Source organism: Halichoerus grypus, chromosome 5 (assembly GCF_964656455.1).
Source record: "Halichoerus grypus chromosome 5, mHalGry1.hap1.1, whole genome shotgun sequence".
NCBI lineage: Eukaryota > Metazoa > Chordata > Mammalia > Carnivora > Phocidae > Halichoerus > Halichoerus grypus.
Genome location: NC_135716.1, coordinates 5,790,298 through 5,934,476, shown reverse-complemented (window position 1 = coordinate 5,934,476; position 144,179 = coordinate 5,790,298).

Here is a 144,179-nt window from a genome sequence, read left to right as displayed (position 1 = left end):
TGGCATTCTTTACAGAGATAGAAAAAGCAATCCTAAGAGTATATGGAACAACAAAAGACCACAGAGAGCCAAAACAATCTTGAGTAAAAAGAATAAACCTAGAGGTAATACTCTTTCTTATTTCAGAATATATTACAAAGCTATAATAGCCAAAATAGCATGGTGCTGGCATAGAAACAGACACATAGACCAACTGAACGTAATGGACATTCTAGAAATAAATTCACACATTTACAGAACTGATCCTCATCAAGGGTTCCAAGAACACAACATGGAAAAATATTTTTGTTTGTTTGTTTTATTTTTTTCAATAAGTAGTGCTGAGGGATGTGGATAATCACTTGCAGAATAAATACATTGGACTCTTGTATGACACCATACTATAAAAATCAATTCAAAATGGATTCAATATTTAAATGTAAGACCTGAAATACTTAAATGTAAAACTACTAGAAAAAACATAGGGAAAAAGAATTTTGACATTGATCTTGACAATAATTTTTTGTCATGACAATAAAAGCACAGGCAACAAAAGCAAAACTAGACAAGTGGGATTGCATCAAACTAAAAAGCTTATGCATAACAAAGGAAATACCAATAGAGTGAGAAAGCATCCTACATGATGGAAGGAAATATTTGCACACCATATACCTGATAAGGAGTAATATCCAAAATATATAAGGAACTCATACAGCTTAACGGTAAAAGAAACAAACAACCAATTAAATGGGCAAAAGGCCTAAATAGACATTTTTTTCAAAAGACATACAAATGGCCAAGTACATGAAAAGGTGCTCAACATCACTAATCATCAAGGAAATGTAAATGAAAACAACAATTATCTATCACATCACACCTGTTGGAATGTCTATTATTAAAAAGAAAAGTGATAAAAATATTGGTGAGGGTGTAGAAAAAGGGAAATCTTGTACACAGCTGGTGGAGTATAAATTGGTAAAGCCATTACAGAAAACAGTATGGAGGTTCCTCAAAAACTTAAAATTAGAACTGCTACGTGATCCAGCAATCCTACTTCTGGGTATATATATCTAAAGGAAATTAAATATGCATCTCAAATTCTTGTGTTAATTGTAGAATTATTCACAGTAGCCAAGATATGGGAAATATATATACCATATGATCTCACTCATATGTGGAATTTAAGAAATACCATATGATCTCACTCATATGTGGAATTTAAGAAACAAAATAAATGAGCAAAGGAAAAAGAGAGAGAACGAGAAACCAAAAAGCAGACTCTTAACTGTAGACAACAAACTTTTGGTTATCGGGGGGGGAGTTGGGGGTGGGTGGATGAAATAGGTGATGGGGATTAAAGAGTATATTTCTCATGATGGAAAAAAAAAGAAAGGAAAGAAAAAGAGAAGAAAAGAAAAGAGAAAAAGTTACTTAACCTCTCAAAAGAAAATAAATGAAAATAATACATTTGCTTAAAAAAAAAAAAGAAAGAAACCAAGAAACCTTGTCATTTGCATAAACATGGATGAACCCGGAGGACATTATAGTAGGAGAAATTTGCCAGCCACGGCAAGACAAATACTGCATGAGCTCACTTATATGTGAAATTTAAAATACTCAAACTCATAGAAGCAAAGAGTAGAATGCTAGTTGCCAGGGGTGGCAGGGAGGGTAGGGAGAAGGAAATGAGATGTTGGTCAAAGGGTACAAAGTTTTAGTTATACAAGGTAAATGAGTTCTAGAGATCTAATTTATAGCATGGTGGTAATAGTTAGCATTATTGTATTTTATACTTGAAATTTGTTTAAGAGGATAGATTTTAATTTGAATCTGCTCAACTCACACACACACAAATGATAACTATGTAGAGGTGTTGATGTGTTATTTCCCTTGATTGTGGTGCCCTTTTCACAATGTATACATATATCAAAACATCAAGTTATACACTTCACATATATACAATTTTTATATGTCAAAAGTATCTCAATAAAGTTGTTAAAAATGTAATTACTACCAAATAAAAAATGTCCCTTAGTATCTATAATTCTCTCATACACAGTTACACACACATATTATTTGATACTTAACTTCACAGTGTTGCTTGATCTTTGAACAGACCCTTTACTGCCTTGATAATACTCCCTTTTATAAACACAAATCATGGGTGGGGGATGTGCTAAATGGGTGATCGGTATTAAGGAGGGTACTTGTGATGAGCACTGGGTGTTACATGTAAGTGATGCATCACTAAATTCTACTTCTGAAACTAATATTACACTATATATTAACTAACTAGAATTTAAATAAAAACTTGAAACAAACAAAAATAAATTAACACAAATCACTCCTTGGGTCTGGTTAGACGTTACACTAGATCTCTTACTTTTAACAGCAAGTTGTTACCTTGTCTACATGACAGTTAAAAACAAACTAACCTCGGGCGCCTGGGTGGCTCAGTCGTTAAGCGTCTGCCTTCGGCTCAGGTCATGATCCCAGGGTCCTGGGATCGAGTCCCACATCGGGCTCCCTGCTCGGCGGGAAGCCTGCTTCTCCCTCTCCCACTCCCCCTGCTTGTGTTCCTGCTCTCGCTATCTCTCTCTCTGTCAAATAAATAAATAAAATCTTTAAAAAAAAACAAAAAAAAACAAAAAAAACAAACTAACCTCCATAAGTCATCTGAATTTTTTCAGCACAACACTGAAATTGCCCACTTTTAGAAAGAGAAAATTAAGTTATATATTTGTCAAGTTTTGTGATATATTTGAGAAAAATTAAGTTTAATATTTCCCTTAGAACATAGGTGGAAACTGCTACTTTAAGAAACATAGATACTCAACATTTTATTAGTTATTTTTCTGTGAGTCTTATTATTTTTTTATTCACATTCTAAGCTCCTTAAGGATGTGAATAAGCTTAGAAGTTAGAGTATACCTTTTTGGCAATCAGACCTAATAAAACTAAGTTGCAAATCTCTACCATGTAAATATCCTCAATTACGAGGAAATACAGCTGGAATCAAGTCCCACATTGGCTGTTTGATCTCAATATATTCTGTTCACAAGAGAAGTCCTATATTTATTTACCGATAAAATGAAGTAAATAGACTCAATTAGATGGGTTCTTCTAGCAGGTTTAGAGTGAGTTGAGAAAGAGCCATTTTAAGGTGTGGCTTAGCTAACTGGGGTCAGTTCTAACTAAGGGAGAGAGGTGGCATGCAGCTTCGTCGATAACTCCTTCAGAGACTGAAAGAAAGAAGTGGCAAAGTTATAGTCAAAGAGGTCCATTGCACTATGGGTTGACATATTAGCACTATGGGTTGCCATATTAGCACTATGGGTTGCCATATTAGGACTGAATAGAGGGAATGTATTCAATGTACAGCTTATGACTAGTAACCAGGACACCATATTTAAGGTTGTTTAACAGCCTAATTGTGGCAGCAGGAGTGTGGCCTTATAAAAGATAAAAATAGGCAGTTTCCAAACTTCTATATAAGATTTAAAGCTCTATTTATAAATTTCTTTTGAAAAAGCAGATATATAGAGTTTATAAAAATAAAGAACAGCCCCAGGTATGAGCCTCTTGTTAATAGTTTGCATGAATCACATCCATCTCATAAAATCATAACATTGTCGTTGCGATGCTAATATAGAAATTCTTTAATGTCTGCTCCAGTTAATTTCCATATGTAATTGGCAGGTCATTATAAATGATGAAAGCATGATTATGAAAACAAACCTAAAAGAAAGGACAAAGTCTCCACTAGTTAAATTCTTGCTAAGTGTATATTTTGTTTCATATTGTGGACTTATTATGGACATAAATTAGATTTTTTTTCTACAAGATCCCCACTCTAAGAAATCAGAATATGAGACACAAACACATACAAGAAAAATGATAAGCAGTGTATTCATGGTCAAGTAGAAAGTCAAAGCCTCAATTTCAATTTACAAACATGTCAAGTCTTGGATATAGTAATTCTGTTATGTTTATGCAGAAAACCAGAATTCCAGTTCAACAATAAATTGTGTTGAATTTTACTGTCAGGATTAAAAATGTCTACTAAGTCTAAAGGTCTACTGACTTCCCCATGAAGCTTTCTAAGATATTTCTGTTAACTTAAAAATCTGTACTATTCATTGGATCAATATATTTACTTCTGCATTCATTCATTTAATTTACATTTGTTAAATGCCTATGACTCAAAGTCCTACAACAAGCAAAAATTAAAAATAAGATTTAATAACTTCAGGATTGCTTCACTAATATGTAAATAGCTCCAAAAATGAAAAAGAAGACTAAACACCAGATTGAAAAATGGGCAATATAGGAAGAGATAGTTCACAGAAGAATAAATTAATTTACTGTTGAACATAAAAAACTGTTTTGTTTTTGTTTTGGGAATATTAAGAAAATGCAAATTAAAACTACTTAGAGAGAGAGAGGCTTCATATCTGGTAATGTGGAGTATCTTCTAATGGATTAATTATCAAGCAGATAACTATACGCTCTCAAAACATAAAATAACAACTAAACAAAGGCACTGAGGAGTAACCAAAACTAGCAGAATCAAAAGGAGGCCCTAAACTTGGAAAGAGGGACAATTATTTTTAGAACTTTTGGACTGAATGTAGTGTCTACTGAGGACATGTGGGATAGCCAGAACTTAGAAATTTAAAGTCTTCCTTTTTAAAAAACTCTGAGGGCAGAGTTCTAGGCAACCACAACAGCTGGAAAGTGTGTGGAAATACTGCAGAAATGAGAAAGCTAGAGAGATGATGTTATGAATTCTGAGCAATCTCTGCCCAAATCTTTGGCTGACTCTCACAGCTACTCATGTGTTTGGCAGATTCTAAGCATCCCAGCTAAGGTTAAAATAAATATTTCAGCTACCACTCATTATAGCAGTGAAGACATTAGGATTTTAGTTCAGCCAAGTTAACTGTCTGCTAAGGAAGGAAACCAAACCAAACCAAAATAATACTGTTGAAAGGAACATAAGAAAATCTAAAATGTGTCATTCACAAAGTCCAGGACATAATTTTAAATTATCCAAATTATTAGATATATTAGAAAAAAAAAAAGAACATGACCCATATGTAAGTGACAAGACAAGAAATAAAGATGAACCCAGAAATGACTCAGAAGAAGGAATTAGTAGATGATTTTAAGTCAGCTATTATAACTCTTCTCAAAATAGTATCATGGTGAATTGACAAGTAATTTAGCAGAAAAATGAAAACTATAAAAAAACTTAAATGGAATTTCTAAAAATAAGAAGTGCTACATCTGAAAATTTTGTAGAAAGAAAAAACATACATGAGGTTATCAACAGATGGAAAATGAAAGAAGAAAAAATTTGCAAACTTGAAGATAAATCAATAGAAATTATCCAATCAGAAGAACTGAGAACAAATGTAGTATTTTTAAGTCTCAGTGATGTGTGGAACAGAATCAAAAGTCTAACAGACGTGTAATTGGAGTCCCAGAAAGAAAGGAGGTAAGAATGGGTAAGAACATTTTTTTTTTTGAAGAACTAATGCTCCCAAATTTCCCCAGTTTAGTAAAGTATATAATTTAAATATTCAAAAAATTTAATGAAGCCTAAGGAAATTAAATTCAAAGCCAAGAATGACATAGTCATATTGTTAAAGATGAGAGTTAAATTTTACAAGGATTGAGAGACGAGTGAACCTTTCCATAGAGAGCAGTGGTGTGAATGGTTATGACTTCTCATCAGGAAAGAAGCTGGAGAGATTGAAATCACAGTCTAAAATGGTGCAAGGAAAAATTCTCTCAATGAAAAAAAATGTCAATATTCTTTAATAATAAAGGCAAAATAAAGACATAACCAATAAATGAAAAACAGGAAATTAGCTATAAGCAGATCTACACTATTTGAAATACTAAAGGATTTTTCAGCCTGAAGAGAATGATAACAAAGGGAATTGCAAATTGTCAGAAGAAATCAGAGTCCCGTGAAAGGTAAATAGGTGGCGGGTCAACATAAAAGGGTTTTTTATCAATCTTTTCAAAATACAAAGTTGAAACCAAAAGAATAACATCGTTTTGTGGATTTATATTGTATGTCAGTGTAATTTATATGACAAGTTTGGTATAAAGGAGAGGGAGGGTGGTAAATCCACCTTTTTATTGCATGGCTTTTATACTTTACCTGTAGTGTTTAAATATTATCCCTGATGATGTGGCCAGCCACTTAAATGCAAAGAGTTATAACCAAAAAGAAAACTGATAAACTAAAATGATATTCTAAAACAATACTGAAATAACCAAAAGCAAGTTTTTAAAGGAGAATATAGAAGCCCCCAAATATTTGGCAATTTAATGTTTGTAAGTATATCATGGATCAAAGAAGAGATCACAACAGAAATTTAAAAATTTTTTAAATTCAGTGATACTAAAACTAAAATATCAAAACTTATAGAGTGTAAATAAATCAGTGTCCAGTGGAAAAAATACAGGTTTTATGGCAATATTATGAAAAACAAACTGTATAAATGTTAACCCTAAGATTCCTCTCTAAGAGTCTACATAAAGATGAGCAAAGTAAATACAAAGTAAGTGGAACAGAGAAATTAATGAAGGTAGAAGTAGAAAGAAGTGATGTAGAACTTAAATAATGAAGATACTTAAGAATGCCAAATTTTGAAAATTGATTTTTTTTGTTTAAAAGCATCTCACATAAAAAACCTAGGTCCATGGTTTCATTAGTGATTACTTTTAAGTACTAAAATTAAAAAAAATCTTATACAAACTCTTATAGAAAATAATGGAGAAGAGAGTGCTTTGCATCTTGTCTTATGAGGCAAGAATAAGCCTTACACCAAAACTTGACAAAGAAACCACACACACACACACACACACACACACACACACACACAGTTATAGACAATATCTTCCATGAATATATACACAAAAATTCCTAACAAGATATTCACAAATCAAATCTTGCTATGTATGCTTATCACTGAAGATAAAATAGACTCTATTATTTCAGAAAATTGGCCATTAAAGAGAAAATATTAAACATTTATCACACTTTTCTTTGATAAATGCAAATTTCAGTGAAATAACTCTGGTTGATGAAAGTGGGTTCTTTATATAACAATTACTAGTAATAAAAACAGAAGGAATTATAAAGTGAGAAAAATCACCTTATTGCCATTTTGCCTCCCAGGCAACAGATATCAATAGATGAAACCATTAGAGGAAATATTTATTAAAAATAAAAATACCTATTTTCTCAATGGAGACATATTTCAGTCTCCTTCTGAGATTCTGAGACCACTAATGAATTATAACTTAACTAAAAATGGGATAGCAAAAAATTTTATGACTGCTGATGTTTGTATATAGCACAGGACATGAAATATTCTTGCTAAAAAAGTTAAACTTGAATCCAATTAGCAATTTAGTACTAATTTCTTTTTTTACAAGAAAAACAGAGGACAGAGAGCTAAGTTAAATATCACTTTGAAATAACAAACATATCAATATAGAATAAGGAACAGTCCATTAGATAAGATCTAGGTTTTTCAAAAAGTAACTCAGTGATTAAAAACATATATATATATATATATATATATATATATATATATATATATATATAAATTGGGAGAGGAGATTATATTAAATTTTTAACATAAATATTTATTTTTTAAAATGCACTAAGTAGAAACTGTTTGGATCCTAACTGTAAAAAAATAAAAACACATTTTAGACTTTTGGGAAAATTTCAATACAGCCTGGCTATTAGAAAAGAACAAATAATCATTGTAAATTTCTTAGGTGTTATGTAAGAAAATGTTCAGAAACCTTAAAGATTTGTGATAATACATGAGATTTGTGACAGCACACATCACATGATATCTGGTTCTTTTCCTTAATAATACAACATGTAAAATAAAGAAATAAAATAAGACAGGAGATTAAGAAGCAAATATACCAAAATGTTGATAATTTCTAGATCCAGCTGATAGTTATATAGAGATGGATTAATATACTCCTCCCTATTTTTGTGAATACTTAAAACTATTCACAATTAAGAAATATATCTACACACACACTTCTGAAATTTAGACTCCTCTGTATGCATATCAAATCAAAATTAATTTGACATTGATTTTCACATATTGAAAAGCTTGTCAGTTTAAGTTTTCCTTAATACCAACAAACAATTAGGTAAAAATTGTTAAAAGTTTTAAAAATTCCTCAAACTACAAATTTTATATTTTTTCATTAAATTGAGAAAACATTTATTAGGCAAAAATTTCTATTAATTTTAAACTGGAAGATGAATGTAATTAGAATGAAAATGACTCCTCTAAGTTTTGTTTTTGTTCTGACCCTGCCCGTATTAGCAAGAGGACTTGGAATGGTATCAACTTTAATCTGCTAAATGGGTTATTCATTATTTGCTTAATATTTCACAAATCTTCTAACATGAATCAGATGGCAATGTAATTAAAATGCTTTCCCAGACCACCAGTCAAACCATACAAGTCATTGTGCCTCCAGCCTCATTTGAATGCCCTTCACTCCAGGCCTATGAAATTTAATTGTACTATCTTTTGTGTTTCACTGACACTGCTGTTTACCCACCCCTAGTCATGTGCACCTTCATGTTCAGAGGTCTTTAGAAGAAAGCTCACAACTTCTGATACCACACATATTCCGCCATCTTATTTCTCTCCTTACCCAGAGATGTGGGTAAGGTAAAGGAGGAGGGGTGAAAAACCAACCAACCAACCAACCAAACAAACAAACAAACAAACAAATAAAAAAAAATCTCTCTTAAATTCCACCTGTGAGTGAAATTATATGGTATCTAACTTTCTCTGTTTTATTTTGCTTAGCGTAATGCTCTCTAGCTCCACCCATGTCATTGCAAATGGCAGGATTTCATTCTTTGTTATGAGTGAGTAATATTCCATAAGAAAGAGAGAGAGACAAATCAGAAAACAGACTCTTACTTACAGAGAACAAACTGCTGGTTACCAGAGAGGAGGTGGGTGGAGGGATGAGAGAAATGGGTGATGGGGATTAAGGAGTGTACTTGTGGTGAGTGCTGCTTGATGTTATGGAAGTGTTGAATCACTATATTGTACACCTGAAACTAATACAACACTGTATGTTAACTAACTGGAATTAAAAACAAAAACAAAAACAAACAAAAAAAAAGAGGGGCGCCTGGGTGGCTCAGTCGTTAAGCGTCTGCCTTCGGCTCAGGTCATGGTCCCAGGGTCCTGGGATCGAGCCCCGCATCGGGCTCCCTGCTCCGCAGGAAGCCTGCTTCTCCCTCTCCCACTCCCCCTGCTTGTGTTCCCTCTCTCGCTGTCTCTGTCTGTCAAATAAATAAATAAAATCTTTAAAAAAAACAAAACAAAATAAAACAAAACAAAAAAACAACCCGCCTCTCACAGGAGGTATTAATGTACTGAAAGACTGGACAAAGCAGGAACTCGCTGCCATCCTTAGGGCTGAAGGATCAAGGGGAGGAATTTCTGTTTACTAGAGCCCTGTAAGAACTGGGGCCAGGAGGAACAGCGGTCCAGCAGACTTCTCTAAGCAATAGCTATAGAAGGACATTGCTTTGCCAGAGAATATGCCAAATTAGGAGGTACCAGAGAAGAAATGCACTCACTGCTGATTTTTTAAATCCTTCCAGTGATGGAACCCAAACAGAAACTACAGAAAATAGAGGCCAAATGAAGCAAACAAGAGTGGAAAAGCAAAATGGGAATTCCAACAGCACATGCTTCCTCATGATTTTGATGTAATTAAATGGAGTCACCCTAAGATTACTGTCCTTCATGTTCATGAGCTCAGAAGAATATAGATTTTTTTTTCTCTTTCTCCTCCCTCTCTATCACCCTCTCTATCAACGCTATGGAAACAAACAAACAAAAAGTTCTTTTACAGTAAATTCTTTAACTATGTATTTCGAGATTGTGGGGCAAACTCTTACTCTTTTTACTGCTCTACCCCTAATAATTAAAGGAACATATGGTAGGATTCATAAGTATTTGTTGAACAATGAATGAATGGATCAGGCATTTTGCATATCAAACTTGAAGCCATTATTAGAATTGCATAACTAGAAAAATATTTTGAGAGAATTGTTGTCAAGCTGTTTAAAATGCTTTGAGAATCTTTTATTTAAATCTAGAAAATAAATGCAAAGACTCGTTGGCAAACCACATGATAGCAGTATCCAAGTAAAACTGAAGTCAGAAAAACAGATTATCTTGTCTGCTTTTTAAATAAAGAATGAAAAACAAAATTCCAGCCCATAACCAATAAGATAAAAAGAACTACTTCAAATCAGTATTAATTCCAAATAAAAGAGAGAGATGAATAGAGTTTAAAATTAACTATTGGATGTGGGTACATCCGTGTAGACAATTATAGAAAGTCAACAGAGAAAATGTCAAACCCTAAGAAAGAGAGGAAAATAAAACCCAGATAATGCATAGTTCTAGGGCTAATTTCCATAATGTACTTTATTAGCTTGTCTTTTGGTTATTGTGTCTAAACATTTTGAAAGTATGTTGCAACTTTACAAAATGGTGGAATCTATTTGTTAAGTAAAATAATACTAGCTGCTATAACAAATAATACCTGGATCTAACTGGCTTGTTTTAGCATAACAAAGATTTATTTGTTTCTCAGGCACAGTTTGATGTGGATATACTTGGTTGGGCACATCTCCTCTGCAGCTTTCCTTCAGTTGGTAGTCAAGGCCTTTTCTGTCATGTGGCTTGGCCATCTCAGAGTCTCCTGCATCCTGCCGTGTGGACAGGGGTAGGGGAAAAGCATATGGAGAAGCTCGTGTAACAACTGAGGAGGCAAGCCTGGAAATGGCAGACATCTTCCATTGCATTTAATGGTTACAGTGAGACTTACTCATATCCCCCCACAAGAGGATTAGAAGCTGTTGTCTTTTTGTGTATCTAGGTTAGAAAATTAAATGATTTGGTGAACACAAAGCAACGATTCTGCCACTGAAGGTAATTTTGTCCAATAGTTCTACTGATTCCTTCAGTTAGGTGTTCTGCAAGTGTGTAGCCATTTTTTGGTTTACATATTTCCCTAAAAGAGATGGGTGGGGTATATCCTTTTCACAAATGTCTCATTTTTATTGAAACATATAATCTAAAAAAATGTTCTCTGTATCAAATCAACATGGATTTTATTCTAATTGTGCTCAGGGGATAGCTATCATGTTCCCTGCACCATTTTTGAATCCTTATACAAGGAGATACATGTTATACAAGAGAATATTTGCCAGAACACCCTGTTCATGTATGCTCCCAGGTTTCACTTTACCTCTCTTTTTACCTACTCATGACTTCCTGAAAATAACTCACTCTGCTTTGCTCTTTTGTGTAGAGATTGGATTTGTCCTGATACCTGAATCACTCTCCATAAGAATTTGAGTAAAATCAGTTTAGATTTTTAGGAGTTGTTTTTCAGTTAAAGACCTAAAAGCAACATGATTGGGGCACCTGGGTGGCTCAGTTGGTTAAGCCTCCAACTTGATTTTGGCTCAGGTCATGATCTCAGTGTTGTGGGGCTGCAACAGGTTCCCTGATGAGTGAGGAGCCTGCTTGAAATTCTCTCTCTCCCTCTGCCCCTCCCCCATTCACATGCACATGCGCTCTCTCTCTATAAATAAATAAATAGATAAATAAATAAATGCAATATAATTGCTTACTGCACATATATGTATCTCCAAAACTGCTGAAGAGAAACTTTTTTTTAGAAGTTAAAACAGTTGAAAAATTGTCTCAACACATGGCATTCAATCAAGAAGAAAATTTCAATTGCATCTAAAAGAGTGTTTCCACTGTCAGCATTATGGGCAGGTTCATTATAAGTTGGAGTAGCTATTTTTCACTGCCTATGGTATTTTTCAGGATTATTTACCATCTTGTGGATCATCATGTAAGAGGGTTGGAATGGACATTGGAGAAACTGTGGCACAGCCCTCTCAATACATAGGAAAGGGAAGAGCACTGGCAAAGTTAGACTGAGCCATGTTGGCAGTATAAATCTACACAACTCTGCGTTGGAGATACTGTTGACATTGCTGGAAGTCCAAACATAACCTTGTTACCAAACAGTAGTGGTAACAACAGTGATGACAATATAAATGTCTTCCCACAGCGTCTTCTGCTCTGTTCTACTCACATTGGTTATCTTGCAATTTTCTGGACTTGTCATTCTCATTTTCATCCATTTGCTTTAGTATGTGCTCTTTCTGCACCCTGAGAGCTACTAGCACTTATAATCTTGAGTTTTCCTATAGGCATTAACTTTTTCCTGAATCCAGTAGTCATCTGCATTGTGTTGTTTCTTCTCTATAGACCCTCAGACATTCCGATGCTTGCTCTCTCTCTCTCTCTCTCTCTTTTTTAAGATTTTACTTTATTTGACAGAGAGAGAGCACAAGCAGGGAGAGCAGGAGAAGCAGACTCCCCGCTGAGCACTGAGTCCAATGTAGGGCTTGATCCCAGGACCCTGAGATCATGACCTGAGCCGAATGATCATATTTTTGATGCTTTCAAACTGCTCGGAAGAGCCTCAGAAATCCCTAGGAGTGCTTTGGGATGGGTGCAGTCTTGCACATGGGATCCGAGCAATAGACTTCTCTCCCACTCTGCACTTGGCTGCTTTTCAGGTTGGCTTTCTTCTTCTACAGAGTTTGAAATTCACTTAAATCTTCTAGAAGCACACCTTGGAAGCACTGTCCATACATGTGAACCACAATCAGCCTCTCTCCCTCCCTCCCTCTCTCTCTCATTCTGTCTCTGTCCCTCCTTCCCTCCCCCTCCACCCAAACACACATACTGGAATAATACTGTATGTATAAGTTTCTGTCTGTGTTTTTTCACTTCATATTATATCATAAATTTCACCCTTACACATTGGGAGAACACAGCATAGCATAGTAGTTAATAGCTAAAGATTGTGAATTAGAAGGTCCCAGGTCTGATTTCTGACTCAGTTGTTTATTGACTATTTAGTTATTAGGCAAATTTTTAAGTGTCCTAAAGTTCAGTCTCTTATTATAAAGCAGAACAAATAACATTTGTCCTCATATTGTAGAGAGAAGTAAATGACATAATTCCTCTAAAGCAAGGTTGCCCTGTTTGGCAAATAAAACTACAGGGTGTTCAATTAAATTTGAATTTTAGATGAACAACAAATATTTTTTTTTAGTATATGCATTGTTTTGGTTTCCTAGGGTTGCCATAACAAGTAACCACAAACTGGGTGGGTTAAAACAACAGATTTTTTTTTCTCACAGTTGAAAAGACCAGAACTTTGAAATCTCATTGTCAGTAGGGTGGGTTATCAGGAGTCTCTGATGGAGAGTCTGTTCCATGCCTTTCTCCTAGTTTTGGGTGACTGCTGGCAATCCTTGCATGTCTTGGCTTGTAGGTGCATCGCCTGACCTCTGCTTTCATATTCACATTGCCTTCTCCTCTCCTCCTCTTATAAGGACACCTGGGGTTGGATTTAGAGTCCACCTGAAATCCACGATGGTCTCATTTCAAGATCTTTAACTTAATTACATCTGCTGAGAGCCTTTTTCCAATAAGATCACTTTACAAGTTCTGGGGATTAAGACTTAGACATATTTCTCTTTCTTAGGGCCACTATTCCAGCCACTAAAGGTATGTATCAAGTATTACATAACACTTATGCATATTAAAATGTATTTGTTGCTTATCTGGAATGAAAATTTAACCGGGCTTCCTATATTTTCCCTGGTAACCCAAAATCTAATGTTCTGAACTCAATACCTGACACATGGTAATAGCTAAAGTGAATGAATGAATAAATAATTAGAGCTATCCTTTTCAATTTTTTTCTGTAGAATTTGTTCCAATAGCTTCTAACTGCATAGTATCCACATTTGTTAACTAAAATGAATAGGGTTGATACCACACTCTTCTGGCATTTTCATGTTAATGTTTTAGAATACACTTAAATGAAATTTAACATTTGGGTCATTCATTGTTCATGTTAAAAACATTGCATTGCAACTTCTAATTGCTGGCATTAACTATCCTGTTTCAATATGCATAGAAAGTCCTTGCCTTTGAATATCTTATACTTTAGTGAGAAAATATGCAAATATCTTTAAAAATTCTTAGAATTCTGTTTAATCACTCATTCATTCACACTTCAATACAATAAATAATTAAAAATGATAAGAAATAATTCAGGCAAAGAAACTAAAATTTGGGAATAAGGTAGGATATTATGTCTTTTTATAGAATACTTTCTAAACTGCTAATATTGTTATTAAAAATAAAAGCAAGAGAGAGAGAACACATAAGCAAGAAAGAAAGTTCTTGATGCTCAAGGTATTTTCCATAAATCTTAAAAATATTTCTGTCATCTTTCAGTTTTCTTCTTTGTAAGGGTCTTTGACAAAACTTAACTAGGACATGTTACATAAGGCGAAGTTCCTAAATTCTTATTTAAGCACCCATCCCACGGTTGCTAGCCTCTTTCTAATCCAGAACTTTAATTCTTATGTTACCATTTTTACAATGAACTAAAACTTGTAACTCACTTCCCTCAGATCCTGTTAAAATGGTAACTAAATTATGTTTCTCCTGACTAACAAAACATGTGATACCTTTCTTGTATTTTTTTCTCTGCTGCTTCTTTATAGACTCATTATTCAGATGCCAAAGTATCACCAGTATTGTCTTGTACAACTGGAGTTTTAATTTAAAACCTCTCTGTATAGATGTGCATGTTTTATGTCAAAACATTAAAGAGAGATGGCTGGCAGTGAGGCGAAAGGAGTTCAGATTGGGTGAAACCAATAGATTCATACAAAATAATTCATCATATTTTTAATAGCATGGCCAAGGAGTAAAAATTGAATTAATACAAATAAGAAATCACATTTTTCTGTTATTTAGATAACTGGAATCTTAGAACATCTTAATCCCAAATTTAAAAATATATGTATGTAATGTTTCCTAGTACAAATTACATATGTATGTATGTATAAAATATGTGTGTATATATATGTAACTATATGTATAGTTATATATATGTAACTATATATAACTATATATTATATGAATGAGCTTTCCAGACACGGAGGTAGTTTGTGTTGAATACTTACAATTCTCTTTAACTAATCCACCATTCACTCCCAACTCAATGTAAGAAATAACTGAAGCTCACACATATTCAGGTCTTACCAAAAAGCACAGTCATTTTCCATGATCCCAGATTGAGAGTGAGCAAATAAATAGAAAGTACAAAGATGGTAAATACACAAATTTTAGACTTTGATTTAAATGTTCTCCTTGCATTCAGCAAAACAAAATAATAATGTAATATAAAATGTAATAAAAATTTTTAATTTCTCTGGTGAGAGAGCATTTTCATTTTTCCCACACGCTTCAGAGTCCTGCAGAAATGACATCTCTTTTAGGGACTGTCTCCTCTACTCCCCTATCCAAATCATTCATTGCCTGTTCTTGGGCACCATGACGCCATGCATATGCCTTTCTTGGGACTCTCATCCACTATATTAGTTCAACCTGTGTTCTTCCCTGAGTGGATCTGACAATCCTCTGGAACTGTGTATTATTTGCCTGTGTTTCCCCAGGGCTTAACCTAGTGCCTGTATTCAGTGGCCCCCCAGGCAATAATGAAGTGGTTAAACTTTTATATCTCCATATGCCTTCTTCAATTATTTGCTTAATACAATCATCATTCATAGATGACATGAGTGTGCCTATCCTGCCATTGGTCTGATGCGGACATGTAGCCTCAGGTGAAGATCTTCAGGACAGAGGTGAAAAGCCTCAGATCAGTGGATCCATAGGTCAGACCTCTTGCATCAGGTGAATTTTCTTTAAATCCAGGCACTTTTCTCACTTCAGAAAATTCTCTTTCCAGTAGAAGCAAGGGGCAGGGATCAGAAGTGAGATGATCTCAGTGTCAATCCAACTTTCTTATCAGAATAGCAACGTAAAGTAGAAGTCAGGGGGATATGGGCTAGGTAGTGACTTCTCCATGAATAGATGTATAGACTTTATTTCTTTGACAGTTTTATCAAGTATAATTTACAGACAATAAATTGCAAATATATAACCTGTACAATTTGATAATATTTGACATATGTAGGAACACCTGAGTGGCTCAGTCAGTTAAGTGTCTGACGATTTTGGCTCAGGTCATGATCTCAGGGGAGTGAGATTGAGCTCTGTGTTGGGCTTCATGCTTGGCAGGGAGTCTGCTTGGGATTCTCTCTCTCTCACTCTGCCCCCCCCAACTCTCTCTGTCTCTAAAATAAATAAATAAAATCTTTAAAAAAAAGATTTGACATACATATACACTTGTGAAACCATTCATCATGATCATAATAAACATATTAATCACTCCCAAATGTTTCCTTGAACCTTGTTCCTATACCCATAGATTTCTAACATGAAAAAACAAAAAATAAAACAACTTTGTGACTATATATCAGAACCCAAACCCAGATATCCTGTCCATAGTTATGCATTTGAACATAATTTACTTTCTCATATTTGCAGATTCCATCCTTATCTGTTGTATGGTGCTCTTTATGAAGAATCTGTAGGAACAGAATTCTAGGACTGACCTAAATAGACTTTGTATATGCCCTTGCCAGGTGAAGAGCCACTGTGGATTCCACAGCTCTATGCATTGTAATCCGACGATGTATATTCTGTCAAAATAACTGTATACTAAAAATGAGTAACAGAAAGTTTCCTGGAAAAAAGCTAAATATTTGAAAATTGAAGATCAGACTTCTAAATAACTCAATGGGACAAAGATGAGTGATTAAGGAAATTAGATTATGTTTTGAATTTAAGGAAATGAAAGTGCAACATATCAAAATTTGTAGTTAATGTGATTTCAAGGGGTTTCAATACATTAAATGGCTCCATTGGGAAAGAAAGAAATTCTCAAATCAATAATCCAAGCTTCCACCTTAAGAAACAAAATGAAGAATAAATTAAGCAAGCAGAAGAGAGGAAATAAAATGAGAACAATAATCCATACAATTAAAAACAGAAAAACAATAGAGAAAATCAATAAAATCAGTTGGCTTTTGGAAACGATCAAATTGATAAACCATTAGCCAGGGTGATAGAGAGAAAGAGAGAGAGATAAGATCCACATGCCCAATCTCAGGAATGAAAGTGAGAACAATAATAAAGAACTCACAGACATTAAGAGCCTAGGAGAGAAATATTATGGAAATATTATGCACATAATTTGGCAACTTTTGAAATGGAAAAGAATTTTTGAAAGACAGGTGCTGCCAAATCTCACTGAAGAAGAACTAAATCGTATGACTGGTGTCCTATCTATTAAAGACACTGAATTTGTGATTGAAACCTTTCCAACAATAAACTTCCAACAGTGAAAGTTCCAGATGGCTCTACTGGCAAATTTTACCATACATTTGTTGGTTGCAAATTCGGGGAGCTTCCCAGGTGAACTATGAAAGTGGCCTCCCGTACACAGAGGATAAGGAGAGACTGAAGGAAGAGGCCACTCCAGATCGGTAGGTGGCAAGTTGAATAAGGAAGAGGACTTACTTAAAAGGCTTATCTTGGGGAACCACAAGAGGAGATCTTTGCACCCACCCACAAGAATCTTTAAAGTGTATAGAGAGGCTTTAATGGGATTCCGTCGCGTACACCAAACAGATGGTCTTAGCACCACATCCATCAGTCTCTCAAGGCTGCCTCCTTGGAAATGGTTCTCACTATGGGAACAAAGGTGGAGGGGGCAGGGCATATACTCTAAGGACAGGGAAGGAGGTAAGGAGTCTCTGCTTGCCTGGATTCAGGTCATGGGTCAACTGGCAATCATGTCCTCTCAATGACCTCCTCCCAATATTTAAGGAAGAAATTCTACCAATTCTACACAAACTACTCAGAGTAGTCCAAAGTGTCAAACCTTTCAAAAATTGGATTGGTACTTGATAACAATGAGAGAGAGAGCATAGGTTGTCATCAAGTCATTTTTTTGTAATTAAGACCATCCACTGGCAAACATTTTGGGGTACCTTCATTTTAACTATTTATAAATGTATTTATACATTTTGACAAATATGCTTTTAATTTCAATGGTAGATTTATTGAAGCCTGTTCAATGCAATCATGATTATCCATTACGCAAGGAATTATTTGGTTGTACAACAAAATCAATTCCAAGTATATATCTGCTCTGTTGATTTCTTAATTTAGTAAGAACATTGCTTTTGCCATACAATGTGCTCCATCAAAATTGTTTGTATATCATCACCAGAGAAGCAAGTGATTTATATCTTCCTTTTTAAAATTTTGAAGTGAATTTGCAGAACACTCATATTCATGCCATATTAATGTTCACCCATCACATAATGAACTTCAGAAAGATTTACTTTGACTCCATGAGTTGGATGGGAAAAACAAAGAAACAAAGAAACAAACAAACCCGTATTGGAATTAACAGATACCATATTTGAGGCATCTAATGACAACAATTTAAAACCATCATTTAACTGTCTGCAAAGATTTCTTCTGTTAATGTAGCCAACACATTAATAATTATCTTTTACTTTTCATACTGCACAAAGAAACTTGGAGTGGAAAAATAAACAACTTAATTTAGAATAATAGGTATTTCATCTACACTAAAAGCCCTGCTCCACACTGTGCTGAGTAAAAACAGACATATATGCGAAATTGTCTTTAGGCAGACTTGTTAAAATTACTTCTAATGGTTTAAGTAGATGCTGAGGCAGGTTGATGTTTTTTGTTTTTCATGTGGTCAGTGCTATTATGACTGACTCCCATGATGGAGGGTAAATACCATCAAATATTTTGTGCAAATTTCATATTCATCCTCTACTTCATTGAGAAACGTAAATGTGGCACTTGATTTTTTTGGTTAAACTTTTACTTTCATTGCTACTGAAAGGGTTTATTTAAATTAAAATACAGTCACAGATACAATAAATGGCAAAACCACTGTTCAAACTCTTCTCTATTCCAGGGATCAGCAAACTTTCCTTGTAAAGGCCAGATATTTTAAGCTTTGCAGGTCACATGGTCTCTGTCACAACTCACTTCTGCCTTTGCAACACAAAAGCAGCCAGGGACTATATATAAAATGTTGATTAAGGGAAAAACTTGCAACTAGCAGGTAAATAAGTTCTGGAGATCTAATGCACAGCATAGCGATTACAGTTAACAATACTGTATTATTAACTTTAAAGTTGCTAAGAAACTAGATCTTACTTATTCTCACCATAAAAAAAGAAATGATAATTAAGTGAAATGATAGAGGTGGTAAAGCTACAGTGGCAATCATATTGCAATATAAAAATGTATCAAACCAGGGGCGCCTGGGTGCTTCAGTTGTTAAGCATCTGCCTTCGGCTCAGGTCATGATCCTGGGGTCCTGGGATCGAGCCCTGCATCGGGCTCCCTGCTCCGCGGGAAGCCTGCTTCTCCCTCTCCCACTCCCCTTGCTTGTGTTCCCTCTCTCGCTGTGTCTCTCTCTGTCAAATAAATAAAATCTTAAAAAAAAAATGTATCAAACCAACAGATCGTACAACGTTACATTTCAGTTATAACACAATTAAAAAATTTAAAAAGAGTGAACATGGATGAGTTCCAATAGAACTCTATGGATACTGAAAAGTGATCTATGTAATTACTGCATGTCATGAAATATTGTTCTTCCTTCCATTTTTGCCAACCATTCCTAATGGTGAAGGCTATTCTTTATTTTTAAAGTTTTCAAAGTCCAGGTAGTTAACATAGAGTGTAATCTTAGTTTCACATGTAAAATATAGTGATTCAACACTTCCATACAATAACTGGTGTTCATCCCAAGTGCACTTGGGAAAGGCCATTCTTAGTTTGCAGGTGGTACCAAAATTTTCAGCAGCTCAGATTTGGCTCATGCGTGGTAATTTGCTGACCCCTTCACTATATACTCTCCAGATTGGGCTTTTATTTCCCCATGTGTAATGTCCTAGATGAATCTGGATGGATGGTCCTAATAGTTACAGGTCAAAGTTGACAGCATCGCACAGGAAAGATTTTGTAAGCAAGCCAAGATTTTTGGAAGCTTGGAATAATACATTATGACAGTGTCAGAGGTGGCCTTGAAGGACCCAGCAGTTCGGGAAAGATTCCCAGTAGGGGCAGGGAAAGATTACTCCCATAGATTTGTAGGCTCAGGATATGGGAAAATGGGAGTTGGGGCAGCTGAGAGAGAACTGGGCCATCTGAGATATGCCTAGTGGTTGCCACCGCTAAGGAGATACTTTATTTGATCTCTTCATCTCTCTCAGAAATACCAAGGGGATTTTCATCTCAGACACTGTTGCCTTGCATCCAGTGGACATACACAGATGTCTATTTTTCTGGAAAGTTTTTCTAGTTCACTCCATGCATTTTTTTACTCCTTCTTCTGGCCTACTTCTACACTCTATATAGTTGTTATAGTGGGTCTCACAGGTTATTGTACTCATGTTGGTCTCTCCAACTAGACTGAGCTCCTTAAAACTAGGGGCAGTCCTCTATGTGTCTCTGTAACTCCAGGACCTATGACAGTGCTTGACACTGAGTTAAGAACTTCATAAATATCTGTTGTGCAAAACCTAATTATAATATGGATATGATTTCGCATTCTGCCTTTGTCACTCACTATTATAAGCATTTCATTTGGCTTTATTGTCTTCATAATTATAATTTCAATGGCTGCAGAAAAGCCCATCAAGTTCATGTGTCATAATTTGGTATATTATCTCTGTTTTGTACATTGAAGCTATCTTCACATTTTTGCTATTCATTATATAGTTAATTAGATATTACTTTTTTTTGAATTTGGAAAGCTTGAAGGCATGCTTTTGATTACTCCTGTTTCTTAAAAAATTCCTATCATGGAATTTGACTGCTTTTCCATAAAGACATTTTCTTGTCATTCAAATAAATATTTTTATTATATTATATATATAATATTGGTTATATAAATATATTATGTATTTTATATATGTATATATTTATGTATTATACAATTATATATTATAATACTAATATATAATTATAAACATAATATATTTTATTATATATAATATATATAATATTATAAGTAAGAATATGTGTATATGAACAAGTACTATTTAATATATATAAATATATACAAATATATAAACAGGGGCACCTGGGTGGCTCAGTCGGTTAAGCATCTGATTCTTACTTTTGGCTCAGGTCCTGATCTCAGGGTCATGAGATCAAGCCTCATGTTGGGCTCTTTGCTTAGTGCTGAGTCTATTTAAGCCTCTCTCCCTCTCCCTCTGCCCCTCCACCCCTCACATAAATAAACCTTAAACAAACCCAAATATAGATACATACATATATATAAAATTATAAGTAAATATATATAATATAAATTATAGGTAAGAATTTTTTTATTGAGGTATAATTGACATACAAGGAATATTTAGCTATATACATGAATATAAGAGATGTTTACCATTTAAATTGGAAAAAATATTGGAAAAAGAAAGACCTTATAATGAAGTTGGAAAAGTCTGAAGCAAAGGGTTCAATCTGCCCAACCTCTGCTAGGAAAAACTGAACATCAGGGGCGCCTGGGTGGCTCGGTCGTTAAGCGTCTGCCTTCGGCTCAGGTCATGATCTGTGGGTCCTGGAATCGAGCCCCGCATCGGGCTCCCTGCTCAGCGGGAAGCCTGCTTCTCCCTCTCCCACTCCCCCTGCTTGCGTTCCCTCTCTCTCGCTGTGTCTCTCTCTCTCTGTCAAATAAATAAATAAAATCTTAAAAAAAAAATTAAAAAAAAAAAAGAAAAACTGAGCATCAGAGATAGGAAAGAGTCTGTCTCTGGACGTACTATCCTGAATGTGCCAGATCTCCTCTGATCTCAGAATGTAAGCAGGGCTGGGCCTGGTTAGTGCTTGGATGGGTGATAGGAAAGAGTCCATCAGCTTAGGAACACAATCTTCAATAATCATCACCTGGAATTCAAGGGGCCAGCTGAGGGACATACAATTTTCTTTCCTTTCTAATCTATTTAATCCAAATAGTTGGCTAGAAGTTTAAATTGCTTATATGTAATTATCAAATTTCAAAAGTCAGTACCAGTAATCCATTTTTAAACAATGTTATTGAATTATAATTTACATACAGTAAACCAAACCTATTGTATTGAAAATGTACAATGGGATAAGTTTTGACATATGTATATGCACATGAAACCATCATCAGAATCAAGACTATGAACAACCCTGTCACCCCCCAAAACTTCCTTGTGTCTCCATATTCTCTCCTTCCAACCCCTCCCTGGACCCCCTCATAACCAGACCACCACTTTCCTGCTACTGGTCACCATGGATTTGTTTGACTTTTCTAGAATTTTATATAAATGGAGACTTACAGTATTATTCCTTTGGTCTGGCTTACTGTGTGCCAGCAACTATAATAAACATGTTTATGTATGTTACTATGTCACTGATTTTAGAGAATGTCAAACTCTTTAGGTGGAGCATGACAAGGGACAGGTTTGACATTCTGCTCTGAAAGTAAGAGTCTTACCCGAATTATCCTATTTTATGGCTCTCCCGCACTCAGACTATGGAGGTGGTCTCTGAGAACTGGAAAAAGTGACCAGCTCTTGTTTGTGTAGTACTTATCCCAAAACCTTGTATCTAGTCCTGCAAAGCATATTTGTGTTGATTTAAACCAAATTGATATGAACTGAATTTAGAGGAATGGATAGAGTGCTATCTAACAACTCATGCATTCCCAGTTTAAGAAATGTTACATGGAAGAATAATCAGTCACACTGAATGGTCTTGATTTCTCACAAGCCTGGAAACATGAACTCAAAAGTTGGTCCCCAAAGTATGTGTTAGCACTCATTTATTTAGGTCATCAAACAAGTGATCCAGAATATTCTCCTATGAATTTTTTCTTAATATCAACAGTTTTTATTTTAATTGAACACTAGAACTTTTGAGACCCTGAGAATATATTTACATATCCAGGTTTCAGAAATACTGGCATAGAGAAGACGTGAGTCTAACCAAGTGAGAAATGAGAGGGATTCCAAAGACATGGGTAGAGGACAGGGAAGCCAGATAGAACATCACATAGCGTTTGAAGTTTGACCTCAGTAAGCCTCTTTCAGTCATTATTTTTGCCCTATCTTTGGCAAATCTACATCACTGTGGACCTAAAGACAAGAAGGCTATATGTTTAAGCCACTATTAATCAATGGCTAGCTGTTCAGTCTCAGGCAAGCCATTCATTACTCAGTCTCAATGGACTTATTTATAAATTGGTAATAACGGTACCTATTTGTCTTATCTCACAGGGTTATTTTGAGGAATAAATAGGATAATATATGTGAGCTCCTTTGTAAATGAGCACAGATACTGCTAGAAAATTGTCAGAGCATGGCTATTTATCCAGCCCTAGAGCAGTCATCTGGGTGATTGGCTTTATGTACATCCACAGTTTTGGAGCCAGGTACCTTTGGTTCCACTGAGAAGGGTTTCACAGCATTTGATCGACTATAGCCATTATGCTCATGAGGGTCATCCTGACACATCACTTAACCTGAGGTCAGGCTGGAAACTGACAAGAAGGAAAAGACTCTGGTTGCTGACTGAGATGCCCAAAGCAGCTCCGGGTCTTCCCACCACCAGGAAGGGTGTCAGCTGCAGATGACATCCGCCCTGTACTCAGTCCTCAGTGCTGCACTGTTCCCAAGCAGAGGACCTTTGGTTCTTATGCTGCTGTCACAGGTGCTGACAGGAAGCATCACCTGAGTGAAACAAACTAGTGTCAGAACTTCCCCCAAAAGATTTGTAATTGCCTCTCATGACAAGTGCCACAGCCCTCTGAGGATCTTTCAATGTGTCACACTCTTAAAGTCATTTTCTGATGATCTTTTCTGCCAAGTCTTCTTTTGAAAGAAACAGTATAGGCAATCGGCACAGGGATGATCAGAAATGAGTCCTGTGTTCTAGTCCTAAAACAGATTCATCAAATGGGACTGAAGGAAAATCCTGCACTGAGTTACCTGGTGACATAGGCAGCAAAAAGTCTTGTATATCAGGATAGTTCTACAAATGTAAAATGGTGGAAGAGAAGTTATGTTTTTTACCAAAGCGATACAAGTAAAATAATACAGATTTTTTTAGTCTAAAAAGCACTTCATTTACGTTACTTAATAAATAATATTACTTTTGATAAATATTTTCCAGTGACTATAAAAGCAAATGTATCACACTCTGTCTGTGATGGTGAGTGGCAAACAGAACAGAAATGGTTCCTGTTTGCTTGAAACTTATATCCCAGTGAAGAAGGCACACATAAATCATACACACATGCACACACACACATCAGTGTAAATAATGAATGAATAATTTTTGAGGGGGTCATGAACCCCCCCCCCCGTTTTTTAAAGAAATACATAAGAAAAGTCTCTGCATAAGAAAATTAAACTCCTTACTTGAGCTAAATAGAGATTTATGGTCAAATTCTAGGAGCGGAGTTTGGAACTATGATTCTTTTCTACTTTCTTGCTTTTCTTCCTGTGGAAGCAATCTGTTCTCTTTTGTTCCACAAGCCTGGGGAGAGGCACACCATATTAAAGGTCCCACGGTTCTTTTGGTCAGAGACTACCAGACATGACTAGGCATTTAGTAGGAGCAGGAGAGAGATATACCCAGATATACCTAGGCAGGGCTGGTATTTAGAGCTACTGGTGTTTGTGTGCATAGAGGGAGGGTAGGAGAGATTGGAGGAAATGGAATCAGGTTCCAACAAATCCTTTCTGACTTTGCTTTAAGATATAGACAGATAAATCCACCTCTAACACCTCAAGTCACCCCACCACTCTCCAAACCAATGGTGTGTTTCCAAGTATGCGTTCCCAGGTAGAATAAGGATACAAACTATGGTAGAGCACCAAATTTAGGCAACTCCCGTTGTAGTCTTCCAGATGGAAAAAAAGTAACAATTCAAGACATTCAGAAATGTCCAGAAATAGACAACTGAGTACAGCATCCCAGGCAAAATCGTCAGTACTCATTTCCTTCTCTTTCTATCTCTTGGTGTGATTTCTTCTCGGTCGATGTCATGTTGAGGCAGGTCCTTGGGGTGACTTCCAAGATTAATTTAGCTAAAAATTAAATCAAAGAGGAGAAATAGAGATACAGAGATATGAGAGACAGAGAGAGAGACACACACACAGAGACAGAGAGACAAAGAGACATAGAGAGACCCTTGAATCTTTAACACTTGGCAATCTGGCTGTAGAATCAACACCATTAATATCATTGCAAGGTTGTTGTATGACCAGAATGCAGCCATGCATGGACAAGTCTCTGGTATTGTTAGTGCCCAGCATTTCATACTCAGTGTATGTTCGCTAGCTGTTTCTAAATTCTGTGAATGCCAGTTCAGAAATCAAAATACCTTTCTTCATAGTCTAGTACCTTTCTATTGCAGGTATAAGAGATAATATAAGAAATAACAATAAATGATGGCTGGACTTCCAGAATCTACTAAGACAGAAAGTTATGTGAAATACCACCAGTGTAGCTTCTAGCTACCTGTTCAACTAACACAAATTAGGGTCACTTGAGCTCCTTTCTCTACCAGTGTCTGTTCCAATTATTCTATGCTGAAAACTTCTAAGTGGAGTAGAATAACAATCATCAAATCCAGAATCATATATTCATAGTTTTAATTCTAGGTCATCTATTTCCTGTCTTTGTGACTTTCAACAAATTACTAATTCTTCTGAGCAGATTTCTTTAATCAGTACAATGAGGACAATATTATGTACTTCATCAGTTCATTGGGACAACTAATTCTGAGAGTGTAGTACAGTGACTGGCATATAGTAGTTTCTATATAAATGGATGTTATATATAAATCTAAATGACAAGGTGGCATAAAGCCTGTCTCTCTAATTTTCTCACTTACTTTGATTCAATTAATTTGCATAGCTTATGATGCTACATTTCCAAAGGTTGATTAAGAATTTTTAAGTATCTATACCTTCCTTTAACATTTGTTAAACAATTTGTTAATTATGCCATTTTAAATGAGCCTGCATTTCATGAATTGTAATCCAATTCAGAACGATACAGTGCAAGGTCGATAAAAACATTTTTTCGGAGAAATTAAATTCTGATTTTAATGAAGAGACACACTGAAGTGAGTTGATTTCTTTTTTTAAGATTTCATTTATTTATTTGAGAGAGAGAGAGAATGAGCACAAGTGGGGGGGGCAGAGGAAGAGGGAGAAGCAGACTCCCCACTGAGCAAGGAGACTGATACTGGGCTTGATCCATCCCAGGGCCCTGGGATCATGACCTGAGCCTAAGGCAAACGCTTAACTGACTGAGCCACCCAGGCGCCCCTGAGGTGAGTTGATTTCTGATCACCATCCCTGTGATTGTTGTTATGTATTTTCAAATTCCAATAAGGTCAATTCATCAAAGATTAGGAGGCTCTTGAGTTTAGCTGTCATGAAAATGGATCCTGGTATTAGCCATCCTGTGTTTACATTCCACTGTTGCTACTTAATATATCTGCAATTCTTAATATTTCTATAATCATCTTGGACAAGTTGACCATGAAGTTTTACTCTTGAGTCCTCCCCTACCCCAGCTTGAGTTAGATGTCATACCTCTGTGCTCTTCTGCTCATAAATACCTTTGCAAGTAATATTGTGTATTTTGGGGATAAAACAACAGGATTTTATCGGTGTTTCTACCTTACCAGTAGGTTGGAAGTTACTAGAAGGGATGACTTTATCTCCTAGACTGTCACAGAGGATGTATTCAGTAAATGATTATTGAATGAATGAATGTACATTACACTTGAAAGTAGTAATGATAACACATAACAGTAACTGTAGTTAGAGCAGTAAAATTATAGTGGTAATGATAATAATGTAAGACAATTAACATTTAATTAGTGATAAACACTTATAATTTGCCAAGCACTGTTCTAAGGGCTTTAAAGGTTTTATTTATTTATTTGACAGAAAGAGACAAAGTGAGAGAATGAACACAAACGGGGAGTGGGAGAGGGAGAAGCAGGCTTCCCGCTGAGCAGGGAGCCTGATGTGGGGCTTGATCCCAGGACGCTGGGATCATGACCTGAGCTGGAAGGCAGATGCTTCACAACTGAGCCACCCAGGCGCCCCAGGGCTTTATATTTTTTAATCATATCCCCATTACAACAGCTCTATGAAGTATTTATTTACATTTTTTTCATTTTATAGATAAGGAATGTGATACAAAGGAAACTTTATAACCTGCCTGGGATCACACAATTAGTGAGTAGTGAAGCTAGGATCAAAATATGTGTGACCTTAATTTTCTGAGGATCCTCAAATGTCCAAGGGTCCAGTTAGTGTTAGGGTTGTATGAATTTCTCCACCTCAGTGCTCTCCAGTGAGGATTCATCTCTAGGATGCAATCCATCTCTGGCTCTATGACTCTCTCCTTTACTCCCTCCTGCATCTCTGTGGTCCTTGGGCCACCCGACTCTATCTCTTGCCTACTCCTTTTGCAGTCACCTTTACTGTGGGTTGTGGTCTCTGGTCCCTTGGGCTCAGACCCCTGTGGTTGTGTGAGTGTGCGGCTGTTGAACCTGCTCCCGCACATTGCTTACTCCCAAACTTGAGGGGAAATCAACTGCAGTCAAGGGGATAATTAGCTGCTGATTACTGCTGATCTATTAATTGGGAAGTGCTGTAAGCCCTATTTAGAGTGATCTGACTAATGAAATCACTGTATCTTTAATCAAGGATTCAGTAATGCTTCTAGCTAGAGGATGGAAATTGGATATATTTCGCTGGTGAAAATACTCCTCCCCCTCCACCGTGATGTTTGCTGGATGAGGCTCCTCATCCAAACTCCTGGCCTCAGTCTCCTGCAATTTCTGGTATGTTCTCTTGATTGTATCTGCCCCTAGACTGTTGGTGAGGTAAGGGCAGGTACCCTTGAGTCCCCAGGATCATGCCTCATGCATGATAAGGACTCAAGAGATACAGGTAGGATAAATAAGTGGCCTACCCTAAGCCTTGGTTTTTGCATTTTGTACAAGGAAGAAAATGACAGCTACTTTGTTACATTATTGGATGTATTTCAGAGAACATATATAATGAGCCTGGCCCCACCATCATATAAGAAGAGGTTGACAAAAGAGAAGTGTTCTTCATATCATGATATGTCTTAGGAAGAAAGTATTATAGGTAAATGAAAGAATAAATTATTGAATAAAAGACAAAATCCATTAATTCAGAGATGACTTATGAGTCTGATCTTCCTGGTTACTACAGATATTAATTGTAACAGATTATGTGTTCCTTTCCTAATAAAACTTACCACCTATTCTCATCTTAGTTATGATGTCGTAACACTTTACCTCTTTAATTTTGTTCTCCCTTGAGGAAGCGTAATGTATAGTGTTTTGTTTTGTTTTGTTTTGTTTTTTGACCCTTATGTTAGTTACTAACTCATATTCCTCAACACAAGCAAATGCTTTTTGAGAAGCTAGTATAGGTAGGTCTGTGCTCATCTGTTTTACTTGTGTCCTGAGAGAGGAGAAGCTAGTATTCTGGGGACGGCGCGTTGGTTGCTTTCATCTTCATCTCACCTCCTTGTAATTGCAGATGTTAAAAACTTGAAAATGGCATTTCACAGACTGCCTTTAACTTGGATTCTGGATATAAGATAATTTCTACCACCTAAGTACGCTTGTATGAAATTTGGCAAGCAGAGCGGGGCAAGAACCATATTTCAGCATAATTTCATTTTTTTCTGACGCCAAGCAAAAATGGGGAATATTATCCCCATTTAACAGGTTCCAAACCTATGTCTCTCAGAAATCAATACACATGTGCAATGTCCTATGGAAGCGAGTGGAAGAGGCAATATTTGAAACTAGAGCTCTCTGACTCCTTTCTCTGGTCCTTTCTTCTATACTTTACTTCAAACTGCCATGTTGGAAAAACAGCATGTAATATTATAATTATTTTTCATCTTTTCATAAGAGATAGACAAACATATGTCTATAGAAATTCCAAGCAGAAAGCATTCACAAAATTGGTAAATTAGGGAAAATATCAGGGAAGATAATATCCTCTAAGAAAGTACAGGCTTTTGTTGTACAGATAAAAAAGATGGGAGCACAGGTATGAAAAGATGGACAAACACATGAGAAGAGCACCAGCTCTTCTAAGATTGGGTCTGGGAAAAGCCACTGGAGCATCGCCAGGAAGAGAGGTGTACATAGTTGTGGTTTGCTTGGACCGCCATGACAAAGTACAACCAATGGTGGGGGCTGGGGAGGAGCTTAAACAGAAATGTATTTTCTCACAGTTCTGAAGACTAGAAGTCTGACATGAAGGTGTTGGCAGGGTGGGTTTCACCTGAGGCCTCTCTCCTTGGCTTGTGCATGGCTGTCTTCTTGCTGTGATTTCACTTGGTCTTACTTCTGTGTGTGTCTCTGCCCTAATTTCCTCTTCTTATAAAGACATTGGTCATTGGATCATGGTCCACCCCAATGACCTCGTTTTAACATAATTACCTTTTTAAAGACCCTGTCTCCAAATACAATTACATTCTGAAGTAGTGGGGCTAGAACTTCAATATATGAGAGATTAAAGGGGTTTTAACTAGTTTCTAAGTGAGAAGAAATGAGAACTAGCAAATAGCTTTGTATATGTTTGTCTTAAGATATATGAAGAATTTAAAATAACTGCATGATGACCACACATTTCTCCTTTTGGAGCGGTGGTTCTCAACAGGAGTGATTTTGCCCCCTCTGAAATATTTGGCAGTCTGGAGACATTTTTTTGGTGTCACAACTGAGAACCTGCTAATGGAATCTGCTGGTAGAGATCAGGGATGCTGCTAATTCTTCTATAATGCACAGAACAGCTCCTACAACAAGGAATTATTTGAACCAAAATAGCAATAGGGCTGAGGTTAAGAAACCCTTTTTTCTAGAGTATGAGCATGGTTATTTTGAACTAAACCATATTGAACTGCTACTGAAATAGTTCTTAAATTTTATATGTTTCTAAGAATCCTTAATAAAATAGTTAAAAAATGTAATTTGACAATCTTCATTCCAAAAAAATGTCAATATGGTGTAGCGTTTTTTGTTGGGGCCCACATATCTACATTAAAAAAAAAAAAAAAACAGAAACATATAACCGATCCCAAATGATTCCAGTATAAATAATCCATGGATCTTACTTTGAGAAATAGCCCAGGAAGAAATATAGTCTGAATAAGACTATATGCAGCACATTTTTTCTCATATATCATTATTATTTATGTGTCTATCTCCCATTCTGAAATGCTAAACCAACCATCTTCTATTTATGAAGAACCTCTAACTTTTCAGACACCACAAAGTTTCTGGAAATACAGCAGTAAAGTACTTGGGAAAAGCCTCAACCCTTCTAATTCTTGAAGGTGATCAAACGATCTAGTAGGGTCACCTACTAGTATATGTTGAACATGGGTGTACTGGATTCAACTGCATTTTCTACGTCTGCATCCTATCAGTCCCTAAAGCTGCCCTTCTATACAAGAGTCCCTTGTTGTCAGCTTCTCACTCCTTCCTTAACAGGCCCAGTGTGTATAGTACATGTCTTATATATATTGTAGACCCAGAACATGTATACCTGGACACAAGCATAGCAACATTCTTTCCTAGTAAGTCTTGTTAGTAGGCAGGGTATTCGCGTGCTGCTTCCAGAAAAGTCCCCACCCATTAGAGTTCATACCTCCAGAGAATCATAAGATTCACAAGCAATATGTCCCGTAACCATCATAATTGTAATTCTAGTGGCTGCATAATCTTTCATCCAGTTGAAAAACTAGTGCTTACTTAAACATTTCTTTATTGGTGGGCATTTTATCATTTTGATTTTCAATAAAGTAGAAAAACAATAAAGGTTTTGAGTATATTCCTTTTTTCCTCTTTTATTTTCCCTTATGATACAATCCTATAAAATTAACCAGATCAAAATGTATCCTGTAATTGATTTAAAAATAAAATCATTTACCTTACTCTCAGCCCTCCAACTTAACAATGACTCAGTGGTGGAGAGAGAAATATATTAATCTCTAAATTGCATAATTCTATTGCAAATCTTTTCCACAATCTTCTTTGCTCCCTGTGTTGTCTGGATGCCTGGCAACAAATCCCAGGGTAAGAGATATTATAAGAAAAAACATATTTTCTCCAAAAATGCTAGTTGGATTCAGTGAAGGTAAAAATCTTTTATTACCAAGAGAATGTCTCATAAACTTTTTATTCATTCATCATAAATGGTTATGAAATTAATGTATAGCTATTTTTATACTTTCAATGTGGTTACTATATTTTCTAATTTTCTATATAAAATTTATCTATTATCTGTTATTTGACAGAGATTCGATATTCTTACCTTGAACTAATAAACTATCAGCCTATAGGACCATTGTGTAGACCAAACTGGTTGGCCAGGTTCATGGAGGCAGGATGTGGGTGAGGACAGAGGGTGGCTGGTATGGACAGCTATTATTTCCATTTGGCATATCAAGAATGAATGCATAGATAGGTTACAAAATTTGCCAACTGTGCACAAATAATTACTGAGGGAATCAAGGATCCAAAGGCCTTGCTTCAAAGAAGGAATTCCCCATCCATCCCACACACACACAGAGAGAAAGAAAAAGAGCGGAGGGGTGAAGGGAGAGAACAAGCTCTTTAATTAAAGATGATGTTTTCCCATGGCTATATTAAGACGTGCTGTGAGGTTTTTCACATCGGGCCAGTAAGCCTAGAGACAGAATCTGAGCTTGGGCTGGGGGTGCTGGGGGCTTGTACAGGGTACTTGGGCAAGCTTGTTTAAGATCTTGTTTCCAAACTGCTTTTGATATCTTTGCATCCTACTCCTAACAATCAGCAGACCCAGAGGAGTGTGCTAGAGGAGCGAATGCTCCTGGGGCGTGGCATTCTCTCAGGCAAATGCAGCTCCGCAGCTGAATATTTGGGGTTTGACCCCTGGGAAGTCCTGAGTGGAACTTCATGGAACACAAAGACACAGATTCGGCCCTAATTTTCAGTCAGGATGTAGGAGGGAAGCAAAGATGGGGCTGAATTCTGGTAAATGCAGTAAATACAGGACCGCCAGAAGCAGTGTGTGGGTAGCACAGTGAGTAGGGAAGCCCTGTCCTTCTGAGGCACCGACAGGGTTCTCAGGAGCGCTGGCATCTGGGATGGTGCTGAAGGTGGGGAGAAGTTGTCTGGAGAGACAGGTTGTAGAGAAAGTCTTGCCTGAGTGGGGATGAGGTGTGTGGAAAGGTGAGCACCAGTGGCGCGCCGCGTTGGGTTAGTGCACTATGGATGGGTAGGGTCCAATGAAACAGGTGAACCACCATTCCCAGTGGGTGAAAAAAACAGTGCTGGGGAGGCACTTTTTTTTTTTTTTTCCTTTTCTTTTCATATTTCTTTCCCTTTCATTTGAGTCTCTAGCTCTTTACAAAACTTCTTCCTAATTTCAGTTGCTTTTGGAATCTTTCTGGTAGCAGAGCTTTGGTACTCCACAATCCAAACAGAATCAGAAACTTACTTGATTCTGAGCACCGTCTAAACTCCATTCTGCCTTCTTCGTTATATTGCTGTACTGCTATCCAAGTGAATAACCATTCCTTTTCTGAACACCAGGAAAACGAAGTGTGAGCTCTCACAAACACAACGGGTTCTGGACAAAGCAATCCCGTGTACCACTCTACCATGGAGATTGAAGGGAAGGGGAAAATAAAGAAGAGAGATAATGAAACATTATTTTCTCAGTCATAGGAACTTCAGGGTTTAAAAGTGAAAGCCAGCAGGCATTTAAAAGGAAAAGCACTAGGGGCAATGATTCCATCCTTCCTATCTTATAATCTCATTTTAAAAGAGTGACAGTTGCAAGTTCTCTTTGGCACCAATTGCCTTTCTCTGATCAAGCTCTCTCATCTCCAACCTTGACAGTCTGTCTCTGGTCAGGTTTATATCTATATCTGCATTCTGCAGCCCTGACAAAAAGTCCTTCGGCGTTCAGTGGTTGTTTGTCCCTGAGAGGAGTGAATATCTTGCCACAGTATCTATGTTTCGAATCATTACTTCTTCAAAAAGGTGGGTCCCTAATTATTGGATATTAGATTGTATTCAGGGTAGATTGCATACTCTCTTTTTAACAGATTTGATAATATTTTGTGCAAGAAGGAGAAAAATAAATTGTCATGAAAATAACAAGAGACAATATAGGGTATGAGCTGGCATCGGATGAGAATCTTTAAGCAGCCTGATGAATATGAGTTCTTACTCCTAATCAGTCAGACAGCCATGGGTTTGAATCTCAGTTTGCTGTTTAATTAGGCAAATTAACCTTGTTTTTATAGCAACCAGTGCTTTCTTTCATCCTACCACTCTGCATTTTTAGTTTCAAGCTATGTGTCTGCCTTGCCCGTTATACTATGAGCTTCTAAGGAGAGGAGCGGTGTTCCTATCATCTTGTAACTCCACTATCCAGCTCAATTCATGCTTGAGAATATCCACATGATCTATGCTTAATAAATGAGCAAATCTGTGCTATTGTGTTCCTCTCATTCCTCTTCAGATATATGAAAAAGTTATTGATCCAGTTCCTCAATGTTATTGAATACTTTCTTCTTCCCCTCCCCACTCCAGCGCCCTTAGGAAACACCGGTTGGCATGGTTATTCAGGAATCTTTAAAAAGAGAAGAATTTCACCTAACTCTCAACATTGTGTTACCAGCTCAAGGGTAAACGATGGTTAGGCAAATGTAACATTCTCATCTCAATCAGGAAGGATAAAGTTGTAGATAAGGAAGTTGTTCTGCTCTTTGGAAATTTGAGATAATAACATAATTTAGAGTTCGTCATGAATATTGACAGGGACTGCCAAACAAAACTGATGGTGTTGATTTTCAACATTGTGGTGATCTGGCCCCTAAATATGCAGTCCTTATTTAGTATGGGAAGGACACATTCTACTTACCCTCCACAGTGTTTATCATCAACTTCAATTTTTATTCCAGAGAAGTCTGGGTACTTCATCTTAATTGGTACGGATGAAGCAAATGACACAAGGGGGCTAGCTTGATTTTGCATCACCAATTGGCTCTGTTGAAATTTTTAAACTCTCTTTTTTGACAATTATAAAATGTTAATTAGGAGCCACAGAAAGGATATGTATTTTATACTTAAAATACATATATATATATATATATATGAAAAGACTTAATCTTTCATTTAATTATCAAGTAGAGCATCTATTAAATGTTGGGTGAACGGCTTCCCTGAAGATTCCCAGATCAATAGGATATAGCTATAGTTTTAGAAGAACTTGCAGACTAGTTGGGATGACATATATTTAAAACAATGATTGCAAAGGAGGGTGAATAAAAGCTTTGGTGACCAGCTATATAAGACTCCAGGATCACACAAATGTATTGATCAACTATGCTCAGGGGAAGGGAGATCAATAAGGCTTCACAGAGAAGAAGCTGCTGAGACTTTAGAATCAGGAGATGATGTCCAAGCTGTACAAAGAGTCTAGGACATTTCAAGAAGAGAAATGAGTGTTTGCAACTCCAAATATAAGAAAAGCATGTGTGTTCTTAGAAGTCTAAGTAAGTAAAGTAGCTAAAGTATAGAGTATATGCAGACAAGCAAATATAATTGTGGGAGTAGATAGGGTGCTGCTCATAAAGGGATTTGAACAACACACAGAAGAGTTTCAATTACATAGAGATGAAGAATAGCTGTGCCTGGGGCGCCTGGGTGGCTCAGTCGGTTAAGTGTCTGACTTTGGCTCAGGTCCTGATCTCAGGGTCCTGGGATCAAGCTCAGTGGGGAGTCTGCTTTTCCCTCTCCTTATGCCCCTCCCCCACTAGTGCTCTCCTCTCCCTCAAAAAAATAAATAAAATCTTAAAAAAAAAAAGAATAGCTATGCCTCTTTTTTTTGTTTTCATGTGGAAAGAATGAATCCCCTATCTTTCTAAGTATAACTAATAGAAACACTCAAATTTCTGAATATAGAGGTTCTTGGTCAATGAAGACTTTTTTATTTTATTTTATTTTATTTTATTTATTTTATTTTTATTATTTTATTTTATTATTTGACACAGAAAGAGAGAGAGAGAGAGAGAGAGAACACAAGCAGGGAGAGCAGGAGAAAGGGAAGCAGGCTCCCTGCTGAGCAGGGAGCGCAATGAGGGACTCCATCCCAGGACCCTGGGATCTGAGCTGAAGACAGATGCTTAACCAACTGAGCCACCCAGGCACCCCAATGAAGACTTTCATATAAGTAAGTTCAATTAGCTTTACCAAATTCCTATATGTGACCCAGCTTGAACTTAGCTGATTGGACAACCATAACATGGTCATAGACAGTGAGAATGTATTGAACACATTATTAATCACTGAGAGAACAGTGTCTAGTGTTCTGGTCTTGAGCTTCGGAATGTATCTTGCTACTAATTAAAAGTAAAAAGACGAATAATTCATTCCACACAGAGGTTGCAAAATTGCAATGAAAAGGTCACCATTTCATTGGCTGTGAAGCTTTAAAAAAATCATTTTCCTCTAGAGGGGAGGGGGGTGGGAGGATGGGTTAGCCTGGTGATGGGTATTAAAGAGGGCACGTTCTGCATGGAGCACTGGGTGTTATACGCAAATAATGAATCAGGGAACACTACATCAAAAACTAATGATGTAATGTATGGTGATTAACATAACATAATTTAAAAAAAAAAGAAAAGACTCTCTAAATAAAAAAAAAATCATTTTCCAACATTTAAGGATTAGGAAATTTAATACAGACAATATGAGATGAGTCTTCTCTTGGAAAAAGTCATGTTAAGAGTAGCAGATTCTCTCAGGCATCAGTGATGGAGAAATCCAATGGAGCTGTCAACTTAGATGAAACATGAGTGTTCTAGTTTGCCATGATCCCTTCCACATCTCTTTCCACATGGAAAACGCCATGCTCAGACCAAGTGTCAACTGTCACTTATCATCACTGATGTTTAGTTGATTTTCTTAATTTAGAGTTGCAAGTTACAAGTTGCTGAGCTCAGCCCTCCATTAAATGGAGTGGAGGGAGAGAGTTCTAGATATGCTGAGTATTTTTTTAAAAAAAGCATCCTGTATATATATTTCTTAAAGTGAGAAAGAGTTCTCAGATTTAAACATATGACCCAAGTACTCATCTGCTCATGGAATAAACATGAGATAAAGTTGTGAGTGCTGCCCTGATTCATTCATTCCTTTCCATCCTTGCTCACTGTGGGAATTGCTATGATTAACCAAAACTCTCTGGTGTCCATCTCCAACTTGGACCCCAGGTTCAGTCTTACCTCCCTGTTCCCTGTCTTGCCTGTGGAACTCTCTGGGCACAGTTCTACCACCACTGAGTTCTAAACCAGAGGTCTCATAGAAAGGAGCAAGGAGCTACCAGGATTGACCTCCAGCAAGTTGGTAAATTTTTTTGTGTTTGGTTTTTCTGTCTTTAAAATACAAATAAAAGTCCTACTTCATTCATTTCATGACATGAGTTTTAAACACCTAGAATGTTGATAAATGTAATAATATCTACAGAATACTTAGCAATCCTAAGCTGATCAATAAGTTGCTCCAACAAATAGTAGCTATATTTGATCAAGACCCTCAAGAACCCTTACATTTGATCATTAAGACCTGATGTATGTTGTTTTAACTAATTATACAACAATATATAAAAAGGGAGAATGAAGGATTCTTTAAAAATAAAAAAAATCCTACTCACTTAATTTATCAAAATAAACACATGCAGATGAGGAAACAGACCTAAGAGTAGATAGTTAATTTAAAATTCTACACTCAGGGACACCTAGGTGGCTCAGTCAATTGAGCATCTGACTCTTAGTTCTGGTTCAGGTCATGATCTCAGGGTCCTGGGATGGAGCCCTGTGTCAGGCTCTGCACTGGGCATGGAGCCTACTTAAGACTCTCTCCCACTCCCTCTGCCCCTCCCCACCCCCGCTCACATGCACACTTTCTCTAAAAAAATAAAATAAACAAGGAAATAAATAAATAAAATAAAATAAAATTCTAGATTCTTTCTGTTGTAAATCCTGTAGTCTTTCAGTTACATTGAAAATGTTCCTAACACAAAACTAGTAAATAGTGGGTCAGGACTTGAATCGAGTATGAATGGTATTAGCCATAAGGCTAGAACCTGATTTTACATTTTTTCATGCCTTGTTGGCCTATTAAATATCAAAATCTAATATATGAATAAAGAATAATTTAATGAGTACCATTATTATTTATTAAGAACCACACAGTACCTGACACTTGCTTATAAAGCTAACCTCATTCTCTCCAGACCCCTAAATCCATGTATTTTTCTCTAAACCAAGATAATTTACTCATTCCATGGTGGCTGGCTTCCTCCAGAACAAGTATTCCAGGAGAAACTAAAAGAAAGCTATAAGACTTCTTATGGTCCAGCTTGAGAAATCCCAGAACATCACATCTCTTGCACTCTATTAGCCAAACCATCATTAAGGCCCACCCCAAGCTCAAGAAGATGGAAATTATACTCCACTCTCAATGAGAGTGGTAGCAACTCATTCGTAGTCATCTTTAAATAATCACAAGGAGTAAATACATAGTGAAAAGCTTTAAGAAGTTATTTTTTTCATGGTTCTGGAGGCTGAAAGCCTGAGCTCAGGGTGCCAGTACGATCAAGTTCTGGTGAAGGCTCTTTTCTTGTTTTGCAAATGGCTACCTTCTCATTGTGTCCTCACATGGCATTTGGTACGTGTACATGGAGAGAGAAATCTCTCTCTCCCTCTTCCTAGAAGGACACCAGTCCGACCAGATAAGAACCCAGTCCTTGCGATCCCATTTAACCCTAATTATTTCCTTGGAGACCCTTTCTCCAGTTAGAGCCATGTTGGGGGTTAAGGCTTCAATATGTGAGTTTGGGGAAGGAGGCTCAATTCAATCCATAGCAAAAGCAGAGAAAGCAAACGAAATCCATATGACATCCGTTGTGCACCTGTATGCAGCCATGCCTGCAGCTAATCTGCTCAGTCACACCTGTCACTGCGAAACCATAAACCATGTCTTGTTTTATAGAAGACAATTTTGACTAGATCTTTTATTTGTAACAGAAAATGTCCTGGTCGATATGACTGCCGATTATTTAGTGCCACATGACAAGGTCGCCAAAGGCAGGGATGAGATTTATAAGAAGGAATTAGAGTCCTGAAACAAGCACAGGCAGGACATGATCACATCAGTGGGTTTGCAGGATCTGAGGACTTAAGGTCTAACCTGATTTAGTTCCCACAGGTAGTCTCTTGCTAGCTTGAGGATACCTTTAGAAAACAAGATACGAACTTTTAAATGTACTGTAGAGACTCTTAAAGCCATTGTTCAGTATCTGAGAAACAAAAGCAAAGGCATGCGACAATGGAATCAAAACACCTTCTGGAATGTAACAGAGATGCCACTAAGAGACTTTTCCGTTTGATTAGATACACATTTATTCACGCGAGTGATTATTTCACATCCGTCTCTTTAGGGAAGAAAAAGAAAAAAAAAAAATAATGACCAGAGAGACAGAGCAATTTTTGCATACTGGAATACAAAAACACTAGCTTTCACAATAAAAATCTTGGCTTGTATTTAACAGGGGCATGATGTCTCCTGCTTTTCAGAAAGCAGCAACTCCTCCCTATTTATACAGACCCATCCTCCCTCTGATGATTCACTTCAAAGGAAGGACAGTGGGGGTGAATCAATGGCCCCAAAGGCAAAGACTGGTGTTGTCAAGGGCAAGGAGGGACATAGGGGAGTATCTCCAAACAACAAATGTGACCTCAGGTTCAGTAAAGTAAGATGCCAAGAATAGATGCCCATTAATCCCTGTCACATGGGTCACAGGCATCTCTGTCAACCAAAACATGTGGCTGTCTCCCTAACGGTGTGCGCTCAGCCAGGATATTACAGCACGGACAGCAATACATCTCCCCGCGCTCCTCCCGCCCCTTCTGAATGCATTAGGTCAGCATCCCACTTTATGGAGGGGAAGATGACACTTGCATACAATACCATGGAAAGGAAATGAAAGCAGTTAAACACAGACCAGAAAAGCAATGATATTGTATGATACATTAAAGAAGGAAGAAAATTCAGCAAGTGAATACTCTTGAAGCTTTAGTTAATTTACCGAAGTTTATAATCTTTATCTTCGTGTTGCCCATATGACGGTTTTCTCTTCCAAAGGCACTCTTGGCTACTTCCTTCCCTGTACTCAGAGATCACTTCTGATAAAAGCACTCGCTGTGTTGCATATAGGTCTATTGATTAACCCAATGTTTCCCTCCCATACTTCCCATTCCAATAGGTGGCATTTTGTCTTTACAGAAAGCACTGCTTCTTTTATTTATTTTTTTTTTAATTTTTAAAGATTTTTTTTAGAGACAGAGAGAGCACAAGCAAGGGGAGGAGCAGAGGGAGAGGGACAAGCAGACTCCTCACTGAGCGGGAGCCAGACTCGGTGCTCCATCCCAGGACCCTGAGATCATGACCTGAGCCTAAGTCAAGACACTTTACTGACTGAGTCACCCAGAAGCCCCTGTGCTGTTTCCTCTAAAATAAGGTGTGTCTCAGGATAGCCACTCAAAACTATTTGTGCATTTGCATTGCTGAAGTTTAGGGGACCCAATAGCATTCAGGAGAGGAAACTTTTTTTCTTTATTTAAGATTTTATTTATTTATTTGAGAGAGAGAGATACAGAAATAGTGACAGAGAACATGAGTGGGGAAGAGAGGGAGAAATAGGCTCCCCACTGAGCAGGGAGACTGACATGGGGCTCGATCCCAGGACTCTGGGATCATGACCTGAGCCGAAGGCGGACGCTAACCGACTGAGCCAGCCATGGAGAGGAACCCTTTAGGAGAGCACATCACAGTCACTGGCTCACTAGCGGGTAGCACTCCCCTTGCCCCGGCCGGACTCACAGGACTCTCACAGGACACTAAATGCGAAGGATTTCGGCAGCAAGACTCTGTTGTATTCCACTTCTGTTTTTGCAGTGCAAAAGTGGGTCCAGGCACAAACTGTTATATGATTAAATGAAATAAAATAAACAAAGGTGTTAAAATTGTGTATTTTTATCTCACTTGTTGGTTTTCCATGACTAGAACAGCTCTAAGGTTCCTTTATGCACTAAAATTGTATGAATGTTTTTCTAAGTTTCCTTGGTCCCTTTATCCTCAGGAAGCTCATCTTTAAAAAAAAGAAAGAGAGAGAACTTTGTTTTTCACCTTAGAAGAGTATATATAAGTGGCATTAAATATATATGTATTTGAAATGAGATAATATATGTGACATACATGTGTATGAAATTAAGAAGTACCTGCATAAATGCATACTATTCTAACTTACTCTACCCTCCCTTTATTTCTGCCCTGTATTATTTCTCTCTATTAAAGCCCTGATTTGAAAGTTGCCAAAAATTCTATAGTTTAAATGGCTTCAGATGTGAATAAACATAAATCATGGGATTGAAAATGGCTGGAGTGAGTGGGGGTTAGGTTGGATATTTGAATAAGAACTTGAATTTATTGGAATGTTTGGGGAATTGGGACTCTAGAGATTTGCATTTTCTGTGGGTGAACTTTTATATTTCAGTTCTTATCAAATGATTGCAAATATTTAAGTCCCCAGTCTTCCTTCATCAACCTAACTGATTGCATCTTTGCCTAATGACTCTGGGGGCTTCCAGATCTTGGCCTCATCAGTGTTCCCTGTGTGGAATTTGATGTTGGTATGAAAATTTTAGGGGGTTGAGTTAGTTCTCTTCTGAGTTTAGAATACAGATACCCAGGAACCTGTATGGTTTGGGCAGAATCTCAGTGTATTTATAAAAGACCCAAGGTACCAGAAAATATTGGAGAAATGTGATAATAATATAATATGTACTACTATTTAACTTGCATTATCACATTTATTTCTGAAAACCACATTAGGAGGTTAATGCTATGAAACCCTTTTACAGATGATGAGCTACCAGCTTGGGGCAGAGATTCTTAAACACTGGTATGCCTACACAGCACCTGGAGATTTTATTAAAATGCCAATTCTGACTCATATACCTGGGGTAGAGTCTGAGATTCTGCATTTCTAGCAGGCTCCTGGACAGTGCCAATAATTAACACCTCCAGTAGCAAGGACATTGAGAAATTCCAGCTCCTTACCTAGTTTAAAGCAAGGCTGACATTTGTGACTCTAGACCACTACCCTCGACCACCATCAGGCTCAAAAAACATCTCATGGAGAAGGCTGCAGGTTTTCTTCTTTCTTTTAATTTATTATTTTTTAAGATTTTTATTTATTTTTTGATAGAGAGAGACACATAGAGAAAGGGAACACAAGCAGGGGGAGTGGGAGAGGGAGAAGCAGGCTCCCCACCGAGCGGGGAACCTGATGCGGGGCTTGATCCCAGGACCCTTGGATCACGACCTGAGCCAAAGGCAGACACTTAACGACTGAGCCACCTAGGCGCCCCATGCAAGTTTTCTTCTTTATGGTAGACACTAACCTTGCCCTCGGAGTCCTTTCCTGCCCAGCTGGGACATATACTCACATTTCTTCTTAGCACAAAGCTTCAGACAATTCACTGGTAATCAATCTGTCAGGTTTGGTTTGCAACATGAAGTTTATGCTTTCATAGTGCTATGGTTTTTACTTTGGCCAGAAGACTTGCATATTCATCTCCCTTGAAAAACTGTACATTTGATTGTTTCTAAAAGTATTACTTTAAAACAAATTCCATGAGAAACATAAATTCTTGTGGCAGTGCATAAAAACAAAAGAAAAAAAATGGTCTATTACCTCACTATGCAGATACAAAGACTTTGTAGAATTTTCCTGTCCGTGATTATATTGTGAATGAGTTTTGCTTATCTTTTTTTTTCTTTTACAAGATTTGATTAAGTAAAACATAAACTTCTGTGTATGGTAAGTTACATTATTTGTCTCTTTAAAATGAGTCCATATTAAATATATAAAAATAAAATGAGTCCATGCTACTCAATAAAGTAGATATATCACAGGTTAATTAAATATTTTCATGTGAGCCCCCCAAATTTTACTATTAATTGATTTAATTTTTACTCTTAATAATAATACTGTAAATGACATATTTGTATTAGGCTTTTTTTTTCCTGTACATCAATATTACGCTAGGTTACTGATTTGAACATTCTTAAGTCATTCTCTCTTTTCTTTTGGTTTGTGCTTCAAAAGAGTAGGATTGGCCCCTTAGGATAAGCATTTGGCAGATCTTACATTTTTCATTGATCAGACTGCACACACAATCTCCACTTCCTGCCCTCTGATTCACATTTGGTAGTTTTTATACCCAAACACATATCTTATTTCAGAGATTGTGCTTTAACACAAAAACTTCTGTTTGAAGAGAACTCCAGGTAACAGAAGTAAAATAATTGAAATAATTATCCTTTTCAAACCCTTACTTAAAAAAGAAATCACCTCCAAATGAAGTCTCTACTTGAGTTGTACTTCACCATCTTTCCCTGCTGCCTAAGGCTTGATTAATACACAAGAATGTAATTATCTGCTAATTTGGAGTCTCAACTGATTAAACAGGAAGAACGTGCACAGGTCAGAGGTTATCATGGTGCATAATTAATTGTCCAACACCATCTTAATCAACATCTCTTCAGTTTGAGCATCTTGCATTTCTTGGACAGGAAGGGGGAGGAGAGAAGTGTGATTTAATCAACTATGCCTGAGTTGTCAGAAATGGATTTGGGGAGGCGGTATCCCCCGGTTACTAGAGAAGGAGCTCAAGTGTTTCAGCCTTCAGTGACGGGTCGTGCATTACCAAGTCTGCAAGATACAAAGTGCATTATTGAACACAAGGCTTCTAGTAAGTGGCTCACTGCAACTTGATTAATAAATTGAAGTATTGAATCTGAGAGGGAAAGGTATGCACATATGAATATAGTCTAACTTGACATGAATCATTAGCCACAAAAAGCCATTGATTTTTACCAGTGCTACATTGATGCTGCTATAACCCCTGTGTGTTAAAATATAGAATCTGTCATTTTTTTAAAAAAAAAATCACAATAATATGACCTTTCACATTTTCATAAGGATGCTATAGGTCAAATAAAATAACAGCAAGGAATATGTTTCAGGCAAGATCTGGGCTTACACACTCAGAGAATCATATTGAATTCTATGTCACGCTCTAAGAGCATGGACTAGCCATTGATTTTCAGCCCTGAGACAGGAAGTCAGTATGCATTTTTATCCCATTTAATCAGCATAACAATGTGGTAAGGTAGAGATTATGTTTCCATGTTGCAGATGAGGAAACTGTGATTCAGAGCAAGTGTTTCCTCTGACCCGAGCTTGGAAGTGGCAAAGCCAAACACCGAACTTGGTGCCCTTTGCTTCTTGCCAGTTCTGGGCACGAGTGCAGTTGGCCGCTGGTGACAGGCATTTCCACTTTGCTGGATCATTCTTATGCCATGGTTCTTTCATTAGGTTCTTCTCTCCTCTCTTTGTTCCCTGAACTTGCCATAGGCATCTCTGTCTTAAAGTGTTTGGATAACAGTATCAGTGGAGTTCCTGGATCATTTCTCCTGAGGGAGAATTATTGCTATTTTTCCACTTCCGCCAATCTGTTTCTCTGAGTGAATGTGAGCTGTCTTAGAGTGCGTTTCATGAGTTTTCTTTCTGATACTTCAGAGCTTAGATCAGCATCCAGCATATATAATGTATGCAGTAAGTGTTTGTGGAATAAATTAATGAAAACAAGGAATATATGAATGGATGGATACATAAACAGGTGGATGGACAGACAGATGGATAATTGGATGAACAGATGGATGGATGGGAGAAAAATAGGCAAGTTTCCAGAGGTAAATTAGTAAGTGGAATATGTTGAATTTACCCTGTGATGCAACATCAGATAAAGGAGGGCTGCAAGTTGCTGTCAAATGTTTAAGGCTTTTGAGAGTTCTCTCCCCTCTGCTGTTCATTGGCCAATCACCTCTCTTATTGATAATGCAGGCACTGTTAAGGGTTTTCAGTTTATTCCAATGTGGTAATCATTAAAATAATAGTTTTCAGTATTTAATTAGTTGGTGGACAGTTTCAACATTTACATTTTAGAACCAATAGGCTGTATTATATATATCATTTATATTTGTATAGAAAAATATGTGTGTATATATGTGCATATAAGGAATTGGCTCAGACAGTCATGGAAGCAGACAAATCCTAAGATCTGCAGAGTGAGTCAGCAAGCTGGACACCCCAGGGAAACAATGCTCTAGCTCTAGTCCAAATTGGAAGGACTAAGAACCAGGAGAGCCTATGGTACAGTTCCTATCCAAAGGTCAGCAGGCTCATGACTCAGGAAGAGCTGAAGTTTCAGATCAAGCCAGAAGGTAGTAAAAAAGCTGATATTCCAGTTCAAAGACCATTAAGTAGGAAAATTCTCTTTTATTCAGGGGAGAGTCAATCTTTTTGTTCTTTTTTTTTTTTGTCCTTCAACTGATTAGATGAGGCCCTCCCCCACATTATGGAAGGCAAACTGCTCTACTCAGTCTACTAATTTAAAGTGGTAATCCCATCCAAAAACATCCACACAGAAGCATCTAGGATAACATTTTACCAAATCTCTGGGCACCGGACAGGTTGATACCTGAAACCAACCATCACATCATATGTTTTCTTAATTCCCTTTCTTTCTCCCTCATTGGTTGAGAAATACACTGAGCAAAAGGTCTGGGAGGCAAAGCAGGTTGGTTTTTTGGAGACTGAAGCTGAGTCAAGCTGAATGGTAGCTGAAGCCGTTCGTTCGTCAGAGCAGGGAAGAACCAGAGAGGAAATGCAATCTCATTCTACATAAGAAAGTGGTCAAACCAAGTAAACTGCATGCTGTTGTTAAGTCTAAAGTCCATCCAGGGTCAGGAATATGCAGAAAAAGTTAAGTGGTGAAAAGTAGAGCATAAAATGGACTTGCGGGAGAGAACAAGGCAACCGAGGTACGGAAACAGCTACAAGAATCAGGAGACAATTTTAAGAAATTACAGGAACTCTGGGTTTGGACATGTAACCAGCACAGCACTTTGGACAGAGACTTTTTTTGGAGAGCTGGGAACTGTCTCTCTTGTTTACTACCATGTTCCCATTTCTGAGTTATGTTGCTACCTAGAGTACAGGCAAGTATGGAGGTTTCATTAATGAGTGAGTGAGTGAGTGAGCGAGTGAGTGAGCGAGTGAGTTTACATGTAACAATGATATACTTTCTCCCAGGACTAAGGCAGACTTCAGTATCCTGTCATTGCACAGAGCTGCGCACCACAGCCCTTGTCATGACTACCTCCTTGACTTTCAGTTAACTGGGAAAATTTCTAGCTTTCTGGGGTTGATTCCCCACCATACCACTATATATTTCCATCTTATGCCAAACTACCCCTTTATAGCACTCCTTACATTTAATGGTATTAATTTGTTTCAATGTCTATAAATCCAACTGAAGCCAGGAATCAGTCATTCATCAAATATCACCTGGGTGCCTACAACATGGCAGGGAGGATATAACACTTAGGAAGCCGAGAAGGTCCCTACTACTACATTTTATCAGGGAGAGACAAGAACATGTTTTGCAAATGAAAAGTAAACATGATATATTCAGCAAGTGAGTAATTATAGAAAGGGAATAAAATTATGGAGTATCTCGTGGGGTGCATGACACTGAGTGTCCAGGTGAGCCCTTTGTGAAGTAAATGACAGAAGATTTGAGGAAATGACATTCTTTGCAAACAGATCGATTCCCCTAGTTCAAAGCCATAAAGCAAAACCCCTAAGACCAAGCCAAGCTTTTCCATTCAAAGTAAGAAATTTGGATTGTGTTTTAAATATGATCCAAGTTATGTCCTTTAAAGTTCACCCTGTCAAGAGAGTAGAGGATGGTTGTTGGGGCCCAAGCGAAAAATGAGAGTCAGAATCTTGATCATTCCTGTAATGGTAATCGTTGGTATGGTGCCAGGTCCCTAACAAATGCTTGATATTTGTTAAATGAAATGATTTAATAAATCATTCTCAGAAAGTTAATTCCCTTTTATTGCAGGTCATCCATGCTCATAAAGTTGAGTTTTTTGCTTTTTAACTCAGTCTTATGGAAAAGAAAGCCATCAGAATATATTCAGAATCATAGACCACTTAGGCAAAACTTGCTCTCGCTTTTCTCTCAGAGTCCTGGTCTCCTGTAACACTTAACAGCACTATTGTTTTCCTGCTATATAATTTTTTCTTGTTCATTTTTAAAGTATCTCCTAATATACCACTGCAAAACTAACTGCTATCATAAACACAATTTGGCTAAAACTAACAAGACTCACACATTTTTTTCTCCTATTTTTATTTAATAAAATGCTCTGAATATAGATTAATTTTATTCTTCCAATATCTGTTATTGTTTTACCTACTTGCAAACACAAAGCAAAGGTTCTTTGATAAATGATTATAAAACTCTCTGGGTTTCAATTTCGTGTTGGCAACGTCCTCTGTTTTCTCACCCCAAACAGAATTTTATAATCTTCTTCAACACTGCTCAGTGGAACTCAGTTAATCCCTATATCTTTGAGTTTCTTACCAAGTTGACTCTTGTCCTCCATGCTGGTGATCTGGTTGTCCTGACGTACCAGGGACTTCCTCAGGTGAGGGTGCTCTGAGCACTGGGCACCAGTTCCAGACCTGGAGTGAAAGGGGATTTTTCAGTCAGGGGGAAAAAAAAGGATTGAGTCCAGAATCTGTCCTTGAAAAGACTTCTCCAAGGTTAATAACACCAAAGATGTGATAAGCTCCCACAGAACATAGGATGGAGCAGAACTAACAGTTCTGCAAAATGGGAGGCAGTACAAAGTCATGCAGTCTGAAACGAGATTTGGTCATTTATTTATTTTTTAAGTAACAGCTTAATTGACATATAATTGACATAACATAAAATTCACCCCCTTTGAAGTGTACAATCCAATGGTTCTTAGTATATTTACAGAGTTGTGCCAACATCACCACTGTCTAATGGTAAAATTTTTTTGTGTCACCCCAAAAGACACACATTACTACTCACTTCTCATTGTATTTTCCTTCCATCCTCTGGAAACCACTAATCTACTTTTTCTCTGGGGATTTGCTTATTCTGGAATTTTCGCATAAATGGGATCATACACTATGTGGCCTTTTGCAACTGGATCCTTTCTCGAAGCGTGTATTTTCAAGATTCATCTATTCTGTAGCACGTACGAGTACTTTATTCCATTTTATTGACAAACAATATTCTATTAGGTAGATATATCACATTTTGTATCTATTTATCAGTTGATACATAGGTGGGTTGTTTCTTTTTTTTAAAATTTTTTATTGTTATGTTGATCACCATACATTACATCATTAGTTTTAGATGTAGTGTTCCATGATTCATCGTTTGTGCATAACACCCAGTGCTCCATGCAGAACGTGCCCTCCTCAATACCCATCACCAGGCTAACCCATCCTCCCACCCCCTCCCCTCTAGAACCCTCAGTTTGTTTTTCAGAGTCCATCATCTTTCATGGTTCATCTCCCCCTCCGATTCCCCCCCTTCATTCTTCCCCTCCTATCTTCTTTTTTTTTTCTTAACATATATTGCATTATTTGTTTCAGAGGTACAGATCTGTGATTCAACAGCCTTGCACAATTCACAGCACTCACCATAGCACATACCCTCCCCAATGTCTATCACCCAGCCACCCAGTCCGTCCCACCCCCCACCCCACACCAGCAACCCTCAGTTTGTTTCCTGAGATTAAGAATTCCTTATATCAGTGAGGTCATATGATACATGTCTTTCTCTGATTGACTTATTTTGCTCAGCATAACAGCCTCCAGTTCCATCCACATCATTGCAAATGACAAGATCTCATTCCTTTTGATGGCTGCAAAATATTCCATTGTGTATATATACCACTTCTTCTTTATCCATTCATCTGTTGATGGACATCTTGGCTCTTTCCACAGTTTGGCTAATATGGACATTGGTGCTATAAACATCGGGGTGCACGTACCCCTTCAGATCCCTACATTTGTATCCTTGGGGTAAATACCCAGTAGTGCAATTGCTGGGTGGGATGGTAGCTCTATTTTCAACTTTTTGAGGAACCTCCATCTTCTTTTCCAGAGTGGCTGCACTAGCTTGCATTCCCACCAACAGTGTAGGAGGGTTCCCCTTTCTCCGCATCCCCACCAACATCTGTCATTTCCTGACTTGTTAATTTTAGCCATTCTGACTGGTGTGAGGTGGTATCTCATTGAGGTTTTGATTTGGATTTCCCTGATGCCGAGCGATGTTGAGCACTTTTTCATGTGTCTGTTGGACATTTGGATGTCTTCTTTGGAAACATATCTGTTCATGTCTTCTGCCCATTTCTTGATTGGATTATTTGTTCTTTGGGTGTTGAGTCTGGTAAGTTCTTTATAGATTTTGGATACTAGCCCTTTTTCTGATATGTCATTTGCAAATATCTTCTCCCATTCTGTCGGTTGTCTTTTGGTTTTGTTGACTGTTTCTTTTGCTGTGCAAAAGCTTTTCATCTTGATGAGGTCCCAATAGTTCATTTTTGCCCTTGCTTCCCTTGCCTTTGGCGATGTTTCTAGGAAGAAATTGCTGCGGCTGAGGTCCAAGAGGTTGCTGCCTGTGTTCTCCTTTAGGATTTTGATGGACTCCTGTCTCACATTGAGGTCTTTCAACCATTTGGAGACTATTTTTGTGTGTGGTGTAAGGAAATGGTCCAGTTTCATTCTTCTGCATGTGGCTGTCCAATTTCCTCAACACCATTTGTTGAAGAGACTGTCTTTTTTCCATTGGACATTCTTTCCTGCTTTGTCAAATATGAGTTGACCATAGAGTTGAGGGTCCATTTCTGGGCTCTCTGTTCTGTTCCATTGATCTATGTGCCTGTTTTTGTGCCAGTACCGTACTGTCTTGATGACAGCTTTGTAATAGAACTGGAAGTCCGGAATTGTGATGCCGCCAGCTTTGCTTTTCTTTTTCAACATTCCTCTGGCTATTCAGGGTCTTTTCTGGTTCCATACAAAATTTTAGGATGATTTGTTCCATTTCTTTGAAAAAAGTTTATGGTATTTTGATGGGGATTGCATTGAATGTGTAGATTGCTCTAAGTAGCATTGACGTCTTCACAATATTTGTTCTTCCAGTCCATGAGCATGGAACGTTTTTCCATCTCTTTGTGTCTTCCTCAATTTCTTTCATGAGTATTTTATAGTTTTCTGAGTACAGACCCTTGCCTCTTTGGTTAGATTTATTCCTAGGTATCTTATGGTTTTGGGTGCAATTGTAAATGGGATGAACTCCTTAATTTCTCTTTCTTCTGTCTTGTTGTTGGTGTATAGGAATGCCACTGGTTTCTGTGCATTGATTTTATATCCTGCCACTTGACTGAATTCCTATATGAGTTCTAGCAGTTTTGGGGTGGAATCTTTTGGGTTTTACACATAAAGTATCATATCATCTGCAAACAGTGAAAGTTTGACTTCTTCTTTGCTGATTTAGATGCCTTTTATTTCTTTTTGTTGTCTGATTGCTGTGGCTAGGACTTCTAATACTATGTTGAATAGCAGTGGTGATAGTGGACATCCCTGCCGCATTCCTGACCTTAAGGGGAAAGCTCTCAGTTTTTCCCCATTGAGAATGATATTCGCTGTAGGTTTTTCATAGATGGCTTTTATGATATTGAGGTATGTACCCTCTATCCCTATACTCTGAAGAGTTTTGACCAAGAAAGGATGCTGTACTTTGTCAAATGCTTTTTCTGCATCTATTCAGAGGATCATATGTTTCTTGTTCTTTCTTTTGTTAATGTATTGTATCACATTGATTGATTTGCGGATGTTGAACCAACCTTGCAGCCCAGGGATAAATCCCACTTGGTCGTGGTGAATAATCCTTTTAATGTACTGTTGGATCCTATTGGCTAGTATTTTGGTGAGAATTTTTGCATCCATGTTCATCAGGGATATTGGTCTGTAATTCTCCTTTTTGATGGGGTCTTTGTCTGGTTTGGGGATCAAGGTAATGGTGGCCTCATAAAACGAGTTTGGAAGTTTTCCTTCCATTTCTATTTTTTGGAAGAGTTTCAGAAGAATAGATATTAATTCTTCTTTAAATGTTTGGTAGAATTCCCCTGGGAAGCCATCTGGCCCTGGGCTTTTGTTTGTTGGGAGATTTCTGATTAGTGCTTCAATTTCCTTAGTGGTTATAGGTCTGTTCAGGTTTTCTATTTCTTCCTGGTTCAGTTTTGGTAGTTGATACATCTCTAGGAATGCATCCATTTCTTCCAGATTATCTAATTTGCTGGCATAGATTTGCTCATAATGAATTCTTATAATTATTTGTATTTCTTTGGTGTTGGTTGTGATCTCTCCTCTTTCATTCATGATTTTGTTGATTTGGGTCATTTCTCTTTTCTTTTTGATAAGTCTGGCCAGGGGTTTATCAATCTTTTAATTCTTTCAAAGAACCAGCTCCTAGTTTCGTTGATCTGTTCTACTGTTCTTTTGGTTTCTATTTCATTGATTTCTGCTCTGATCTTTATGATTTCTCTTCTCCTGCTGGGTTTAGGCTTTATTTGCTGTTTTTTCTCTAGCTCCTTTAGGTGTAGTGTTAGGTTGTGTATTTGAGACCTTTCTTGTTTCTTGAGAAAGGCTTGTATTGCTATATACTTTCCTCTTAGGACTGCCTTTGCTGCATCCCAAAGATTTTGAACAGTAGTGTTTTCATTTTCATTGATTTCCATGAATTTTTTTAATTCTTCTTTAATTTCCTGGTTGACCCATTCATTCTTTAGTAGGATGCTCTTTAGCCTCCATGTATTTGAGTTCTTTCTGACTTTCCTCTTGTGATTGAGTTCTAGTTTCAAAGCATTGTGGTCTGAAAATATGCAGGGAGTGATCCCAATCTTTTGGTACCAGTTGAGACCTGATTTGTGACCTAGGATGTGATCTATTCTGGAGAATGTTCCATGGGCACTAGAGAAGAATGTGTATTTTGTTGCTTTGGGATGGAATGTTCTGAAAATGTCTGTGAAGTCCATTTGGTCCAGTGTGTCATTTAAAGTCTTTATTTCCTTGTTGATCTTTTGCTTAGATGATCTGTCCATTTCAGTGAGGGGGGTGTTAAAATCCCCCACTATTATTGTATTGTTGTCAATGTGTTTCTTTGCTTTTGTTATTAATTGCCTTATATAATTGGCTGCTCCCATATTAGGGGCATAGATATTTACAATTGTTAGATCTTCTTGTTGGATAGACCCTTTAAGTAGGATATAGTGTGCTTCCTCATCTCTTATTACAGTCTCTGGTTTAAAATCTAATTTGTCTGATATAAGGATTGGCACCCCAGCTTTCTTTTGGTGTCCATTAGAATGGTAAATGGTTTTCCACCCCCTCACTTTCAATCTGGGGGTGTCTTTGGGTCTAAAATGAGTCTCTTGCAGACAGCATATTGATGGGTCTTGTTTTTTTTTCCAATCTGATAGCCTGTGTCTTTTGATTGGGGCATTTAGCCCATTTACATTCAGGGTAACTATTGAAAGATAGGAATTTAGTGCCATTGTATTGCGTGTAAGGTGACTGTTACTGTATATTGTCTGTGTTCCTTTCTGGTCTATGTTGCTTTTAGGCTCTTTCTTTGCTTAGAGGACCCCTTTCAACATTTCTTGTAGGGCTGGTTTCGTGTTTGCAAATTCCTTTAGTTTTTGTTTGTCCTGGAAGCTTTTTATCTCTCCTTCTCTTTTCAATGACAGTCTAGCTGGATATAGTATTCTTACCTGCATATTTTTCTTGTTTAGTGCTCTGAATATATCCTGCCAGTCCTTTTTGGCCTGCCAGGTCTCTGTGGATAGGTCTGTTGCCAATCTAATGTTTCTACCATTGTAGGTTACATATCTCTTCTCCCGAGCTACTTTCAGGATTTTCTCTTTGTCTCTGAGACTTGTAAGTTTTACTATTAGATGTCGGGGTGTTGACCTATTTTTATTGATTTTGAGAGGGGTTCTCTGTGCTTCCTGGATTTTGATGCCTGTTTCCTTCCCCAAATTAGGAAAGTTCTCTGCTATAATTTGCTCCAATATACCTTCTGCCCCTCTCTGTCTTTCTTCTTCTTCTGGGATCCCAATTATTCTAATGTTGTTTCATCTTATGATATCGCTTATCTCTCGAATTCTGCCCCCATGATCCAGTAGTTGTTTATCTCTCTTTTTCTCAGCTTCTTTATTTTCCATCATTTGGTCTTCTATTTCACTGATTCCCTTTTCTGCCTCATTTATCCTAGCAGTTAGTGCCCCCATTTTTTATTGCACCTCATTAATAGCCTTTTTGATTTCGACTTGGTTAGATTTTATATCTTTTATTTCTCCAGAAAGGGTTTCTCTAATAACTTCCATGATTTTTTCAAGCCCAGCTAGTATCTTTAAAATCATGATTCTGAACTCTAGGTCCGACATCGTACTAATGTCTGTATTGAGTAGGTCCCTGGCAGTTGGTACTGCCTCTTGTTCTTTTTGTTGAGGTGATTTTTTCCATCTTGTCATTTTGTCCAGAGGAGAATAGATGAATGAGAGAACAAAATGGTAACAGGGTAACAACGTCCCCAGAAAATATACTCTAAACAAATCAGAAAAGACTTGAAACCGGGGGAAAAGAAAGGGAAAGAAGGAAAAAAGAAAAAGAAAAAGAAAGAAAAAGAAAAAAATAAAAACAAACAAAAACAGAACAAAACAAAAAAAAAACAGAATATGGTCAAATATGATCAGGCTGGTGCATAGATCAATGCCACACACTAGATTTTGGGTGTATTTTGTTCTGTTAGAAGAAAGTGCCTCCCAAAATTTTCAAGAAAAAAAAACTTATATATGTACAAAAATAAGGGTTGATATGATGAAGGGATAGGATATGACTGTAAAGATGAAAATTATAAAAAAAATTTATAAAAGGGAATTGATAAGATAAGAAGTTGTTTTAAAAAAGAAAGAAGAGGATTTAAAAAAAAGAAAGAAGGAAAAAAAAAAAGGGAGAGAATGTGATCAGGCAGGAGACTAGAACAAAGCCATACACTAGAGATTTAGGGTATATTTTGATCTGTTAGAAGAAACTGTATCTCAAAATTTTTAAGAGAGAACAACTTATATATATATGCCAAAAATAAGGGTAACTACTATGAAGGGATAGAATATGACTCCAAAAATGAAAAATAAAAATGTTTTTTAAGAAAGGGATTGATAAGATGTTGGTTGAAAAGGGGAAAAAGAAAAATTCAAAAAACAAACACAAAAAAAGTTGAAAAAAATTTAACTTTGAAAGACTAAAGAATCATGGTAAAAAAGCCATGAATTCTATGTGCAGTATTCCCCTAGCGCTGGAGTTCTGCCGTTCTTTTTTTTTTTAAAGATTTTATTTATTTATTTGACAGAGAGAGACACAGGGAGAGAGTGAACACAAGCAAGGGGGAGTGGGAGAGGGAGAAGCGGGCTTCCCGCCGAGCAGGGAGCCTGACGCGGGGCTCGATCCCAGGACCCTGGGATCATGACCTGAGCCGAAGGCAGACGCTTAACCGAATGAGCCACCCAGGCGCCCCTGGATTTCTGCTGTTCTCATTGATCGGTAAATTGGTCTTGGCTGGCTGTTCTCGCTGATCTTCTGGGGGAGGGGCCTGTTGCCGTGGTTCCCAAATGGCTTTGCCGGAGGCGGAATTGCCCCGCCCTTGCCGGTCCGGGCTAAGTAATCTGCTCGGGTTTGCTGTCGGGAGCTTTTGTTCCCTGCAAGCTTTCCGTACAGCTTTGGAGGCGGAGAGTGAAAATGGCGGCCTCCCAGTCTCTGCCCCGGAGGAGCCGAGAACTCGGGGCCCGCTCCTCAGTGCGCCCCCAGAGAAAAGCCGTCAGTCACTCCCGTGTCCCCGGTCTCCGGCCGCACTCCGTGCTCACCCGGCCTGTGACCGCGCCTTTCTATCTGGCACCCGACCCCGGGTGGAGTCTCCAAACCCAGCAGATCCCTGCGGTGCGCTCCCACAGCTCTCCTCCCCGGGGGAAGAAGGTGAGTCTCCCCGGATCTGCCGCTTGTTGGGTCCCTGCTGGAGGAGCAGTGGCCCGACTGTGCCGCGGATCACGGTCTATGACAACCCCGAGCTGAGAGCCCGCGCCTGGGCTCCGTCTCTGCAGCTGGCTTCCCTGCTCCGATCCCTGGGAGCTCTGCCGCACTCAGGCACCCCCGGTCTTTCTGTGACCCCGAGGGTCCTGAGACCACACTGTCCCGCGAGGGTTCCACCCCCACTTCGCCACCAGAGTGACGTCCCTCAGCGGAGCAGACTTCTAAAAGTTCCGATTTTGTGCTCCGTGGCTCTATCACTTGCCAGAAGCGGCCGACGGAGGCCCCTCCCCCGCCGTCTATCCTCCCGAATATCGCCTCGGATTCCCTTCTCCGCACGTCCTACCTTCCAGAAAGTGGTTGCTTTTCTGTTCAGAGAGTTGCTGCTATTCTTTTCTTCGATCTCCTTTTGAGTTTGTAGGTGTTCAGAATGGTTTGATCCCTATCCAGCTGAATTCCTGAGACCAGATGAAATCCAGGTCTCCTACTCCTCTGCCATCTTTCTCTGCTCCCAGGTGGGTTGTTTCTAATTTTGATTATTGTGAATAATGCTGCTATGGATATTTGCATACAGGCCTTTGTCAGGACATGTATTTTCAATTTTCTGGCGTATACCTAAGAGTGAAATTGCTGAATCATATGGTTTAACATTTCAAAAAACTGTCAAACCATGTCTGTGGAGGCTGAAACATTTTGCATTTTCATCAGGAATATATGAGTTTCAATTTCTCTATATCCTCCCCAAATGTTATTGTCTGTCTTCTTGATTTTAACTTTTAGTGAGCATGAAGCAGTATCTCACTGTATTTTGATGTTCAGTTTCCAGATGACTAATGATTAAGTATCTTTACATGTGTTTATTAGCCATCCGTATATTATCTTTGAAGAAATGTCTGTTGAAACGCTTTGATCATTTCAATTCGATTAACTATCTTTTCATTAAGTTGAAAGTGTCCTTTGTATATTCTGGACACAAGTTCCTTATTAGATACATGACTTGAAAATATTTTCTCCCAGTTTTTGGGTTGATTTTTCACTTTATCGGTGGTTTCCTTTGAAACACAAACACTTTTTTCTAATTTTCATGAAATTCAGTTTACTTACTTTTTTTAAATTGCTTGTGTTTTTCTTGTGATGTTTACAAAACTACTGCCAAATACGAGGTCATGAAGATTTACTTCTATGTTTTATAGTTTTTGGTCTTATGTTTAGGCCTATGACTCATTTTTATTTAATTGTTGTATGCAGTGTGAGATAGGAGTCCAACCTCATTCTTTTGTCTGTGGATATCCTATTGTCCCAGCATCGTTTGTTGAAATGATTGTCAATTTCCCATCACTTGTCTTGGTACTCTTCTTGATCATCAATGTAATGGTTTATTTTTGGACTCTCAATTCCATTTGATCTGTATGTCCATCCTTATGACAATACTATACTGTCTTGATTACAGTAGCTTTAAAATAAGTTTTGAAATCAGGAAGCATGAGTACCTCAAATTTGTTCTTCTTAAAGATTACTTTGGCTATCCTGGGACTCTTGAATTTCCATATGAATTTTAGAATCAGTTTGTCAATTTCTGCAAAAAAGCTACCGGGTATTTTGATAGGGATTATTGCTGGGTATTGTGAGCTTAATTTGGTTTTTGTTGTTGTTGATGATGTTTTGGTTTCTTACGGTGGAAGTTTATGTTATTGATTAGACACACTTAATCTTTAAATATAGGTATTGACAGGTCTAAATTGCCCATTCAGCACTGCATCATATAAGTTTAGATGCATCTCATAAGTTTTGGCACATTGTTCTCTTCATTTTCGTTCACTTCAAAGTCCTTGATAATTTCCCTTGAGGTTTCTTGCTTATTTGGGAATATATTGTTTAATTCTCACATATTTTTAAATATCCCAAATATTTTTTTTTCTGGAATTGATTTCTACTTTTATTCCATTCATGTCAGAGAACATACTTTGACTTCAGTCCTTTTAAATTTATTGAGGTTGTTTTATGGCATAACATATGGTCTATCTTGAAGAATATTCCGTATACACTTGAGAAGAATGTGTATTCTGCTAATTTTGAGTGAAGAGTCACAGTCTTGCCACTTATTATCTATGTAGTTTTGGAAAACTTATTTATTTATTTAATTAAAGGGGCTCAATTTTTCTCGAACTATTTTCTCAAATAGTTATGTCAATTTGGGGGAATGATAATCTTGTAGAAAATGTTTTATTTTTTTTTTAAAGACTTGATTTATTTATTGACAGAGAGGGGGAACACAAGTAGGGGGAGTGGGAGAGAGGGAATCTGATGTGGGGCTCAATCCCAGGGCCCTGGGATCATGACCTGAGCCAAAGGCAAACGCTTAACTGACTGAGCCACCCAGGCGCCCCAAAAATGTTTCATTGTTGATGTTGTTGATGTGTTTCTGGATTTGTTTTGTTTTATCTGTTTACTTTTTGAGAATTAAATAACATAATATATGTAATACAATGTGTGGCCCTAAGCGTATGGTAGACTTAGGATAGTTAGTACCATTACTCCACTCCTGTGTAAAATTCACCTTTGAAAAACTGTTTCTCTGTGCAAGCCAACATGGTCTTTCTTAGTGAAATTGTTTCTATGGCAATAAATTGACTTCAGAAGATCTAACGGTTTTCCCTGCTTTTGAAGAAAGGAGATACCTGATTTCCAATAATTGACATGGAGGGAGGGATTGTTTATTTCTTGAAAATATATTAGAAACTCACTGAGAAGTTTTGAATGCTTCAAAAAAGCAAAACTGTTTTGAGCAACCTACATTACAAATCCATAGAACCTGGGTAATACGCAAGCATTAACCATGACCAACTAAGTTTGAGGACCTCATTGTCTATGAGGAGAGACAAAATGTGATAAAAATAAGCCCACAATATTTTACTCTATTCTTCCTGGGCTGAGAATGTCTTCTTCCCATATATCACATGGTAAATAACTACAAAATTTTTAACTCATTTCAACTACTACTTCTTTCATGAAACCTTTCATGATTGAAAGTATGAGGCTTCCTTCAAATAAACCAATGATTATTCAATTAAGTCTCTTTAAATAAGCATTTCAATTTGTTTTAAGGTATAATTATTGACTTAATCTATGAAACGGGAATCTGAAAAACAGAGACTGTGTTCTGCATTTCCATGAGCATCTGTGTAGTTTATGTAAATTCTTGTAAGCCCCAGTTTCTAACTCTAAAAAAAAAAAAATGGAGATGATTATCTCTTCTTAAATTTCTATCACCATGGTCCAAAGGGCCTTATCATTTAGTGAGCAAAAGAATAGAATTCTTTGAATAGAACTAAAAATGTATATCCCTACCAGTGAGAACTTCTGCCTGAATAACTGCAGCTATAGTATGCTGACCTAAATCCATCCCAAAAAATATATCATGATTTCATGTTTGAGTCACCTGTTCAGAATAGATTTGGTAAGTGATATAGCATAAAATTAACTTGGAATCTGGAGCCAGTTGTGTTGTTTTTAATTCCTCCTCTGTGGCTGTGTGACTTTTGGCTTGTTTTTGCCATCCTTGTGCCTCAGTTTACTTAGCCTTATGAGCCATATTCTAATTATGCCTACTTCATAAGGTTGCTATGAAGACCAAATGAGAAAAACAAGTAAAAAGCTTGTAACAGTGCCAGGCCAAAAGAAAGCACTAAGTCAATGTTAGTTATTATTGTTATTATGATCATTTTTATAGCCATTTTTTAAACCTATCTTAAGTAATACAAATTACATTTTTTTCCATTTTTATGATCTCTGGAAATCTAAAGAACCAGACTATGTACCCTTAGACTAATTTGACTGTAAAATTTCTATTAGCTGTCTCAGATTCTGTGACTGAGTGTTGAAGCCCCCCACCAGTGGGTAGGGCCATGGCTCTGGAATAAGCTGACCCAAGGAAGCTAAGCTCAGGTATTTTACTAGAAGTCTTCCAAGGTAAGAATACCCAAGTAGTAATCGAGGCTTCCCTCCTAGCAAAATAGTTGAGAGTCAGAACTAGAGTGGAGGGTGTGTTAAATAAGCAGGTGATAGAGTCAAGATTTAGACTTGAGAAAATCAGAGCATAACCAAATGTTGTTTCTTTATCCCATCTTTGGGATTGTAGCTCTTTGTACACTTGTGATTAATAAGGTAATTGTTCAGAGTCGTGTATTGTATGTTATGTCTCTTGCAGGGAATGTTAAGCCAGGTAAGGACACAAACTGCCCCTATTTGGTCTATCTCTGTCCCTGTGGTCAGGGCCCAGCATTTGTCATCTGTACATGTGGACTGAATGGATGAAGTATGGTGAATCCTTAGTGATTTAGGAGAAATGACATGGGTATCTAAGGATTCTCCAAATGAACTGGGATTTACATGGTCCTTGCACATGTTTTGTTACCTAAAACAACAAGATTAAGATGGACGTCTATGAGCCATGGGCACAAGGGGACCGATACCAGACTGTAAGACAGCAATAGAAGCAGAGACATTCCATCGTGTTCAACACCAGATTAAGACTAGTTTGTACTTTAAGAACATCATTACATTTCAAATTGGTCTGGTTTGGGAAATCCCAGTCTGAATTCAGAAGCTCAATCGACTTAGCTTTGTTGTGAGAATTAAATTTGACAATGTATATAAAGAACTTAGTTGAACACAGAGAAAACAGCAACTCGTGGGGACTGGGAAGGAGCTACGTGCTTCTTTCATTTTTGATTTTGTGCTTGTTTCCCATCTCTATTTTCAGAGCTTAACCCAGCAAGCTCAAAATATACATCCAGTAAATGAATGAATGAGTGCAAAAATGAATGGATGGATGGTTGCATGGATAAATAGATGAGGGGAAAAGTGCCTGCTATTCTAAGATTATTACTTGTTTTCATGTCATGGTAAGGAGAAAGGGTTTGATTAGGACAAGATTCAGTGGACCTCGTGACTTTGCAAAATCCCTGAGAATGAGCATGTGGCCTTCTCTCTGGCCTCATTATGCAGGTCTTGTACACACTTGGGCAGAGTCCAGGTTACACCTGTCCCCATTTTGCACCCAGCTGGAAACTGCCCTCTCATGATGTCCCTGCTATTAAAAGTCTCTCGCTTGAAGCTTACAAATCTAGTGTGATCCAGATCAACATGCTCAGACATGTGGAATAGTTCCAGTGATCTCAAAGCCAAGCCAAGAATGCCATAATAACCTCTGTGCAGGTAGTGCACAAAGCCAGGGGGACCTGGCTGTTATCAGACTTTCTCTGCTTGCTGGTCTACTACTTGTAATTGGATGTACAATGAAGCTCCTATGAAGCTTTTGTGGGTCCCTCAAAAATGATTTATTGGCTTCTCTTTACTCTCTGTAAGGTTTCCTGACATTTGTCAAACATTCAACAAATATTTACTAGTACACATTGTTTGTGGGGCCTTGGGATAATATCTTAGTTTAACAAATTTGATTCTCCAATTGGAGAATTGTCCTCTTGGATAGGATGAAAACAAGACTTAAAAAATAGGTAGTACAAATATAGCATGATCATTCATACAAGAGAAGCATAACAAACTACTGAGTTACTATTATGCCAATATTTATTTCTTATACTAAAAATAACTGCTATTCGCATATTACATATTCACTTTTAGAAAACATTTCAATTAGTTTTGGATGTGAGATTCTCACGATATAAAAGGACTATTATCTCCATATTTTTCACATGAGAATGTAGTCTCAGAGAAGTTCTGAGAATTACCCAGAATGGGAAGTAGTGAATGACAACTGGGTTCAAGACCCAGTCTTCTGACTTTAAGTGCAGTGCTCTTTCCAGAGTTCCTTATTTCCTCATGATTGCACCATTTTGAGGATCCCCCCCGAGCACCTGGCACTGTGCCTTGCAGGTATGTAATATATGGACCAACTCGGTGGACTTTGAGATTCTGTTAGGCTTGACTGGGAATCCTGAGGGGTCTAACTTACCAACTGGACAGACTTGTCTATAAGTGATTTGAGCCTCCTGCCCCTTATCTGCAAGATATAGCTCTACATTTATGATGACAAAAATGAAATAATAAAATTATAAATAAAAAAATAAAGTTCAGGGGCACTTGGCTGGCTTAGTCAGTATAGCAAGTGACTTTTGATCTCAGGTTCATGAGTTTGAGCCCCACACTGGGCATAGAGATTACCTGAAAAAAATGTTTCAGTACCAACTGAAGAAACCAAAGAATAAATATCTCATTGTATTCTGAGGATTAAATGCCAAAGTATATAAACACTGCAGCATACCTCCTGAGTTTATGGAGGGAATTCTACAAAAATGTGTTTCCTTTATTTTCCTTTGTACACTTTCTTTCAAATTGAGGCGATGAACTCTGAGCAGTCTCCTTGTTTCTATGATGCTACTTCTGTGTTGTTTGCACAAGAAAGAATAGGAATTTGTGTCATTTGAGAGACTCAAGTTCAGAGAGCTGGCACCAAAGCAGAAGCCAGGTCCCCTAACTGGAAACACAGCGGCCTCCCAGCCCCTGTGCTTTGACCAAGGTACAGCAGAGGAATCCATCCATTCTGCAGTGAGCCCGTATGTTTTCCGAGATGGCTTCAATCCTTGTTGAAAAGCCGATGGTCTAGAGGTGATTAAATGATTAATGGTGACAGTGCTGGACTGAGAGCTCTTTATATCTCTTCCAATATCTTTTTCAACTGACAGTCTAGGCAACCAATTCCAAGATCACCAAGGTAGTGACAATTTTTCTTATAAGCCATTTCTTGAGGACTTCAAACCCTTCTGTGCTGGATGATGTGGCTATATCTCTTAGAAACGTGATAGCTTCTTTCCCCATTTGCCCATGTCCATTAATTTCTCCATTCTGTATGTAAAATACTTTCAGGAGAGGTAAAGGGATTAAATCTTTTCCAGAGTTTGTTGTTTGCTAGATACTGTCCCAGCTGGAGACACTGTGCAAAGTTCGGTGTCGAACATATAAATGCTGCACTTAATATACAGTACCCACAGTCCCCTATATTGCTTTTTTTTAGTAGAACATGGTCACCTAGTGAGTATTACTAAAGAGTTCTCTTAAGTATTATAATCCACATTGACACCTGCATTGGGTGGTTGATTCAATCACTTGACGTGATCTTGGGTGATTGATAACAGGTATGGGCATCAGCAGTACAGTTTGCTGAGAAGGATGGCTTTAGCCCCGCCCATGCTCAGCATTGCTATGCCCACCCACCCCGGTGTGCTTGGCATTCAGTGACCCCCTGCAGCCCTGACTAGACTGGCATGTCCTTTAGAGCATCGTCTTGTCTGTGCACACCCCATCCATCCAGTAATGCTACTTCCCAGTCATGCCCAGAACCCATCGAGTCTTGCCTATTTCACAGAGACAGAAGATTCAATAAAAAAATGAGGGAAAAGCCTTTGGAGTGGTGATTCTCTCTCTCTCTTTTTTCCTTCACCTTCAGCTCCTCCTTTTTTCTCTACCTTTTCCTCCTCTCCACTTACTCCACTTACTCCTATGTGGTGGTGGTGGTGGACAGAAGCAGCAGAGTAAGCTTTGCTCTCGGACTGTCCTTGGTTCAAATCTTACTCTGTTTGGTTACATAAACAAGTGATTTACCTAAACCAGGATATGTTGATCTGCAAAACAGGAAAGATGCACATTTCGAAGGACTGTTTTGAAGAATAAATAGAAACATAAATTCTTATTAGTACAGTTTTGGCACGCAGCAATATTTCAATAAACGGAAGCTGTTGTTGTTAATGGCCTCATCATTCTTACCTACTACTCACAGATTCTCAGGAGAAACATTCTTGCAATTCTGAATCCAGTCAATTTGAAGCATCACTGAAATCCCCTGCCAAATCTATTAGGAAACACATCGACAGGAAATTTGGAAGCTCCGTATTGAAACATTAAAGAATTGAATTTGAATAAGAAAAAAGTTGGGGAGAAAATCTGTATGTATGCACCACTCTTAAAGATAACCAAAGATATACCAGGAAGGAAAAAAATCCTGCAAAATCAGTTGGAGACTGCAAAATAGATTTAAGTGGAAGGCCTTTGCACAACTTCACATTTCCTACTTTCTTTTTATTTTCCCTACTTTCTAACTTCTGCAGTTTTAATGCAATTTCATGAAACAACGCCATAAATATTACTAATTAAACTAAATTTGATGATGCACACTAGAAAACCAAATAATGAAACTATATTCCTACTATCCGGCTATGTAAATATTACTAATTAAACTAAATTTGATGATGCACACTAGAAAACCAAATAATGAAACTATATTCCTACTATCCAGCTATGTTTATTTCTTGTAAAATTCCATTCATTTAGCCTAAAAACTATAATCTATTGCTGAAGATACCCTGTCCACTTTTCCTCTCCCCTGGCAAGAAACTAGGGCTTGGGGGGATCTGGTTTTGAGTCTTATTCTAGAGCTAATCCTCTGTAGGATCTCGGGCATGTCACTCTGATCATCTGTAAGGCTGTGTGTATTCCTCCAGGCTATATGAACCATCCTGCCAACAAATGGACCCACCAAATATACAGAAGCAGTCGGTGTTTCTTAGAACCACTATTAATGTTAACACATTTATTTTAGCTCTTTTATCAATGAGTAATTGAATGGAAGCAAAGCCTGAGGACATAATAGCTGTAAGTCTCTGTGTACTTTCCTTTATCTTGAGAAGGCAAAAAAAATAAAAATTATTTCAGATACTGATCATCATTATCATAACAAAATCATAAACCCAAAAAAATTTCAATAGGAAATAATGGGATTAGTAAGCACTAGGGACTGCACATAGCATGTGAGGAGAAAACCTCTCTGATGGAATAAATGTAACCTGGCAAATGTTGGATGATGACATAAGGAACTCTGGCTCATGACCTTTAGGTGCAAGTGCCCTGAGGCAGAAGAGGTGGTTATTTTAAAGGAGCAAAGTGAAGATCTGTGTGGCTGAAGAACACATAATAGGGAGATTGATGAGACATTTGATTTGAACCAAGAACTGGTCATAAGGAGCATTGGAAACAAACACTATAAAGAGTTTCGATGTCACCATATTTGTCAAGGGAATTTGCAAGAAAAATTTAAATAGGGGTATGTCATGATTAACCTAGAGTTTAGAAAGTTCATAGTGGTTAAGGAAGATCATGGATTATAGGAGCGAGTTTAACACAAACCTTAGGAGATAAAAAGAGATGATAGTAGCTACCTCTTGGCATGGTAGCTAGGTAGATAATGGTGGCAGGATAGAGGACATATTTTGAAGCTAGAGTCTACAGGATTTGTTGTATTGGTCATGACAAAGTGGAGCATCACAAATGATTTCCAGTCCATTTATTGCCCTTATTTTCAGTCATGGTTTTCTTGGATATTGATGGAGTTTGGGTTCTGAAGGAGAGGGGCAGCCTGAGCACTGGCTCTACCCACCCCCCAGCCCCCGCCCCCCGCATACCCATGAGGCACTCATCCAAGTTCATTTGGCATGGTGTTATTCTTGTCTGGTCCTCACCTGCTATATTTTTCCTTTTGGGATTCCCCATAACCACCCCCCAAAAAGCAGTGCAGCATCACTAACCTACATGGTCCTACCCCTTTCCTCTCCAGTGGAAAATACTCTTATTTTATGAGAGGTGAATCCTGTGGATGAGTGGAGAAGGTGGGGTATCTCACATAGTGAAGCCTAAGCATTAGACAGGAAAGTCCTCTGTTTGCTGTGCTATGAATCCTGTGATTTTAGGGTAGGGGCAGAAACTGAGGAAAGTATGTATCTTCTATCTTCCTTCAATGTTACAGGCTGTCTCTATGTAGATGTCACATAAACACACACCCTTACATACATGCATTTACTATTCTTGGTTCTGCTAATCTCCAATCTGTACATTTCCTTCTTAATGTTATGTGATTTCATTTTTTTAAAGACGCATGCACGAGTCAGGGGAGGGGCAGAGGGAGAGAGAATCTCAAACAGATCCCGAGCACAGAGCTCAACAAGGGGCTCAGGACTCTGAGGTCATGATGGGAGCCAAAACCAAGAGTTGGACATCAACAGACTGATTTCATTCTTAACATATCAGGCATATATTTTATTGAGAAGATAAGAAATACTGAATCAAAATCTGCACTGAGATTTCTGTGGGCAGATTCTTCATGGTAGTCAACTCTGAGCTCCATGAAACACCTAAGATAAAGGCTAACCTGGAACAGAACAAACACACACTACATAATTATTTGCTTTAATGAGTTGTTTAGGGTTTGCTAAAATTATTATCTGCATTAATTAAATATCAACATACTAGCCAAGTTTGGAAGAAAGCACATTTAAAATACATTGCATTTCTTGATTTTCTAATTAAAAATAATTATTCACTCAGTGCAGAGACAGACAAATACAAAATCTAATTTTAATTAAAACTAATGTAAGTGAATTTGTGTAAAAGTGAACTGGCTTTGGAAAGATGACTTTGAATTTTAAATAGAAAAATTAAATGAAATATACTATTACTCTTCTGGTTATAAAATACATATGCTTGCAGTCAGGAAATAAGTTTTTAAAATTACCCTATTTTTTTTATCTCCATGGATATTTTGATTTGTAAGCAGTCTTACTGCAAGGAATATCTGGTATCTGATAGTCTTCAAGATTTTATTATTTTTTTACTTGATGCAATCTTTCTCTGTATATTATGTTATCTGATTTTTTATAACAACCTTGTGTGGTAAACCAGAAAGTATCTTTGTCCTCATTTTATATGAATCTGACTTATCCAAGGTTAACACAGCATGGAAGTGGCATAGCCAGGACATTAATCTTATAATCCTGCGGGTATTTCCCCCTTTTAATTCCTCTACACTTTATGCGATACTGTAGCATGTACCCCAGGTTTTTCAGGACATTTATATAATCTGTGTCACTGTTACCACTAGAATTTTCTTGGCATATGCATACTTGAAGTTACATTTTTGCATTGGAAACTATGGTGACTGTATTACATTACTGAGAAGTAACATTTACTTAATTAGATAACTCTCTCTTTTTTTTTTTTTTCCTAAAATCATGTATTGAGTAACTACAAAGTTGCAAGCATCACAGAATAATCAGAAAGAACTTCATTTCAAACAAAAATGTAGGGGGACTTATAAACGAGTGTCGTCCATCTCTGTTGATCAATTGGCTTTTCTTGTTTCACTTGGAGAAATGCTCTTGCTACATAATTCTACAGAAAAGACTAACAATTTAACGTATCAGCAGCTCGATGAGATAAGCTACAACCTTTGACTAACCATCCTGTCACCTGGCTCCTCAATGCTCGAATGCTAGAAATATTAACAAAGATTTAATTTCCACATTAAAATTCTTGTTTGAAATAGTTTAATATTTCTTTCTATCAATTTGAAAAGATTAATATTTACTGGATCTGCTTTATCTTGAAATCCAATACACTGTGTTCTGAGGACATTATAATTTAGTTGCATTTGACATGCTTTGAGAAGGGCATAAATTAAATCCCTGATGTGTGGCATTAAACATTAGGAAAGTGGCCAATATTCCTGAGAGAGGAGAATACCCAGTTATGATTTGTTATTAAAATAATAGTAACTTACAAATGCATTGCTATTGTCTGGGAAGGCATAGAAAAAACACATAGGATAAGGCTTCCACTGAATCATATCAGCTGTGAAAGCAGATAGCCTTTTTTTTTTTTAAGATTTTATTTATTTATTTGAGAGAGGGAGAGAGCATGAGGTGGGGGAGTGGGAGTAGGGAGGGGCAGAGGGAGAGGGAGAAGCAGATTCCCAGCTGAGCAGGGAGCCCAACTTGGAGCTCCATCCCAGGATCCCTGAATCATGACCTGAGTTGAAGGCAGAGGCTTAATGGACTGAGCCACCCAGGCGCCTTGCAGATAGCCTTTTAAACCTGCCTTTTGAAGGTGCTGCTGCTTCTTCTTTTTTTTTTTTTCCTAACAGGTAAGGACTTTAATGTAATCATAGTATTATTAGACTCAACAAAATCAAAAGTAATTCCTTAATATCACTGTGTTCAAGTTTTCCTGTTTGAAATGTCTTTTTTTTTTTAAGATTTTATTTTTAAGTAATCTCTACACCCAAAGTGGGTCTTGAACCCATGAGTCCTAGATCAAGAGTTGCATGCTCTACTGACTAAGCCAGCCAGGAGCCCCTGAAATATGTCTTTTTACAGCTGTTTTTTTTTTTTTTTTTTTCCTATTGAATCCAAATATAATTTACCATTTGCATTTGGTTGATTTGTCTACTCAGTCTCTTTCATTTATTTATTTATTTATTTTAAAGATTTTATTTATCTGAGAGAGAGAGGGAGTGTGAGCAGGGGAGGGAGGAGGAGTAAAGGAAGAGGGACAAGCTGTCCTCGCTGAGCATGGAGTCTGATGTGGGGATCCATCCCAGGACCCTGAGATCATGACCTGAGCTGAAGGCAGATGCTTAACCGACTGAGCCACCCAGGTACTACAACTCAGTCTCTTTTAATCTATGACAGTTTTCCTTCCCTCCCCCTCCATTTTTTTTTAAACATTTATTTGTTGAACAACTTCAATCTTCTGGTAGGGTGGGCAAGGTGCTGCTTCTTACTGCTTGGCTGTCCTGTGGATGAGGGGATAGGCTGAGCAAGTTCAGAGCTGGGGCCTCGTAAGGTTCTGCTACATGGGAGCTGGGAAGACCAATGCCTTCGCATGGATCTCTCTTCTTGGTGACAAGCACACCGTGTGACCATCACCATCATACCACTCAGGAAACCTTATGATTAAGTATCTGTTTCCTCCTCATTCCTCTTGGAGATCCTCCAAACAGATGGATAATATGTGTGTACTTTTTGGCACTCGGAGAATATTTGTTGAATGAATGAGGCATGAATGAGTGGAGTAGAAGTCATTTTAAGACAGACTATTTTAAATATCCATTTCATTCCCATAATTGGTTAGAAATACTAACATAAGAGTACCTATCTCAAGCACTTGTTTAATTACAAAACAACTGAACAAAACCCATCATGAAGAAAAGTCTCTAATCAGTGCCCGACCTGTAGGAGGTATGTGAAGTTCTCTCTCGCTCTCTCTCTCTCTTTTTTTTTTCCAAGGGACAACCCAAGCCAGTGTGGGCTCTGAGGGTCAGGGGTAGTGGGGTAGGAGAACACAGATTCAAAAAGTCAGAAGGAGGGAAAGAATCACATGCTACAGGCACCTTTACCAAGCTGCAGTTAAGAGCTGAACTATCTGGAGACAGGTCTCAATTGTGCCACAGAAAGATGTCACAAAAACTGTTTTGAGTCAAAAATCTTTGATTATAAAACTCAGTCAATAATCTTGGCAAAATCACTTAATCTCTCTAGGACTCAGTTTTTGGTTTAGTTTGGTTTGGCTTAAGTTTTTGGTTTTTTTGTTTTTTTCATCTGAAAAAAGAAAGGATTGAACACAAATATATCCTTGGACAACATGGGGGTTTGGGGCATCCACCCCCCACACAGTCGAAAAATCCACACCTAACTTTTAACTATCCAAAAACTCCATTTCTAATAGCCTACTATTAGCCAGAAATCTTACCAATACCATAAACAGTCAATTAACACACATTCAGTATATTATTTGTTTTTGTATTATATACTGTATTCTTATAATACAGTAATCTAGGGAAAAGAAAGTATTATTAAGAAAACCAGGGCCCCAGAAAAAGAAAAGCAAAGCTGGTGGCATCACAATTCCGGACTTCCAGCTCTACTACAAAGCTGTCATCATCAAGACAGTATGGTACTGGCACAAAAACAGACACATAGATCAGTGGAACAGAATAGAGAGCCCAGAAATGGACCCTCAACTCTATGGTCAGCTCATCTTTGACAAAGCAGGAAAGAATGTCCAATGGAAAAAAGACAGTCTCTTCAACAAATGGTGTTGGGAAAATTGGACAGCCACATGCAGAAGAATGAAACTGGACCATTTCCTTACACCACACACAAAAATAGACTCCAAATGGTTGAAAGACCTCAATGTGAGACAGGAGTCCATCAGAATCCTAAAGGAGAACACAGGCAGCAACCTCTTCGACCTCAGCCGCAGCAACTTCTTCCTAGAAACATCGCCAAAGGCAAGGGAAGCAAGGGCAAAAATGAACTATTGGGACTTCATCAAGATAAAAAGCTTTTGCAAAGCAAAGGAAACAGTCAACAAAACCAAAAGACAACCGACAGAATGGGAGAAGATATTTGCAAATGACACATCAGATAAAGGGCTAGTATCCAAAATCTATAAAGAACTCATCAAACTCAACACCCAAAGAACAAAGAATCCAATCAAGAAATGGGCAGAAGACACGAACAGACATTTTTCCAAAGAAGACATCCAAACGGCCAACAGACACATGAAAAAGTGTTCAATATCGCTCGGCATCAGGGAAATCCAAATCAAAACCCCAATGAGATACCACCTCACACCAGTCAGAATGGCTAAAATTAACAAGTCAGGAAATGACAGATGTTGGCAGGGATGCGGAGAAAGGGGAACCCTCCTACACTGTTGGTGGGAATGCAAGCTGGTGCAGCCACTCTGGAAAACAGTATGGAGGTTCCTCAAAAAGTTGAAAATAGAGCTACCATATGATCCAGCAATTGCACTCCTGGGTATTTACGCCAAAGATACAAAAGTAGGGACCCGAAAGGGTACGTGCACCCCGATGTTTATAGCAGCAATGTCCACAATAGCCAAACTGTGGAAAGAGCCAAGATGTCCATCAACAGATGAATAGATAAAGAAGAGGTGGTATATATATACAATGGAATATTATGCAGCCATCAAAAGGAATGAAATCTTGCCATTTGCAACGACGTGGATGGAACTGGAGGGTATTATGCTGAGTGAAATAAGTCAAACAGAGAAAGACATGTATCATATGACCTCACTGATATGAGGAATTCTTAATCTCAGGAAACAAACTGAGGGTTGCTGGAGTGGGGGGTGGGGTGGGAGGGATGGGGTGACTGGGTGATGGACACTGGGGAGGGTATGTGTTCTGGTAAGCACTGTGAATTGTGCAAGACTGTAGAATCTCAGATCTGTACCTCTGAAACAAATAATGCAATATATGTTAAGAAAGAAAAAAAAGAAGAATGTAGCAGAAGGGGAAGAATGAAGGGGGGGGAAATCGGAGGGGGAGAAGAACCATGAGAGACGATGGACTCTGAAAAACAAACTGAGGGTTCTAGAGGGGAGGGGGGTGGGAGGATGGGTTAGCCTGGTGATGGGTATTGAGGAGGGCACGTTCTGCATGGAGCACTGGGTGTTATGCACAAACAATGAATCATGGAACACTATATCTAAAACTAATGATGTAATGTATGGGGATTAACATAACAATAAAAAAATTAAAAAAAAAATAAATAAATAAAAAAACCACTAAAAAAAAAAAAGAAAACCAGGGCCCCAGGGTGGCCCAGTAGGTTAAGCATCTGCCTTTGACTCCGGTCATTGTCCCAGAGTCCTGGAATCAAGTCCAGAGTTGGGAATCCCTGCTCATCGGGGAGTCTGCTTCTCCCTTTCCCTCTGCCCCTCCCCCACTTGCTCTCTCTCTCTCTCTCTCTCTCTCTCTCTCCCCCTCAAATGAATAAATAAAATAATTTTTAAAACAGAAAGAAAATTATAAGGACAAGGAAATACATTTGTGGTACTGAACTATATTTATTGGAAAACTCCATGTAAAAGTAGAATGATGCACTTCAAACTTGTGTTGTTCAAGGGGCAATTTTTTTCTTTTCTTTTTTTTATTATGTTCAGTTAGCAATTTTTTTTCAATTTTTTCCAGTTTAAATCTCAAATTCACTTTATTTTGATTTAATTCATCAACTCCTGGTATGATTTTTTTTTCAAAGACTTAGTTTTATTTTATTTTATTTTATTTTATTATGTTATGTTAGTCACCATATCCCATCACCAGTTTTCATTGTTTTTGTACAACACCCAGTGTTCCATGCAGTATGTGCCCTCCTTAATACCCACCACCAGGCTAACCCATCCCCCCATCCCCCTCCCCTCTAACACCCTCAGTTTGTTTCTCAGAGTCCATAGTCTCTCATGGTTCATCTCTCCTTCCAATTCCCCCCCTTCATTTTTCCCTTCCTTCTCCTAATGTCCTCCATTCTATTCCTTATGTTCCACAAATAAGTGAAACCATATGATAATTGACTTTCTCTGCTTGACTTATTTCACTTAGCATAATTTCCTCCAGTCCCATCCATGTTGATGTAAAAGTTGGGTATTCATCCTCTCTGATGGCTGAGTAATATTCTATTGTCTATATCGACCACATCTTCTTTATCCATTCATCTGTTGAAGGGCATCTCACCTCTTTCTACAGTTTGGCTATTGCAGACATTGCTGCTATGAACATTGGGATACATATGGCCCTTCTTTTCACTACATCTGTGTCTTTGGGGTAAATACCCAGTAGTGCAATTGTGGGTCATAAGGTAGCTCTATTTTTAATTTTCTGAGGCATCTCCACACTGTTTTCCAAAGTGGCTGTACCAACTTGCATTCCCACCAACAGTGTAAGAGGGTTCCCCTTTCTCCACAACCTCTCCAACATTTGTTGTTTCTTGCCTTGTCAATTTTTGCCATTCTAACTGGTGTAAGGTGGTATCTCAATGTGGCTGTGATTTGAATTTCCCTGATGGCTAATGATGATGAACATTTTTTCATGTGTCTGTTAGCCATTTGTATGTCTTCTTCAGAGAAGTGTCTGTTCATGTCTTCTGCCCATTTTTTGACTTGATTGTTTATTTTTTGGGTGTTGAGTTTGAGAAGTTCTTTATAGACCTTGGATACCAGCCCTTTATCTGTAGTATCATTTGCAAATATCTTCTCCCATTCTGTGGGTTGCCTCTTTGTTTTGTTGACTGTTTCCTTTGCTGTGCAGAAGCTTTTTATCTTGATGAAGTCCCAAAAGTTCATTTTTGCTTTTGTTTCACTAACCTCTGATGCCCACTTTCGCCACTATTGTTCAACATAGTAATAGAAGACATAGCAACAGCAATCAGACAACAAAAAGAAATAAAAGGTATTCACATTGGCAAAGAAGAAGTCAAACTCTCTTTTCGCAGATGATGTGATACTTTATGTGGAAAACTCAAAAGACTCCACCCCCAAATTACTAGAACTCATACAACAATTCAGGAATGTGTCAGGACACAAAATCAATGCACAGAAATCAGTTGCTTTCTTACACACTAACAATGCAACTGTAGAAAGAGAAATTAGAGAAATGATTCCATTTACAATAGCACTAAAAACCATAAGATACTTCGGAATAAACCTAACCAGGAGGTAAAGGACTCTAGGAACTACAGAACACTCATGAAAGAAATTGAAGAAGACACAAAAAGATGGAAGAACATGCCATGCTCATGGATTGGAAGAATAAACATTGTTAAAATGTCTATGCTACCCAGAGCAATCTATACCTTCAATGCCATCCTGATCAAAATTCCAATGACATTTTTCAAAGTTCTGGAACAAACAATCCTAAAATTTGTATGGAATCAGAAAAGACCCCGAATCGCCAAGGAAATGTTGAAAAAGAAAAACAAAGCTGGGGGCATCACGTTGCCCGATTTCAAGCTATATTACAAAGCAGTGATCACCAAAACAGCATGGTACTGGCACAAAACAGACAAATAGACCAATGCAACAGAATAGCAAGCCCAGATATGGACCCTCAACTCTATGGTCAAATAATCTTTGACAAAGCAGGAAAAAATATGCAATGGAAGAAAGACAGTCTCTTCAATAAATGGTGCTGGGAAAATTGGACAGCCACATGCAGAAGAATGAAACTTGACCATTCTCTAACACCATACACAAAGATAAACTCAAAATGGAGGAAAGACCTCGATGTGAGACAGGAATCCATCAAAATCCTAGAGGAGAACATAGGCAGTAACTGCCTTGACATTGGCCACAGCAACTTCTTTCAAGATACATCTCCAAAGGCTGGTATGATTTTTTTAATCTATCTCATGTTAAAATAGAAAATTTGGGATTAAAATGCATTAGATGATATGGTAGTCCCCTGGAGATAAAGGACATGTAATTAATTAGCATCATGAAATATAAAGACCTGCAACATGCCATGAGAACACAGAGCCTGCAGCCCCTCCTTCTAGCCTGTGTTGCTTCTTGTGCAAGGGTGCCCTGACAAAGCTGCTTAGAGGTGATCAAGCCTGATTGCTGATCTTGGGAACATCCTGGGAAAATGTTTAATGGCTCAAAGTACAAGCATTTTTTTCTCAATAATGGGTTATATGTTATGTACCTACTATATATATATTTGGGTCAGCCGTGAGCAACATGCCTGAAGTTCAGAAAAGCCAATTAAATTCTGGACATCTGGTAGCCATGGTCCATGGTAAATAGTGTGATAAAACAAGATTGGAAAAGCACCTGGATCCCACATTTTGAAGGACCTTGGATGAATGATCCGAGTTGTGGATTTTCTGTAATAAATAATAGGGAACCAATGATATTTCTTGTGCAGGTAGTGAAATAACTTATATCGAAAGATGATTCTTGTTTCAGTGTGGGAGCCATAAATTAGTGATTGGAAAGATTACAGTCAGGAAACCTATTGATAAAGAGAGTTTAAAAAGATAAATCTCCTTGAAAATTAACTCTTCCTTGAATCAAATCTCTGTTCTAATATATGCCATAAGATCTCTTCTCTTGGACATAATTTTGATTTGTAATTTAGCTTAACTTAAACCTTACGGCAAAACCTATTATCCCCAGCTTAATGCATGTCACTTCATCAAAAAATTGGGTGCATCTTTTTAAAGTGCTTCTAGGACAGTTACCATATCTTCCTTGCAGTTCTTCCAATTATTTTTTTCTGATAATTTCTGCTGCCCATTGAGTTTGCTTTTTTCCCATAAATTACTGTTTAGAGTATTTATTGAGCACTTCCTATGCATTAAGTACAAGGCTCAACATTTTGCATACATTACCACATTAATCTTCACAAGAAACCTTTGGGCTTTGCTTCCAAGTTAGGGATAAGGAAACAGAGAAGACTCGAAAGCTTGTATAACTTGGCCAAGGTCAAAAACTCTTTACAAATGAGTGAAGTCCAAAGACTACATTCTGTCCAGAAGCAAGATCCATGATCTCTTCCTCCTCAGAGCCTGACCCATCTCAAACAGATAAAGGAAATCATATTTTGAGTCAAATTGGAATACTCTCTCTCTCTCTCTCTCACACACACACACACACACACACACACACTTTTTTTTGAGAGACTGAGAGAGCGATGGCTGGGGGAGGGGCAGAGGAAGAGGGAGAGAGAGAATCTTAAGCAGGCTCCATGCTCAGTGCAGAGCCCAACACGGGGCTTGATCCCAGGACCCTGAGATCATGATCTAAGCCCATACCAAGAGTCAGATGCTTAACGGACTGATCCACCTAGATGCCCCTCACACACACAATTTCTATGTCTCTATGAGACCATCTACCTAATTCTTAGTGTTCTTATATATAAAATGAAGCCAAGAGTATTTATCTACTTGGCTTAGGTTGAGCCTTGTATGAAATAGCAGTTATAGAACAACTAGTACAATGGCAAACTCTAAGAGCTTAGAAATGGCTAGTCCTTTCCCCACCTTGCATCATTTCTTCTGCACCATTCCATACCTCTCTTTGCACCTGAACTCCATTGTGTTTCAATGATCTGTTATAGGTATTTCTTCTCAGGTCTGGCCAGCGGTGGATATTGAGATGGCAAGTAATTTTTCTCATTGATCTTTGTGCCTCCAGTCCTAATTCAATGCCCAGGACATAAGAACTTAGTAAATAATCAATAAATGTTTCAGTGAGTGAGTAAGCAAAGGTATAAATGGAATGCCTTCTCCTGTTTTAGGAGAATTCTGTTGGGTATAATACGGCATCCTGCATGGAGGTATCAGGGAAGAATCTTAATGCGTGTGTGGACGTGAGTCAGAAAGGGGAATGCAGGAAGACCTAGCATGGTCTAGTATTATATATAAAACAAATTAAAGCCAGTACAAACAGAAATCAGATCTGTAGAAAACAGAAAGAACAAAATGCACTGACCAAAAGGACTAGCCAGGCACCAAATTAATCTCGACATTCCCTGGTTACCATGGCAAAAAGTAAAGTAAGCTAAAATAATTCTGATTATCAGCAAGGAAGACACCTACCTAAAAGTTTTCCTGGCACCTAATTATAAAGACATGTCATAAAGGGGGCCTGTCAGATGCTGAATTCAGAGGATTCAGATTCTTTAGAGAATTAGAGGCTCAGAGGCACAGCCAGCCTGTGGGCTTCAGAGATCTCACGACAGCACATCTGTGGGAATCATTTTATACCAAGAGCATCCCCTCTCTAACCCCAAAATTAGCTTTCTCCTGGACTTATGAAACATCTATCACCCCCACATCTTCCTCACATGCATTATCCTGGCACTTAATCCACTTAGATTTAAAGGTGTTCAACCTTCAAGTACCCACCTCTGCTATCCTTTCAGATTCTCCCAGAACTCCTCTGTCTCCTGCCTTGGGCATCTGACTTCCTTCTCCCTGGGAAGGAAACTACAACCCTGCCTCACAGATTGCAGATACTTGCTGAGCTTATCTGTTCCTGTAGCTGCCTCCTCTGCAGATCTGTAATTTTCATATTCAGTGCCATAATCCTGAAAACCCAGTACATTGCCTGTCACAGAGCAGGTGCTCAGGACATGTAGTAAATGTGCTGTTGAGGGATCTAGTCTTGTTAACTTCCTGGGAGAACACGGGATCTCATAAATGGGACTTAGTCTTATTTAATGGACAATACACTTGGGAATGTGTCATGAATTGGCTGCCAAAGGATGAATGAAAACTTAGATGCTAATAAGCACATAGGACCCAAGCTGAGAGGAAATTGCCCTCCTTTATCCTACTTAAAGAATAAACTTCAGGCTTCTTAGCCCGATATTTAAATCCCTACATAAGACCCCCAAATATCTATTTAGTCTCCTTTCACACTGCTTCTGTTCCAACACCTAAGACTCTAGACGTAGCAGAATGATTGCCAAGAAATTTGTATTCTTCTCTGCTTTTTAAACCATCTGTTCATACTGCTTTGAAGGATCTTCCTTTTTTTATTGTCCAGTATCTTTAGAACATTTAAAATGACACTTTCTATGTGAAGACTTCCATAATCTTTTGTTAGAATTAACTCCCTCTGGGCTCTTACAGGCATTTTGCTTATACTTACGGATACATTCTTCTTTTGATGTGCCTAATCAGATTTTGTTCTACTAGATTTAGAAATCTTAAAGACAAAGAGCATTACAAAAAAAAAAAAAAATCTCCAGACTTCCTCCCACAGCTCACAAGCATCCATCTTAGAGATTTGCATATAAAAAAAAATCTCCAGGGGCGCCTGGGTGGCTCATTCGTTAAGCGTCTGCCTTTGGCTCAGGTCATGATCCCAGGGTCCTGAGATCGAGTCCCACATGGGGCTCCCTGCTCAGCGGGGAGCCTGCTTCTCCCTCTCCCACTCCCCCTGCTTGTGTTCCCTCTCTCGCTATGTCTCTGTCAAATAAATAAATAAAATCTTTAAAAAATAAAAAAATTTAAAAAAAAATCTCCATAACTATTTATTGAATATATTGACAGGCTTTCAGACTGTCTTTGTGGTACTTGTTTTTTTTCTGCATAATTTTTAAAAATTCTTTATTTAAATTCAACTTAGTTAACATATACTGTATTATTAGTTTCAGGGGTAGTATATAATGATTCATCAGTTGCATATAACACCCAGTGCTCATTCCATCACATGCCCTTCTTAATGCCCATCACCCAATTACCCCGTCTCCCCCACCTCCCTCCCTTCCAGCAACCCTCAGTTTATCTCCTAGAGTTAAGAGTCTCTTTTGGTTTGCCTCCCTCGCTGTTTTTATCTGATTTTATTTTTCCTTCCCTTCCTCTATGTTAATCTGTTTTCTTTCTTAAATTTCACATATGAGTGGAATCATATGGTATTTTTCTTTCCCTAACTTATTTCACCTAGCATAATACCCTCCAGTTCCATCCACGTCATTGCAAATGGCAATATTTCATTCTTTTTGATGGCTGAGTAATATTCCATTCTATATATATCACATCTTCTTTATCCATTCATCTGTCGATGAACATCTGGGCTCTTTCCATATTTTGGCTATTGTGGACATTGTTGCTTTAAACATTGGGGTGCAGGTGCCCCTTTGAATCACTGTTTGTATCCTTTGGATAAATACCTAGTAGTACAAATGCTGGGTCATAGGGTAGCTCTATTTTTAACTTTTTGAGGAACCTCCACACTGTTTTCCAGAGTGACTGCACCAGCTTGCATTCCCACCAGCAGTGTAAGAGGGCTCCCCTTTCTATGCATCCTCGCCAACATCTGTTGTTTCATGAGTTAATTTTAGCCATCCTGCATAATTATTTTATTCATCTTACACTTACTGTTTTAAGTAGGACAGTCTGACCAAAACAGTTTCCATGGAGAATCTGGTGTGAGACCGGGCAGTAGGGGCTGGATTATCTGCCTTGTTAGCAGTGGGTGCAATTGAAGATCTTTCTCTCCTCTTGGTTTTCTTCTAACTCTTCTGTTCACTTCTTTTTCCTTTTCTTTTCTTTTTTTGACATATATAAAGTTGTACAGATTCAGTGTATATAACTTGATGAGTTTGGGGATAAGTAAACACCAAGCTAAACCACAAACCATTACCGCAACCTATGCCATAAAGCTATCCATCACCTCCAGAAGTTTCCTCCTGCCCTCATCATCATCATCATCATTTCTTATCATTTGTGGTAAGAAATTTTGTGTGTGTGTGATAGGAAAAGTTAACATAACATATATCCCGTTATCCAATTTTAAAATATACAATTTAATAATGTTTAGGTGCCATCTACACAGTAGATCTCTAGGATTCTGCTCACTTTCATTCAGCCTTCTTGGAAGCATTTTTTTCCTCTACTGGGCCCTTGATACTGGTCCACTCTGGGGCTCTCATGTTTGTGCCTCACTTCATACTCACTTTCTGTATGATCACTTTCTTTCTTCTATTATTAGTCCGTTCTCTGGTTCCAAATTAACCTGAGATACTTTGGCTCCCTGAGTGAAAAAAAGGGAATGAAAAGAAACAGAAGAGAATGAAAATAAATAAAAAGGAAAGGAAAGGAAAGAGACAGGAACAAAACAAGGCGGAGTGTGAACTTACGAGAATTCATCTTTCAGGACAGAAAGTCAGCCAAACTCAGGAAAGACCTGGAACCAGGAATTGGACTCATGTTAGAAGCCTAATCATGTATCATTCTCTCTCCATTTCTTTTCTCTCTTTATCTTTTTTTTTTTTTTTAAGATTTTATTTATTTGACAGAGAGAGAGATAGCGAGAGCAGGAGCACAAACAGGGGGAGTGGGAGAGGGAGAAGCAGGCTTCCCGTGGAGCAGGGAGCCCAATGCGGGGCTTGATCCTAGGACCCTGGGACCACGACCTGAGCCAAAGGTAGATGCTTAACGACTGAGCCACCCAGGTGCCCCTCTCTTTATCTTTTTATATATGATGCATCCTCTTTCATGGATTGCACTTTGTACAGAAGAAATTGTCATTTACAGCTCCTTAGCTTATCCTCTTTACACATCCAGCCACATTGAAAGTCTGACTTTCTCTTTGGATCTGCTTCTTTTTTTTTTTTTATTTAAATTGTAGTTAGTTAATATACAGTGCAATATTAGTTTCAGGAGTAGAATTTAGTGACTCATCACTTACATATATCACCCAGTGCTCATCACAACAAGTGCCCTCCTTAGTACCCATCACCCATCTAGCCCATCCCCCACACTGTTTCTCATTCTTAAGGGAAGAGACTCTGGCATAGTCTGGACTGATTGCCCACTTGTCCGTTCAATCCTGGCCAAGCTCATGGGCTCACCCTACACAGAAGGATGCTGGAAACCCACTCCTGTGGATTGGAGATATTTAAGGAGTTCTGAAGAGCCAGGTAGACAGTCCTAAATTATTGTGACTCCAATAATTTCTGTTGTCATCCATGGACTGTTATCAGTCATCACTGAGTGGTTAGCGTAAACTCATCAACTCATTGTTTTAACCTCCTGGGTATTTTGACTGAGGTATCTTACGTCACATAAACCTAAAATATTAGAACTGTGCCTCAATTTCTATTCTGTTATTTGTTCTCTTGCTCTGGTCTGACCAAGAAATCAGGACATTAAATTCTTTCTCATATTGGAATCTAAATATCCACTTGATTACAAGTTTCTTAAAATATATGATACATATAGTATATATATATGAAATATATATATATATATATGTTGCATATATCAGCCATTTGTTTCTTTGAGTTCCCATTAAGCCATTATTTCTCTTTTTTATCTTCTTTTAGTCTTTTTAAATCTTTTTTAAATTTTTTAAAATCATTTTTCCTTTTTTTTAAGAGAGAGAATCTGTGTGCACATGCATACGCAAACGAGGCGGGGTACAAGGGGGGAGAGGGAGAGAATCCTAAGCAGGCTCCATGCTCAGCACAGAGCCCGACGCAGGGCTCGATCAGGACCCTGAGATCATGACCTGAGCCGAAATCGAGTCAGACACTAAACCGACTGAGCTACCCAGTCACCCCCAAGGCCGCCATCATTTCTAACTTAAATTCAGTAGTGAAACACATTCTCACTTCCTTCAATCTTTTTGCTTTGGCATATTTTCATATTTTTAGTATATATGCTTTAGAGCAATTTTTTAAAAGCTAAAGATATTTGCAGCTGAAAGCCACAATGCATTTTCTTATCATCTTGTTTGCTATTTATAATAATCCTTTGAAGAAGGTAGGAAAGAAACTCCATTTTATAGAGAAAAAAACAGTCTCTGAGAGATGAACTCACTGACAGTCATATGGCTCGTTAAAGGTGAGCATGGGTGCAAATGTCTAAAATAAATTGCAAAAAATGTGCTTGGCTTAGGCATGGAGGACCTGAAGGGGAGTTACTGGAAGAAAGCAGGAGATTTATTATCAATAAAAATAATGCAGCCTCCCCCAGGAGGTGTATTCAACCATTGTTAAATTTTGGTCTGGAATAAAACCTGACTTATGTTTAAATGGCTGTTGAGGATGTTTTCCACTACTAATTTGTATAAGACTCAAATAAGTGAGTGATCCTAAATTCTAAGAACAATTGCAAAGACGTTCTTTCCTCACATTAATTGTGGGAAGCAGTTGGCTTAAACAGAATAATTTCACTGTAGTCTGTGATACTCCACTAGCCTGACAGGTTACCTTAGGCAGCTTACCTGAACTTTTTAGAATTGTCCTTGTTTTTTAAAAGTAGAGATGTTGAGGGAGCTGCCTCCCACTGCCCACCCCATTCTTGGCTTGCATAATTCCATTTTGGCATTCAGCTAATAAAGTATAGGTGTTAGTTAAGAGGTGACTTTTTTTTTCTTCCAAAATGACTCATTTTTCCTGATACATGATTTATCCAATCTAGTTCCCAAGAAGAGTTTTTATTTCAGAGTGTGATGGACAGTATGCATTTTACCAGTAATATGTTTCAACAGTTAATGAGCTATGGCTATTTCTAAGAGTGATAGATATATCTTTTGTCTTTCTACAGCTTCAGTAAGAGCACCCTGCTGTAATTCAACCTGACTTAAAAATAAGATGGTCCACTTTTCGTTTAAAGCCAAGTTTCTGAAGCCTCAAATTCTAATAAAATTTGGCTCAAAATTGGAGGTATTTGTAATTGTGTATGTCACTTTTGACTCATAAAGCTTATTGCAATATGAAACTGATATTACCAAACCTCGTTCCTACTTAGGATGATTGACGAGGAACACTGTGCATCACAAGCCCTGGGTCTTTAGCTCAGATCAGTGCACGCGCAGATGATGGAGCTGGCAAATGTTGAAAGAGGGTGGTCAGTGGCCAGTGCAGGACAGAACATGAAATGAATCATCTTTTATCAGTCTGCCTTTGTGACCTGTTCCTTTCTCCCTGTTCTTTGTTTATCTCTCTTATGACCTCTATTTCCAGATAATACATTCCTTCTTTGGACCCGACAGCATATTTGGATTTTCTGGTGTGATTAGATGTTCTTTGTCCTGTGCCCAGTTGTGTTTTCCTAATCATCCGACTGCTTGAAACTTGCAATAGAAATTGCCCCTGGGACTGGGCAGCTTGGCGAGCCTAATGCCAGGTATTCCATAACCCAAAGAAAGAGGATTTGGTGACTACAGCACTTTAATCCAAGTGGTCTGGGTAAATGAGATAATGTATCTGAAAACACTTGTAAACTATAGGGAATTAGTTAATTATTTGATGTATAAAACCATCTCTGACTTTACTAACTATATGTATATGAGTATCTGTGTGAGTGTATATGTACATGTGTGTGCATACATGCATGTGTATATGGACATACATCTATCTGTGTATGTGTGCATATGCATGCACATATGTGGGTGTGCATGGCTAGGTTTATATGTGTGTTATATGTGTATGTGTGTATGCATGTATATGCAAATAATTATGTGCATATTTGTACACATATATTCTGTATGGGCACGCATTTATGTTTATCTTTTTGTGTATGTCACAGATTTGCTGAGTTTACTGGATCTTTCCTTGCTGAACAATAATTAACTTGCCCATTTAACCTTCACCTTGACCCACATTAAGAGTACGTCTGTTCATTTCTTGGTTTCTGGTCTCTGCATATTTCTTCTCTCCAAAGGTGGAACTCCCTGATTCCCACATGGAGACAACCCTGCTCGTTTCTAAGATAAGTCCTGGTGAAGGGCGTAAAGATTTCTTATGGGCTCTGCTCTCAGAGCGTGTGATGTTACTGACAACACTTGAGCAATTCTGTGCTCCATTTAGAGTACCTGGCTTCCCATCCTGTCACCACATATTTCTAAATCTTCAACTCAGTTTTCTCTAACATCAGAATTTTCCCTCTTGCCAGCCCAGCCCCGGCCTGTGGCTGGAATCCAACCCTTACATGAGAACCACACTCCTACTCCTCACCTTTATGACTGCATATTACCAGCTCAGGGGTTCTTTTTTTTTTTTTTAATTTTTTAATTGTTATGTTAATCACCATATATTACATCATTAGTTTTTGATGTAGGTGTTCCATGATTCATTGTTTGTGCATAACACCCAATGCTCCATGCAGAACGTGCCCTCTTTAATACCCATCACCAGGCTAACCCATCCTCCCACCCCCCTCCCCTCTAGAACCCTCAGTTTGTTTTTCGGAGTCCGTCGTCTCTCATGGTTCGTCTCCCCCTCCGATTCCCCCCCTTCATTCTTCCCCTCCTGCTATCTTCTTTTTTTTTTTCTTAACATATATTGCATTATTTGTTTCAGAGGTACAGATCTGAGATTCAACAGTCTTGCACAATTCACCGCGCTTACCAGAGCACATACCCTCCCCAGTGTCTATCACCCAGTCAGCCCATCCCTCCCACCCCACCCCCTACTCCAGCAACCCTCAGTTTGTTTCCTGAGATTAAGAATTCCTCATATCAGTGAGGTCATATGATACATGTCTTTCTCTGATTGACTTATTCTGCTCAGCATAACACCCTCCAGTTCCATCCACGTCATTGCAAATGGCAAGATCTCATTCCTTTTGATGGCTGCATAATATTCCATTGTATATATATACCACTTCTTCTTTATCCATTCATCTGTCGATGGACATCTTGGCTCTTTCCACAGTTTGGCTATTGTGGACATTGCTGCTATAAACATCAGGGTGCACGTACCCCTTTGGATCCCTACATTTGTATCTTTGGGGTAAATACCCAGTAGTGCAATTGCTGGGTCATATGGTAGCTCTGTTTTCAACTTTTTGAGGAACCTCCATACTGTTTTCCAGAGTGGCTGCACCAGCTTGCATTCCCACCAACAGTGTAGGAGGGTTCCCCTTTCTCCGCATCCCCACCAACATCTGTCATTTCCTGACTTGCTAATTTTAGCCATTCTGACTGGTGTGAGGTGGTATCTCGTTGAGGTTTTGATTTGGATTTCCCTGATGCCGACCAGCTCAGGGGTTCTTAACATCACTGCCTGTCTGTCACAACACCTCACTGTCTGACACTGAATGTTCTTGATACCAACAGCAATCTGTTATTTAACTCTTCAGACAGCAATGGTCAAAAACATCAGGACCTGTTTGCCTCCAATGCATAAATATTATGATGTTCTAAAAACAGCAAATAGAAGCAAGAAGGGCAAAATCTTTGTTTGGCATGGTTTGCCCTGACCTAAATCTCGGTGGGTAGATCCCTTTTCAGATCATTGTCATTCTTGGGTGAATCAGAAGGGGAAAGGATGAAAAATTAGATAGAATTCAGAGATGGAGACTGGCCTAAAGGATGGGCTCGGAAGGTGTTGAGTACAAATTTATTTGGACGTTTAAATAATGCTGGAAATATAATGATTTGTCATTCTGTTGTTGCAGAAATGTCTGTACTACATTTCGAATATTCCTTCAGGGACTTTATTCTGCTGTTTAAAAGGCTTCTTCTGAGCCTTACCTGCTGCACTAGAAGGGGTTGTCCTGCTTCTGAAAAATCTGTCTGGATACCGAAATGTGACTGTTTCATTTTACTTTCCACAGTCTGGATGTGTTGGTGGTAGTGATATCCAAGCCACTTTCCTGGAATCTAAAATTTCCCTGGGCTCTTTAGCAAAATCAGAAAAGAAAACAAATTCATAACAACAGAAACAAGAAATACTAAGAATCTGCACTGAAATGAAAATTTGAATCTCCACCACTGTAAGCTGCTTATGGGCATATGGTATGTTCCTTTCTCCATTTCAAGTGCCTTACAAAGTAATATGCACATAATCGGCATTTAAAAATGAGCTGTTGGTGGAATTCATAAACACATACAGAAACATACACAGATATGTCAGTTCTTATGTGGTATGTATAGAATCTATCAAAGTTGTAAATGGCTTTGGTTTGGACCTCATAAGGGATCGTCCTGATTATGAATAGTATAGTCATGACAACTTTTCTTTTTGCACCAGGACAAAATATGCCTCCCAGCAGCATTCACAAAAATTATTGTAGTTCTATTATCTGGGTTCATATGCAATGACCATATCTTATTCTACAAGATTAAAATTAACAGCTATGTTATGCTTTATAATTTAGGAAACATTTCTTTCACATAGTATCATTTCATTGCCACAACAACTTTTATATGATAGATTTCATTGATGTCCACATTATCAGTTAGGGTCTAATTAGGAGAGGGAAGCCACGTCGGTTATTTTAAGAGAGAAACATTAACGTACTCATTGTTAACACTCTTGTGTTTTGAGGACCTGGAAAGACAAAGCAGGTACAAAGAAAGAAGTTGGAATTATTAACACTTAGAAGTTCAGAGGAGGAAGCCTGCAGAGCGGGGACTCAGATGTCAGAGCAGAGAACTGATCGGTTAGGGCCGACGTCTCTAGGGACAGGTAATGACGTTGGTCCAGTGAGTGCTGGAAACACTGAAAACTGGAATAGACTGTTTACTTCTGGGTGAAGAACCATTGCTTCGGTGATGCTCACACAGGAAGCAAAACCAGAACTAGACAGCAGACAGGAAAGAATGCGGTCAGCTTTCTCCCCCGTCGTCCAGCCTGCCTCGAGCGCCCCCTAGCGGCAGACTGTAGAAGGGAGCCAGTTTTCAAAAACAATGTCATGGGCCAAGCAGTAAGCCCAGTATAAAAGGGTGGGTGTTCTGCCTAGAGACAATAGCGTAGCAACTGGCACTTATTTTGTGTTCCAGAGCATCGAAGACAGAGGCCCATCAAGAATTTTCCCATAAACAATCCAGTTAATAGCATGTACAGCATGGACTTGGATTTCTTTCTTCTCCAGATACAGTGCCAGATTATTAGAGCATTCCTCATCTTCTCTTCACATCAGGGAAAGGGGTGTGTGTGTTTCTCTATGTGTGTGTGTGTGTGTGTGTGTGTGTTTCTGTGTGTGTGTGTGTGTTTGTGTATGTGTGTGCGTGTGTGTGTGTGTGTGTTGGGCAGTAGGTAGAGTACTGATATGGAAATTAGAAGACTAGGGTTTGTGTTTGTTGACAGTATCGAGTGCTCACTAAGTACATTACCTTCCTGAGCCCCAATTTCTGCTCCTGCAGGTGCACATAATGGGTTTCTGATACAACAAGATTAAGTAAGTCAGTGAATAAATATTGAGTATTCACAATGTGCAGAACACTGTGCTATGCACTGGGAACAAACTGACAAAAAGGACAACCAAGGTCACCCTCTCCAGAGGTTAGACTAGTGGGGTCTACAGGATCGAGGAAGCAACCACACAAAGTATATAGAATAAATAGAGTGTGTGATTTCAGTTGAGCTTATTGCTTTGGCAGAAGAGCCCAGGCTCAAGAAAGCACATAGAGCAAAGGATCCTGAGTTGGAGTGAAGCCAGGGAAGATGTCCTGGGGGAAGTGAGCAGGAGGTATCTGGAAAAAGCGGGATGGGAGAAAGGGTGGGGGAGGTGGGAGGGTAGCCCTGTGAGGGGGGAGCAAGGTCCATTCCAAGACCTGAAAGAGAGACCATGGGACTGGGTTGATTGAAGGAGTGCAAGGTAGGGGATGGAGATGAGCTGAGAGAGAGAGGTAGCAGTCAGAACCTTGAGTTGATGAAGGTGAGAGAGCTTTGTAAACCACAAAGGGCCAATGTATGATTATTGTTCCTGAGATTGAATAAATAAATAAATAAATAAATAAATAAATAAATAAAGCAGTTGGGATTTTTTTTTTTTTTTTTTACTCTCTGCCATTTAGAAAGTGAGTTACTGGAATCAGAAGGAAAGGCTGAATCTGGCCTGAAATCAGAAGCATGAGCAGCCAGAAAAACCATGTGTGTTTCCCCCACATCAAAGGCGCTCCCCCACCCCCTGTGTTAACAAACTTACTACAGTGCAGAGACCAACACTAATACCTTACTGTATAAGTTTTCAGCAGATATTTAAAATGTAATAATAATGTGGGCTTAAAAGGTTTGATTGCTTGATCACAGTAGCTTGTTAATTAAAGGTGCGAAGAGGGGAAATTTGCACCTGAGGGAGAAATAGGATTAGTTTGCAGGAGAAATCAGATTAGTGTTCCTGGCAGCGGGCCAGTTGCAGAGGAAGCGCACAGAACCTCAGGAGAAATAGAATCTATCTTTCCAAGTGCTCTGTGGGAGGACAGGCCTCCCCTCCACATGTCCAAGGGCAGGGGAGGAACAAAGCCATTCTGACTGCTCACCCCTGACCTTGACTTGCTTCCCCAATATTAAATGTGAGACTTGCTAATTGCTCTCGGTGGAGATAACTGTGTTTGGAATTCATTTGGCTGAGGAGTATGTGTGGTTGTGGAATCTCTGACAGCACATGATTAATGAGGAAGGCTGGTTTTTGCATCCTCTGTTGGAGAGATTTGGGCCTCGTCCCATCCTCAGGGCCCCTCTGGGTTTGGCTCCTGTCACGGTGGCCAGTGTTTCATGAGGCTGAGCAGCCTGGTTTCTGGAGAGATGAGCAGGAGAGCGGTGATAAGATAGGGCAGGCCTGGGAGGCGGGAGTACGATGATAAAATCCCACAGTAGCTGAGGTGGCGTGAGGAAATGGGATGCCAGACAGGCCTGGGTCAGAACCCTGCCCTCCACAGCTCGAGTCCTGTGACCTTGGTGAATTCGTTTAACCTCTCTGAGCCTCAGATTACCTGTTGTGAAATAAGAAGCACAAAACCTACGTCGAGGGTGCTCTAGAGAGTTTCTAGATAGTGAAGCCCAGCAGTTTCTGGCATAATAACTCTCGTTCAATAAGGAAAGGCCACTGTTACTCTTACAGCACAGTGTGTTCACACGTATTTTCTCACTGCGGAGATTGGTTCGGAAATGTCAGCCCCTAAGAATTTGTAATTCTTATCTATACACTGCTAACCCCACACTGGGCACTTCACGTGTATGTCCAGTAGTGCAACCCTGGGCAGCTAGGAGACAGTCTGAGTCTCAGCTTTGATGATTGTAGTCAATAATTCTCTTGCCCAGCCTTCAAGGGGTGCCCTCCAGACAAAGTCACCTCCTTCCTAAGTTAAGCCTCCCTCTGTGCACTGACACAAGCATTAGCCCCCAGGGTCATGTGTAGAACTTGGCCCAATGTGACTGGTAAGTAGAATGCAGTGGACTCATGCATCTTTTTTATCATTTGCTCATGATCTTGTCCTTTTTCCTCCCAACACAGCATCAAGAACATATCTTATCTTACATTTTCCCTCCCAGAAAATTATTGGACATGTGGGGCATTGTGGGAGGCCCCCATCCCTGTGTCCAGATTTATATCCAATTGGTCAGAGTTGTGGGTGGCCTGGGGACCCCACGTGGCTCTCTTTCAAGTGAGGATGACAGTCTTGTTGGGAAGTATGCCCTTAAACCCATGGAATTCAACACTAACTCTGGGTAGTTAGTGTCAGAATTGAATTGCACTACACCAGTTGGTGTCAAGATAAGTGGAAACACGTCATAGTCTGGACCTTGGGAGTTTGTGTGTGGCAGGGTCAGTGGCATCACCCGACTCTATTCTAAAGCCACTTAATGTTTAAGATTGCTTTCTCTAGCACTAGAAAAAAAAAAAATCAAAAGCAGACCAAGTATTTCATTTTGTGCTCTGTTGTTTGAAGTAAGTTACCTAAATTCCATTTGTATGAATGTCTTCATATGATGGGTTGATAGGAAGACTTAATAAAATCACATACTGCAAAAGAGCTTGGACTAAAGTTGATACCAAGTCAGTGCCAGTTGCTGTGGATTCAAGTGCAGGCCTGTGTTTTCATCCCACAGTCTGATAGTGAGTAACCAGGTGAATGGATGGGATGTTGTATCAGGTCTTAAAACATAGTTGGTTTGAATGCACTTTCTCTGATCCACTGCACTTAGCACTGTTCCTGCCACATTGCAGGCACTGAATAAATAATTATAAATAAATATGTTATAATTTCTTCTTAACCTTGCAGATCCATAATTGAAATAAATTACTTTAATACCCCTAGTGATACCCTGAAGATATTGTACAATTTATTGTTTTTAAGGACCTTGAGAGGTTTCATGTTAGCACTGACAATTATAATATTCATCATATTCATCTGTCACATTATGAGCCATTAACAACATTTCTTGGAAGGAAATGAAAACTTCTGAAAATATGAATAAGCCCATTTTTTTCTGATTGATGGTAGGAATTTTATGTCTGATTCTGTTTATTCATCGAGGCTTATTACATTTTTTTTCCTAAGGGAAAGTGACCTAAAATATATCAGATTCTTCCAATACTAGTATATCTCCCTATATTTCTTAAGATGAGTCCAGTAAGAAAGTAACTGAAGAAATATATGTCATTGGAAAACAAGTTAATATGTAGCTTTAATATTGCTTCATGGAAAGAAAATATATACAAAACGTTTTAGAGTACCTGAGTGGCTCAGTCTGCTGAGCATCCAACTCGAGTTCGGCTCACGTCATGATCTCAGAATCATAGTATTGAGCCCCTCAACAGGCTCCACACTCAGGGGGGAGTCCGCTTGAAATTCTCTGTTTCCCTCTCCTTCTGCCCCTCTTCCCCCCTCTCAAATAATAAACAAATACATAAATCTAAACGAAACAAACAAACCCAAAAACCTTACTCATTCAATCTTCTTTCCAAGTAACATGGGCTGAGAGAAGATCAATTATAGATTGATATGATGATGATGATGATGATGTACAGACAGAGTAGGGGGAATTGTCCAATCTTACATAAAAAGGGCAATGTAAAGAGCACAAGATGGAGGAGTAAACAGAGAGGAGGACTTGCGTGAGGGAACCCTGGCTTGAAGACCTCGTGTTTTAATTCATTAAGCCTATATCAAGTAATCTGTGTAGCAGGTCATTATGACAGACAATTAAACAAGTTTATATATGTTGATATATATTGATAACCAATATATATATTGATAACCAAAGCAATTTGTGTTACTAATGTGTTGGTGGGTGGGAATGATTTCCCCGGTCCCCATGCTTAATGAGATTGTGAGTTCTTCTTGGAGAACTGACTCCATTATCAGTCTGTAATACATCTCTTTATTTTTGATCATTTTCTTTCTTCTGAAGTTTTGTTTAAGATTAATATAGTTACAGGGCGCCTGGGTGGCTCAGTCGTTAAGTGTCTGCCTTCAGCTCAGGTCATGATCCCAGGGTCCTGGGATCGAGCCCCGCGTCGGGCTCCCTGCTCCGCGGGAAGCCTGTTTCTCCCTCTCCCTCTCCCCCTGCTTGTGATCCTGCTCTCACTGTGTCTCTCTCTGTCAAATAAATAAATAAAATCTTTAAAAAAAAAAAAAAAGATTAATATAGTTACTGTAGATTTCTTTTGATTAGTGTTAGCCTGGTATATATTTATCTCTTTACTTTTAATTGATCTACACCTTTATATTTAAGGTGGGTTTCTTGTAGAAAAGATATAGCTGAGTCTTGCTTATTTGTTTTATCTACTCTGACAACCCCCGTTTTTAATTGATATACTTTTCAATCGTTATGGTTACTGGTATAGTTGGATTAAATCTGTCATGTTGTTAACTGTTTTCTGTTCCTTATCCCACTCTTCTTTCTGATTTCTCTGGTTTTAATTGAGCATTTTGTATTTCGTTTGATCTCTTCTCTTAGTATATTAATTATACATATAATTACACACACACACACATTTTTAAATTTTAAGTGTTGTCCTGGAGTTCTCAGTACACATTTTAAAATAATTTAAGCCTACCATCAAATAACACTGTACCACTTTATGTTAGTGCAGGTACCATGTAACAGAGTATTCCCAGCTTCTCCCTCCCAGCCCTAACGCTGTTGCCGCCATTTATTTCACTTACCTGTATGCTATAATTACCAATTACATTATTATTATTACTTTATTTTTTAAGATTTTATTTATTTATTTGAAAGAGAGAGGGGGAGAGCACAAGCAGGGGGGAGGAGCAGAGGGAGAGGGAGAAGCAGACTCCTCACTGAGCAGGGAGCCCAAGGCTGGACTCAATCCCAGGACCCTGAGATCATGACCTGAGCCAAAGGCAGACACTTAACTGACTGAGCCACCCAGGCATCCCTATTATCACTTTAAACAAACAGGCAAGCAGATGTTTTTTAGATCAACTAAGAATAAGAAAAATAGAACAATTTATCTTCACTTCTTTTCCCTTCTCTAAAATTCTTTCTTTTTCTATGTAGATCCGAGTTTCCTACCTGTATCATTTCCCTTCTCCCTGAAGAACTTCTTTTATTTACTTTTTATTTTATTTTATTTTATTTTTAAAGATTTTATTTATTTATTTGACCGACAGAGACATAGCGAGAGAGGGAACGCAAGCAGGGGGGGTGGGAGAGGGAGAAGCAGGCTTCCCCCCGAGCAGGGAGCCCTACACGGGGCTCAATCCCAGGACCCCAGGATCATGACCTGAGCCGAAGGCAGACGCTTAACGACTGAGCCACCCAGGCGCCCCTGAAGAACTTCTTTTAATCTTTCATGCAGGGAAAATCTGCTAACAATTCTCTTAGTTTTTGTTTATCACTTACCAAGGATAATTTCACTGGATATACAATTACAGGTTGTTGTTTTGTTTTTCTTTCAACCATTTAAATATTTCACTCCATTCTTTTCCTCTTTGCATGCTATATGACAAGAATCCCTCTGTAATTCTTTTGCGTTCCTCTAGAGGTAAGGTATTACCCCCCCAACCTCTAGCTTTTTTCAAGATTTCCCTTTTCTCTTTGCTTTTCTGCAGTTTGAATATGATATGTCTAAGTGTAGATTTTTATTTTTACTTTTGGTATTTATCATGCTTGACATTCTCTGAGCTTCCTGGGTCTGTGCTTTAGTTTTTGTAATTAATTTTAGAAAAATTTTGGACATTATCACTTCAAATATTTCTTCTGTTATCTTTCTTCTCCTTCTGGTATTCTAATTAGACACATGTTAGATATTTTGAAATTTACCCACAGATCTTGGGCATTCTGTTGTGATTTTGTATTTTGTTTTCTTTCCATTCTTTGCTTTTCAGTTTGGAAAGTTTCTATAACCTATCTTCGAGCTCACTGATTCTTTCCTGGGTGTTGGTCAGTCTACTATGAACCCATCAAAGTTGTTCTTCATTTATGTTTATGATATTCTTTACTTCTAAGATTCTTCTTATTTTTTCCCTTAGAGTTTCCACTCTGCTTCTGTTTCCCATCTGTTCCTGCATGTTGTCTATCTTTTCCATTAAAGCATTTAGCACATTAATCCTAGTTATTTAAATCCCCTGTCTGATAATTCCAACATCTGTGTCATATCTGAGTCTGGTTCTGATGATTGCTTTGTCACTTCATATGTGTTTTGTTCTTGCCTTTAGGCATGATTTGCATTTTTGCTGAAAGCCAAACATGATATCTTGGATGTTAGAAACTGAAGTCATAGGCCTTTTAGTGTGAGGTTTTATGTTACTCTGGCTACGGTTTGGATTGTATTTATTTTTTTGTAATTATGGTGTCAGAGGCACAAAATTATTCTAGTGTTCTTGTCTTTGTCTTCCCTGTTGGTGTTAGGTTTCCCTAAATACTCCTCCTCAGAGAGAGTCTGTGTCTTGCAGCACTTTAGCTGTCATCCCCTGTGAATATACTGAAGTACTGTTTGTGTGGTGGTAAGGTCTGGGGGCTGGGGAGGCAAGTGCTCTATAGCCTTTTGAGTTAGGCATTGTTTCAGTGGTCCTGCATCCCTGGGCTGCAATCATCACACATGTTTCTTGACTTTTTTTTTTTTTTTCCCATCCTAATAAGAGACACAAATTCTATGGGGGGGCGTAGAATAGGAGAAATGTGCTTTGTGCATGTGGGATACGGTTCTGAAGGGTTTTTTTGGTCTGGAGAGTAGGCATTTGTTATGAAGGACTTCCCAGTGTATTCCATAAAGATTAGCCTTCCCTTCCTCCTGCAGGAGTCACAGGGAATCTCTTGGTGTTTTCACTATGAGAATCTGACAGGGTTCTGCTTGCTGAGTCATGCATGTGTGCTACCCACCTTAAGACAGGAGTTTCTCATTCTCACACTGGTCTAAACTTAGCCTCCAGCAATTCTTCAAAATCGCCCTCTGATAGCTTATGGTTCCAGCAGCTTCTGTTCCAGGTAAACCATACTCAGCTGGGACTCTGGATTCAAATTTCTCTCACACTTCAGAGCAGTAGTTTGTCACGCAATGCCTGTTCTCTGATAGATCCAAAAAAGCTGCTTAATATCAGGTTTACAACTTTTTGTGTGTATATGAGGGTAAGAGTAACAAGTTCCAAGTTCTTTACATGTTGGAATTTTGTGGTACAGGAGTTTTATCTCATTTAAGTAATAAATAGATTTCAGTTACAAATATGGTCAATTTTATTCCAGCTATGTAAAAAAAAATGCTCTTTAAATGAGAATGATGATGGTTTTCATTACGTTTATTTATTTATTATATTTCAGTGAAGTATTTTTATGGCATGTCATGCTGATTTTCCCTTTATAGTAGCAATATAGAGTTCATTCTTTTAATAAAAAATTTAACTAAGATTTGAGTTAAATAAGGAAAAATGTCATTAAAATGGTATCATAAAGATTGTGCAGGAATTACTCAAGTTTTGGAAGCCCTCATTCATACGATGCTAGCCTGTTCCATTGAGCTGACTTTACAACATAATCTGCCTGGAATATTTTCCAGAGTCCTATCCACTCAGAACAGTTACTCAGAAACCAGGACAGGCCTAATCTAGTCTGGACATCTAGCTTCCTCAGATCTGGAAGGCACTTCTGTAATTCATCTCATGTTAAAAAAAAAAAAAAAAAAAGTGTTGGCCTATGCCTACTAAAGCTGCCAAGGCATCCAGTGGGAGCCAGGCCTGGAGGCAACTTCTGGGGGCATGGAAGCATAAGGTTAATAAGATTAGGGAATACTTTGCTTTCCCCTGTTAAAGTCCCCTGGTCTCTTGCCTGAGATACAACTTTCAGAGCTTCCCTTTAAAGTCCCTGTGCTTGACAGAAACGTCTTCCTCATACACTAAAATCTCTCCTGTGAGCTCTCAGAAGAGCACAGACCTGCTGGCATTTTGGATATCATGTGCTCTAGCATATGGAGTGGGAAACCCAGAGGGGACAGTAAGATGTAAGGGGTCCACCAAGCTGAAGAAATTCTTACATAAACTTTTTATTTTGTTTGTTAACCAAGAATGTAATATTAAAAATCAGCAGCTTTATTTTGGATTAATAAAATAATGAGGTCCTTGGAAAACAAATTATATTAGGAACATGGACGCTGAAGTGATTCTATTCCGGGAGAACATGGTGCCAGAATAAAATAATTATATTTAAGGTACTCCACAGTTTGGAATTAAACAATAACCTTGGTTAAGATTGGGGAAGTGATTTCTCCTAAATGCATCAACTCAAGGACAGAAGACAATTGTGCACTGAGCCAAGATCTAAGTATGAAGAGATTTCATTTTTAGTAAAAGCACCAAAGCTGAAGACTTTGGACCAATAGGATAAATCATTCACCGAAAGAAGCTCAGATCAGACCAGAGACATGTTGAGAAGAGTAAGATGGAGTAAGAAAGTGAGAGTGGCCACCGGTGACAAACAGAAACATCATACAGTAACTTCTAAAGCACAGACAGTCCCCAACTTCTAATTGTTCCACCTCGCAACAGTGTGAAAACGATCCACATTCGGTAGAAATCATACTTGGAATTTTTAATTTGGATCTTCTCCTGGGGTAGCACTAATTTGGATCTTCTCCTGGCTTAGCACTAATTTGGATCTTCTCCTGGGTTAACAATGTGCAGGACAGTCCTGTCTCCTGCTTTAGGGCAGTGGCCGTAGCCAGAGCTCCCTGTCAGCTGGTGATTACCAGGCCCACAGCCCACACACTGATACTGATTTTGTCACTTTCAATACCATACTAAATAAATTATATCACCTTATTATAAAATGTGCTTTGTTTAGGGGATTTTGCCCAACTGGTGGTTCATGTAAGTGATGCAAGCACATTTAAGGTAGGTTAGGCTAAGGAGTGATGTTTGGTAGGTTGGGTGTATTACGTGCATTTTGAACTTAGGATATTTTCAATTTAGGATGGCTTTATCAGGACACAATCCCATCATTAAGTCAAGAAAGATTTGTTCTCCGTTATGGGCTCTGGAAATACAATCTTTGAAATCAAGCAAGAAGGCATAAATTTGAATCTGGTTTCTGCCTTTTTGCTGCAGACTGAAGTAGAATACTTTTATTTTTTTTATTTTTTATTTTTTTAAAGATTTTATTTATTTATTTGAGAGAGAGAATGAGAGAGAGCACATGAGAAGGGGGAGGGTCAGAGGGAGAAGCAGACTCCCTGCTGAGCAGCGAGTCCGATGCGGGACTCGATCCTGGGGCTCCAGGATCATGACCTGAGCCGAAGGCAGTCACTTAACCAACTGAGCCACCCAGACACCCTGAAGTAGAATACTTTTAAAGATGAAACCAACTCAATGTTATCAAGCTCACTGAGCAGGCTGGGTTTCACGTCCAGCTTTGTCTCCATTACACATCCATTCACAGGCAACAAAAACAGACACAGGTTTCAGTCTATCCAGTTGGGGTCTAGTTTATGTTCAAGGGGTCTCAGCTTGCTCCTCATATTCCCTCCCTGCCTGCCTGCCTGTGGACTTCAATCTGTAGGAAAAAAAAACACCTACAGAAATTGTTATCCAGCTCTGCAGTTGGATAAGCTCAATTCCCTGTAACAGATAAGTGTGTGTGTGTATCTGTGTCTGTGTATGTGTGTGTACTGGTTCTGAGTGATCCCTGACTGATAGGGATGATCAGTGTAAGTATCAATAAAATGAATCTGCAGCAATGTCAAGCATATGTGGAAGAGGAAGATAATTCTAGAATGAGATAATTCTAGGTGAATTATCAGGACCACATAAGAATTTTGAACAGAGAAACGAATTGGCTCATTTCAGTTCACTGGGGATTGTGTTCACCCCTGAAGATAAAGCAGTGAATACAACATAGTCCTAGCATCAGTGCATACGGTGAACAGGAAGGAGATGGACCAGGTGATCAGAGGATGTTCTAGGTAACTATCAGAAAAACAAATAGGAAGCTAAAAATGCCCAGAAACAGGGCCATAAAAGCAAAAGCTGAAAGATGATGATAAATTATAGAAAACTATATAGGCCTTTATTTTTCTCATAGCAAATTAAGGAGAAACCTGAGGGTATTATAGGGAAATGTACACCTCTGGCTTATGTAAGACACCGAGCCATGAGAAAGACAAACCTTTTGTCCTTTCCAGCTACCTACAGCCCTAACCCTGCCTTCATGGGTGAGAGTCTTGGGTCATTAAAGAACATTCAGAATAGCTGTGTTCTTTAGACAAGCATGAGTCAGGAAAGGTGGGTAGAGGGTCATGAACATTAATTGACATCTTTTGTCACCATGTTGCCCCTTGGCAGTGATGCTCTTAGTTATGGGACCAACTATATATGCCAGAATTCCATGGCCTTAGGAACAGACTTATGGGGGTGTGCTGATTATGTAAACTGTCCCATGTATAAGCATCAATCACTGAGAGAAAAGACATTTTTAATTCATCCAGATTCAAGAAATAAGAAGGAAGATGTTCTTCTTCCAGTTCATCTTCTGGAAGTCTCACAACCACACATCTCATGGCACATGGTAAATTCATAGCATGTTTTAGCTGTAATTTTGTTTATGATTATAAGTAAAACTGTATTTGAGGAACTCAAAGTTAGGAATTTTCTCAAACATTATCAAAATGAAAGATACTTGAAAATAAGACAAAAACAGGGAGGGAGGCTAACCATAAGAGATGCTGAAATCTAGGAAAAAAGCTGAGGGTTGCTGGAGGGGAGGTGGGTGGGGGGGTGGGGTAACTGAGTGATGGGCATGAAGGAGGGCACTTGATGGAATGAGCACTGGGTGTTCTATGCACCTGATGAATCACCAAATTCTACCCCTGAATCTAATAATACAGTATATGTTAATTAAATTGAATTAAAAAAAATTTTTTTAAAGAAATGGACTTGATAGATTGGGATGCACGTGGGTTTTGAAATCTGGGGGAATATGGTTCATGTCTGAGCTCTATGTGACTCAGCCATCATTTCTCTCCTCTATGAAAGAGGGACACAGGAAGATGTATCATTACAGTACCTCATGCTGAGTAAATACTAACAACTTTTGTTCTCTCTTACTCTCCATCCCCTTCAAATTCCCATTTGCTTGCTGTCACCTTTGAAAAAGTTAACCTCACTTGGGGACAAATTCTCATCTGTAAATGCAGTTTTAAGGAAAATTGAATGATATATTTAAATATAAGTGATTTAAAATAAATAAAATAAAAAATAAATGTAAGTGATCCAGTATTTAATTATATCAATCTGGGTCAGTTATTTAAGAAAGTGTTTCATCCTTTAGGAAGAACAGAAGTTTTATTACGTTCTGTTCTGTTTTTCTTATCTGAACAGATGGGAATATTGAATCTATAGGCACATTAGTCCCTCCAATAATGACCACATGGCTTCCCTGATGGAACAAGGAGGTTGGGGTAAGATGCAATGATCAAAGACAAAATCTTTCAATAAATGTCATCACAGTGTGATGAAGGATTCTACTAACTCATTGTTGAAAATTCCGTATAACTGGAGATTGAGCAGATATCCTGCTAAACTATAAAAAATTAAAAGAATTTATTTATATGGGAAAAAACAGGTATCTTCAGCACTATTTTATGAGGAGGAGAGTAATTTTCAATTAGTCATAGGACAACCCAAGGAAGAGCTTAGCACTGAGCCACAGTTTAACATCAGCTGAGATTTCCAATGAATTCATATCACAGCTGAACGTGTACCTTTACCCAAGCTTGCTTCCTCACTTAGCTTCTACAGGTATGGACCCCAGGAACACTTTGTATTAACCCTCCTGCGGGCTAATCTCTAAAGACCATCTTTTTGGGAAAATCCAGGTGCTGCAGATGAACTGAGGAAGCTGATGCTGGGATGAGATTTGGAGCTAGAACACCTGACTTCTGGCTGGCAATAACTCATAGACACCCCATCTTGGGAAAACTCTTTAGAGGCATCCTTGGTTTAAAATACCCATATGGTCAGCTGCAGACTCCATTGAGACTGTATTGTAGCCTACTTTCTTCTTCTGTCCAAACATACCTTTTTACCCTTCTTTTCACAGTCATTGTTTCCATATTCATAAGAATTCCTTAATAAAAATCTCACTTGTGCAAATTAGTCTTTGGAGCCCACTTGGTGACAGATACCACCTAAATCTACATCAATAATGCTTCTTTGTATCGCAAATTTGTTTCTGTCTTAACTTCTCAACTCTCTAAAGAACATTTACATTTCTGTGTCCCCAGATGCTTATGCCTTTATTTATGGACATTGGAAATATGGGTGTCATCCTTAGCCTTTCCCCTCATCTGATTTCACCTTCTTGCTTTATAATAGGCTAATAGTAAAATTTAGGATTTAATGAGTGCTCATTATGTATCAAACACTATGCTGAAATGAAGAAACTCAAGTTGAGTTCTCATGCATCCCCATCATTTATAGAGCTTGAGACTCCAAGTGCATCACAAACTCTGTGAGTTTCTTTCTATTGGACTGTACTTTAATGCAGAGAATGCCTCCTTCACAGTAATGTAAGGGTTACACTTATTTGTAGATGATGGTGAAGTGGGCACCTCTTTAAGTGGTATAGGGGACACCTAAGGACTCTCAATGTCACAAACATTTATTAGTCATGAAAGCCGCATGAATCACCAGATCCCTGGGGAAAATGATGAATGTAACAATACATTCACATTAATAATAATCCAGGTAATGTTTTTTAAAGTTCTTTCTTATCAACTGCTAGAACATAGGCTTTGGAGTTTGAAAAATTTTTATTTGATTCCTGCTCCTCTGACTTAATTTCTAGGTGGATTTGGAAAACCTAAATTAAATTTTTGAGGCTGGTTTTCCTTACCTATAAATCTATAAATAAATAGCCTATCACACAAGTCTGTTGTAAGGACGGCATGAGCAAAGTACTTAGTACAGAGCACACTTACAGTAAGCCTGAGAGAATGAGAACGATTTCTAATTTTATTTTACTAGTTGTTATTATTATAAATCCTTACTTTACACCTATGAGATAGACAGAGTGAGAGCATTACTTCCATTCAGGGAAAAGGACAGGAAATAAAGGAAGTCACCAGATCCTATGGTTAGAGAGAAAGCCTTGGTGTTGCCTTTTGATTCATGTCTTCCATTTATTTTCTTTTTTTTTTTAATGCTTAATTTGTCTTTTTCTTTTCTTTTTTTTAAATTTTTTATTGTTATGTTAATCCCCATACATTACATCATTAGTTTTAGATATAGTGTTCCATGATTCATTGTTTGTGCATAACACCCAGTGCTCCATGCAGAACGTGCCCTCTTTAATACCCATCACCAGGCTAACCCATTCTCCCACCCCCCTCCTCTCTAGAACCCTCAGTTTGTTTTTCAGAGTCCATCGTCTCTCATGGTTCTTCTCCCCCTCCGATTTCCCCCCCTTCATTCTTCCCCTCCTGCTACATTCTTCTTCTTCTTTTTTTCTTTCTTAACATATATTGCATTATTTGTTTCAGAGGTACAGATCTGAGATTCAACAGTCTTGCACAATTCACAGCGCTTAGCAGAACACATACCCTCCCCAGTGTCCATCACCCAGTCACCCCATCCCTCCCACCCCACCCCCCACTCCAGCAACCCTCAGTTTGTTTCCTGAGATTAAGAATTCCTCATATCAGTGAGGTCATATGATACATGTCTTTCTCTGTTTGACTTATTTCGCTCAGCATAATACCCTCCAGTTCCATCCACGTCATTGCAAATGGCAAGATCTCATTCCTTTTGATGGCTGCATAATATTCCATTGTGTATATACCACATCTTCTTTATCCATTCATCTGTCGATGGACATCTTGGCTCTTTCCACAGTTTGGCTATTGTGGACATTGCTGCTATAAACATCGGGGTGCACGTACCCTTTCGGGTCCCTACTTTTGTATCTTTGGGGTAAATACCCAGGAGTGCAATTGCTGGATCATATGGTAGCTCTATTTTCAACTTTTTGAGGAACCTCCATACTGTTTTCCAGAGTGGCTGCACCAGCTTGCATTCCCACCAACAGTGGAGGAGGGTTCCCCTTTCTCCGCATCCCCGCCAACATCTGTCCTTTCCTGACTTGTTAATTTTAGCCATTCTGACTGGTGTGAGGTGGTATCTCATTGAGGTTTTGATTTGGATTTCCCTGATGCCGAGCGATATTGAACACTTTTTCATGTGTCTGTTGGCCGTTTGGATGTCTTCTTTGGAAAAATGTCTGTTCATGTCTTCTGCCCATTTCTTGACTGGATTCTTTGTTCTTTTGGTGTTGAGTTTGATGAGTTCTTTATAGATTTTGGATATTAGCCCTTTATCTGATATGTCATTTGCAAATATCTTCTCCCATTCTGTCAGTTGTCTTTTGGTTTTGTTGACTGTTTCCTTTGCTTTGCAAAAGCTTTTTATCTTGATGAAGTCCCAATAGTTCATTTTTGCCCTTGCTTCCCTTGCCTTTGGCGATGTTTCTAGGAAGAAGTTGCTGCGGCTGAGGTCGAAGAGGTTGCTGCCTGTGTTCTCCTTTAGGATTTTGATGGACTCCTGTCTCACATTGAGGTCTTTCAACCATTTGGAGTCTATTTTTGTGTGTGGTGTAAGGAAATGGTCCAGTTTCATTCTTCTGCATGTGGCTGTCCAATTTTCCCAACACCATTTGTTGAAGAGACTGTCTTTTTTCCATTGGACATTCTTTGTCCAATGTCCTGCTTTGTCAAAGATTAGTTGACCATATAGTTGAGGGTCCATTTCTGGGCTCTCTATTCTGTTCCATTGATCTATGTGCCTGTTTTTGTGCCAGTACCATACTGTCTTGATGATGACAGCTTTGTAGTAGAGCTGGAAGTCCGGAATTGTGATGCCGCCAGCTTTGCTTTTCTTTTTCAACATCCCTCTGGCTATGCGGGGTCTTTTCTGGTTCCATACAAATTTGAGGATTATTTGTTCCATTTCTTTGAAAAAAGTGGATGGTATTTTGATGGGGATTGCATTGAATGTGTAGATTGCTCTAGGTAGGATTGACATCTTCACAATATTTGTTCTTCCAATCCATGAGCATGGAACGTTTTTCCATTTCTTTGTGTCTTCCTCAATTTCTTTCATGAGTATTTTATAGTTTTCTGAGTACAGATCCTTTGCCTCTTTGGTTAGATTTATTCCTAGGTATCTTATGGTTTTGGGTGCAATTGTAAATGGGATCGACTCCTTAATTTCTCTTTCTTCTGACTTGTTGTTGGTGTATAGGAATGCCACTGACTTCTGTGCATTGATTTTATATCCTGCCACTTGACTGAATTCCTGTATGAGTTCTAGCAGTTTTGGGGTGGAGTCTTTGGGATTTTCCACATAAAGTATCATACCATCTGCCAAGAGTGAGAGTTTGACTTCTTCTTTGCCAATTTGGATGCCTTTGATTTCTTTTTGTTGTCTGATTGCTGTGGCTAGGACTTCCAATACTATGTTGAATAGCAGTGGTGATAGTGGACATCCCTGCCGCGTTCCTGACCTTAAGGGGAAAGCTCTCAGTTTTTCCCCATTGAGAATGATATTCACTGTAGGTTTTTCATAGATGGCTTTTATGATATTGAGGTATGTACCCTCTATCCCTATACTCTGAAGAGTTTTGACCAAGAAAGGATGCTGTACTTTGTCAAATGCTTTTTCTGCATCTATTGAGAGGATCATATGATTCTTGTTCTTTCTTTTGTTAATGTATTGTATCACGTTGATTGATTTGCGGATGTTGAACCAACCTTGCAGCCCAGGGATAAATCCCACTTGGTCGTGGTGAATAATCCTTTTAATGTACTGTTGGATCCTATTGGCTAGTATTTTGGTGAGAATTTTTGCATCCATGTTCATCAGGGATATTGGTCTGTAATTCTCCTTTTTGATGGGGTCTTTGTCTGGTTTGGGGATCAAGGTAATGCTGGCCTCATAAAATGAGTTTGGAAGTTTTCCTTCCATTTCTATTTTTTGGAACAGTTTCAGAAGGATAGGTATTAATTCTTCTTGAAATGTTTGGTAGAATTCCCCTGGGAAGCCATCTGGCCCTGGGCTTTTGTGTTTTGGGAGATTTTTGATGACTGCTTCAATTTCCTTAGTGGTTATAGGTCTGTTCAGGTTTTCTATTTCTTCCTGGTTCAGTTTTGGTAGTTGATACATCTCTAGGAATGCATCCATTACTTCCAGGTTATCTAATTTGCTGGCATAGAGTTGCTCATAATATGTTCTTATAATTGTTTGTATTTCTTTGGTGTTGGTTGTGATTTCTCCTCTTTCATTCATGATTTTGTTGATTTGGGTCATTTCTCTTTTCTTTTTGATAAGTCTGGCCAGGGGCTTATCAATCTTGTTAATTCTTTCAAAGAACCAGCTCCTAGTTTCGTTGATCTGTTCTACTGTTCTTTTGGTTTCTATTTCATTGATTTCTGCTCTGATCTTTATTATTTCTCTTCTCCTGCTGGGTTTAGGCTTTATTTGCTGTTCTTTCTCCAGCTCCTTTAGGTGTAGGGTTAGGTTGTGTATTTGAGACCTTTCTTGTTTCTTGAGAAAGGCTTGTATTGCTATATACTTTCCTCTTAGGACTGCCTTTGCTGTATCCCAAAGATTTTGAATAGTTGTGTTTTCATTTTCATTGGTTTCCATGAATTTTTTTAATTCTTCTTTAATTTCCTGGTTGACCCATTCATTCTTCAGTAGGATGCTCTTTAGCCTCCATGTATTTGAGTTCTTTCCAACTTTCCTCTTGTGATTGAGTTCTAGTTTCAAAGCATTGTGGTCTGAAAATAAGCAGGGGATGATCCCAATCTTCTGGTACCTGTTGAGACCTGATTTATGACCTAGGATGTGATCTATTCTGGAGAATGTTCCATGGGCACTAGAGAAGAATGTGTATTCCGTTGCTTTGGGATGGAATGTTCTGAATATGTCTGTGAAGTCCATTTGGTCCAGTGTGTCATTTAAAGTCTTTATTTCCTTGTTGATCTTTTGCTTAGATGATCTGTCCATTTCAGTGAGGGGGGTGTTAAAGTCCCCCACTATTATTGTATTGTTGTCAATGTGTTTCTTTGCTTTTGTTATTAATTGCCTTATATAATTGGCTGCTCCCATGTTAGGTGCATAGATATTTACAATTGTTAGATCTTCTTGTTGGATAGACCCTTTAAGTATGATATAGTGTGCTTCCTCATCTCTTATTACAGTCTTTGGTTTAAAATCTAATTTGTCTGATATAAGGATTGCCACCCCAGCTTTCTTTTGGTGTCCATTAGCATGGTAAATGGTTTTCCACCCCCTCACTTTAAATCTGGGGGTGTCTTTGGGTCTAAAATGAGTCTCTTGCAGACAGCATATCGATGGGTCTTGTTTTTTAATCCAATCTGATAGCCTGTGTCTTTTGATTGGGGCATTTAGCCCATTTACATTCAGGGCAACTATTGAAAGATAGGAATTCAGTGCCATTGTATTGCCTGTAAAGTGACTGTTACTGTATATTGTTTGTGTTCCTTTCTGGTCTATGTTGCTTTTAGGCTCTCTCTTTGCTTAGAGGACCCCTTTCAAGATTTCTTGTAGGGCTGGTTTCGGGTTTGCAAATTCCTTTAGTTTTTGTTTGTCCTGGAAGCTTTTTATCTCTCCTTCAATTTTCAATGACAGCCTAGCTGGATATAGTATTCTTGGCTGCATATTTTTCTCATTTGGTGCTCTGAATATGTCCTGCCAGTCCTTTCTGGCCTGCCAGGTCTCTGTGGTAAGTCTGTTGCCAATCTAATGTTTCTACCATTGTAGGTTACATATCTCTTCTCCCGAGCTGCTTTCAGGATTTTCTCTTTGTCTCTGAGACTCGTAAGTTTTACTATTAGATGTCGGGGTGTTGACCTATTTTTATTGATTTGGAGAGGGGTTCTCTGTGCTTCCTGGATTTTGATGCCTGTTTCCCTCCCCAAATTAGGGAAGTTCTCTGCTATAATTTGCTCCATTATACCTTCTGCCCCTCTCTCTCTTTCTTCTTCTTCTGGGATCCCAATTATTCTAATGTTGTTTCGTCTTATGGTATCGTTTATCTCTCGAATTCTGCCCTTGTGATCCAGTAGTTGTTTATCTCTCTTTTTCTCAGCTTCTTTATTTTCCATCATTTGGTCTTCTATCTCACTGATTCTTTCTTCTGCCTCATTTATCCTAGCAGTTAGCGGCCCCATATTTGATTGCACCTCATTAATAGCCTTTTTGATTTCGACTTGGTTAGATTTTAGTTCTTTTACTTCTCCAGAAAGGGTTTCTCTAATAACTTCCATGCTTTTTTCAAGCCCAGCTAGTATCTTTAAAGTGATGATTCTGAACTCTAGATCTGACATCGTACTAATGTCCGTATTGAGTAGGTCCCTGGCAGTCGGTACTACCTCTTGTTCTTTTTGTTGAGGTGATTTTTTCCGTCTTGTCATTTTGTGCAGAGGAGAATAGATTAATGAGAGAACAAAATGCTAGCAGGGTAACAATGTCCCCAGAAAATATACTCTAAACAAATCAGAAAAGACCTGAAGCAGTGGGAAAAGAAAGGGAAAGAGAGAAAAAAGAAAAAGAAAGAAAAAAAGAAAAAAGAAAAAGATAAAGATAAAGATAAAAACAAACAAAAGCAGAACAAAACAAAACAAAACAAAAACAGAATGTGATCAAATATGATCAGGCTGGTTTATAGATCAGTGCCACACACTAGATTTTGGGTGTATTTTGGTCTGTTAAAAGAAAGTCCCTCCCAAAATTTTAAAGAAAGAAAAACTTATATATGTACAAAAATAAGGGTTGATATGATGAAGGGATGGAATATGACTGTAAAGATGGAAATTATAAAAAATTTTAAAAAAGGATTTGATAAGTTGTTTGAAAAAAGAAAGAAGAGGATTAAAAAAAATAAATAAATAAAAGAAAGAAAAAAGGGAGAGAATGTGATCAGGCAGGGGAGTAGAAAAAAACCATACACTAGAGATTTAGAGTATATTTTGATCTGTGAGAAGAAACTATCTCAAGATTTTAAAGAGAGAACAACTTATATATATATGCCAAAAATACGGGTAACTACTATGAAGGGATAGAATATGACTTTAAAAATGAAAAATAAAAATGTTTTTTTTTTAAAAAAGGGATTGATAAGATGTTGGTTGAAAAAGGGAAAAAGAAAAATTCAAAAAAAAAAGAAAAAAGAAAAAAGAAAAAAAGACAGTTAAAAAAAATAATTAACTTTGAAAGACTACAGAATCATAGTAAAAAAGCCATGAATTCTATGTGCAGTATTCCCCTAGCGCTGGAGTTCTGCCGTTCTCATTGATCAGTAAACTTGGTCTTGGCTGGCTGTTCTTGCTGATCTTCTGGGGGAGGGGCCTGTTGCCGTGGTTCCCAAATGTCTTTGCCGGAGGCAAAATTGCCCCACCCTTGCCGGTCCAGGCTAAGTAATCTGCTCAGGTTTGCTCTCGGGAGTTTTTGTTCCCTGCAAGCTTTCCATACAGCTTTGGAGGCGGAGAGTGAAAATGGCGGCCTCCCAGTCTCCGCCCCGGCGGAGCCGAGAACTCGGGGTCCCGCTCCTCAGCGAGCCCCCAGAGAAAAGCCGTCAGTCACTCCCGTCTCCCCGGTCTCCGGCCACACTCCGCGCTCACCCGGCCTGTGACCGCGCCTTTCTATCTGGCACCCGACCCCGGGTGGAGTCTCCAAACCCAGCAGATCCCCGCGGTGCGCTCCCGCACCTCTCCTCCCGGGGGAAGAAGGTGAGTCTCCCCGGATCTGCCGCTTGTTGGGTCCCTGCTGGAGGAGCAGTGGCCCGACTGTGCCGCGGATCACGGTTTATGGCAACCCCGAGCTGAGAGCCCGCGCCTGGGCTCCGTCTCTGCAGCCGGCTTCCCCGCTCCGATCCCTGGGAGCTCTGCCGCACTCAGGCACCCCCGGTCTTTCTGTGACCCCGAGGGTCCTGAGACCACACTGTCCCGTGAGGGTTCCACCCCCCACTTAGCCACCAGAGTGACGTCCCTCAGCGGAGTCGACTTCTAAAAGTTCCGATTTTGTACTCAGGGGCTCTATCACTTGCCAGAAGCGGCCGACAGAGGCCCCTCCCCCGCCGTCTATCCTCCCGAATATCGCCTCGGATTCACTTCTCCGCATGTCCTACCTTCCAGAAAGTGGTCGCTTTTCTGTTCAGAGAGTTGTTGCTCTTCTTTTCTTCGATCTCCTGTTGAGTTTGTAGGTGTTCAGAATGGTTTGATCCCTATCCAGCTGAATTCCTGAGAGGAGACGAAATCCAGGTCTCCTACTCCTCCGCCATCTTGCTCCGCCCCCCCCTTCCATTTATTTTCATGTCCTGTGCTAATTCCATTAGGCACGGTCCTATAAGAGATGCAGGATCTAAATAATACTGATGAATAGCAGTTCAGATTATCTTGAGTGTTAAAGTGTTGGGTGATACAGAGGTAAAAGGTATTGGCCCTTAACTTTTGGTAAAACTATCAATTTCTCAGGATTCTCTACCATTCAGCACATGATCCTTTAGGAGATAACCCGACTTCACAAGCCAATCACCTGAATCCACAGCACCTTCTTACATTAACCGTTTTTTCTGAACCCTGCTATTGCCCTCTTATTGATGCCTTTTTAAGAACACCTTTTTACAGAGTTGTTTGGTCTGACCTAACCTGGTAGAAAACTCCCCTCACAAGGAAAATAGGAAATAAAGAAGCAACAGAGTGTCTTTGATTGCACACTACACATTTTAGGGGTCATCACTGTGATGGTTGATCCAGATGGACTGATTCAGAGAAACAAGAAAAAATAGAAATAAAAACAAAAATACAAAGTTCAGAGTAGCAGTCTATTTATAGCATCTCATATGTCTTAACATGCTTGGAGAGGTTCTATTTATGCCTCTTATTCCAGAGTAATTCTTAAGTGTGCCCCTTTTTACTTTGAAAGTGGTTCTGGTATGGTGTGCAAGTGCAGGAAATAGAATACACATGTAAAAGAGAAACAAAGGCTATTTTATGGACCATTATAAATTTCTTTAAAGAAAACAGAACAGAGAATTAACCAATCAATATACAGTTGGAAATGAAAGAACTATAGGCAAGGTAATGACAAAGTAATTACCCTGGTTTGAACTCAAGGTCTAAACTTTTCTAATCTATTTTAATGAAACACTGTGTTCTGCCTACATAAATCATATATTTCCATTAAACGGTTTGTTATAAAATGCCTATTTAAATAGTTGAAAAGAATGTCTGGCAGCAAGTAGGTGCTGGTAGGGATAATTTTGGGTCCAGACTTACTATTTGCATTAACAGAGGAAGAGAATCTACAGCATTTTAATGAAAATTTGAAATGAAACTAAATTAGGTATTGAAATTAAGTGTAATTTCTCAAGCAAAGAATAGGAAAAATATATATTAAGTGGAGCTCTTTATAGCTTAGAGACATGAGAATAAAAGTTTAACCCAATTTCGTTATTCTTGATGCTTCTTTCTAGGTGGAGATATCATCTCCCTCTTATCCTAATTGAGTTTCCCTATCTCACTCCCATTAATAACTGTTCAAGTGAGCTATTGGTCAAGTGGGAAAATGACCATAGATGTTTTCTTGTTCTATAGAGGGATTAAGCACTCCCAATATGTATGGAATGATGGTAATTGTGACCTTTGTTGACCTAGTCCTAAAGGAGAAGGTGAATGAAATTATTTAAAAAAGAAAATACGTTCTCAGTCTCTAAGTTTCAGATACAAACTCAGCTTATTGAACAATCCTTGATTAAGCATTATTATGTATTAGATATCTAATAATAATGCAAGAAAAAAGCAGACAAAAACAAATAAGAAAGAAAACAACAAAATGTTGTCTGCCCACCCCAAAACACACAAACTGTAAGAAAGATGCATGAGAAAAGGAAGAAAATAATACAAATACCATATGTTCCATGGTCTAGTCAATTGTGTAAAATGTGCTGGAGAGTAACAAATGAGGGATCAGCCAGCTTTTCTAAAGGGAGCCAGGGAAGGTTCAGGGAGGGTAGCATTACAGCAGGTGTCTTAAATGGTGACCAAACGTTTGAGGGGACAGAGTTTCCCATGAAAAATATCTTCTGAGAATTCTCAGGGCATCTGCGAAGTGGGTAGCAAATCACCATAAGCCTGGGGTGTGTTCAAGGAATGGAGAGGGGTATGATAAGTCTAGAAAAATGGTGAAAGGCACTGTGGCAGGGACAGTGCTGTGGGTTCATCTTATCCTGTGCCACTTTTGTGTCCTTAAGCACATGGACAGCCACTTCCCAGCCCCCTTTCAATTGAATAAGACTGCATGACTGATGCCAAGTGGTAAAATGTGAGCAGGAATAATGTTTGTTACATCTGAGCCGAGGATTAAAAGCCTTTTTCGTAAGGGGAACCCTCCTACACTGTTGGTGGGAATGCAAGCTGGTGCAACCACTCTGGAAAACAGTATGGAGGTTCCTCAAAAAGTTGAAAATAGAGCTACCCTATGACCCAGCAATTGCACTACTGGGTATTTACCCCAAAGATACAAATGTAGGGATCCGAAGGTGTACGTGCACCCTGATGTTTATAGCAGCAATGTCCACAATAGCCCAACTGTGGAAAGAGCCAAGATGTCCATCAACGGATGAATGGATAAAGAAGAAGTGGTATATATATACAATGGAATGTTATGCAGCCATCAAAAGGAATGAAATCTTGCCATTTGCAACGACATGGTTGGAACTGGAGGGTGTTATGCTGAGCGAAATAAGTTAATCAGAGAAAGACATGTATCATATGATCTCACTGATATGAGGAATTCTTAATCTCAGGAAACAAACTGAGGGTTGCTGGAGTGGGGGGTGGGGTGGGAGGGATGGGGTGGCTGGGTGATAGACATTGGGGAGGGTATGTGCTATGATGAGCTCTGTGAATTGTGCAAGACTGTTGAATCACAGATCTGTACCTCTGAAGCAAATAATACATTATATGTTAAAAAAGAAGAAGAAGAAGAAGAAGATAGCAGGAGGGGAAGAATGAAGGGGGGGGAATCGGAGGGGAAGACGAACCATGAGAGACTATGGACTCTGAGAAACAAACTGAGGGTTCTAGAGGGGAGGGGGGTGGGAGGATGGGTTAGCCTGGTGATGGGTATTAAAGAGGGCATGTTCTGGGGCGCCTGGGTGGCTCAGTCGTTAAGCGTCTGCCTTCGGCTCAGGTCATGATCCCAGGGTCTTGGGATCGAGCCCCGCATCGGGCTCCTTGCTCTGCAGGAAGCCTGCTTCTCCCTCCCCGCCCCCCCCCCCCCCGCTTGTGTTCCCTCTCTCGCTGTCTCTCTCTGTCAAATAAATAAATAAAAAATCTAAAAAAAAAAAAAAAAAAAAAAAAAAGAGGGCATGTTCTGCATGGAGCACTGGGTGTTATATGCGAACAATGAATCATGGAACACTACATCAAAAACTAATGATGTAATGTATGGTGATTAACATAACAATAAAAAATTTTTAAAAATAAAATAAAATAAAAGCCTTTCTCATACATGATTGTCCAGTATATTTCTTCCCTGAAACAATTAACATGGGAGCGTTTGACAGTAAGTTATCAAAGGGTCAAAGTGGGTTGATTTGCTGAATCACCACATGGAAGACAGCTGCATCGAAAGTCATCCAACCTGTAAAAGAAGCAGATTTTAATCCTTCCCATGTTGCATTTCCACTTTTAGCAGGCCTCAGAGACTCTGCATGAAGCCCTTTATAGATCCCAAGGAACTAAAGACAGAGTAGCCTTACCTTTGAGAAGTTGATGCCCCCCAACATAAGGTTTCTTAAGGATGGATGCAAACTGTTTGTTCCATAGGTAATATTTTAGCTTAATGTGGATCAAATTGAAACACAGAAGAAACCTAGGTTTGCAGTGTTTTAGACAATCTCTCTTTTTTTTTTAAGATTTTATTTATTTATTTGACAGAGACAGACACAGTGAGAGAGGGAACCCAAGCAGGGGGAGTGGGAGAGGGAGAAGCAGGCTTCCCGCTGAGCAGGGAGCCCAATGCAGGGCTCGATCCCAGGACCCTGGGATCATGACCTGAGCCGAAGGCAGACGCTTAACGACTGAGCCACCCAGGTGCCCCTGTTTTAGACAATCTTATCAGAGTTTCATGGATGGTCTTTAAGAGGCCCTTAAAGGCCAGCCATGCTATCATTTCCTCAGTTGGATGTTTATGTTTGTCAGCATGTATGTTTGAGAATTAGATTCAAAACTTCCTGTAGGTACTCTAGGTCACGGTCTGTTTCTCTAAATGCTTAAGAACCACTTTTGTAGTCAGAGGCAGACATATAAACTGCTGTTTTCAGGATAATGGAGTAAGAACAACAATAAAATATAGAGAAGTTTTTGTGGTTTTATAGAAGATTGATTGAGATTTTGATTACTGTATAATCACAGTCCTTGCCAGAGTCTATGTTTTCATATATGATTATATCCTTAAATATGGTACGTGAAAAAATTGAATAATAATTCATTTTATTATTTGACATCTTGGCAGAAAACAAACAATACTCAGATTTGCAGACAAATAATTTTGAATTTATTTAGGATGTCTACTAAATGATAGACTTCTTATCAATCAACAAGCCATTGTTCCTACAGGAGAAGCTCTGCTCTGTAAGCAGTGAACTCCTATTATTCAAAACATTCAAAAAACATTCCCGAGCTTCAGCACAAGATGTGATTGTTTTGGCTTTTAGACAGAGTTGAGTCACCATGCCAAATAGACCCATCTCTATTCTGACTATATTCCATGCATTCCAGGTTTCCTAATGCAAAAGATGGGAAAACCCACCATGACTTGCCACACGTGAGTTGATAGCATCTCCGTTCCAGTCATTTTCCTTCTGTCTTTGTCAGATGCTCCCCATTCAGTTCTTCACCAAATCCTTTTATTTCTACCTTGAGAAATAGTCTCAGATTCTGCATGAATCTGTCCAATACTCAATACATTCCAACAACCACCTGCAAATTTACCTTGCTCCTATATTCCTTCCCTCACCTTCACCCCATCAAAAGCTGTGTTCTGAATCTTCTCTCTTCAAAGACATGACAAACCTTCTCCATCCACTTCCACACTTTTCCACAGGTACAGGCCTGACCTGAGCTGACATTTCCTCTCATCTGAACCACTCCAGCAGCCCCTGTGTTATTCTCCACACTTCCAGACTTTAAAACGCCCATTCTCTGCAGACATGAAAAGAAACACATACTATAAAATATCAATCTACTCCAGTGACATTACAAAAGACTTAGAATAAACTTAAAGTACTGCCATGATCTGCATGTCTTGACCTAATATCCACTTCACCTGTCTCCTTTCTAGATATGTGTCATGGCAGACTCCACTATATTCAATATATTGTAGGTGTGTGCTATTTTCTGTGTTTTTTTTTTTTTTTTTAATCATTAAACATGTTTCAACCTTAGGTCCCTTGCATTTAGGATTCATTCTTTATGGAAGGTTCTTCCTATAGATTATCTCACAGATCACAACTTTTTAAGGTCTTTGATGATTATACCACCTAAAGTACTTCTTTTCAGATAATTACTCAAAGTACTTCTGACTTCTTCTAACCACAGTTCTCGTGTTATTCTGTTCTTTTAGAAGTTTTATTGCTATCTGAAAAACCTGTTTACTTCTTTCTTCCTTTGCTCATCATCAACTAGAATTTAGCTTTCATGCAAACACTGACTTCTTCACCGCTGACTCACTAGACAGTAAATATATGTCATAACAGCACATTAAATACTGAATGACTGAATGAATTAGGGTGAAGGATAAAGGATGGGGTCAAGGGAGAAATTGAGAAGACTCCACTTCTAAGTTGCAACTCCTAAAGATAGAGAGCTTGGAATCATTACACCTGTTCTAATAAGGAGAGAGAGAAAAAAAAAAAAAGCTGAACAGAGTGAAAATCAATGACTTTTGATATCCACCAGAGAATTGAGATTCCAGGACAAATGACCACCTCAAATCTGGAGAGACAGAGGGCTACAGAGAATAAACAACAGCCAACATCAACTTCCCTGAAATAGAAGCCCCTGGAGCCACTTACTGGTAGGAACATGTAAATGGCAATTTTGACAAATTTCTGGAGCTTGAGTGTGGACTAGTTTGAGAGTTAAAAATTCCAGGGTAGGGGGCAGTCTTAGGGAGGTCTACATACCTTCATACATCTTACCTCCAGATGCTTGACCAGGTTAATATCAAAGATCAGAGAAAATTCAGGAGACAAAAAAAGAAACAAACAAAAACCCCAAGGAAGCTAGAGGAAACTGATGCCTCTGGCATCTGTAGCTATAGCAAATGTTAAACACGAGCCAACTGCTAACCAGATCAACATAAAACTTACACTAGAAAACAAATTACCTAAATTCCTAATACCCAATATGTCATGCCCAATTTTCAATAAAATATTCCAAGTAGTGCCAAAAGGCAAAAACACAGTCTGAAGAGACAACACAAGCAACAGAACTAAACTCAGATGTGACATGTATTTTTGGAAATATCAGAGAGGGAATTTAAAATAACTATGACTAATGTGCTAAGAGCTCTAAAGGAAAAAGTAGACAGCATGCAGGAACAGATGGGTAGTGTAAGCAGAGATGGAAACTCTAGGATCCAGTGGAGAAAGGACAGCATTTTTATAAATGGTATAATTGGATATTGATATATAAGAAAAAATAAATAAAGGCTAAATCTTTCACAAAAATGAACTCAAAATGGAACTTAGACCCAAGTGCAGAAGCACACAACACCTAGAAGATAACATAGGGGAAAATCTAGATGACCTGGAATCTGGAGATGAATTTTTAGATACGACACCCAAAGCATACTACATCAAAGAGGGGAAAATATCAACTAGGCTTTATTAAAATTAAAAAATTCTGATCTGCAAAAGATATTGTTAATATAAATGAACAAATTAAAAAAGAGACAAACCAAGAAACAGACTCTTAACTATAGAGAACAAACTGATGGTTACCAGAGGGGGGGCTAGGGGGATTGAGGAAATAGGTAATGGGGAATAAGGAGTGCACTTGTCACGATGAGCACTGAGTAATGTATAGAATTGTTGAATCACTATATTGTACACTTGAAACTAAGAGAACACTGCATATTAACTATACAGTAATTAATATTTTTAAAAAATGTTTAACAAATGTTTAACAAACCAAAAAGGCACCATAGAGTAAAATGACAAGCCACAGACTGGAACAAAACATTTACAAAGCACATATTTGATAGAGGACTTATATCCAAAATGTAAAAAGAACATTTAAAACTCAACAATAAGAAAACAACGTAATTAAAAAATGGCCAAAAGATTTGAACAGAAATATCACAGAGACACATGGATGGCAAATAAACATATGAAAATGCATTCAACATTATTTGACATTAGGAAGTTGCAAATTAAAACAACAATGCGATATCAATACATATCTATTAGAATGGCAAAAATCCAAAAAAAAAAAAAAAACAAAAACAAAAAATAACAATATTATAAGCTGGTAAGGAGGTAGAGCAACAGGAACCCTCATTAATAGCTAATGGATTGCAAATGGTACAGCCATTTTGGAAAACTATCCGGCAGTTTCTTACAGAGCTAAGTTTAATCTTATCCTATGATCCAGGTGTTCTCTTAAACACCCAATTGTGTTGAAAATGTAGGTCCACATAAAGAGTGCCAGCAAATGTTATAGCAGCTTTGTTCAGAATCACTAAAAACTGGAAACAACCAAGATGTCCTTCTATAGGTGAATAAATACACAGCCCATGGCACATCCGGACAATGGAATATTATTCAGTGATAAAAAGAATTGAGTTATAAGACACAAAAAGACATGGAGAACTCTTAAATGCGTATCACTAAGTAAAAGAAGCAGTCTGAAAAGGATGCATGCTCTATGATTCCAAATATATGACATTTTGGAAAAGGTAAAACTACAGAGACAAGAAAAAATCAATGGCTCTGGGGAAGGAGGGAAGGATCAATAGAGCACAGAGGATTTCTAGAGCAGGGAAACTATTCTGTATGGTACTGTAATGGAGAATACATGTCATTATACATTTCTCAAAACCCATTGAACTTCACAACACAAAGAGTGAATCTTAATGTAAACTATATAATTTAGTTAATAATAATGTATCAACATCAGATCCACTAATTATAACAAATGTAGCACACCAATGCAAAATGTTAATAATAGGGGGGACTGCTTGTGGTGGGTTGTATATGACAAATTTCCAAGCTGCTCAGGTTTTTTGTAAATCAAAAATTATTCTAAAAAATACTGTCTGCTTAAAAAACAACAACAATGACAACAACAAAAAATTCCAAGGCTTTGAGTCTGGAAAACTGGGAGAAAATGGTAAAATGGTTTTGCCATTAACAGAAAGACTCAAAGGAGAAAGAATTCATGCATTTTTTATAATCTCTTTTTCTGAACTTGATGCTTCAAAAATCAAAGCACAAGTCATTTTAGATATAACAGTTACATTGATAAGATGCTGAATTGGTCTGATGATTCCTTCTAAGATCTTAATCCTAAAGTGTCACAGATTTCATGCTTATAAATGCACTTGCTCTCCATTTGGTTCAGACGGTGAAAACTTAACTCAGAAAAACCTAGATCAATGGAGAGCAATAGAGTTTTCCAATGGAACATGGTTAGCAAAGGCTAAGAGGTTTTGTATCGGGTGTCAGACATGACCCAGGCATCTATAATGAGAAAAGGTGGTCATACCTGTTGAGAAGAGTCTGGGAAGAAGGAATAGGCATACCCAGCTAAGTGGTACAGCACTGTATGGTGGGGCCAGCAGGGGCTGTGGGGTGGGGGGGCTGGAGTCCACCCCCAAGCAGAAAGGTGTTAAGTTCTTGATGACTGTCACATAAGAAGAGGTACAATTATCTAAGTCCACACTGCCTCCTCCCTCAGATGTTCAGGAGACTGGAGGTTGGGATGGGGCCATCAGTGAAATCATGGTCCCTTTGTTCAGCTCTCTGACTGCATAGATGGACTGTGGCTGTGGACGCCTACAGTGCATGTGCTAGGGGAGATTGTAGTGGATGATTCCTGGGAGTTGTGCATAATTTCCTCTGTCTCAGAAGACATAAGCTAATTTTGAACAAATCCCTTTGCTGTCATCTAGTATTACACAGCCAATTTAGATAAATCCTTGAACTGGGATTCCACATGTATAATATAGTCCACTAAACAAAGAAAGGCAAATTCGGAACATTAATAGTATCCAAATGATTGCTTAGGTTTCATGCCAAGCTCCTTTAAAAAAAAAAAAGTCCAATTTTTCATCTCATCTGTGCAAACAAAGACTTGATCAGAAGATTAAGAGTGTTAGAGAGACTGCTAACAGTACAAAGAGGGCCTATATTTTAAACATAAGGTGGTGTCCATCCTTCTTGCCTGATTTGACCAGATGATCTCGCTGCCAGTTAGGCATTCATTAGAAGGAAAGAGCCATTTCAGTATGTTTTTCTTCAAAATACAATGAGAAAATACCTTTGCTAACTTTATTATCATGGCCCCATAGGCAGGGATAATGGGCCAATGGCTGCATCTCAAATCCAATCATGACCACATATTTAGATTTAAATGAGATAGGACTTCAGTCCTCTAACTGACCCCCAGGAATATCTCATACAACTAGTTCTTCTTTATTTACTATGTATGGTAGTTAAGATCAGGGGTTTGGGATTGTCATATTTCTTGATTCCAGTCCAGATTGTGACTCCGGGCAAGTTATTAAATCTTTCTGAGTTCTAATTTTGCATCTGAAAAACAGAAGTAATAGTATAGTTTCCTGTATAATGTTAGTGGGAGAACTGAAATAAATGTGCATGGGAGAGATTCATCACTGAACCCACACACACACATACACATGCTTCTCAGTAAACATTGGACCTGATAAGGATGTTGATAATTGCTAATGATAGGAACAACCTACTTAGAGGTCATGATGTCAGAAACGATAAACGCCCAGGTATAGCAGCAGCCCCAGCTCCTCCCCATTTATCTGCTGGTGACACGCTATCCCCTGTACTTTCTTTCCTGGCTCTTTTAACCATTGGTTCCTTCCTCAAACACTCAACATCTTTAAAAATAGAAGTATAATCATTAAACGAATATTTATTGCATGATTATGATGTGCCAGACCAGTGCTGGTCACTGGGGATACAGGACTGAAGATTTTGTTTTTGTTTTTTTTAATATATAATATATTATTTGTTTCAGGGGTATTCTTTTTTGGATTTACAATCTGTTAACAAGAACAACCATTTCTTATAGAAAACCTGAACAGACCTATAACCACTAAGGAAATTGAAGCAGTCATCAAAAATCTCCCAAAACACAAAAGCCCAGGGCCAGATGGCTTCCCAGGGGAATTCTACCAAACATTTCAAGAAGAATTAATACCTATCCTTCTGAAACTGTTCCAAAAAATAGAAATGGAAGGAAAACTTCCAAACTCATTTTATGAGGCCAGCATTACCTTGATCCCCAAACCAGACAAAGACCCCATCAAAAAGGAGAATTACAGACCAATATCCCTGATGAACATGGATGCAAAAATTCTCACCAAAATACTAGCCAATAGGATCCAACAGTACATTAAAAGGATTATTCACCACGACCAAGTCGGATTTATCCCTGGGCTGCAAGGTTGGTTCAACATCCGCAAATCAATCAACGTGATACAATACATTAACAAAAGAAAGAACAAGAATCATATGATCCTCTCAATAGATGCAGAAAAAGCATTTGACAAAGTACAGCATCCTTTCTTGGTCAAAACTCTTCAGAGTATAGGGATAGAGGGTACATACCTCAATATCATAAAAGCCATCTATGAAAAACCTACAGCGAATATCATTCTCAATGGGGAAAAACTGAGAGCTTTCCCCTTAAGGTCAGGAACGCGGCAGGGATGTCCACTATCACCACTGCTATTCAACATAGTATTGGAAGTCCTAGCCACAGCAATCAGACAACAAAAAGAAATCAAAGGCATCCAAATTGGCAAAGAAGAAGTCAAACTCTCACTCTTGGCAGATGGTATGATACTTTATGTGGAAAATCCCAAAGACTCCACCCCAAAACTGCTAGAACTCATACAGGAATTCAGTCAAGTGGCAGGATATAAAATCAATGCACAGAAGTCAGTGGCATTCCTATACACCAACAACAAGTCAGAAGAAAGAGAAATTAAGGAGTCGATCCCATTTACAATTGCACCCAAAACCATAAGATACCTAGGTATAAATCTAACCAAAGAGGCAAAGGATCTGTACTCAGAAAACTATAAAATACTCATGAAAGAAATTGAGGAAGACACAAAGAAATGGAAAAACGTTCCATGCTCATGGATTGGAAGAACAAATATTGTGAAGATGTCAATCCTACCTAGAGCAATCTACACATTCAATGCAATCCCCATCAAAATACCATCCACTTTTTTCAAAGAAATGGAACAAATAATCCTCAAATTTGTATGGAACCAGAAAAGACCCCGCATAGCCAGAGGGATGTTGAAAAAGAAAAGCAAAGCTGGCGGCATCACAATTCCGGACTTCCAGCTCTACTACAAAGCTGTCATCATCAAGACAGTATGGTACTGGCACAAAAACAGGCACATAGATCAATGGAACAGAATAGAGAGCCCAGAAATGGACCCTCAACTATATGGTCAACTAATCTTTGACAAAGCAGGACATTGGACAAAGAATGTCCAATGGAAAAAAGACAGTCTCTTCAACAAATGGTGTTGGGAAAATTGGACAGCCACATGCAGAAGAATGAAACTGGACCATTTCCTTACACCACACACAAAAATAGACTCCAAATGGTTGAAAGACCTCAGTGTGAGACAGGAGTCCATCAAAATCCTAAAGGAGAACACAGGCAGCAACCTCTTCGACCTCAGCCGCAGCAACTTCTTCCTAGAAACATCGCCAAAGGCAAGGGAAGCAAGGGCAAAAATGAACTATTGGGACTTCATCAAGATAAAAAGCTTTTGCAAAGCAAAGGAAACAGTCAACAAAACCAAAAGACAACTGACAGAATGGGAGAAGATATTTGCAAATGACATATCAGATAAAGGGCTAGTATCCAAAATCTATAAAGAACTCATCAAACTCAACACCAAAAGAACAAAGAATCCAATCAATAAATGGGCAGAAGACATGAACAGACATTTTTCCAAAGAAGACATCCAAACGGCCAACAGACACATGAAAAAGTGTTCAATATCGCTCGGCATCAGGGAAATCCAAATCAAAACCTCAATGAGATACTACCTCACACCAGTCAGAATGGCTAAAATTAACAAGTCAGGAAAGGACAGATGTTGGCGGGGATGCGGAGAAAGGGGAACCCTCCTACACTGTTGGTGGGAATGCAAGCTGGTGCAGCCACTCTGGAAAACAGTATGGAGGTTCCTCAAAAAGTTGAAAATAGAGCTACCATATGATCCAGCAATTGCACTCCTGGGTATTTACCCCAACGATACAAAAGTAGGGACCCGGAAGGGTACGTGCACCCCGATGTTTATAGCAGCAATGTCCACAATAGCCAAACTGTGGAAAGAGCCAAGATGTCCATCGACAGATGAATGGATAAAGAAGAGGTGGTATATATATACAATGGAATATTATGCAGCCATCAAAAGGAATGAGATCTTGCCATTTGCAACGACGTGGATGGAACTGGAGGGTATTATGCTGAGCGAAATAAGTCAAACAGAGAAAGACATGTATCATATGACCTCACTGATATGAGGAATTCTTAATCTCAGGAAACAAACTGAGGGTTGCTGGAGTGGGGGGTGGGGTGGGAGGGATGGGGTGACTGGGTGATGGAGTGACTGGGTGATGGACACAGTAAGCGCTGTGAATTGTGCAAGACTGTTGAATCTCAAATCTGTACCTCTGAAACAAATAACACAATATATGTTAAGAAAGAAAAAAAGAAGAAGAATGTAGCATGAGGGGAAGAATGAAGGGGGGGAAATTGGAGGGGGAGAAGAACCATGAGAGACGATGGACTCTGAAAAACAAACTGAGGGTTCTAGAGGGGAGGGGGTTGGGAGGATGGGTTAGCCTGGTGATGGGTATTGAGGAGGGCACGTTCTGCATGGAGCACTGGGTGTTATGCACAAACAATGAATCATGGAACACTATATCTAAAACTAATGATGTAATGTATGGGGATTAACATAACAATAAAAAAATTAAAAAAAAAAGAACAACCACTTCTTGATGTCAAAGCAGGCTGTGCTTTATGCTAAGAGGTCTACATGTATTATCATATTCGTTTCCTTATCTTTATCCTGCGGTTGGGAAAACTAAGATGTAAGGAACTTGCTCAAAGACACAGCACGTGGGCAAAAGGGACTTAGAGCTTACTTGCTTTGAGGCTTTGATGGGCTGGAGGAGACAGTAAGTGCTCAGCTTTTGACATATTGAGTTTTAGATGCCTATTGGACATACAGTTGAAAGCGTCAAGAAAGTAATAGGATATATGTACCTAGGCCTCAGAAAAGAAGAATAGAAACAGATCAGCTCAGAGTAGGAATTTGGAGATGTGGAAATAAATGGAATCACCTAGGGCTATACATGTGAGTCCCCTGAGGGACTTACACAAAATAGCAAATGCCGGGCTCCACCTCTATAGATTTGTATTTAATTGGGCCTGGGCAAGAGTCTTTTTTAAAGTTTACAAAATGATTCGAATGCACAGCCAGAATTGAAAGCCACTGGCTTAAAAAGACAGGGAAATGATAAAAGAAAAGAAGGCTCAGAACAAAGTCCAGAGGCTCTACTCCAAAATGAGAATCCATGCAGAGAGAAAAATGCAGCTAAAGAGACAGATGAGCTGTGGGAAGCAGACATACATTCCAGCTGGGGAGATCGGGGATAACAATGGTGTAAATGAGAATTTGAACGATAAATTTGGAAATACAGAAATGGAACTGAGTGGGTATTTGGGGAGAAGAGGAAATGATGTTTCCATTGGAATAAACTCTGTGCGCCTTACCACAGGATTGGGAAATCACAAGAAAGATCTATCCAGATCAATCAGCTGCTAGACATGTGTGGATCATGAGCTGCCAACTCCCCAGACAGACTCTGCCCTGTCTCCCATTGGCCACATCTCCAGTCACACTGGGTTCTCATCCATAATGCAGAATCAGGTGACAGTTAATTTAAGCCATCAGATATTGTCTAGGAACTTGAGATCCATCTACTTTTTCCTATCATCAATTTAAACAAACTGACATCACTGTAAATTTCTTGCAAAGAGCTGCCACTGATCGAGCAGGCAGACACAAAAGAATTCTCCAGATTGATGAGTGAAATAACTCAAGAAAAAGATCTCACCCGGAATACCTATAGTGGGATGTGCCGGGAAAAAAGTTTCATTTAGGATGAGGGCGATTCTTTGACCCTTCTGTTTACCTATTGCTCTGCATGGAGTTTTTGCTTCGATTGTGGGGTTTTTTTTTTATTATTATTATCTTATATTTTATGTCAGAGTTTCATCCAGAAAGTAAATGTTCCCTGAAAATGACAGTGTTAAAAGTTGGCTCATTATGTAGGGTAATGCTCCTTGTGGATGAATCCTCATGCATTCATCCCAGTTCCACCCCTCACTAGTTCTGTTATCTGGCACATATTACCCAGACACTCAAAGGTTTAATCTCTAATGAGGAAAAAAAAACTGGTAACAATAGAAATAACCTCATAGGAGTTTCAAGAATCCGTGCTACATGGTTAAGGTTCAATAAATGTCTACATTGTTATAACACTATCATTATTTGTGTTGTTTCTTTTTCACTTTAATTACCAAGAAGTTCATAATTAAATGTTTTCTGCAATGTACATAGCCTTGAGTTAGCAATAGAAATATAAACTATAAAGAAGTATAAGAAACGTCCCTGCCCTTGAGGAACATATACCCTGGTAGAAGGTGCATACACACACAGAGAGAACTGTAAGTTGTTTAGTGATTAGTGTGACAAAGAAGGGTCATGTACTGTGGGAACCCTCCTTTATTGGTTCACCCCATAAATAGTTTCCGGGGCTTCTCATGTGCTAGGGTCTAAGGTACCTGGCACATAGTAGGGATTCGATATGCAAGATAAACACCAAATCAATGGATAAATCACTAGCCTAACTCATTCATTTGCAATATGACAATCACAGATAGAAGACTGCCTCCCTGTCCTATGTCACATTATATCTGATAAATCAACGCTGAAAGTGCAACTTCAGAATGGGAAGTTCCTGCCTGTTCCAATTTCTATCAACACGCTGTTTCATATGCATAATGCACCAGTCTGTCATGCTAAAGTAAAGCAGAGGAGTCAGCTTTAAAGCCCCTTCATCAATATTTTTTGTCTCAGAATGAGAATAACACAGACAGATTAAACCAAAGGGGACAAAAGACCCTCTCATTTTTCATTTGAGCTCATTCTGATCCCGTGAGATAATGTTCTGTGCTTGGAAGAGACACTTCTCAGTCTCACAAAGCCATAATGCCGCCTTCTTCCCTTCCACATCTGCGTGCTTCTGTTCCCTTCACCCTCCCAGAGGAGGGAGGACTTTCCCCACTTTGTTTGAGGATGCACTGTATCAGTGGTCAATGGCAGTGTTGAGAGAGTCTCCTCCTTTGAAAGATGTTGTGGTCATTGTTAACAGTGTCACTTCAAATTAGAATCATTTTGGGAGCCAGTGGGGCCCTTGGGAACAACAAAGGGCCAAGGAGACAGGGCTTCAAGTGCAGTCTGGGTCTGGAAATGAGACTAAAATGACCTGCTTGGACCTCTGCCCCTAAAATCCCCAGAGTCCCTATGTGCACAGACATGACTCCCTCACCTGACTCCAACTCTTTCCTACTTGGCTTGGTTGAAGTTTCCTGTGCTCTAGTCTCCCTTTGTTTTGGTAGCATGGTAGAGAAACCAAGTTATCATAGAATCTTGGGGGATGGCAAAGCAGACCGGCCCACGGGTTGCATCCCAAGAAACAGAACAGTGAGGAGAGGATGGAGGATGGTACTCCCCAGTGGAGATGTGTTAGAGCAGAGTTACAGTGGAGAATCATGAGAACAGAGCACCTCTCCCCTAGACATCCCAAAACTTTCAGGAAATAGTAAAAACCATTTAATATCAGATGCAACTAGAGTTCTTGTGGGAAATCAGGGTTGGAGGTTATCAGTGAGCTTCTTTGGGGGCTCTAGTCCCTAAGTTACTATGCAAAAAGCAAGAATTGGCTTTAGAGTGCATTGCTTTCATTCAATGCATTCACTCATACAACAGTAATCTGAGTCCTGGTATGTGCATTATAGGTGCTTTGCCTACACTGGTGAACAAAATTGCATGTCTACATTCTTAGAGCTCCCAGTTCTATTGCTGGAAGACTAAGTCATCAAGAATGCATTACAAAAGGTGCAGGGGATCAAGCCAGGTGCATAGGATTTCACACCAGACTCCAGATTTAGTGACATAAACACAAGTTCTCTCTGGACCACAGTTTCCTTGTCTATAAAATGGGATAAGAAGGCATAAAATCAGCTTCCCCATACATCTGTGAAACTGAGAAAAGGAAATCTCATTGCAAACAGAGTCGGGAGGCCAGCACGGGGAGTCTGATCCCCTACCACTGGTCAACACACACTCCAACTGGAAGAGAGACGTAGGATACTTTCCCTTGCACTGCCAGCCTGAAAGGGCCTATACTCCACCACCCCAGCAGGAGGAAAGATTTCCTCCTACCCCAGCAATAGCCCAGCCAATGAGAAACTCTCTGACTCAACCAATGAGAAGCCACTACACTTTATTACTCCAATGGTCTCTGAGATTACAAAGCCCTCCCAACTCCCCATTCCTCTATAAAAAAAGAGCATTCTTCTCCTTTGTTCTGCAGACTTGCCATGGTTTGCCATAGCTAAAGTGCCCAGACTTTGCAGTTCTCTGTTCTTCCCAAATAAGCCCATTTTTTGCTGATAAAATAACTGGCAGCTGTATCTTTAAGGTTAAGAGATCTCTCAGGGGGATGATAAGGATAATATCAGATGCAGACGTGAGAACAGTTTATATGCTGTAGTATATGTTTCCCAACTACTTCTGTGGCTACTGTGGGTCACTGTCATACCACTTAGGAGTCAGGTGTGGATTATCGGTGGCTGCTGTGGGGTGTAGGAAAAAGGGGGATGTTAATTATGGTAACGGTGCTTTGGGAACCTGGGATGAGATCAGCCTGCAGGTAATTAGTAAGTGGTCATCAGTGCTGATTGCCATCCTTACCCCCACCAGAGCCTGTTCCCTGCAGAGGAGGGGAGCCCTCTCTTTAACTGAAACAGCCCCACTGCGGGTGTAGATCCTCTCACCCCTAGGAGGCAGTGGGTAATAATCAGACTAATCAGCCTCTGTCTGAGCCTTCATAGGGAGGTGGGCATGGTCCTAGGTCCGTGTTGTCCCTAAAACATGGTTCATCCAAACTGGCCTATTGCCTGTCAGAGAAAGTCTCCATTCTCAAATCTTTTATAATCTGTCAGGGTAGATCAGGGCTAGGTGGGAAGCAGAGGGTAGTAGTTTCCATATAAATAATTTAAGAACATTTCAAAGCTAAATAGTTTCAGATGTATTTACCAGGGTCACACATTTACTCACAATTTACTCAAATATGCAAATGAAATGAGGTTTTTTTTTTCCTTTAATCTGATGTTCTTCAAAAGCCTCAGCCTTCTGAGTAGTGTAGAAAAACTTAGATTTTGTCCATTTTAATAAAATCTATCAAAGTTAATCATTAAAGCATTCTTTTAGTAATAGTCTCTGGGAATTCTGCCCCCACCTCTTTCTCCTTCCCCTTCTTGTGGATCCAGGAAAGAAGGCTTTTCATCTGTGATGCCTTCTCCGGATCCTGCTATCCTTTGATATGCAGTAGCTGCCCTGGTCTCCTTTCTGGACTGGTGGCAGATGAGGTGTTTCCTGTGCCTTTTGCAGCGATGCTGTAACACGCAGGATAAGAGTCTGTGACACCAGCCCTTGGTGGGTCCTAAAGCCCTTTAACACTGCAGCCTCTTCACTTTGACCCTGGGCTCAGGGGCCATCAGCCTTTTGGCTCCTCCGACCTCCTTCCAGGAGCACGCAAGAACCCAATTCACATGCACACACTGGAGTCATGCCAGGTATCCAACGAAGTGCTCCGACCAGATTTCTGCAGTTATCCTCTCCATGCCACTGTGACTACACCACATCGTGCCCAGTAAAGACAGGGGGCTCTCCTAGATGACATCAAAGGGAGCAGGTGGAGGGAAGGGAAGGGGTGAAGATCCTGACCTTGCTCTTCCCTGTTTCATTTCTAAACGACTCTTTCACTTGGAGTCAGGAAATGCTATTTTTTTTTTCCTTTTATCTTCTTTTCCTTTCTAACCAAGACTTTTCCTAAAATTTGAAAAAACACACTTAATTAGGCCCAGTTTGAAAAAGTACTTAATCATTATACTATTTTAGGAGTAAATGAAGTCTTGAAAAAAATCAATAGCTCAACGTTATTAGGGGTAGTGTTTTGGTGGAGTCAAACCTTATTATTTTGACAAAGAGGCTAAGATTTGAATTGGTGTTGGTTCAAAGGCTTTAAATGGCCCCAAAGGAGAGTTTATTAAGGCAACCACAGGAGGAAAGGAACTGAAATCAGAGCGAAGGCTGCATTGAATATTGTATATTCATTATATTTCAAGGAAGTGATATAGTGCAGTGGAGTATTCGTTAGATCCTCATATAACCAGACCCTGACCCTTCGAAGCTGAGTGACTTTGAGCAAGTTCCTAACCTCTCTGAGCTCCACTCTAACTTTACAGTAATACCTATCCCTTAGGATTGTTGTAGAATTGCGTCAAGTACTTAGTACAGGTCCTGTAGAAGAGAATGTATTCTCTTTCTTTTCTTAGCAATACATGGAAGACAATATATAGGGACGGATAAAGGATGGCTATGAGGAGCCACTAACAATAGCTATTCGCTTGCCCCCTTTCGTAACATTTACAAAACTAATGCTGCCTTTTTATAAGTACCTGGCCTGGCATAGAAATGAGGGGCTTAAGGAAGATGGAAATTTCCATCCAAGACTGTCATCAACTTCCCTGAGCATACCAAGTGCCCTTCTGAAAATTATTCCCAGTGAACAACTTCTCCGTGTTCAAGTTCCAAATTGTGGGCTTATCCTGTAAAGCAAGTCAAGGGCATTTATTAATGATATTTCAACTGCACAAGCACTCTGTTGGTATGTACCAAATCAATTAGAAAATTATGTTGGGAATGCCTTGCTTGGGGAGGCCACAGTGGCTTTTGGGAAAGAGTGTGTGGCCTAGATTAACCACATTCTGACCCTATCTTGGGCACTGACTTCTAGACCTTCACCTTGGTTTGTACACCGTGGGTATGCTCCCCATCCCCTCTATTTTCTGATGTTGTTGCAAAACACAGTGGGAAAATTACAGAACCTAATTTGTGAAGTTTACAAATTTCTATATAAATACTGGAGGTACTTAACACACACCTAATGCATTCTCCATAAAGAGCCCTTCTAATAGTAAAGATACTGCTTAACATCTATTAGATATTTATTGTCAATCATAATGATAATTTTAGTTTTAGAAACAATCACTCTGGTTCCTTGTGGAAAGGCAAGGTGATGAGTCACAGGATTAGAAGCAAGACAAGAGAGGAACGTAGCTCATGGGTGTCTTTAACAGGGGGAGGGTATTGGAGCTATGCTGGAGGGGCACAGACACTGATGAGCTGGAAGAGGGGGGAGAAATTGAAGGGAAGTTCCGTGCATTCCATTACACAAGCAAGCACAAAGAGGGAGGTATGATCTCTGGGGTTAAGGAGACTAGCTTTCCTGAAGCAGTCCCTTCCCAGGTGATGGCAAATGGAGAATTGCCAGACTGAGGAGACTAGTCATAGAGGAACAAATATTCCCAACCAGAGGCCTTAGTCCTTATACTCAACACTTCAGGTCCTGGAGCAATGAGGAGCCATTGGGGTTGTTAAGTGAAGTAGCAGCAATGTTTAACTGAGCATTGGTATAATAGACTAGAAGGAATAGTGGAGAAATTCCCCTGGTGGGATCCTTAGCTGCACCCCTACAACCTGGCCAGGTTGATAAACAGAGAAGTCTCCCAGCAATTGTACCCAGCGAACTAATGTCTATGATGGGAAAGGACCAAAAATATGGAGGAAAGTTATCCAAACCCAACCAAGGAGTCAAGTCATGTTTCCAGAAGTGGTGATCAAAGCAGAATTTTAAAACATGGATAGGAATGGTTTAGGTAAAGAAAGGTAGGGGTCCACTTTTGGAAACACACATTCAAGGCAAGTCAGGAACTTATATGGAACTTACAAGGAACCGGGAGGAGACTGTCAGTGCAGAAGCCCCCAGTCAAACAGCAGCTGCAACATGGTGGAGAAACAGGCACAGAGCTGTAGAAGGCTTTATACAAACTCAAATCAGACCTGAAGATCTGTCCCGAATGGCGTGTCCAGTTGGACCCCCCCACATCATGCTCAACCTCTCTGGCTTCGTTCTAATTCTGTGAGGCAGGAAATCCATCAGCAACTATTTCAAGCTCTGTGCAATTCTGATTTCTGTCCGTCCTGCCTGTGCTGTCACAAACCCAGTAGGAAATCTGATTTGTTATATTCATGGCATTTTTTTTCTTAAGGCAATACTGACTGCTCAAGAAAAGTAATGACTAAAAGCACATTTTCCCCAAACTCTCTTGTCAATAGAAGAGGGGAAAAAATAGAAAGAAAGAAAAAAAAAATACCTGCTTGGCATAGGTATTGTAAATGGAGCCATTGAAACCCCCTCTGGGTTTTTATGATTAATATACACACAAGGCAGGTATTTTGGTGAGAAACTATTTCTATTTTAATGCAAGAAAGACAGAATGATCCATCAGCCTCCTGCCTCTTAATTCTTATAATGTCTTGCCTCATTTTGCCCACCTTCCTCTCTACTGTAAGACAAACTCTTTAAATGTGTTAGTGGCATGCACTTGGCCCAAGTTAGGCCTCAGTTCAGGGGAAAACCCTACAGAGCATTTTCCCTGTAACACCCAGAATCATCTGAAGGTCAACAATGAGAACAAAAGGCTTCTATACCACCATCTGAGCTCCTGGTGACTTTCTATAAGTGAATAAACCCTGTATCAAAGATTATTTTTGCCCCCAACACCCACCCCCAACTTCTAAACCTGTCTTCCCAAGACCTTTGTTTGGAAATCCCAAGGAGGAGAGTCTCAATATGATTATTCCTCTGGGAATTTCTAGGATTTCCTGAGTTTGAATCCACAACTGACTAATGATTTATTTCCTGAGAAAGATAAATTACACCAACATTATTGGTAGATCTATGATAGACAAAGGTAGAAGCACACATTACTTTTGAAGGTAAGATGCTTTCTCTTGGTCACTTTGTTTTGTCTGAGGACAAAAACTGGAGAGAAGGAAGCAAGGGAGATTGCATAGGATTTCCTTTTGTTCTCTTGCATCCTTTTGCTTTATAGCAAGATGAGGACACATGAGTGGCAGCAGGACAGGCCTGAGCAGCATTTGGTCTCTTGGAAAAGTTGAGCAAGTAGTCAGGGTGCCTTTAGAAATTCCTAAAGAGCCAGAGTCCTAGAAAGATATTTCATTCTTGGAGTAACTTAGAGCCTTTCATGTGCTCGGTAGGGTATTGCTGTGACTTAGGACATAATTGTTAGAAACTGGACCATTCTTTCAAACTGTTGGGCCCTTAGCTCAGACCAAAACAATGAGCTCTCTCTACCTACCTTCTTAGTCCTCTGGGGCCCCCAACTTGAGAGATGATCCTTAATCTGTATTCTTAATAACTTTCCATAGGGATAGTCATAGCTCCAAATTATACTTAATGTATTCTCCATTAACATCTTAGTTTATTCACATGTGTGAATGTGCACATATTGTCTTAGTCTGTTCAGACTACTACCACAAAATCCTAGACACCAAGTAGTTGATAGGCTACTTTATGTGTGTGTGTGTGTGTGTGTGTGTGTGTTTTATAAGTAATCTCTATGCCCAATGTGGGGCTTCAACTCATGAACCCGAGATCAAGAGTCACATGCTCTACCAACTGAGCCAACCAGTCGTACCCGAGACCAAATAGCTGGTAAAAAACAGAAATGCATTTTGCACAGTTGATGCTGAAAAACCAAGATCAGGGTGCCAGCAGATTTGGTGTCAGGTGAGAGCCCACTTTCTGGTTCACAGATAGCACCTCTTACCTGGTGGAACATATGAGGGAGCTCTCTGGGGTCTCTTCTTTAAGGGGGAGCTCCATCCTCATATCTTAATCACCTCCCAAAGGCCCTACCTCCCAGACATTAGGTTTCAACACATGAATTTTGGGGGTATACATTCAATCCAAGGCACATATTATATATGGATGTATACACACTGGATCAACAGAGATTATGAACATATACTGATACATATATTTGTGTCCACATATATATGTGGATAGATAGATAGATCTACATACATACAGAGAATGGAGAAGAAGAGACACATGGGAACAAGGAGAAAAGATGATATTCTTATAGGATTGACATTTATGAAAATAGGAGATATATTTAAGAAATATATAGAAATAATATACTAGGATTTATTGAGTGATTAAATGTGGGGAATAAAAGGGGAAAGCCTTTTACCACCAACTAGAGTATGAAAAGAGGTACATGATTGGAGATATATAGAAAATAAATCCATGCTTTGATATTTTGAATTTTAAGGGTTTATTGGGAGGAAAATATTCAGATAGAGATGTCCAGAAGGCTACTAAATATGTGCCTCTGAATTTTAGGGATGAGGGATGAACTAGAAATAGTGATTTTAGCATTAGCATAACTGAGCATAACTGAGTAGTTGAAAATAGTGTAACAAATAGTTAAAAGTTTTTCAATGAACATGATGGTCCATGTACGCAACTTTGGGAAAGGTAGGAGGAAGGAGCCAGCAAAAGGAGAGGAAAAGGGAAATAAATTAGGTAAGAGAGAAGCACATAACACATTGTGAAGGAAAAGAGAACCATTGAACTGGGAAAGGGCTACAGTGAAAGGCATTAACAATATTCAGGACTGATCCTATCTTGATTTAAAATTTGACATTTTGTTTCTCATGCATTTTTCCATTAATTTTGATTTTTTAAAAATATTGCATTAAGGGCGCCTGGGTGGCTCAGTTGGTTAAGCGACTGCCTTCGGCTCAGGTCATGATCCCGGAGTCCCTGGATCGAGTCCCGCATCGGGCTCCCTGCTCGGCAGGGAGTCTGCTTCTCCCTCTGACCCTCCCCCCTCTCATGCTCTCTCTCTCATTCTCTCTCTCTCAAATAAATAATAAATAAAATCTTTAAAAAAAAAAAAATATTGCATTAAAACCTATCTATCTTGACTACTGAGTTTTTTGCTGTCCCTTTAAACTTTGCGCCTGAGGCGAGATCCTCTCCCACTTCACTGACCTTCCAACCATGCCAGTAAGCTCTGGGTCATCTGTGACTCTCTTGACAGCATTTTCAGAAAGGAAAAGGAACAAACACTAGACTTCAGAGGCTTAGGTGTAAATGAAAGGGAGAGAGGAAATGAAATCATATAGTATAGCTTACATTTTTGAGAGGTTTTGAGGTTTAAAGGAAAAGGTGGGGCAACTAATGCTAGAAAGATCTGCACAATTCACGAAGAATCAAATGAGGACTCACTTTCACGACATGGCATACCCAAAGGAAAGGGGTAAAGCTTTTTTTTTTTTAAATTTTATTATGTTATGTTAATCACCATACATCATTAGTTTTTGATGTCGTGTTCCATGCTTCATGATTCATTGTTTGCGTATAACACCCAGTGCTCCATTCAATACATGCCCTCTTTAATACCCATCACCAGGCTAACCCATCCCCCCACTCCCCTCCCCTCTAGAACCCTTAGTTTGTTTCTCAGAGTCCATAGTCTCTCATGGTTCATCTCCCCCACCGATTCCCCCCCTTCATTTTCCCCTTCCTAATATCCTCCTTTTTTTTTTTTTTTACATATACTGTATTGTTTGCTTCAGAGGTACAGATCTGTGATTCATCAGTCTTACACAATTCACAGTGCTCACCATAGCACATACCCTCCCCAGTGTCTATCACCCAGCCACCCCATCCCTCCCACCCCCACCACTCCAGCAACCCTCAGTTTGTTTCCTGAGATTAAGAATTCCTCATATCAGTGAGATCATATAATACATGTCTTTCTCTGATTGACTTATTTCGCTTAGCATAATACCGTCTAGTTCCATCCATGTTGTTGCAAATGGCAAGATTTTGGGTTTTTTTTTAACGGCTGCATAATATTCCATTGTGTATATATACATCTTCTTATCAATTCATCTGTTGATGGATATCTTGGTTCCTTCCACAGTTTGGCTATTGTGGACATTGCTGCTATAAACATTGGGGTGCACATACCCCTTTGGATCACTACATTTGTATCTTTGGGGTAAATACCCAGTGGTGTAATTGCTGGGTTGTATAGCAGCTCTATTTTCAACTTTTTGAGGAACCTCCATACTGTTTTCCAGAGTGGCTGCACCAGTTTGCATTCCCACCAACAGTGTGTAGAAGGGTTAGAAAGGGGTAAACCTTTTCTCACATGTATACCCCTGCTATTGGGCTGAACCAAGTGCCTATCTTTTCTTTCTAATACGAGGGCAGAACAACCTCTAGAAAAAAATCATAGCAGTGGTCCCACAAATTGAGGATGATTGTGTCCTTCTGAGACACAAGGGCTCTTCTGAATGGCAGAGATTTGCTCTTCTCTAAAACAATGTCAATGGAGCAGACAATCCCTCTGTTGTCCAAAGCCCTAGCATTCATTTCTCAGATGGCTTTGAGGCAAACAGTTAACTCATGCACTGCCATGTCTTCGTGATTATGCATAAATTAATGATGTCTGTATCTGTATGTCCAACTAGAATTCCCTCCTGAAATTTAATTCTGCATCACTAAACACCTCATGTACACCCACCAAGCCCTTAGTCTGAATGTGGTCATTCTGAAAAGTATCACCTATGTTTCTATAGAAGTGATTACACATGTGATCCCATGTCACTACATGAAAAAATAGCAAAGTGTTCACCAAGTCCATTTTTCTTCCTTCCTGAGCATAGAGCTCGACTACCATTGTCACACTCTCTTGCAGTTGGGTGACAAGTAATGTTTCTGGCTACTAATGTTTACAGAAGTGATATGCTCTGTTTTCACACCTGGCTTTTTTTTTTAACTTTTTAAAAAATTAATTATTTATTTAGAGAGAGAGAGAGCATGTGGGGTGGGGAGGGGCAGAGGGAGAGAGATGATCTCAAGCAAACTCCATGCCAAGTGTGGAGCCCAATGCGGGGCTTGATCTCATGACCCTGAGATCATGACCTGAGCTGAAATCAAGAGTCGGGCACTCAACTGACTGAGCCACCTAGGCACCCCTCCACACCTGGCTTATTAAAAAACAAAAGCTACACCTTCTCTTTTCTACCAACTATTGGTCAAGTGTAGAACATTCACAGAGAATCCAAAGGCCCCTGGGGATAATGGAGCCACAGGATGGAAGGAACCTGGTCTCTGTACATATGGAAAGCAGACCCCAGTCCTTCATATAGCAATGAGAAAAGATGAAGCTTATACTTTATTGAGTCACTAGATTTAGGGGTTCGTTGTTACAACAAGTAGCATACTTAATACACAGTATACTATGGGAACTGAGTGTTCGATAGAAGAAATGAATGTTAATCTCAGATTCTATCTTTTATTAACCCTCTACATTTAATTAATTCACTTAACTCTGTAACAACCCCTCTTTCCATTTTAGTGACCAGTTTATTTTGCTACCATATCTCCTCAAGATTATTGTAAGTCTCTTAACTGATAGCATTGCCCACACCAGCACTGTCCAACAGGAACGTAATGCAAACCACATACATGATTGTACATTTTCTAGGACTTTTTTTTCCAAAAAGTAAAAAGTAACAGGTAAAATTAATTTAAATAATATATTTATTTGACCTAATATATCCAAAATATTATTTCAATTTGTAATCAATATAAAGACCTTAATGAGACAATTTACACTGTCAAAAGGTGGTTGCCACAGACCCAAGCATCACATTCTCAAAGAGCAATATCCAAGCATGGGCAGAGATGACATGGTTAATTTCCATGCATATTATTATTATTATCATCATAATCATCATTATTTTAAAAGGTAAACATCCCCAGACACGTCCCTCAGACATTTCCTCGGGTCTCTGCCAGGATTGTGCCACATGCCCATGAACTAGCTGCAAGGGAGGCTACGAATGCAAGCATATGGTCTTTCAACTCCTCAATGGTGGGAGGTGGGAACTGCAAGTATGGAAGAATGGGTAAAACTATAGGGTAGCCAGCCACAGAGGCCATCTACTGTATTTCTAGTCTTTGTCTTGTCACTCAAGGTTCTAATCAGACACCACTACTTCTGAGCTCACCATGAAGCCTCACTTCCTAAGGGGACCTATGCTACTCACCTTGGCTTTGGCCATGCCCTGTGCCTGCCATCACTGCACCCCTTATGACATTGTACTGAAATTGCCTGATTGTGGATCTATATATCCCAGTAAAGGGTGAACTCCTAGAAGGCAATAAAATTGTCTGGCTCATTATTATATAATCACCACCTGGAATACTGCTTGGAATTTAATAGACATTAAAAAATAGATAGTATTTAATTAAATATTTTTATGATACATCTTACTTCTAATTTGACAGTATTTGGACTGCATACTGAGGATAATTTTTCTATAATTTTTGATTTTTCTGACCTGGCTTTTAAACAAAAATAACATGAAACTCAAGGAATAATTTGTTCCAGGTCCCTGCATTTAATCATTTCATTAGTCTCACTAAAGAGATAAATTAACTGAGGTCTCAGAAAGAGACATGCTCTAGCAGTTTGGGCTCACGGCAGGAGACACTAACTATTTTAAACCAAACGTGAATTAATGCAAGGAATTAAGTGCTTATGGAATCTTGGAAGGACTGGAGGAGCAAGAGTCAGGGACGTGGCATGACTGAGGTTGAGTATACGCCAGCACAGGGACTGGGGGATCAGAGAGTGCTGATACGGCTGCCACCATCACTATGCACCTGCTCTGGGCAGCCACATCGCCATAACATGGCTGGCCACCAGCCAGCAGTAGGAGGGTGGCCTCCTCCTCACTCTTCACTTATAAATCACTTAAGTGCATGCAATTGGCAGAACCAAATCTGCATGCAGAATCCTAGTTATTACTGAGCCAAGGCATGTTGATTTTTGCTTTCCAGCTTTTAGTTTACCAAGAATGGCCAAGAAAGATGGGAGAGTGGATGCTGAGCGTCAATTGACCATATCCAATGTACTTACCTAGAGTTATACAACTTGTAACGGCTGGAGAAAGGACTTATGTTCTAACCTGCAGACATACGTGATATTGACAACATCCAACGAACTGGCACTCTGGGAGCTCTCAATTATCATGACACAGTGGAAAGATTTTTAGGGTAGAAAAACCAGCCTCAGATTATCCAGATAGAGATATTCCTGGCTTTTCTTTTTCTAGTTAGTGGCTTTGCTACTCTTATGGGATGATCACAACACACATGTATGTAGTCAGAAACTTAAACTTGGATGCTAGTCTATTTATGACTATTAGGCAATGTGGGGAAATATATCTAAAAAATCCATTTAAACTTATTGGCATTTATGTTAATTTGGCATTCTAGAAATTAAAGCATAAGGAGGGAAATGAAAATTATGTCTTCTAAAGAAGACTCAACACGTGACGAGCCCTCATAAAAACCTTACATCATCTGCTTAGATCCCTATTTGCAGAGGACACCAAGACTAGAGAAAGCTTTCACAGTGAGTATACCTAGCTCTGTCACCATGGGCTGTGGGCAACTGGGCAGGAGGGTACGTTCAGGCACCTGATTTGTCAAGAGCCCAAACTGACATTGAAACTGAGAACCCAGAGGTGATACCTCTAAGTGTTCTGGCATTCTGTTCATTGCCTACAGTAGTAAATCTGTCAGCAAGTCCTTTTGACTCTGCCTCTGAAATGCTGCTCGTGTCTGGACACACTTAGACCTTCTGACATATCCAAGCTTGTACCTAGTTTGTTTAATTGTTCATTCATTCAGTTGTTAATTAAAAATAAGATAATTTAGTACAAAAAAAGAGATCTCTTTAATAGACAATCCATTCTCTGTATCGGGCAGTTCATTCTTCCATCAGTTCCAGAGATTTCTTCTTAAAGCTGAGGCCTAAGATTTCAATATTTTATCTATTTATAATGACCCACAAACTATGCCAGTGATGAGAGTTTAAAAAAGCAAATAAAGCTCCTGCCATGAAGAAATTCACAGCTCAATGAGGACATGGCAGATAGTTAAACAGATGGGCTCTTGCAAAAGAACATGGGTGCATAGACCCATCCTCTACTTAGTAGTTATGTGGCCTAAGTAAGTTACTTAAACTTTGTCTTGCATCAGTTTCCCATCTGTAAGATGAGGATACTACTCATAATAGCAATTACTATTTTAGGTTGGTAGGATAATCAGGTAATTAAAAAAAATTAAAGATTTTATTTAGTTATTTGAGAGAGAGAGTGAGAGAGAATGAGCAAGGGAAAGGGGCAGAGGAGAGATAGAAGCAGACTCTCCACTGAGAAGGGGGCCCAACAAGGGGCTCGATCCCAGGACCCTGAGATCATGACCTGAGCTGAAGGCAGATGCTTAACCAACTTAGCCACCCAGGCACCCCGTTAATTAGGTAATTTAATGCATGTTCAGATTGCTTGGAACCATGGCAGTCATGGGGAAATTGGCCAATGTATGTTGGCTATCGATGACCAGAACATAATAACTCAGCTTGAAGATTGTTGTAAGAGCAGACTGTAAAACCACATAGAAGTATTCGGTCTAATCAATTTCTTGAAAGTAAATGTCATATGTTTTTATTAATTTCAGTTTATTATTTCATTTGTAAATTCAGTTCATTCAGTTCATTATTTCAGTTCAACAAGAATTTGTTGGGTGCACTCATGTATGTGCCTGGCGTGGATAAAACATTTTGTATTTGTTACTTTTTACTGTTGTCCACACAACCATATTCTATAAGAAAAGTTATCTCTCATTCTCAATTTAGAAGACTAAGTCTTACAGTGTTTAAACCAGACAGCAAGTTGGGGTGCCTGGGTGATTCAGTTGGTTCAGCGTCTGCCTGCCTTTGGCACAGGTCATGATCCCGGAGTCCTGGGATCAAGCCCCGCGTCAGGCTCCCTGCTTAGCGGGGAGCCTGCTTCTCCCTCTGCCTCTGCCCGCTGCTCCCCCTGCTTGTGCTCTCACTCTCTCTGTCAAATAAATAAATAAAATCTTAAAAAAAAAATAAAAAATAAACTAGACAGCAAGCAGTATAATTTAGTGATTACAAATATATTCTGCAAATAGGAAGCAAACATTACAATCTTGCCCCAAACTTCGTCTGTATTATTTTGGGCAAGATCTTAACTTTCCCGTGCTTCAGTTATCAAACCTGCCAAATCTCAATAAAAATGGCTCACGACTCCTAGAAATGCTACAAGCATAAAACAGGTAGATTTACGCCATTTCTTAGATGAGTTCTTGGCGCCTACTGAGTGCTCTTTAGTGTCTGTTGCTGTTATCAGGTACCCCGCCAAAGGTCTCAGCGTTAAAATGTGACAGAGCTGGAATGTGAGCCCAGACTGATCTTCCTGAGCTCATATTCTTTTTTACCACATCATACACGCACTTCTTCAATAGTGTTCTGTTGTTTGATGGGGAGGGTAGTTAGCAACACACCCAGGCGAAATGTGCAGTCAGATGTGTGGCTTGGATAAAGCTGTACCGTTCCAGATTTGAGAAATTAGAAACTTGAGGGTCCTGAGGAAGCCAGGATCCTCCTTGTAGAGGCTGGCCTTTTCTAGATCGTCCGCTACATAGATACAGTCACAGTGAATGTCAATTGAAAATTAATGTTAAATTAGTGACTGTAAAAACATGCTTAGTAAAATAAATAAATAAATAAATGTTTATCAAGTGAGTAAGTCAGTCAGGATTGAGGGCATTGTCTGTATTGTGTTATTTTGTTATATCTAAAAATTTGCTTTCCCTAACGAGCCAGTTGTCGATTCAGGATTTCAGTTTTTCCTCGGTCAAATTTCTAACTTTTAGGAATTTGTTTCATATAAATTATCAAATGTATTATATATACATATAAATTATTGTTTCATATAAATTATCAAATGTATTATGATATTTTCATGGAATTCTTTTATTGGCTTAAGTATCAACTCTATAACTGTCTCATTTTGATTATTCCTACTTGGTTTTATAAGGTTTATTGATATATATATTAATCTCAGTTTATTATATGTGTGTATATATATACACACAGAAATATATGTATAGAAAACAAAAAGTTTTGTATACACATATGTGTATATATATATATATGCACACACCCACTCAGAAATATATATATAGAAAACAAAAGGTTCAAATATGGAGCTCAAAGCATTATCACAAAGTGAACGTACTTGGTGACTAGCATCCATTTGAGAAATAAAACATTATTAACACCTAAGAAATTGTCTCCTGCTTTCTCCTAACCACTAACCTTTCTGTCCTACTCAGGATAACCATTATCTTGAATTTTAACATCAAAATTAGCATCGCCATCTTTTTCCACCTTTACATAAACGGCATTAGACATCACTTAGTATTGCCATTCTTTATTATTATTATTTTAGTTGTTCTGTGAGTGTTTTGTAGCAAATCTTTGTGGTTTTAATTTACATTTCTTTGAACATACGATATTTATCGGTCATTTGTATATCCTCTTTTGATAGTGTGTACTTATGTCTTTACCCACTTCCCATTTTTAATTGGGTTATAGGTCTTTTTCTTACAGATTTGTTGGCATTCTTTATATGCATTCCAGTTATGAGACTTGTTTATTATAGGTGGTCGTAAATATCTTCTCCCACTTTGTGGTTTTACATTTTGCATCCTTAATAAAATATTTTGATGAATAAAAGTTCTTAATTTTAGTACAGCCTACTTTATTAATATTTTTCTTTGTGGTTAAGATTTTTTTTCTCTACTTAAGAAATCTTTCCTGATAAGTTGTCTGAAAGGTATGCTACTTCATTTTTTACATTTATATCTAGAATCAGGCTAAAACTTGTAATTATTTTTAGCATGAGGTCGTGTCCATTGTAATAATTTTCAGTGTCTGCATCTAGTTGTCTCCACAATGTGCATTGAAAAACTTGTCCTTTCCCACTGTTCTATAATGCCACCTTTGTCATAAATCCCCTATACTTGGTGAGTGGGGAAATTTTCCAGTTCTCTCGTTTGTCACTTTTAGCTAATCATCTGTGCTGATACCACACTGTTCTAATTACTATAACTTCCTCAGAAGTCTTCATATTGAGAAGAATAAAACATCATATTGTCATTCTTCAATCTTGTATACATTCTTATTGGCCTTTGCATTTCCATATATATTTTAAAATTTTGTGACAAAGCTATCTATACCTAGGGTTTTCTTTGTGGGAAGATTTTATATCATAGATTAATTTCTTTAAAGATTTCAGTGTTAGTATGTTTTTCTAAGAATGTGTCTATTTTACCTGAATATCCACATTTATTTACATAAATTTGCTAATTATATTCTGTAATATTTTATTGATATCTAATTGATCTGTAGTAAAATCTTTTTTTAAAAAAAATTCTGGTATTTATCCAATCTCATTCATTCTCTCTCTCTCTCTTTCTCTCTTTTTTTTTTTTTTAATTTATTTATTAGAGAGAGAGGGAGAGCATGAGAGGGGGGAAGGTCAGAGGGAGAAGCAGACTCCCCGCCGAGCAGGGAGCCCGATGTGGGACTCGATCCCGGGACTCCAGGATCATGACCTGAGCCGAAGGCAGTCTCTTAACCAACTGAGCCACCCAGGCGCCCCTCTCTCTTTCTCTTTAAAATAAGGAACACTCAATTGCTCTCCCCTGGGACTGGGGAAAAAAGGCAAAGACTTCTGGTTTTACCATTTCTATTTAATATTGTATTGGAGGTTCCAGGTATTTCATTAGGTAAGCAAAATAAATATGAATATTCAAAAGAAGGAAGTAAAATTGATTTTATGTTCACAGCACTTTATGGCATATGTAGGAAAATATATGGAAACTGTAAAATAGCTCATGGAACTAATTGTGACTTTCTCAAGGTTGTGGCATAGAAGTTTAATATATGAAAAGAAATTGTACTTCTATACATAAGTAACGAGTGATTTTAAAATTTAATTTCAAAATATTGCCAGTTCCAATTGCATCTGAAAAAAAATGAAATACTTAGGGACAAATTAAAAAATATATATATGTGTAGGACCTGTACTCTGAATAACTACAAAATGCTACTGAGAGAAAAAAGTAAAATATTAAATGAAGGTGTTTACAAGTGTTCACAATGCTTATGAATTGAAAGAACCAAAAGTTTAAAATGTCAATTTTGTCTCATTAAGTTTTAGATTGATAGACATTGGGGAGGGTATGTGCTATGGTGAGCGCTGTGAATTGTGTAAGACTGTTGAATCACAGACCTGTACCTCTGAAACAAATTATACGTTATATGTTAAAAAAAAGAAGAAGAAGATAGTAAGAAGGGAAAAATGAAGGGGGGGAATTCGGAGGGGGAGACAAACCATGAGAGACTATGGACTCTGAGAAACAAACTGAGGGTTCTAGAGGGGAGGGGGTGGGGGGATGGGTTAGCCTGGTGATGGGTATTAAAGAGGGCATGTACTGCATGGGGCACTGGGTGTTATACGCAAACAATGAATCATGGAACACGACATCAAAAACTAATGATGTAATGTATGGTGATTAACATAACACAATAAAAAAAAGAGAGAAAAAAGAAATCCCAATCAAAATGCCAGCAGGCTTTCTTGTGGAAAAGACAGTCTTATTGAACATGTATATTCTAAATATGATGATTCCAAATATCTGGTGTAGCCAAAAAATTTGAATAAGGATTTCAGACTTATGGATAAAGTTTATGAGCTGTGCATGTGCATGTGTGTATAATTTTTTTTAATCGAGTGCATATTTCTTTCATAGTAAAAATAAGTTACAACAACCTAAAAACAAACAGACTAAAAACACTGGTGGTCGATCCACTGTAAAAGGACATCATAAATATGGAGGATTCAGTCCTATTCAAGGGTATGAGATATTCCTTAATGCCGCCATGGCCACCTCCTCAGATTCTCCCTATGGTGCTGACAAGCGCCCAGGACTCAGGCTTCTGTTATCCAGGCTTGGATCAGAAGCATGACGGTCCACACTTGAAAGGAGCTTGGTGTTGAGTCTCTGCCCTTGTCCTCCTTCCAACATCTCCTCTTTCCCCCCTGGAGGTTTCTGCTCTTTCCATATTTTCCTTTCTTTTCCCAGTCCTTTCTCTCTTCCTAACTCTCCTCTCCAACTTTCTGTAACCACTGAGATCAGTATGAGTTGATCAGCACTCAAGAATCAGGATCTCTCTGTTTCTCTGCATCTTTGTTTCTGCTCCAAGGTGCTCAGAGGGTGTCCCCAGGATACCTGTGAAAGGGAGGTGGTAGCAAAGAGAAATGGAAAGTCTGAGAAAACAAACACAGTTATAATTGCATATATAAATCTGTCTCCCAACAACAACAAAACCTGGGGAACGGATGATTGCATGGGTACTAAACCTTGCAGATACTCTCTACCTTTGTAATTCTGTGGTCTTGTGACTCACAGAGGTGGCATTTCAGCTACATCTGGAAAGATATTGGCTGTATACAGTAAAAAGAAGAATAAGCTCATAAAATGCCACATAGCTAAATAATCAAAAGAGGAATAAGAAAACCTGATAAAATACCAGAAATTTCCATAGATAAAATATTGGCACTGTTCATTTGTTTCTGTCTTTGTTTATATTTCAACTCAAGGAAAGAGAAAAATCCACCTTGTTTCAAAAATGTAAATAAAAAATATGTTGTTTAGGATGAAAATGGCCATGGTGCTTTTGGAAAAGAAAACCAATAATGTCATATCTCTCCTTTTTATATTGGTTCCCTCCCCCTTGTCCCACAGAGATGACATTTTATAATTCATCTATTTCATGAAAATTTTGAGACTTTTTAAAGCTATGGATTTACTTTGAGTTTCTTTTATTCAATTTCCAATGAGGGAGGTGGCAGAAGATTGAAGATATTTTAACTCTAATATTTTAATAATATATAGGGAGCTGGGGTTTCCTGTTTGAGCACAGAATTTGGTGCAGCTTTACCAGTATACATTTCCAATCCTGCTTAAGACAAACAAATTAAACTAAAACAAAACAAAACAAAAAACACACTAAAATGAGATTGGGTACTTTCTAGCTCTAAATAAAATGTGAGTGGGTACTTCTAATGCTAAAATTTGTGCTGGCATTTTTCCTTACTTCATCTCAACTAATCCTCCCAAGAGTTCTGGGCAGTAAGCCTATTTATTCTTATTTTCAGATCCAAATATTTGGAATGATTCCTTTAAGACACAGGTAAAAGATATAGATAAGAGTAAACACAGAAAATCTTAGGAATAATCTATGTAAAGTTTTATTCAAAATATCTTCATTGTAAAATTAAATATAAATATAATGTGGTTATTATGTCACAATATTTAGAAGTTGCTTGGAAAACACATCCCCCCTTTAGCTTCCTCCTACTTATTCCTTAAGTCTTGCGACCTTTTTCCAAATGAAAGTATTTTGTAATGAGGAAAAGGGAGCAGTAAGATTTTATAAGCTTAAGTAGTTTATCAGAGTCATTCATTCAAAAAAATATTAACTGATCTTCCCAATCATAATCAAGGCATTCCTCTGAAGGATCTTATGTTTCAAGGGGAATTAGCTCTCATCTGATCTCAATGAAATAGCCAACAAGATCCTTTTAAGTTATTAGGTGTGTTAGGGTTCTTTAGAGATTTATTTTGAGCAATTGGCCCATGGGATTATGAAGGCTGAGAAGTCCCTCAATCTGTCATTTGTAACTTGGAGGCTCAAGGAAGATCTTGGGAGTGTAGTTCCAATCTGATTCCAAAGGCTTGAGAACCAGGAGACGGGAGGGTGTAAGTCCCAGTCTGAGGACAAGAGAAGATAGATGTCCCAGCTCAAGAAGTCAGGAAGAAAGCAAATTCTCCCTTCTTCTATCTTACTGTTCTCCTCAGCCCCTTCTAAACAGATTGGAAGGTGCCCACCAATACTGGGGAGGGCAATCTGCTTTACTCAGCCGACCAAATCAAATGCCAATCTCATCCAGAAACAGCCTCACAGATGTCCCCAGAATAATGTTTAACTGAATATTTGGGCATCATGTGGCCCAGTCAAGTTACCCATAAAATTACGTATCACATCAGGTTGTTTTTTTTCTTCTGTTCAGAACATTCTAATGGCTTCCATTCCCTTAGGAATAAGAGCCTGGGCCCTTGCCAAGGGCTACACCATGGGGCCTCTGGACAGCCTGAGGCCCCCTCCCTCTCACCTCAGTGTGTCCTGACTCCGCTTGGTACACATAGTCCCAGCCCCTGCTTTAAGGGCTTTCCACCTGCACCTTCTTCTTCCTTCAGGTACCTCAGAGCTTGCTTCCTCACCTTAGGGCTCTGACCGAAGTGTCACATTCTCAGGGAGACTGCCTTTAACTATACAATATCAATTTTCTACCTCCCTCAATAGTCCCTTTTTCCCTTCCCCACTTTATTGTCTCTTTAGCATTTATCATCATTTTGTACTTTTTATTTTGCTTGAGTGTTTGCCCAAAATAGAATATTTTGGTGACATGATAGGCATCATCCCTGCCCATAGCAATGCTTCATTCTTTCTTTTTTTTTTTTTAAGATTTTATTTATTTATTTGGCAGATAAAGACACAGTGAGAGAGGGAACACAAGCAGGGGGAGTGGGAGAGGGAGAAGCAGGCTTCCCGCGGAGAAGGGAGCCCAATGCGGGGCTTGATCCCAGGACCCTAGGATCATGACCTGAGCCAAAGGCAGACGCTTAACGACTGAGCCACCCAGGCACCCCAATGTTTCATTCTTTCAAGGACGATATACAGTTAAGCTAATAATGAGAATGAGCTAATTGTTATGACAGGATAAGTATGTGATGCTAGGGGAACCCAAAATAAGGACCCCTAAGTTCAGACTTGTTTAGAGAAGTAATGAAGTATCTTCAAACATTTACCATTATTCACTGTCTCTTAGATGAGATAATCTATTCATGCTGAAGGCATAATCAAGTTTGAGGCACCCAGGATCTGAGTTTAGAAGATCCAGGGTTTGGTGTTGATCAGTCACTCAGAACCAGTGTAAAACCAACATGTTCAAACTCCCTGAATCCAGTCTGATATGGAAACAGGAGGCACCTTGGGGCATGTTGTGCTGTGAACATCAGGGAAGAGAGTGATCAGTGATGGATTGTTTGTAAGATAACGTAAAACATCATGTGTCATGCAAATGATAGTCATTACCACTAGATCCAAGGGTCTTTCTTCAGCATTTTTGTTCATCTTCAGGTCCTGGGGTAACATTGGAAAGGCAATCACAAATATAGATTGCATTAAAATATTCTGTAATTCTCAAGTAGCACATAGACTTCATGGGATAAACCAGAATAGAAAGTTCACCTCAAAGAAGCACATTGTGACTCTTTCAAAAGTTTACTGCATATATTCCCCTTCTTCAAAATGCAGATTGGTGGTGGGACCTTTGATGTTTATCTTCTTTGGGACCTCATCTCTTTTCTGGCACCTGTTGTATTTTTGAAGCACTGCCATATTTATTTTAGATAGTCCATGACCTCCTTGACTTTCTAGAATTCAGACAGGCATTTCATTTCAGAAAATCATAGATAACCAATATGTGTAAAACAGGAGCATGGAAGTCTCTATTGGAGAGTCCTAAAGTAAAAGAAATGTGGAGAGAGGGTCTGTAAATATATTCTGAAACAAACAGGTAGGAAATTGAAGAATTTGTTAGGGAGTGTTTATCCTGATACCTGGCCTGTAGGCTATTCTGCCTTATGATAACACAAAGTCCTTTGCTGGCAATAAATGGGAGAAGAAGGTTAATGCTGAGCAAATATTAAAATATTTTAGCACTAAGTTTCTCTGACCCCAATATGTGTTAATTATTAGAGCAGGCCTTTAGGGGAAATTAGTGTATGACTGGTGTTCATCAACATGGCAATTCCTTAGCTATTGATCTGCTGAGCAAGAATCTTTCCTGGCATCATTATTTTCCCATATATTCAACCTCTTCTCAACTCTGAATGATGTCTGGTATGGGATGTTTTGCCTAAAATGTAGTGATTTACTCCTGATAATTATGAAAAAGCTTCAATTATTAAAATGCTGTTAAAGCATGCAAATGGGATCATATGCTGAGAAGAGAAAAAGATTAATTACCTCAATTACAGGTTATGAGAGAGTTTAGTAAGGCATTTCTGAGATGAGAACAAGCAGAGAGAGCCCACCAATTACAAGAGCCAATCTCTCTATCCCTGTGATGTCTTCTTATCTCCTGTAGGTCACCAGGGCTCATGTACACATGTTTCCGGGAAGTGTAATGGGGAACCTGTGTTGTTGCTCTTATACCGGATGCCCCTTCTAGTCTCTTAACACAAATCTCTTTGTAAGCACCTCAGAATAAACCTGTTTTCAGTATGTGTTTGGTGAATGGGTTATGGAAGGTCCCTGCTTGGGTGGAGAGGTGTCTGAAGTGTACATACCTTCTGCAGATCCCTGTGATGAAGACAGCCTACTCGCAACGGAGGTAAATTTTGTTTCTGTAGCTCCCTGCAAATCTCCCACTGTTGTGATCATTAAGGCATTTTGTCACTGCAGTTTTATTGAAAGCCATGGGAGAAGTGACACAATGTGAGTTAGTAATTCATCTTCATGAGTTACCCCTCAAATGTAGTGTTTGATGAATAAACTCACATTGAGTTGAACTGATATGAGATGAATTGTCATTTCAGCCTTAATTGTAGCAAAAATATATCTTAAAGAATGGAAAGAAGAGCATGCCTTTCACTGCTGGATGGGAAGAGGGATGCTGCTGAACACCTTTCTCAGATCTAGAGAGCAGAGCCTGAGTTCCATGGGGCTTGCAGTTACCATCTGAGAAAGGAGGACTCCAGCCCAGAAAGGGCAATTAAAAAATCCACAAATGTCTGGGTCTCTGGTCACCTTTCTAAGCTTCTGTTAGACTGCAGTGGAAAGCAGTAAAATCCTTGAGGAAACAAACAAAACAAAAACATGGCTTGTTACTTTAAAATTTTTTTAAGAAGGGAAAAGGGGGTCTCTGGATTTCCTAGGTGGTCTTGGCAGTCAATGGAGAGAGCCCAGTGCATAAGGCTGAATGCATCCTTGGAGTCTGGAACATGGGAGAGCAGATAATTCTGTAGAGCAGGCCTGGGATGGAGGGGCAGCCTTCATCCCAAGAGAAAAAATTCTTGGAGCATGTACTCAAGAAGCTTATCATTTAACATTTATCATCCAAATGTATCATTTAATAGGTAAAAAATGTGCTTTAAGGAAAATGATAAGAAATTTTGAAAGGACAGAATATGGAAGAGTTTTTAAAAAGAAAGAAAAAAGAAAGACAGCGCTAGCTAGAGGAAAGAGAGTTTCCAACTTTGCCTCTACCTCTACCGACTGCACGCACTGTGTCCTCTCCACTGTGGGATTATTTCCTTATTTGCTCAGTACGAGGACATGCAGGTCACTCCATCACACTCACAGGTTTTCACACATACATGCATGCATGCGTGCACACACACACAAACAGTGATTTAAACTATAAGAATATGCTCTGTAAACCATAAATGATGACATTTGTTTTTCTTAAATTATAACCTAAGCATAACAAAATCATAGCTTTAAGGATTAAAAATAATCAATGTGGAAAACCTAGCAGAGTGCCTGAAACACATAAATGTGTTATGTTTTTCTCACGACTATTGCTATTGTTATCATGTATTATTATGGTTATTTTTAGTACTGCTAAGCCCAGTGACTTCCAGATGTCCTTGCTGAAGGACTCCTGATGTCAAGGAGAAGTAGCCATTTGTTAGCAGTGGTTTGGTTAGCCTGTCTACTCTGATTGAAAACACCCCCACACACTGTGCCTCATTCAATCTGAGGCTGTGGCAGGGACAGAGTCTGTGGGATTTGGGTTA